The sequence below is a fragment of the Elephas maximus genome, chromosome 1 (assembly GCF_024166365.1).
Source record: "Elephas maximus indicus isolate mEleMax1 chromosome 1, mEleMax1 primary haplotype, whole genome shotgun sequence".
Classification (NCBI taxonomy): domain Eukaryota; kingdom Metazoa; phylum Chordata; class Mammalia; order Proboscidea; family Elephantidae; genus Elephas; species Elephas maximus.
The window spans coordinates 43,694,923-43,839,101 of record NC_064819.1 but is presented as its reverse complement, the minus strand read 5'-3'; the positions used below and the strand labels follow the sequence as shown (position 1 = coordinate 43,839,101).

General features: G+C 42.4%; 3 protein-coding genes across 3 annotated transcripts in view; 2 read left to right on the top strand and 1 right to left on the bottom strand.

The window, feature by feature from the left end:
- The window catches only part of LOC126070552 (tubulin beta-2A chain), a 3,958-nt gene extending 3,589 nt beyond the window's left edge, over positions 1–369 (top strand). The window contains exon 4 of the mRNA XM_049874868.1: positions 1–369. This exon is cut by the window's left edge and continues 955 nt beyond it. Coding sequence (XP_049730825.1) covers positions 1–106 — 106 coding nt within the window. The 3' untranslated portion in view covers positions 107–369.
- Positions 370–90,258: 89,889 nt separating this feature from the next.
- Positions 90,259–92,763, top strand: LOC126058844 (tubulin beta chain-like). Its single transcript, XM_049854199.1, has 4 exons — positions 90,259–90,315; positions 90,380–90,487; positions 90,795–90,921; positions 91,673–92,763. Exons 1-4 carry the CDS (start codon positions 90,259–90,261, stop codon positions 92,761–92,763), a joined length of 1,383 nt encoding a protein of 460 aa, XP_049710156.1.
- A 9,167-nt stretch (positions 92,764–101,930) lies between these two features.
- Positions 101,931–143,503, bottom strand: BPHL (biphenyl hydrolase like). The gene is made up of 7 exons (XM_049875222.1): positions 142,623–143,503; positions 133,263–133,366; positions 131,361–131,527; positions 129,767–129,920; positions 121,183–121,314; positions 118,143–118,266; positions 101,931–102,327 (listed from the first exon to the last, which is right to left on the bottom strand). The coding sequence occupies exons 1-7, from the start codon at positions 142,727–142,729 to the stop codon at positions 102,240–102,242; spliced, it is 876 nt and encodes a 291-aa protein (XP_049731179.1). The 5' UTR covers positions 142,730–143,503; the 3' UTR covers positions 101,931–102,239.
- Positions 143,504–144,179: the final 676 nt, after the last annotated feature.

The following is a 144,179-nucleotide window of genomic DNA, read 5'->3' as shown; positions in this document are numbered from 1 at the left end:
CGAGAGCAACATGAACGACCTGGTGTCCGAGTACCAGCAGTACCAGGACGCCACGGCCGACGAGCAAGGGGAGTTCGAAGAGGAGGAGGGCGAGGATGAGGCTTAAATTCAAAACTGAAAGCAGGTTAGGGAAAGATGTAGGAGGAAAGCTAGGGGGAGGGGGGCGTACGGGTGAAATCTCTGGCAGTTGAAGAAGCATGGTATATTTAGGTGTGCACTAGGTCTCTGGTGCTCTTCACTGTTGCTTGTCATCCCCCCCTTTTTTATTTTATTTTATTTTATTTTTTGTAATATTGGTTACATCAGTGTAACCTTTGCAATGTCTCTTAACTAGTGTTGTAATGGCTAAAATCACATAAACGTTTGTGTCCTTGATGGTGTCTGCTCTTCTTTCCCTTCCTTTTCTCTTTATGGAGTTCTTTATTATCAATTTAAATATAACTTTCAGAACACACTACATTAAATTCTTTTAAATAGGAACGGGATGGCAGGTTCAAATGAGTTCACTCTTTGTATGATAAAATTGAACCAACTACAATCATACCCAGTTTATGATGGGAGAGCAACCCGTATTTAAAATGCCTTGAAATACATATTTTATTAGCTGAAAACGGCCTACTTGGAAGCACACTAAATACATTTTTTGTAGAAATCCTGATATATAGATACCAAAAAGTCCAAACCAGTCAACTCCAGCTCATGGTGACCCCATGTGTGTTAGAGTAGAACTTCTCCATAGGGTTTTTAAGGCTGTGATGTTTTGCCAGGCCTTTTCCAGGGCACATCTGTGTGGGTTCAAACCACCAATATTTCAGTTAGTAGGCAAGCACTTAACCATTTGTACCATCCAGGGACTTCTAGATAGGTAGGTAGGTAGATGGCTGCCATGGAGTCAGATGTGACTTATGGCGACCTCATGTACACAAGAATGAAATGTTGCCAGTCCTGCACCATCCTCATGATTGCACACATGTTCAAGTCCATCCTTGTAACTACTAAACTAATCCATCTCACCAAGAGTCTCCCTTGCCCTCACTGGCCCTCTATTGCGCTAAACATAGTGTCCTCCTCCAGGGATGAGTCTTTCCCAATGACATCTCCAAAGCCAGAAAGTCAGACAATGTTCTGTTGTGATCTACAAGGTTTTGCCTGGCTAATTTTCTGAAGTAATCTCTAGGCCTTTCTTCCCAGTCTGTCTTAGGCTAGAAGCCCTGCTGAAATCTGTCCACATGGGTGACCCTACTGGTATTTGAAATACTGCTGGCATATATTCCCGCATCATAGCAACATGCAAGCCACCACAGTACAACAAACTACCAGATAGGTAGAAATCCTTGTATGCCTTTATTTTCTTTACAAAAATATTTTTGCATATGCACACAATACAGAATCCTAAAGGACAGTGTTAGGTGTAACTCCCTTAGTTCACAACTTCCCTCCCTGGAGGGCAACCATTCTTCTTGTCTTATATGTTTCCAGAAATATATTTTTTCAAACCTGTATAGATTATTCCCTTCTACTCAACTTGGTATGACACTACAAACACTCACCTGCAGGCTACTTTTTTCACTTAGCAGTGTATCTTGATACAGAGAACTTTCTTTTTCATGGTACATAGTATCCAGGAAAACCTGGTGGTATAGTGGTTAAGTACTACAGCTGCTAACCAAGAGGTGGGCAGTTGGAACCCGCCAGGCACTCCTTGGAAACTATGGGTCAGTTCTGCTCTGTCCTATATGGTTGCTATTAGTTGGAATCCACTCCAGGGCTATGGATTTACATAGTATCCATTATGTAGTTGTACCATGTTTTATTTAACTAGTCCTCTACCAATGGGGATTTACATTGTTTATATTTTTTTCCTTTAGCATAGCACCACAATGAATAAGTTTGTGCATATATCATTGTGCACGTGAGGATAGTTATCCTGTAAATTCCAGCAAGTGGAATTTTGTGTCAAATGGTGTAGGATAGTATGCCTTTTTAAACTAATGGAATCACCCATACTTAGGAATAGTCGTAGATTTAGAAATACCTCATATGCTAAAATTTTGAAGCAACTTTTCCTTCCAGCAATCATATTTATACTATGTTACAAATGATTTGTACACAAGTTAACTTCACTTGAGTCTGTATGGAATTATAAATTCTGGGTTGTTGGAGAATTTTACTTTAAACAGGCAGGCAGCGGTAATTGCCACAGCTTATTGCATTCCAACCCTGTGACACAGAGGGTAACTCGTCCAAGGTCAAATCTCCAAGATGTGGCAGAGCTGGGATTTGAACCCAAGTCTGATTCTAAACTTGAACTCGGTCACTAAAGAAGCCATTTCGGTAAATGGTTATGGTTAAGATTATATGCTTTTCTGGAATAAATTATACTTTGTCAAAAAAAATGCCAACTGCTATGGTCAGCCCCTTTCTAATTTTGGGTAGTGAATTAGAGTGTAAGTTATAAACAAATATACAGAACTTATTTACATACCTGTAGGAAGAAAAAAAATGAAACTCTAGATTTAAGCTTTTTCCAGTTTTTTGACAAATTCAAAATTAGAGAAAATATAATTTTAAATATGATCATACATTTCATTCTCTTGATTACAGTCCTACTTAAAAGTTTAAAAAAAAAGTCGATGGGTGGTAACAGATTTTCATATTAAAGAGGTTGAAATATTTTTTGAAGAACGTTCCAAGGGAAAGTATGAGCAGTGTCATTCTAAAGAGTGCAAAAATAAGTTAATTCTACCACATAGCTCCCATACAAGCTGGGAGCTTGACCAAGTGATGAGTAGGGTGAAACAAGGGTCAGGAACCAGTGGCTCCAGCTCTGATTTTCTACATTTAACAGGGAACTGGCAGGTGCCGCTGCTGCTGAGCTGGTATAAAGCCTCCAACAACCTAATGGAAGGGCGACATTGGTTTTAAAGGCCTTCAACACTTGAGTTAACTGCTGGGGTACCCTGGACCTACCCTCGGCCACTCATTCCCTACAACCTGTCAGATCAATGCCCAATAACTTTGGAGAACAGTGGGACAACAGCCAAGTGCCTCTTGGCATATTCTTGAGTGTTGTGTTTCTCTTTCCCACCTGGTGAGAAGGGGACAGGCAGGTATTCAGCAGGCCAGCCTGCTCACCTGTCAGCATGCCCACATCTGCACACTGCCATGGTTCATTTGGTATGATTAGAACAGTGGGAGCCAGGCTGACCAGTCAAGCAGGTGCTCTGGGGCCTCCAGAACTACGGTGTGTATAATACAAACTTTAAATGTACACCTAGGATATCAGTTCAAAATCAGAAAATGTTCAGACTCATCCCTGGATTAAGAAATAATTTTTGTAACAGCTAGTTTCCTTTGTTAGATTACAATTTTGTAGTAAGATTTGACGGTGGTGGGTTGTGGTGGTGGTAACGGTGGTGGTCATGGAAGTAGTGGTGGTGGGGTGGTGATGGTGGAAGTGGTTGCTGTGGTGGTGGTGCTGGTGGTGGTGGTGCTTGTGCTGTTGGTGGTGGTGGTGATGATGGTGGTGGTGGTACTGGCGATAATGTGGTGGTGTGCTGGTGATGGTTTTGGTGGTAGCAGTGGTGGTGGTGAGGGTGGTAGTGATGATGATGGAGGTGGTGGTGGTGATGGTGTAATGGTAACAGCACTGGTGGTGTGATGGTAATGGTGGTGGTGATGATGGGGTGGTGATGTAGGTGGTAGAGGCAGTGATGTTGTAGTGACACAGGTGATGATGGGAATGGAGGTAGTGGTGGTAAAAATAGTGTTGGCAACAATGGTGGTGGTGGAGGGTTGGTGATAGTAGTGGTGGTGATGGAGGTAGTGGTGATATCGGTGATAGCGCTGGTGGTAGTGAAGGCATTGGTAGCAATGAGGGGTGTGTGTTTGTGTAGTGATGGTAGAGTGGTAGTGGTGGTGGTGGTAACGGTGGTGGATGTGAGTGGTGGTGACGGTGGTGGCGGTAATGGTGGTGGTGGTTGTGTGTGAGTGTGACTGTATATATTTTAACACTTCCCATAGGAAGTGGCATACTTCTGAGCAGGCGTAGTACACAAAATACAAGGCCTACTGGGATGTGATGCAGGATTCAGAGGTTAGAGTTAGGGAGGAAGAGTTGGAGTCACCTTGAGCTTATCCTAGGAGGGTGAGAAGGAACTGAAACCTCAGTGTGCTCCAGACTGGTCTACCTGTACACCAGCTCCAGAGATGATGTAAGATTTCCCATTATATCAATGTTAGGGATTGATTTTTACCCCCCAAAAGATATACTGAAGTCCTAACCCTATACCTGTGAATGTGACTTTAGAAATAAAGTCCTCAGAAGGAATCCACACATCCAGCACCCTGATCTTGGCCTCTAGCCTCCATAACTGTGAAACAGTAAATTTCTGTACTTATAAGCCACACCCTTTGTAGTACTTTGTTATGGCAGTCCTAGGAAACTAAGACAATGACTAAAAGTGTAATCTATTAATAGAAATTTGAACTAAACATAATCTTAACAGATCTGCTGGTGTAATCTTCTCATTTGTAAGTAGGGAAACGGGGAGGGCCCAGAGACTTTTGTCTGAGATTGCATATGTCCTGAACAAATCAGCTCTCGGGCCCAGTGTTACTTTCTCAACAGCTACATCTCAAGGGCCACATGAAGATTTCCTGGCTTCGAGGAAAAACTTAAAGGAGCGCCTTCATCCCCAACTCAGCCTTTTCAGACAGACAGGGGCACAGCCAGAGTGCCAGGCTTTTGTCTGTAGTGGGTTCACTCTTTGGGGGTGTTGAATCTCCTGGTTATAAAACACTACGCACACGATGCTCTAATGGAGTTATGATTGCAAGAAGATTCTATTAAGGGGTATTTACTGTGAAAATAAAAGCCCTGGTAGCACAGTGGTTAAACGCTCAGCTGCTAACCAAAAGGTCAGTGGTTTGAACCCACTAGCTGCTCCACAGAAGGAAAATGTGGCAGTCTGCTTCCGTAAAGATTACAGACTTGGAAACCCTATGGGGAAGTTCTGCTCTGACCTACAGGGTTGCTATAAGTCAGAATTTACTTGATGGCACCCAAGAACAACAACTGTGAAAATGAGTAGGAAATTAATGACAACTGTTTGGAGGTCTATGTTTTAGTTAAGAAGTCACTTGTACTCTAGATAAAGCTATTTGACAATTCTGCTAATGCTGACTTGTGCCCAGTATGTAAGAGATGTCCTACTTTGGGGTCATGCTTTTCTGAATGTGCCTCAGCATGAGCCACTTGAAAACAGACTCAATCATACCTTTGTTTCTAAGATGCCTTTTTCTGTTCCTCCCTACTCCTCAGGTACCCAGAAAAGCTTATTTTGGTGCATCTATGTCACCCAGCATGCTTCATCGTCATTTTTTTTAAATAATTATTTTTAAAATTTTTATTTTGCTTTAGGTGAAAGTTTACAGTGTAAATTAGTTTCTCGTTCAAAAATTTATATGCAAGTTATTTTGTGACATTGGTTGCAGTCCCCAAATCGTGTCAGCACTCTGCCCCTTTCTGTTTCCACCCTGCTTCCTTTCCTTGTGTCCATTTGTCCAGTTTTCCTCTCCCTTCCTGCCTCCCTCTTTTTAGTTTTGGGCAAGCGTTGCTCATTTGGTTTACTATACTTGATTGAGCTAAGAAGCACATTTGTCATGTGTGTTATTGTTTGTTTTATAGGCCTGTCTAATCTTTGGATAAAAGCTGGGATTTGGGAGTGGCCTCAGTTCTGAGTTAGCAGGGTGCCCGGGAGGTCATGGTTTCTGGGGTCCCTCTAGTCTCTGTCAGACCAGTAAGTCTAGTGTTTTGTTTGGTGAATTTCAATGTTGTCCTATGTTTTTTCCCACTCTGTCCAGCACCCTCTATTGTGATCCCTGTCAGAGCAGTTGGTGGTGGTAGCCAGGCACCATCTATTTCTTCTGGGCTCAGGTTGGTGAAGGCTGTGGTTCATGTGGTCCATTAGTCCTTTGGACTAATATTTTCCTTGTGTCTTTGATTTTTTTCATTCTCCTTTCTCTGGACGAGATGGGACCAATGCTTGAAAACTTTTAGGACCCCAGACACTACTCACCAAAGTAGGATGTGGAACATTTTCTTTATAAACTATGTTATGCAATTGACCTACATGTCCCCCAAGACCATGGTCCCCAGCCCTCAGCCCCAGTAACTCAGTCCCTCAGGGTGTTTGAAGGTATCTAGGAAGCTTCTATGCCTTTGCCTTGGTCAAGTTGTGCTGGCTTCCCCTATATTGTATGCTGTCTTTCCCTTCACCAAAGATAACACTTGTCTACTATGTAGTTAGTGATTTATCCCCTCCTAATTGCTTCCCTCTATCACAACCATCAAAGATTGTTTTTTTCTGTGTGTAAACCTGTTCTTGGGTTTTTATAATAGTTATCTCATACAATAACTGTCCTTTTGTGATTGACTTATTTCACTCAGCATAATGCCCTCCAGATTCAGCCATGTTGTGAAATGTCTCACAGATTCATCACTGATTTTTATCTTTTCATAGTATTCCATTGTGTGTATGTACCATAATATGTTTATTCATTCATCTGTTGATGAGCACTTAAGTTGTTTCCATCTTTTTGCTATTGTGAATAATGCTAGATGAACATGGGTGTGCATACGTCTATTCACGTGATGACTCATTTCTCTAGGATATATTTCTAGAAGTAGGATTGCTAGATCATATGGTATTTCTATTTCTAGCTTTTAATGAAGTACTATCGTTTTCCATAGTGGTTGTACCATTTTACATTCCCACCAGCAGTGCATAAGGGTTCCAATCTCCCAGCAACCTCTCCAACATTTGTTATTTTCTTTCATTCATTCTTTTTTTCTTTTTATTAGTGCCAGTAATGTCGGTATGAGATGGTATCTCATTGTAGTTTTCATTTGCATTTCTCTAATGGCGAATGATCACAAGCCTTTCCTCATGTGTCTGTTACCCATCTGAATGTCTTCTTTGAGGAAGTGTCTGTTTGTATCATTTGCTCGTTTTTTAACTGGATTATTTGTCTTTTTATTGTTATGGTGTTGCAGCATCATATAGATTTTAGAGATTAGACCCTTGTCATCTATGTGGTAGCCAAATTTTTTCCCCCGTCTCTCAGTTCTCTTTTTACTCTTTTGATGAAGTCTTTGGATGCGCATATGTGTTTAATTTTTAGGAGCTCTCAGTTATCTAATTTATCTTCTGGTGTTTGTGCATTGTTAGTTATGGTCCATATTGAATTTATGCCATGTATTAGGGCTCCTAGTTTTGTCCCTATTTTTTCTTCCATGATCTTTATCATTTTAGGTTTTATATTTAGGTCTTTAATTCATTTTTAGTTAGTTTTTGTGTATGGTGTGAGATATGGGTCCTGTTTCTTTCTTTTTTTTTTTTTTTTTACAGATGGAATCCAGTTTTGTGAGCATTATTTGTTAAAAGACTGTCTTCTCCCCATTTGATGGACTTTGTGCCTTTGTCAAAGATCAACTGACTGTAGGTGGATGGACTTAGGTCTGGTTCCTCAATTCTGTTCTATTGGTCTGTGTTTGTTGTTGTACCAGTCTTAGGCTGTTTTGACTACTGTGACTGTATCTGAGATCAGGCAGTGTGAGACCTCCTACTTTGTTCTTCTTCTTCAATAATGCTTTACTTATACAGGGCCTCTTCCCTTTCCATGTAAAGTTAATGACTAGTTTTTCCATCTCTTTGAAGAATGCTGTTGGTATTTGAATCAGGATTGTAACATATCCGTAGGTCGCTTTGGATAGAATTGAAATTTTCACAATGTTGAGTCTACCTATCCGTGAGCATGGTATGTTTTTCAATTTATGTAGGTCTCTTTTGGTTTCTTGCAGTAGTGTCTTGTAGTTTTCTTTGTTTTGGTCGTTTATGTCCCTGGCTAGATTTATTCCTAAGTATTTTATATTTTTAGGGGCTATTATAAATGGTACTGTTTTCCTAATTTCCATTTCATAGTTCTTTTTGTTGGTGTTAAAGACCCAACTGATATTTTTATGTTCATCTCGTATCCTACTACTCTGCTGGGTTCTCTATGTATAGTATGATATCATCTGCTAATAGGAATAGTTTTACTTCTTCCTTAACAATTTGGATGAATTTTATTTCTTTTTCTTGCCCTATTGTTCTGTTCTAGCTAGGGCTTCTAACACAATGTTAATAAAAGGCATCCTTATCTTGTTCCTATTCTCAAGAGGAGTGCTTTCAGCCTGTCTCCATTGAGAATGATGTTGGCCATTGGTTTTGTATAGACGCCTTATGTTGAGGAATTTTCCTTCTATTCATATTTTATTGAGTGTGTTTATCAGAAATAGGTGTTGCTCTTTACCAGATGCCTTTTCTGCATCAATTGAGATGATCATGTGATTCTTTTCTTTTGTTATATTTATGTGGTGGATTGCATTGAATGATTTTCAAATGTTGAACCATCCTGCATACTTGGTATGAATCCCACTTCGTCATGGTGTATTATATTTTTGAAATGATGCTCAATTCTATTGGGTAGATTTTGCTGACTATTTTTGCATCTATATTCATGAGAGATGTTGTTAGGTGCTATTGAGTTGGTTCCAACTCATAGCAACCCTATGTACAATAGAATGAAACACTGCCCGGTCCTGTGCCATCCTCATGATTGTTGTTATGCTTGAGGCCATTGTTGCAGTCCATCTTGTCGAAGGTCTCCCTCTTTTTTGCTGACCCTCTACTTTACTAAGCATGATGTCCTTCTCCAAGAACTTGATTGAATTGTGTCCCCCAAAAATGTGTGTATCAATTTGGCTAGACAACGATTCCCAGTATTGTTTGGTTGTCCTCAATTTTGTGGTTGTAATTTTATGTTAAAGAGGATTAGGGTGGGATTGTAACACCCTTACTAAGGTCAAATCCCGGATCCAATATAAAGGGAGTTTCCCTAGGGTGTGGCCTGTACCACCTTTTATCTTACAGGAGCTGAAAGGGAAGCAAGCAGAGAGTTGAGGACCTCATACCACAAAGAAAGCAGTGCCAGGAACAGAGTGCATTCTTTGGACCTGGGGTTCCTGCGTTATGCCCTGAATTTGGACTTTTAGCCTACTTTACTGTGAGGAAATAAACTTCTCTTTGTGAAAGCCATCCACTTGGGGTATTTCTGTTATAGCAGTACTAGATGACTTGTCCAAAGTACATGAGACAGTTTCTCCTTTCTCACTTCTAAGGAGAATTCTGGCTGTACTTCTTCCAAGACAGAGTTGTTCATTCATTTCGCAGTCCATGATATTCTTCATCAACACTATAACTCTTTGGTCTTCCTTATTGTCTAGCTTTCGCAAGCATGTGAGGCAATTCAGAACATCATGGCTTGGGTCAGGCGCGTCTTAGCCATCAAGGTGACATCTTTGCTTTTCAGCACTTTGAAGAGGTCTTTTGCAGCAGATTTGCCCAATGCAATGCGTCTTTTGATTTCTCGACTGCTGCTTCCATGGGCGTTGATCGTGGATCCAAGTAAAATGAAATCCTTGACAATTTCAATCTTTTCTCCATTTGTCATGATGTTGCTTATTGGTCCTGTTGTAAGAATTTTTGTTTTCTTTATGGTGAGGTGTAATCCATACTGAAGGCTGTGGTCTTTGATCTTCATCAGTAAGTGCTCCAAATCCTCTTCACTTTCAGCAAGCAAGGTAGTGTCATCTGCATAAAGCAGATTGTTAATGAGTCTTCCTCTGATCCTGATCCCCTATTCTTCTTCATATAGTCCAGCTTCTCAGGTTATTTTCTCAGCATACAGATTGAATAAATATGGTGAAAGTATACAACCCTGACACACACCTTTCCTGAATTTAAACCACACAGTATCCTCTTGTTCTGTTCAAACAACTGCCTCTTGATCTATGTACAGGTTCCTCATGAGCACAACTAAGTGTTCCATATTCCCATTCTCATATCTCATGAGAGATATTAGTCTGTAATTTTGCTTTTTTGTGTTGTCTTTGCCTGGTTTTGGCATCAGGGTTATTCTGGCTTCATAGAATGAATTCAGGAATGCCTGTTCATTTTCTGTGCTCTGAAGTAGTTAGAGTAGTACTGGTGTGAGTTATCTCTGAATGTTTGGTAGAATTCTGCAGTGAAGCCATCTGGGCCAGGACTGTTTGTGTTTTTTTTGGTTGGGATTTTTTTTTATTATCTTTCCAATCTCTTCTTTTGTTATGGTCTGTTTATATTTTCTACCTCAGTTTGCGTTAGTTTAGGTAGGTAGCGCAATTCTGGAAATTTGTTCATTTCTTCTAGGTTTTTAAACTTGTTGGAATACAGTTTTTCACAGTACTCTGTTATGATGGTTTTTATTTCAGTTGAGTCTGTTGTAATGTCCCCCATCTCATTTCTTTTTTGGATTCTGCTTCCTCTACAGTTTTCCTTTTGTCAGTTTGGAAAGCTTTATCAATTTTGTTGATCTTTTCAAAGAACCATCTTTTGGTCTTTTTCTTTGTATTGTTTTTCTGTTTCATTTCTTTTTCTGCTCTACTTTTTATTATTTCCTTTCTTCTGGTGGCTGTGAGCTTCTTTTGCTGTTCTCTTTCTATTTGTTTGAGTTGTATGGCTAAAGTTTTGATTTTGGCCCTTTCTTATTTTTTGATGTGTGTGTTTATTGCTATAAATTGACCTCTTAGCACTGCCTTTGCTGTGTCTCAAAGATTTTAGTATGATGTGTTTTCATTCCCATTTGATTCTACATTTTTAAAAATTCTATCTTTGATTTCTTCTATTACTGAGTAGTTTTTAAGCAAGGCGTTGTTCAATTTCCATGTTTTTGAGTTTTTTTCCCTTGCTTTTCCTGTTATTAATTTCTACTTTTATGGCATTGAGATCAGAGAAGATGCTTTTTATGATTTCAATGCTTTGGATTTTACTGATGGTTGTTTTGTGGCCTAAAATGTGGTCTATTCTGGAGAATGTTCCATGTGCCCTGGAAAAGAATATATACTTTGCTGCTTTGGGGTGGAATGTTCTATATATATCTATGAGGTCAAGCTGATTGATTGTGGCCTTTAGATATTCTGTATCTGTTTTTTTTTTTTTTTTTTTTTTCTGGATGTTCTGTCCTTTACTGAGAGTAGTGTGTTGAAGTCTCTATTATTATTGTGAAACTGCCTCTTTTCAGTGCCTTTAGAGTTTGTGTTATGTATTTTGGAGCCCTGTTGTTGGGTCAATAAAGGTTGGGTGCAACCTTTATTAAGGTTCTGTCTTCTTGGTGAATTGTCCCTTTAATCATTATGTAATGTCCTTCCTTGTCTTTTATGGTAATTTTGCCTTAAAGCCTATATCTGAGATTAGTATTATCACTCCTGCCCTTTTTTGGTTGCTGTGCTTGATATATTTTTTCCATCCCTTGATTTTTGTCTTTGTGTCTAAGGCACATCTCTTGTAGAGACCGTATTGATTGGTCGTGTTTTTTAATGAATTCTGTCACTCTCTGCCTCTTTACGGGTGCATTTATGCCGTTTACATTCAGTGTGATTATCAACAGCTATGAGTTTATTGCTGTCATTTTGTTGTGCTTATTTTTTTTCGTGGTGCTGACGTTTTCTTTGTTCGTCTAACTTTTCTGTGCTGAGTTTGTTCGTGGAATTTCTTTTCATTTCTTTCGTTAGTATAGGTTTTGTGTATATTGAATCTTTATGCTTTTCTTATTTTTTACTTCAATGAGTAGGTTTGTTAATTATCTTTGTGGTTACATTGAAATTACCCCCATTTTCCTAAGTTTAAACCAGTCACTTATTACTTGATATCTTCTTGAATTCCTCTCCATGTGAAAGTTCTATACCTACATCATTTATTCCCCTTTTTATTGTTTTGACATTGTCATCACTTAGAGATTGATGTCTCCGGTTCCCTGTTTTACATATTTTAGTTTTGTGTTATTATTGAGAGTTCTTTACCTAGGTTGGTACCTGGCTGATGGTGTCTTTTATCCCAGTCTCAAGTTGTTGTCTGATGTTGTTAGTTCTCTAGTGAAAGGACTCAATGTAATATTTCTTGTAAGTTTGGTTTGGTTTTTATGAATTTCCTTAATTTCTATTTATCAAAATATCCTAATTTGCCATCATATTTGAGGGAGAGATTTTCAGGGTATATTATTCTTGGTTGATAGTTTTTTTCTTTCAAGGTCTGATATATGCTATCTCATTGCCTTCTCACCTGCATTGTTTCTGCCGAGTAATCAGAGCTTAGTCTTATTGTTTCCCCTTTGTAAATGACTTTTATTTTTTCTCGAGCTGCTCTCAGGATTCTTTCTTTGTCTTTGGTTTTTGCAAGTGTGATTATGATGTGCCTTGGTGACTTTCTTTTGGTATCTATCCTATATGGGCTTCACTGAACTTCTTGGATGGTCAGGTTTTCATCATTCATGATATTAGGAAAGTTTTGTGCCAGCAAATCTCCAACAATCTTCTCTATGTTTTCCATTTTCTTCCCCTGTTCTAGAGCTCCAATCATGAGCAAATTTTCGCTCGTGATTTGTGTCCCACGTAATTTTTACATTTTCTTTTTTTTTTTATTGTGCTTTATGTGAATGTTTACAATTCAAGTCAGTTTCTCATACAAAAACTTACACACATCGTTGTGACCCTAGTTGTTCTCCCTACTGTGTGACAGCAAACTGATTCTCTCCACCCTGTATTTTCTGAGTCCATTCAACCAGCTTCTGTCCCCCTCTGCCTTCTCATCTTGTCTCCAGAGAGGAGCTACTCACATAGTCTCATGTGTCTACTTGAGCTAAGAAGAGTACTCCTTAGCAGTATCCTCTTATGTCTTATAGTCCAGTCTAATCTTTTTCTGAAGAGTTGGCTTCAGGAATGGTTTCAGTTTTGGGCTAACAGAGAGTCCAGGAGCCATGACCTCTGGAGTCCCTCCAGTCTCAGTCAGACCATTAACCCTGGTCTTTTTCTGTGAATTTGAGGTCTGCATCCCACTTTTCTCCAGTTCCATCAGGGATTCTCTGTTGTGTTCCCTGTCAGGGCAGTCACTGGTGGTAGCCGGGCTCCATCTAATTCTTCCAGTCTCAAGCTGATGGAGTCTCTGGTTTATGTGGCCCTTTCTTTCTCTTGGGCTCATATTTTCCTTGTGTCTTGGTGTTCTTCATTCTCCTTTGCTTTAGATGGGTGAGAGCAATTGATGCCTCTTAGATGGCTGCTTGCTAGCTTTTAAGACCCCTGATGCCACTCACCAAAGTGGGATGCAGAATGTTTTCCTAATACAGTTTGTTATGCCAGTTGACCTAGATGTCCCATGAAGCCATGGTCCCCAGACCCCTTCCCCTGGTACTCTGTCCCTTGAAGTGCTTGGTTACATTCAGGAAACTTCTTAGCTTTTGGATTAGTCCAGTTGTGCTGACTTCACCTGTATTGTGTATTGTCCTTCCGTTCGCCTAAAATAATTCTTATTTACTATCTAATTAGTAAAAAACCCTCTCTCTCCCTCCCTCCCCACCCTCAAAACCATCAAAGAATGTTTTCTTCTGTCTTTATACCTTTTCTTGAGTTCTTATAATACTGATCTCGTACAATATTTGTCCTTTTGCGACTGACTAATTTCACTCAGCATAATGCCTTTCAGATTCCTCCATGAATCTGGATGATTCACGGATTCATCATTGTTCTTTATTGTTGTGTAGTACTCCCTCATGTAAATATACCATAATTTGTTTATCCATTTCTTGATGGGCACCTTGGTTATTTCCATCTTTTTGCTATTGTAAACAGTGCTGCAATGAACATGGGTGTGCATATATCTATTCACGTCAGAGCTCTTATTTCTCTAGGATATATTCCAAGAAGTGGGATTGCTGTATCATATGGTAGTTCTATTTCTTGCTTTCTAAGGAAGTGCCAAATTGATTTCCAAAATGATTGTACCATTTTACATTCCCACCAGCAGTGTGTAAGTGTTCCGGTCTCTCCACAACCTCTCCAACATTTATTATTTTGTGTTTTTTTGATTACTGCCAGCCTTGTTGGGATGAGATAGTATCTCATTGTAGTTTTGATTTGCATTGCTTTTTTTTAATGGCTAATTTTTTTTTTTTTTTTTAATGGCTAATGATAGTGATCATTTTCTCACGTATCTATTAGCAGCCTGAATGTCTTCTTTGGTGAAGCACCTGTTCATATCCTTTGCCCATTTTTTAATTGGGTTGTCTTTTTGTCATTGAGGTTTTGCAGTATTGTGTAGATTTTAGAGGTTAGATGCTGATCAGATCTGTCATAGCCAAAAATTTCTTCCCAGCCTGTAAGTCATCTATTTACTCTTTTGGTGAAGTCTTTGGATGAGCATAGTATTTGATTTTTAAAAGCTCCTAGTTATTTAGTTTCTCTTCTGGTGTTTGTGCATTGTTAGTAATGTTTTGTATACTGTTTATGCCATGTATTAGCATTGTCCCTATTTTTTCTTCCATGATCTTTATGGTTTTAGATTTTATGTTTAGGTCTTTGGTCCATTTTGAGTTAGTCTTTGTGCACGTTTTAAGGTATGGGTCTTGTTTCATTTTTTGCAGATGGATATCCCGTTATGCCAGCTCCTATTCTTAGGTTTTCTCTAATTTTTCCTCAAAGTGACATCCATGGATTTGTCTTCAATCTCCCTGATTCTGTCTTTCATTGTTTCAAATTTGCTCCTAAAACCTTCTATTGAGTTGTCCATTTTGGAAATTTTATCTTTTGAATTTCTAGTTGCTGTTTTTGTATGACTTCTAATTTTTTTTTTTTTTTGATATTCTGTTCTTGTATTATTTTCTTGAATTCTTCTATTACTTTATCTGTGTTTTCCTTGATTTTTGGCTGTTTTTTCCTTGGTTTCTTCTGTGTTTTCCTTGATTTCTTTCCTAATATCTTGGAGAGCCTTAAATATTAGTCTTTCGGCATCCACATCGGGCATTTCCACTGATTCTGCTCCTACCAGTAGGTCATCTGATTTTTTACTTTGGTCACTTGTTGGAACCATGTTGTCCTGCTTTTCTTATATGTTTTGATATCATCTGCTATCTTCAAGACATTCAGGTATTATTTTCTTTATTTATTGATTATACGTTTGTCATGGATTGAATTATGTTCCCCCCAAAATTTGTATATCAACTTGGTTAGGCTCTGTTTCCCAGTATTGTGTGATTGTTCTCCATTTTGTGATTGCAATCTTACGTTAAAAGGATTAGGGTGGAATTGTAACACCACCTTTATTCAAGTCACCTCCCTGATCCAATGTAAAGGGAGTTTCCCTGGCATATGGACTGTACCACCTTTTATCTCTCAAGAGATAAAAGGAAAGGGAAGCAAGCAGAGAGTGGGGGACCTCATACCACCAAGAAAGCAGCACCAGGAGTAGGTTGTATCCTTTGGACCCAGGGTCCCTGTGTAGAGAAGCTCCTAGTCTGGGGGAAGATTGATGAGAAAGACTTTCCTCCAGAGCCAACAGTGGGAGAAAGCCTTCCCCTGGAGCTGATGCCCAGAATTTGGACTTCTAGGCTCCTAGACTGTGAGAAAATAAATTTCTCTTTGTTAAAGCCATCCACTTGTAGTATTTCTGTTACAGCAGCACTAGATGACTAAGAGAATGTTTGTTTGCTTCATCCTGCTTTTTTAATTTGTTTTGATATGTCTGGGTGGGCAGGCCAGGGGCGCTTTGTTGCTTTCTAGTCTGTGAGTACAATAACTCTCACTACCTTGTCCAAATGGGCAGGGCAGATTGCTTAGCTATGATGCAGCAGGGTGAGGCCAGGAGGTAGGGAGGGCATGGGGCCATGACACTTAGCTATGGGGAAGCTGTATACGGCCTGTTGGGGGTGGGGAGGAGGGTCGCGGGGCTGGTTGACTCAGCTGTAGCTGTGGGACAGAACCAGCAGAAGGGAGGGGGTGAGGTGCCAGGTCACCTGGCTGCAGCACAGCAGGATGGAGCTGATTGGGGAAAATGGGGCATTGGCCGGGAGGCTCAGCTGCGGGGCAGTGGGGTGGAAGAGACTCTGGGCTGGACTGCTCAGCTGCAGCACAGTAGGGTGGAGCAGGGAGGTAGAAATGAGCATGGGCTAGGACACTCAGCTGTAGGGCAGCAGGGCGGAGCTGGTGTGAAGGAGGAGATATGAGGCCTCGTCACCCAGCTGTGGCACAGTGGGGAAAAGCCTGAAGGGAGGGAGGGGCAAAGGTCTGCATACTCAGCAGCAGGTCTACCTTCTTGTTTTGGTTATACTTTTTGGCAAGTTTCCCCACATGATGGCAACCTTAGTCCCTTGCTAACCTTACTGCAGAAATCCAGAGGAAGGAAGGACACGTACTGGACAGACCTGCATCATATGCACAGCCTGCAGGAGTCACTGTGGGCAAGGGGAAGGAGATACACGTTGTGGCAGGTGAGGAAGGGCAAAGTGATTGGCTGTCTCATCCCTAGGGAACTGAGTTCCTGAAAGAACTTGTCCTCAAATCATTCAAATGTGAATGGAGGGACCTGGGTGTAAGTCCCAGGCTTTGTGACTCCAGTGTGTAATGTTTGCAATATAATACACAATGTGATTATATTGCTGGTGTTGTTAGCTGCTGTCCATTCAGCCCATGACTCATGGCAACCCCATGCATAGGGGAGTACAATGCTACTCAGTCCTGCACCATCCCCATGATCAGCTGTGGATTGGACTGTTGTGATCCGTAGGTTTTTCATTGGCAGATTTTCAGAAGTAGATCACCAGGCCTTTTTTTCCTAGTTTGTCTTAGTCTGGAAGCACTGCTAAAACCTCCTCAGCATCTTAGCAACACGCAAGCCTCCAATGACAGACGAGTGGTGGCTGTGGATGAGGTGCATTGGCCAGGAATCAGACCTGGGTCTCCTGCAGGAAAGAGGCAAATTCTATCATGCCATTACAGCCAGTTAGCAAAGGCTAGCCAGAGCAGCAGCTAGGAAGAAGGCCTACATTAGAGATAAGCAAATCTGCAGTGGTTCCATCTCGCCTACAGAATCAATCTAAAATCCTTGGTCAGACCTTCAAGGAGCTCAACCATCGGACATACCTCCTTACCTCTCAGTCTTTTCTCTTGTTACTTCTTGTATGAGTCCTCTTCTCCAACTGGAAGTACTGTACTCCCCCTTCTCCCCCTTCACCTTTGCAGATGTCTTTCTCCCTTCCTACAGTATCTGACTTTACTTTTCTTCCCAAATGTTAAGGTACTACCTCTTCTGAGAAACCTTTCTTTGCTCTGATGCTTTCTCTACATTTTTGTTATAATAAGAGCAGAGTCCTCGGAGTCAGGCAACCTAAATTCTGGTCCTGACATTTCTACTTCAGTTTTCGCTAGGGTCCACTGGTTCCCTATTGTGAGTATTTTTTTTTTTTTATTCCATTTTTATCTCCATACTTGCAACAACTCTTTATGGCTTGTATTTGTTGCTTCAAATCAATTGCCATTGAGTCAATTTCAACTCCTGGTGACCCCATATGTATCAGAGTAGAACTGCATTCCATAGGGTTTTCAGTGGCTGATTTTTCAGAAGCAGATCACCAGGCCTTTCTTCCAAGGTGCCCCCGGATGGACTCAAACCTCCAACCTTTCAGTTAGCAGCTGAGCACCCCACCCAGGGAATCCAGTGGTTGCTCTAGGGTCTATAATATACATCTTTAATTTACCACAATCTCCTTTAATAAATCACTTCATGCCCAGTGCAAGCACCTTACAACAGCAACCTTGCTTTACCCACCTGTCATTTGTGCTCTTGAGGCCATACTTGGTTTCCACATATGTTGAAAACCCCATAATACATTACTCTTCCTTTTGCTTTAAACAGTTACAATTTTAAGAGTTTAAAAACTAAGAAGGACATATTTGTCCACGGATTTCCCATTTCAGGTCTCTTCCTTTCTTTGGGTGGATCCACATTTCCTTATGCCTGAAGAACCTCCCTGAATATTTTTTATAGTGTAGGTCTGCTGGTGATAAATCTCCCAGCTTTTATTTTGCTGAAAAAGCCCTTATTTTGCTTAACTTTTTTGAAGATAGTTTTGCTGGATATAGAGTTTTAGGCTCACAGCTTTTTTCTGTCACCACTTTAAAGATATCATTCCATCCTCTCCTGACTTATGCTGTGTAAGATGGGAAGTCACCAGTAATTACCCACTTTGTCCCCAGTGTGTAATGTTTCAGTGTTCTTTCTGGCTGCTTTTAAGGTTAGCACTATTTTCCAGAAATATTGATATGATGTGTTTTGCTGCAGTATCCTTATGTTTATTCTACTTGGAGTTCATTATGCTTCTTAAATCTTTGAGTTTGCAGTTTTCAACAAATTCATAAAAATTTCCACCATAATTTCTTCACGATATTTTTCTGTCTTCCCACCTTATCCTGAGATTCCAGTTGCATGTATTTTAGACTTCTTGATTTTGGCTCACAGTTTGCTGATATCTGCTCATTTTTGTTCAGTCTTTTTTCTTTTCTGTGCTTTAAAGTTTCTACTGCTCTGTCTTCAAGTTCACTGATCTTTTCTGCAGTGTCTAATACACTGTTAATCTCACGTAGGTATTTTTCATCTCAGACATTATATTTTTAACCTGTAGAAATTCTATTTGGGTCTTTTAAGTTTTTTTCATTTCTCTCCTCTTCATGTTTTCTTCTACCTTCTTGAATGCATGTGGGATATTTATACTAGCTGTTTTATGATCCTTGTCTGTAAATTCCACAATCTCCTCCATCTTCTAGGTCTATTTCTATTATTCATTTTCTTCTTGATTGTGGCCATATTTTCCTGTTTCTTTGTAATTTTTTTTATTGGATGCCGGACATTGTGGATTTTGTGTTGTTGAGTGCTGGATTTTGTTGTACTCCTTTAAATATTGTTGGACTTTGTTCTAGCACACAATTACATTACTTAAATTAGTATGAGTTGGAATCGACTTGAAGGCAATGGGTTTTTTTGAAACTTGCCTTTAAGTGTTGTTAGGGCAGGTCCAAAGTAGCCTTTGATCTGGGGATAATTTAACCATACTATTGGTGGGATTAAGGCAATGCCCCATGCATCAGGAGGTGTTTCCATTCTAGCTGATGGGAATGCAAACTATTCCCAGCCCTGGCTGACCTCTGTGAATTGTTTGGCTCACTGCTTTCCAGCTGCCCTTCTGTTCTGTTTATTTGTTCTTGTATTCCTTTTAGTTTAGACTTCATTTATGATTTTTTTCCATTTCTACCTCTTTTACGATTCTTTTCCTTTTAAAAGATTTTTTCTCCATGAATCTCATTTCAGAGTTTTTAAAATTTATTTGTTCTTTCAATATAAGACACTAACCTCAGTTAGTGTCTCATATTGCATGTGCATATCAATTCTCAGTCAAAGACTCTAGAAGACCTCTCTGCAGCTCTCTAGACCACTCGCCTTGTCTCTACGTGCAGTTCCTTCCACTCCTGTATTCTGCCCTGCAATTCTAACTAATTTGGGCTCTCTAAATTATGATTTCTCTTTCCAACTCAGTGAGAACACCAGCTCTGTTTGGGTTCTCCCCTCCCTGCCTTGCAGCCTGGGAATTGCCTGTAGGTAGTAAATTGGGGCAATTGTGTATTGTTATGAATTGATTTGTGTCCCCCAAAAAATATGTGCTATAAATTCTAACCTTATACCTATGGATGTAATCCCATTTGGGAGTAGGTTTTCTTTGTTATGTTAATGAGGCCATGCCAGTGTAGGGTGTATCTTAAGCCAATCATTTTTGAGTAGATTAGGCACAGAAGAAGGAAGGACAGATGAGGGAAGATAGATGCCATGACACATGAGTAGTGCCAAGGAACCAAGGAACAGAAGCTGAAAAGAGACAAATAACTTTCCTGGAGCTGATAGGGAAAGAAAGCCATCCCCTAGAGCTGATGTCCTAAATTTGGGCTTGTAGCCTCCTAAACTGTGAGAAAATAAACTTATGTTCATTAAAGTCACCCACTTGTGGTGCTTCTATTATAGCAGCACTAAGACACTAAGATGTGTGGTAACCTCATTTCCTTCCCCTTTCTCAGGGGCCACTGTCATTCATTGCCTTATGTCCAGTGTTCTGAGTACCATTATTTCATGTCTCTTGCCCAGTTTCTTAGCTGTTTCAGACAGGAGGGTAAATCTAGTTCCTGTTGCCCCGTCTTGGCTGAAAACAGAGGTCCTTACTTCTGTTCTGTTTATTTGTTCTTGCATTCGCTTTAGTTTAGACTTCATGATTTTTTTCCATTTCTACCTCTTTTACTATTCTTTTCCTTTTAGAAGATTTTTTCTCCATGAATCTCATTTCAGAGTTTTTTAAATTTATTTGTTCTTTCATATCTGTTATCCCTTCATTAATTTTTTTCTTTTTTTAAAATTGTGTTTTAGATGAAGGTTTACAGAGCAAATTACTTTATCATTAGACAATTAATACACACATTGTTTTTTGACATTGTTTGGCAACCCCATGATGTGTGAACCCCCTCCCTTTCTCAAACTCGAGTTCCCCATTACCAGCTTTCCTATCTCTTCCTGTCTTATGGTCCTTGCCACTGGGCTGGTGTGCCCTTTTAGTCTTGTTTTGCTTTATGGACCCATCAAATCTTTGGCTGAAGAGTGATCCTCATGAGTGACTTCAGCACTGAGTAAAAAGGGTATCTGGGGTCATTTTCCTTAATTTTTTCTTTTTTTTTTTAAGCTATTTAAATATTTTAGGTTACAGTTTTCATTTGATTGGATTTATTCTCTTTCTGGCATGCTTTCTTCAGTGGTAGAAACTTTATTCTGTTCCTAATTCTTTTTTATTAATAATTCTATATATCACTGTTATCAATGTTAAATGCCTTCAAGTTAATTCCAACTCATAGTGACCCTATGGGACAGAGTAGAACGGCCCCATAGGGTTTCCAAGGAGCAGCCAGTGGATTCGAACTGCCAGCCTTTTGGTTAGCAGCCAGGCTCTTAACCACTGAACGACCAGGGCTCCAATAAGTCTGTATGGGCTTTGATTATTTTTAAGCGAAATGAGTTTTCCTATAGCTTTAGGAGGAAGAGTTAGGCCACAATAGTCTTAAGGGTTGCATGGCTCCACAGCTCCCTCTCCTGCTATCTTCAAAAATTGATTTTTTTTTTTGAAAAAATGGCCTCACAGAAAAGTTGGTGGTTCATACCCGCCCAGAAGCACCTCGGAAGAAAAACCTGGTGGTTTACGTCTGAAAGGTCACAGTCATGAAAATCCTGTGGAGCAGTTGTACTCTGCAACACACGGGATCACCATGAATTAGAATCCACTGGATGGCAACTGGTTGGCTGGTCACTTTGATGATCAAATGGCTCTGCTACTGAGATCTACTTCAATGTTCCCTTTTCCTTTGTCCCTATCCTCTTATTTTGGAATTTATTTTCAGCAGTTATTCTTCCTTGTACGGCTGGTTCTGAGTTTGAGAGTTCATAGGGTTAGTTTTTCAGTCTGATTTTTTTGTTTGTTTTGTTTTTGAGGTGGGAGAAGGGAAGGATGGTTAAGGGAGATGTAAAACCACCTCCACCGCAATCCTCCAAGTACCCCAGATCGGATCATTTCTAAAGTCTCTGATAGTTCCCATAATCGTGTTTCTACTTTATTATCCGTTTACTTCAACAAACATTTATTGGACACTTGCTATGTGCATGACACTGTGCTCAGGATATAAATAAGAATAAGCATCCTCTAGCCTTCAAGGAGTTTCCAAGCTAGTGGGGAAGACAAATATAAACACAGTCAAGCACAGACTGTGGTAAATGCTATGAAGATGCTATGGAAGCACAGAGAAGACATCAGTGAATTCTCACGGGTTTGAAATAGGGCGGTTTTCACAACAGTGGCGACATTCACCTCTCCCCAAACTAGAAGGTCTAATGAGAACTGGGTCCTTGTAGGAGGGTGGACTGATTTAAACAGTGGCTCTCGAAACAGCCACAACCTGATGAAAGAAATGCAGCTAGGGCCCAAGTACACCTTCACAGCCTGGCTGCTTCTTTCCTTTCTTTGTCTTCCTCTCCCCTAGCAATTGTGACAGGACTCTGGGATGAAGGTACTGTGGCTGCTGCTTGGTCTACCTCTGACCTCTTCCTCTCTGGGAGAGAGGAGCCCCTCCGGACACCCCCACATGCCTGACTGTGTGGCTCAGCCCCTGGCCAAGCAGGTTCCCCGCTGGCTTCTCCCTCGGCAGTTGGCAGTCAGGCCTCCTTGTCTGGACAGTCTCCTGAAAGGTCATGTGTGTTGGCATGGCAAGAGGGCAAGTCGCCTGGGCCCAGCTTTAACCCAGCAGCCTTCGTGAGGAGCCCTTCATCACAGAGGACCAGCACAAGACTTGCTTTTATTCATCAGAATTTTTTTTTTTTTTTAAATGTTGATTCCTCTATTGAATTCTGGTTTTTGTTGTTGTTGCTATTATTAGGGGCTGCCAAGTCGTCCCCGACTCACAGCAACCCCACACACAATGGAACTAAATGCTGCCCGGTCCTGTGCAGTCCCATGACTGGACTGTTGTGATCCAAGGCAGCCCCAATTCATGGTGACCCCATGCACAATGGGACCAGACCGTGGAGATCCATAGGGTTTTCACTGGCTGATTTTCAGAAGTAGATCTCCAGGCCTTTCCTTCCTAGTCCGTTTTGGTCTGGAAGCTTAGCTAACACGTGTTCAGCATCATAGTGTAAGGATGCCAGGGGACCAGAAGGGTAGACGTGAGGGGCAACTGGGAAGGTTGCTAACCCCTTCTGTCCTGAACTCTGAGTCCTCTTCCTTCTCCTCCTTTTCTAGTCAACAGCTTTGGGATGTGTTTACGCTTCACGGGGTAGGGTAATATGTGAGGCCTTCTTCCTCCCGCCCCAGCCTCTGGGTGCTACTTCTGGGCCTCAGGTTCTGTGAGAAGCCATCACAGCATGGGCTAAGGAACTCCTCTAAGTTCCAAAAGATAACCACACCTTATGTATCTTTTTAAAATTTAAAACAGAATTGGGGGACATTGACAGTTCAGTGGTATAATTCTTGCCTTCCGTGCGGGAGATCCAGGTTCGATTCCTAGCCAATGCACTTCATGTGCAGCCACCACTCATCTGTTTCTGGAGCCTTGCATGTTGCTATGATGCTGAGCAGGTTTTAGTGGAGCTTCCAGACTAAGACAGACTAGGAAGAAAGGCCTGACGATCTACTTCCTAGAATTAGCCAGTGAAAACTCTATGGATTACAGCGGTTGGAGGTAACGGGGAATTGGTGTGCACATCACACTTCTCAAAACCATCATACTTCCCTGACACCCACCTATTCCACAGCCCCACGGCATGGCCGTAGCCACATTCCTGTCAGGCCCTACTCCTTCTAACTCATTTTGAAACCACCTACTAAGTCTCTAGTTCCTTCTGAGTGCTTCTAGCTTTTAGCTCATGTAGCTAAATTGAAATAGCTCTTTTGCTGAAAGTTCTGTCTAATACCTGGAGGATCAAGCAGCTCTACCCCCGGGTCCAAACGACAAGCAGGTGACTCTCCACTTACAAGCTGTGTGATTTGGGCAAGCTACTTAACCTCTCTGAGCTTTAGTTTCTGCATCTGTAAATAGGAATGGTCATTATACCTAATTCATAAAGTTAGATACAAAGCATGTAGAGCAGTGCCCATTACACGGCAGCGTGTGATATTATCAGTTGTTGCTGTGGTAATTGTTGTTGATAACACTAAAGGGGGTGAAGAAGAAGTCTCACCTCTTAAACAGGGTGCCTGTCTCCCCTCAGGAGCCACAGCTGGCACCAAAGTCAAGAACAGAGAGATGGTGGCACCACATGGAGCTAGTGAGCTGGGCTCGTAGACACACGTGAGTCACACCCTGGGGACTGACTCCTCAACATATTAGGTTGAACCATGTGAAATTACTGTTTCTGTGGGTCAGATCCAAAGAATATTGGCATTTTCATATGGTTCGACCAGATAGATAGTCTGGTCCCACAATTATGGGTGGAGCCAGAGTTGGAGAAAATATGGGTTTCTATTAGTGCGGTGCCGCTTGTACCCTCAAGCAGAGAACTGGGAAAATGTGGGTTTCCCGGGTTTCCCAGCCTTCTCACTTCTCCCAAGCTCTCTTGATGACTCAGCCCTCAGAGGAGAGCTTCTGAGTCTAGAGCAGGCTCCTCAGACCTTCAAGTGCCTGCTCATCACTGGAGGACCTTGTTAAAAGGCAGATTCTGGTTCAATAGCTCTGGGATGGGGCTGGACATGGTTTGAGCTCTGGAGACTCCAGCACTGGTCTTTCCCTTCTCCTAGGCTAGATGGCATATCAAAACCAAAATAAAACAAAGCTACAGTAGTACCTAGAACATCTGTGTCAACTTTCTCCACCCTGCCTGTCTGGAGATTTTTGCCACAGGCCCATTAGGCCTATTAAAGGGGATTTCTTTTTTCCTCTCTTCACTGACTCTTCATGCAACAAAAATTTATTAAGCACTTACCACATGATGGAAACCCTGGTGGCGTAGTGGTTAAGAGCTACAGCTGCTAAGCAAAAGGTTGGCAGTTCAAATCCACCAGGCACTCCTTGGAAACTCTATGGGGCAGGTCTACTCTGTCCTATAGGGTCACTATGAGCCAGATTCAACTCTATGGCAATGGCTTTTTTTACCACATGATGAGCCCCTGGGTGGTGCAAACAGTTAATGTGCTCAGCTGCTGGACAAAAGGTTGGAAGTTCAACTCCACCCAGAGGCACCTGGGAAGAAAGGGCTAGTGATCTATTTCTGAAAAATCAGCCATTGAAAACCATAGGGAGTAGAGTTCTACTCTGATACACATGGAATCACCCTGAGTTGGACTCTACTCAACGGCAACTGTTACCACGAAACAGACATTGTGCTACAAAGAACAATTCCAATCATGGTTTGTGCTTCGGCCGGATTGATGATCTGAAGCGAAACAGAACTGTGTTACTCCTCTTACTACTCTCCCATTCTCCCAGGGTGTAAAGTCCAAGTCCTCAGCATGGTATTTCAGACCCTCTGCAACGAGACCTAGACCCTCTTCCGCAGCTCACCATACCTCAAGCCCCACTCAGCACTGGACACCTTCCCCGGCTGCCCGCTCCCACGTCTCCTGCTGCCCGGCCTCTTAGCTTTGGCTCTTGCTGTCTCCCTCTGCCTCGAACCCTCGTCCTACTTCTGTCACCGTGTTGACCCACTTATCTGTCTCTTCAAGACGTAGCTCAGCACCACTTCTTTCAGGGAGTCTTTCTGTGCCCCCACAGTACCTTGTGCTTGGTTCTGACTCTTTTACACTGCACATCTCTCTGCTTCTTTCTCTACTAAACTTTCCATTTCTCAAGCACAGAGAAATGTCTTAGTTTCCACAGGAACACATTTTGCTGAACTGCATTTTGCTCTAAGTACTACGCCACCTGGTAGGACTCTTGCCTGCGGGTTTTCCCATCTGAGATGCCCGAGCACTTTAACCTGTTTCCAGGTCGTTAGCTTTGACCTCACAGCAGCTGGCAAAGGGCAGGGCTGGTGACTGCCCTGGAATGAAGACTGTGCCATGGTGAATGTGCGTCGTCCACGGCCTGTAACAATTTGCAGCCCAGCTGTCGGCTCAGAATCCATAAAACCCCTTCAGGACGCGGTGAGGAGAATCCAAGCAGGCAAGCGAAGAAGGACACTAGGACACGGTACCAACGTTACTAGCCACCATGTTACACTTGGAGAGAGATCGTGCCAGGGGCTTTAGAGCCACTCCCACTTGGAATCTTCCAGTGCTGGACATAACGAGATGAAAAGGCATCCAAAATCCCTGCAGCTCCTGAAACCAGTTCTATCTTGCTTCACCTAATGCTTGGAATAGCTAATCTTTCCTGATCTGGCGGTCGCTGTAACCATTTTACTTGCATGTGACTGAACTGCTAAAATCCATTTGTTCTTTTTTTGAGAGAATCGTTTTGGAAAATGTTGGATGTGCCTACTCTTCTCTTGAAATCACAATCCCCATCCAAAAACCGTATTAAACACAGTAACAATACAACATAAAGACATTTTTCTACTTCATAAAAGAGAATCAGCAAAGCTATAGCATAATGAAGGTTCGGAGCCCTCAGCGTTGCAGCGCAGACTTGTAAATTTCCATGACGGCGTCTTTCCAGGGTCGTGATTGAGAAGGAATGTGCGTGTTGTAATGTGGGGATGGAGCTACAGCTCTGAAAGGAAGGGGGGAAGGGAGATTTTATTGTGCTTTTGATATTTTGGCATTGCATACATTTGTAATTCAAAGGTCTGAAATAAGAAGTATTTAAAATTCCTACGGCAACCGAGGAAATGGCACGTGGTCCTCCAGCGCCTTCAAGTATACTTGACACTGTCTCAGCCAGCGGCCCATCATCTGTTGATCCCTAGCTCGTCGCCTTCTTCCCCCAACCCCAGGCCCTCGTTACAAACACCCTGGCAACCATTCTCTGCATGAGAGCGGTGGCAAATTAGAGGAGAGTTCTGAGTTTGAGCAGGACAGTAACATGGTGCCAGAGCTAGGGCCTGCAGAGGATGATCTGGTGATGGCGGTAACTACAGGCAAGTGGACTCGACACTGGAATCAGAGGCTGACTTGTTTACTCGACTTTGTAGGTCACATGTGAGCCATCTTGGGCGGCAGCACATTCTAGCTCAGGCTTCATTTACATAACACATTTTCTTAAGACTCTTGGTGGCCAAGTTAAGGGAAAAGGTAAAACACGATGGTCTGAGGCTCACCACGTACATAGCAGACATTATGCACTATGGGGAAAAAGTGACCTACAGAAGGAGGTGGAGACAACGCCATAGTTATTGCACAGCCTGGCTGTTGGCAGTGTGGGAAGACTGGCTGCTCACCTTCTTTCCTCCCCTTCCTGTCTCACCAAGCAAAAGCCTCTGGCTAGTGTCTGTGTTCTGGGGCAGGGCTGGAATGGGTTTTCCACTGTCGAGCAGGACACACAGTGCAGCACGTGGCCCAGAAATTAGCCGGAGTCTCCAGGTTACAGAATGGAACTTTTTACAATAGCTGGGGTCCCTGGAGTGTTCGCCAACCTTGGCTCCAGCCTGGAAGTTATGTTATACCACAGCCTCTTTGGCATCTCTGGAGTTGACGAGGTGGCTGCTAGGCTCTTAGGATTTAGCCTAGATCGTATTTGGAGTGTGTATGTGTGTGCTCGTGTGTGTGTGCACACACGCCTACATGCACAGCCACAAGAGTACACAGGTGTGTTTTTCATTTCCCTTCTCTACTCATACTCGCTTTTATATTTGCCCGAATATTTCCCATTTCCAGTGTTCATTATTTTGTGTAGATCTGAATTTTACCCTGGTGTCATTTTCCTTTAGCCTGAAGAGCTTCCCTTAACATTTCTTGTAGTGCAAGTCACCCCTCTCTTCAGTCACCCCGGCCCTGCATATACCTGCTAGAACTTAGACTCACCTCGGGGAGAAGTGAGGAGGTGAGGACCCTGAACTCACTGAGGGTCTTCCGAATTGATAGAGATGAATCTACATTGAAGTTGAAGTTGTTGTTCTGCCAGAGTGGGGAACCTCAAGGTAGAGATCAAGGTCAATGTTAGGAAAAAAAATTTTTTTTTAATTATCATACATCCAAGTTTATGTGCTGAAAATTGGTAATTCGTATTACCAAATTAAAAAAAAATTGTCAGCCTGATGAAAACCAATATTTCACTGTCATTTTATTTCTATTTCTTAGTTTCCAGTGAGGTGACTAGCATGTATACGTTATTGGGAGGCATGGTTTTTAAACTCGTCAAGTGCTTTTGACTCCAGCTTATAACTTGGGATGCTCTAGGGTCTGTAGGGAGTCCCTGGGTGGTGTAAATGGTTAATGTGCTCAGGTGTTAACCAAAAGGTTGAAGGTTTGAGTGCACCCGGTAGCATGTTGGGAGAAAGGTCTGGAGAATAATCAGCCACGGAACATCCGAGGGATAACAGCTCTACTCTGACACCAGTGGGGTTGCCTTGTGTGGGAACTGACTCTACAGCAGCTGGCAGGATCTGCAGGCACACCCATGCTGTTCTTCTTGCTTTTAAAGTGAGGATATTTCCAGTTTCTCAAGCATTAAACAGGCCACTTAAGAAACATAGTCCTCTCATTCCAGTTGATCTTCTACCCCTCCTGTATGTTCATGTGGTTTATCGTGGAAGTTACATGTCTCATCTCCATTTGTCTCCTCCGCTCTGCTCAAGCCTTCCCACATACCCTGCTGACCGGCTTCTGGAAACAGGGTGGTGGAGCGGGATTAGTTACATCTCTTCTCGGTCCTGATACTTTAGTAACACCAATACCATGTGGAGAGAGGGGAGTAAGTCTCCATGTTGTACTATTTCTTTGATATTTAAAGCAGCCTCAGTTTGCTTGCCTGCAGGGGTAGTACCCATTTATAAATTATTTTTATTAAAAACAGAATGGAACACAGGATTAAAATGCTACTCAAACCCTCTGCTCTAACACAGCAGTTAGTTTCATTCTTCAATATTAGCATCCAATCCTTGCTCACCTAGGTAGATACTGTATTAGTGTCCTAGGGCCGATGTAATAAAGTACAACACAGGGGGTCTCTTCAAATGACAGAGATGTATTGTCTCACAGTTCTGGAGGCCGGGAGGCTGAATTCAGGGTGTCAGCAGGGCCGTGCACTCTCTGAAGGCTGTAGGGGAAGGTCCTTCCCTGTCTCTCTCCCAGCTTCTGGTGGCCCCAGGCGTTCCTTGGCTTGTAGCTACGTCTTGACATGGCTGTCCTTCCTCTGTCTGTCTGTCTCTTCTCCTTTTTTTTTTTTTAAAGGATGCCACTCAGATTGGATTAGGACCCTCCCTACTCAGGTTTGACGTCATGTTAACCGATAACACCCTCAAAGACCTTATTTCCAAAGAAGATGACATTCGCAAGTACCAGAGGTTAGTGCTTCAGTATCTCTTGGGGGTGCACAATTCAATCCTTAATAAATAAATTGCTGTTGTTCGTTGCTGTTGAGTTTGCCCCTAACTCATGGTGACTCCGTGTACAACAGAACAAAACAAGGCCCGGCCCTGCACCATTCCCATGACTGGTTGCAGATTAGACCATTGTGACCCATAAGGTTTTCGCTGGTTGATTTTTTGAAATAGATCACCAGGCCTTTCTTCCTAGTCCTACTTTTTTCTTCCTAATCTGGAAGCTCTGCTGAAACCAGTTCACCATCATAGCAACACCCAAGCTTCCACTTACAGACAGGCGGTGTCTGTGCATGAGGGGCATTGGCCCACAGTCAAAACTGGGTCTCCTGCATTGAAGGTGGTAATTTCACCACTGAACAACCACATACTTATAATGCTGTATTGTTAACCAAGCGCTTTCCCCTATGCTTTGGACACCAGTCTGCTATATTTGGTCTACAAATATCATTAAGTCATAAAAACAATATTATTGATTTGTGTAATTCTTGGCTGCTCTAGAATTCAAATATCTTCACAATTCTATATTCCACATTTTAAATTTCATACATTTATTTATCCAACAAGTATTCATCATGCCAGACACCGGGGGTACAAACAATAAGACAGACACTGCTCCCGCCCTTAGGGACCTTAGAGTCTAGGAGACGGCCGGACATCATCCTGTAATGTTCACGCACTTACCCATTTGAGCCACGTAGTCATAAACAGCTAAAGTTTGCACAAGCATCAACATATAGGAGCTCTAGTGGCGCAATGGTTAGGAGTTCGGCTGCTAACCAAAAGGTCAGCAGTTTGAATCCACCAGTGGCTCCTGGGAAACCCTATGGGGCAATTCTCTGTCCTATAGGGTCACTCTGCAACAGGTTTGGTGGGTTTCTTCATGATCTTGCTAATTGTGCACAGTGCCCAGCCATGGCAGCTCTCTGTGTGTTCTGGTTGATCATGTTACTTCCTCGAGGCTATGAAAGCAGAACCATGACGGGAATCTAGAAGAGTCACAGTCCATCTCTGGGGTTGAATCTGCAGATAGCCCTCCCTTCCACTTCCTGCCTCAGGACGGCTCCTCAGATAATATGCCCTTTTGAATGAGAAAAACAATTTAGCGTTGAAAATGTGGGAATAAGAAAACACAAAAATACCCCTTCTTTGGGGTCCACAAGCAGTTAGAACTCACCAGCCCACTTCATGAAATATACTTTTAACTGATGGCTTTTCCTAAAGATAGTGTTTCTACCACATTCCATCCTTTCTGTACTAGACTACATTTATAATGAGAACATCATCGAGATACTAGCTCACTGGACCACATACTCCAGTTTTAACTCTAGGCCAGTTAGCAGGAAAGATGTTTTAGGTTCCACGCCTAGAACCAATCATTAACCCTTTAAAAAGCACTTTTAAAACTTACTTTAAAAGAAAAAAATTAAAACTTACAAGTCGAAGGACTACATTAGTCAGCCCTTATCACCCTTCAGCTGTTTCCACAGTCATCAACACGTGGCCCGTCTTGGCACACCTGCCTGTGCGTGCATACATTTTTTTGCTGAATTATGTGGAAGTAGATTACAGATGTCAGGACACGTCACTGTTAAATGTTTCAGCACATGGCTCCTGAAAGCAAAGATATCCTCTTACACGGCCACCACACCATTGCCACACCCAGAGCCTTATCCTTAGATCAATAAGGTCACCTGGTGTGTGGCCGCCAGCTGTGGGGCCTGTGGCTATGCCCCCGGTCCTCCATGCGGCCACACTTCCTGCTGGAACTAGTTGCCAGCCCTGCTGCTTGGGCTCCGAGCCCTGCCCCCTGCCCTGTCCAGAACTAAGAGCCTGACTAGGGTGCTTTCCCTGTGCAGAGACTGTATCAGGTACCCTTACCCACGAGCTCAGACCCCAGACACTGACATCCCCCATACTCCTATATGATGTCCCCTATCCCCGTGGTCCAGCCCCACAGCTAGGCTAGTGCCTCTTGACCTTAATCTGTGGCACGCTGAAGCTGACCACTGATACTTGAAATGGGAAGTGAAGGTGCTAACCATACATAACAGGACTGGTCCCAGGCAACCTTGGGTTGTCTCTTATGCATAACGGTACTAAGAAAGACAGCTTCCAGCAACACTCATGAGCCTGACTTTCTTTAATATTTATGTGAGAAGAAAGCCATTCATAAAAGCAAAGTGGATTTCTGCTTCTTAGTAAATGGTAAGGAAATGTTTTGGACTGGTAGAGATCAAATTGTCAAGGGTGGTGAGGAGGTGGCTGGCTTTGATCCTCCCTCCCATTGCTGGTTTCCTGTCTCTACCTAAGCATCTCCGTGGTAGCAGGGCGGGAGTGCACATTCTTAGTCATGCAGCGCCCATCACAGTGAAGGCCAAGCCAGGACTAGAGGCCACGTGACACAGAGCAATGCCAGCCCGGGCCCTGTCCTGGCCACTTTAAGGTCAAGGGACTGGCGCAGACTCCAGAGGGACAGCCGGATGGGATGTTCAAGGGGCCCAGGCTCCTTTGAATGAGGAGCACTCACTAGCAGCAGCTGGTGATAGGAACCTGGGCCAGAACAAAAGCTGAGAGACCTGGGAAAGACAAGGGAGAAAATAAAAATAGAAACAGGCTCACATTCTCCCAGGCAAGATTCTCAATGAATCTGTCCTTCTGTTAGCAAAAATATCTAATTTGAAACACAACCCCACTGACAAGCTTCTGGGCTTTCTATTCCTCAGCACAGGCACCCTGACAAAGGGCCGCAGCATTATGAATGCAAGAAATGAGGGAAGAGGAGAAACCGGAGGGATCCCCCCTTCCTTCCTTTCTATGCAGACAGTCCTGGAGGCTGTGTGTGGTTTCCTAGGAAACAGCTTGGATGTGAAACTCCAGAAAATGTGCTGCCAGGCGGCAGGAGGTGCAATTGCCGTGTTCATCGTGTGAGGCCGGCCATTTTCTTAACTGGCTGAGACTGTCCTTGAGTGTGCATGGGAGTGTCAGTGGGTGTGAGTGTGCGTGTGTGTGTGATGCGTGGGTGGGTGGGTGTCGTGTGTGTGCGTGAGTATGTGGTGTTTGTGTGGTACATGTGGTACGTGTGTGGGTGTGAGCTCGTCTGTGGTATGTGTGCGCATGTGTGTGTGGGTGGGTGTGGAGTGTGTGCATGGCTATGTGGTGTTTGTGTGGTACTTGTAGCACTTGCGTGGGTGTGTGCACGTGTGTGGTGTGTGCATGTGGTGTGTGGGTGGATGTGGGTGTATGTGCGTGCGTATGTGGTGTTTGTGTGGTACATGTGGTATGTGTGGGTGTGTGCACATGTGTGATGTGTGTGTGGTATGCATGGGTGGCCGTGGTGTGTGCACGTGTGTGATGTGTGTGTGTGGTGTGGGTGCATGGGTGTGGTGTGTGCACATGTGTGATGAGTGTGTGTGCTGTGTGCATGGGTGGGTGTGGTGTGTGCACGTGTGTGATATGTGTGTGGCTGTGGTGTGTGTGCGTGAGTATGTGGTGTTTCTGTGGTACATGTGTGGGTGTGTTCACACATGTGTGTATGTGCATGAGTGTGTGTACACACAAGCACCTTAGCTGGTGTTGGAGAACACAGGGTCTGTTCCCTTCTCTCCTCACCTCAGCAGCATGGTGAATTTCAAAGGCACCATTGAATAAATGTGACAGTTTTTTTTTCTTATAATTTTTATTGTGCTTTAAGTGAAAGTTTACAAATCAAGTCAGTCTCTCACACAAAAACCCATATACATCTTGCTACACACCCCCAACTACTCTCCCCTCAATGACACAGCCTGCTCTCTCCCTTCACTCTCTGTTTTCGTGTCCATTTCGTCAGCTTGTAACTCCCTCCACCCTCTCATCTCTGCTCCAAGCAGGAGATGCCAACGTAGTCTCAAGTGTCCACCCGATCCAAGAAGCTCACTCCTCACCAGCATCCCTCTCCAACCCATTGTTCAGTCCAATCCATGTCTGAAGAGTTGGCTTCGGGAATGGTTCCTGTCCTGGGGCAACAGAAGGTCTGGCAGCCATGACCACCGGGGTCCTTCTACTCTCAGTCAGACCATTAAGTCTGGTCTTATGAGAATTTGGGGTCTGCATCCCACTGCTCTCCTGCTCCCTCAGGGGTTCTCTGTTGTGTTCCCTGTCAGGGCAGTCATCCGCTGTAGCCGGGCACCATCTAGTTCTTCTGGTCTCAGGATGATGTAGTCTCTGGTTCATGCTGCCCTTTCTGTTTCTTGGGCTCATAATTGCCTTGTGTCCTTGGTGTTCTTCATTCTCCTTTGATCCAGGTGGGTTGAGACCAATTGATGCATCTTAGATGGCCGCTTGCTCCCGTTTAAGACCCCAGACGCCACTCTTCAAAGTGGGATGCAGAATGTTTTCTGAATAGATGTTATTATGCCAATTGACTTAGATGTCCCCTGAAACCATGGTCCCCAGGCCCCTGACCCTGCTACGCTGGCCTTTGGAACATTCAGATTATTCAGGAAACTTCTTTGCTTTTGGTTTAGTCCAATTGTGCTGACCTCCCCTGTATTGTGTGCTGTCTTTCCCTTCACCTAAAGTAGTTCTTATCTACTATCTAATTAGTGAATGCCCCTCTCCCACCCTCCCTCCCTCCCCGCTCTTGTAACCACAAAAGAATGTTTTCTTCTCAGTTTAAACTATTTCTCAAGTTCTTATAATAGTGGTCTTATGCAATATTTGTCCTTTTGCAACTAATTTTACTCAGCATAATGCCTTCCAGATTCCTCCATGTTATGAAATGTCTCACAAATTCTTCACTGTTCTTTATCGATGCGTAGTATTCCATTGTGTGAATATACCATAATTTATCCATTGATGGGCACCTTGGTTGCTCCCATCTTTTTGCTATTGTAAACAGTGCTTCAGTGAGCATGGGTGTGCATATATCTGTTCGTGTAAAGGCTCTTATTTCTCTAGGATATATTCCAAGGAGTGGGATTGCTGAATCGTATGGTAGTTCTATTTCTAGCTTTTCAAGGAAGCGCCAAATCGATTTCCAAGGTGGTTGTACCATTTTACATTCCCACCAGCAGTGTATAAGTGTTCCAGTCTCTCCACAGCCTCTCCAACATTCATTATTTTGTGTTTTTTTGGATTAATGCCAGCCTTGTTGGAGTGAGATGAAATCTCATTGTAGTTTTGATCTGCATTTCTCTAACGGCTAATGATCGTGAACATTTCCTCATACATCTGTTAGCTACCGGAATGTCTTCTTTAGTGAAGTGTCTGTTCATATCTTTTGCCCATTTTTTAGTTGGGTTATTTGTCTTTTTGCAGTTGAGTTTTTGCAGTATCATGTAAATTTTAGAGATCAGGTGCTGATCAGAAATGTCATAGGTAAAAACTTTTTCCCAGTCTGTAGGTAGTCTTTTTATTCTTTTGGTGAAGTCTTTGGATGACCACAGATATTTGATTTTTAGGGAGCTCCCAGTTATCTAGTTTTTCTTCTACATTGTTTATAATATTTTGTATACTGTTTATGCCATGTATTAGGGCTCCTAACGTTGTCCCTATTTTTTCTTCCATGATCTTTATCATTTTCGATTTTATATTTAGGTCTTTGATCCATTTTGAGTTACTTTTTGTGCATGGAGTGAGGTATGGGTCTTGTTTCATTTTTTTGCAGATGGATATCCAGTTATGCCAGCACCATTTGTTAAAAAGACTGTCTTTTCCCCATTTAACTCTTTTGGGGCCTTTGTCAAATATCAACTGCTCATATATGGATGGATTTATGTCTGGATTCTCAATTCTGTTCCATTGGTCCATGTATCTGTTGTTGTACCAGTACCAGGCTGTTTTGACTACTGTGGTGGTATAATAGGTTCTAAAATCAGGTAAAGTAAGGCCTCCTACTTTGTTCTTCTTTTTCAGTAACGCCTTAATCAGTAATGCCTCTTTTTCAGTAATGCCGTATGAAATTTGTGATTTCTTTCTCCATCTCATTGAAGAATGTCGTTGGGATTTGGATCGGAATTGCATTAAATGTATAGATCGCTTTTGGTAGAATAGACATTTTTATAATGTTAAGCCTTCCTATCCACGAGCAAAGTATGTTCTTCCACTTATGTAAGTCTCCTTGGTTTCTTGCAGAAGTGTACTGTAGTTTTCTTTGTATAGGTCTTTTACATCTCTGGTAAGATTTATTCCTAAGTATTTTATCTTCTTGGGGGCTACCGTAAATGGCATTGATTTGGTGATTTCCTCTTCGATGTTCTTTTTGTTGGTGTACAGGAATCCAAGTGATTTTCGTATGTTTATCTTGTACCCCAATACTCTTCTGAACTCTTCTATTAGTTTCAGTAGTTTTCTGGAGGATTCCTTAGGGTTTTCCATGTATAAGATCATGTCATCTGCAGATAGAGATACTTTGACTTCTTCCTTGCCAATCTGGATGCCCTTTATTTCTTTATCCAGCCTAATTGCTCTGCCTATGACTTCCAGCACAATGTTGAATAAGAGTGGTGATAAAGGGCATCCTTGTCTGGTTCCCAATCTCAATGGGAATGTTTTCGAGCTCTCTCCATTTAGGGTGATGTTGGCTGTTGGCTTTGTATAAATGTCTTTATTATGTTGAGAAATTTTCCTTCAATTCCTATTTTGCTGAGGGTTTTTATCATGAATGGGTGTTGAACTTTGTCAAATGCTTTTTCGGTATCAGCTGATAAAATCATGTGATTCTTGTCTTTCGTTTTATTTATGTGGTGGATTACATTAATTGTTTTTCTAATGTTGAACCATCCCTGCATAAAATTTTTTTTTTTCTGCATACCTGGTATGAATTCCAATTGGTCATGGTGAATTATTTTTTTGATATGTTGTTGAATTCTGTTAGCTAGAATTTTGTGGAGCATTTTTGCATCTACATTCATGAGGGATATAGGTCTATAATTTTCTTTTCTTGTGGTGTCTTTACCTGGTTTTGGTATCAGGGATTTGGTGGATTCATAGAATGAGTTTGGGAGTATTCCGTCCTTTTCTATGCTCTGAAATACCTTTAGTAGTAGTGATGTTAACTATTCTCTGAAAGTTTGGTAGAACTCTGCAGTGAAGCCATCCAGACCAGGGCTTTTTTTTGTTGGCAGGTTTTTGATTACCCTTCCAATCTCTTCTTTTGTTACGTGTCTATTTAGTTGTTCTACCTCTGTTTGTGTTAGTTTAGGTAGGTAGTGTGTTTCTAGGAATTCATCCATTCCTTCTAGGTTTTCAAATTTGTTTGAGTATAGTTTTTCATAGTAATCTGATATGATTCTTTTAATTTCAGTTGGGTCTGTTGTAATATCGCCCCTCTCATTTCTTATTCAAGTTATTTGCTTCCTCTCCTGTTTTTCTTTCATCAGTTTGGCCAGCGGTTTCTCAATTTTGTTGAGTTTTTAAAAAAACCAGCTTTTGCTCTTGTTAATTCTTTCAATTGTTTTTCTGTTTTCTATTTCATTTAGTTCAGCTCTAATTTCTAGTATTTGTTTTCTTCTGGTGCCTGTGGCTTTCCTTTGTTGCTCTCTTTCTATTTGTTCAAGTTGTAGGGATAATTCTTTGATTTTGGCCCTTTCTTCTTTTTGGATGTGTGCATTTATTGATATAAATTGGCCTCTGAGCACCACTTTTGCTGTGTCCCAAAGGTTCTGATAAGAAGTGTTTTTATTCTCATTGGATTCTATGAATTTCTTTATTCCATCCTTAATGTCTTCTGTAATCCACTCTTTTTTTGAGCAGGGTACTGTTCAGTTTCCAAGTGTTTGATTTCTTTTCCCTGCTTTTCCTGTTATTGATTTGGCCTTATGGTCAGAGAAGATGCTTTGTAATATTTCAATGTTTTGGATTCTTTTAAGGCTTGCTTTATGACCTAATATGTGGTCTATACTAGAGAATGTTCCATGTGCACTAGAAAAGAATGCATAGTTGGTTGCTGTTGGGTGGAGTGTTCTATATATGTCTACGAGGTCAAGTTGGTTGATTGTGGCATTTAGATCTTCCATGTCTTTACTGAGCTTCTTTCTGATGTCCTGTCCTTCACCAAAAGCGGTGTGTTGAAGTCTCCTACTATTATTGTGGAGCTGTCTATCTCACTTTTCAATGCTGATAGAGTTTGTTTTATGTATCTTGCAGCCCTGTCATTGGGTGCATAAATATTTAATATGGTTATATCTTCCTGGTCAATTGTCCCTTTAATCATTATATAATGCTCTTCCTTATCCTTTCTGATGGATTTAAGTTTAAAGTCTATTTTGTCAGAAATTAATATTGCCACTCCTGCTCTTTTTTGATTGTTGTTTGCTTGATATATTTTTTTTCCATCCTTTGAGTTTTAGTTTGTTTGTGTCTCTAAGTCTAAGGTGTGTCTCTTGTAGGCAGCTTATAAACGGATCTTGTTTTTTAATCCATTCTGCCACTCTCTGTCTCTTTATTGGTGAGTCCATTTACTTTCAGGGTAATTATGGATAGGTATGAATTTAGTGCTGTCATTTTGATGTCTTTTTTTGTGCGTTGACAGTTTCTTTTTCCCACTTGATTTTATGTGCTGAGTAGATTTTCTTTATATATTGTCCTTTCCTCATATTTGTTGTTGTTTTCTTTCTGCTGAGTCTGTATTTTTCCCTTGTATTTTATTTTGATGAGTAGGATAGTTTCTCTCCTTTGTGGTTACCTTGTTATTTACCCCTATTTTTCTAAATTTAAAACTAGCTTTTTTTTTTTATTAACTTTTATTGAGCTTCAAGTGAACGTTTACAAATCAAGTCAGACTGTCACATATAAGTTTATATACACCTTACTCCGTACTCCCACTTGCTCTCCCCCTAATGAGTCAGCCCTTCCAGTCTCTCCTTTCGTGACAATTTTGCCAGTTTCCAACTCTCTCTAGCCTCCCATCTCCCCTCAGACAGGAGATGCCAACACAGTCTCAAGTGTCCACCTGATATAATTAGCTCACTCTTCATCAGCATCTCTCTCCTACCCACTGTCCAGTCCCTTTCATGTCTGATGAGTTGTCTTCGGGAATAGTTCCTGTCCTGGGCCAACAGAAGGTTTGGGGACCATGACCGCCGGGATTCCTCTAGTCTCAGTCAGACCATTAAGTATGGTCTTTTTGTGAGAATTTGGGGTCTGCATCCCACTGATCTCCTGCCCCCTCAGGGGTTCTCTGTTGTGCTCCCTGTCAGGGCGGTCATCGATTGTGGCCAGGCACCAACTAGTTCTTCTGGTCTCAGGATGATGTAGGTCTCTGGTTCATGTGGCCCTTTCTGTCTCTTGGGCTCTTAGTTGTCGTGTGACCTTGGTGTTCTTCATTTTCCTTTGATCGAGGTGGGTTGAGACCAATTGATGCATCTTAGATGGCTGCTTGTTAGCATTTAAGACCCCAGACGCCACATTTCAAAGTGGGATGCAGAATGTTTTCATAATAGAATTATTTTGCCAATTGACTTAGAAGTCCCCTTAAACCACGGTCCCCAAACCCCCGCTATTGCTCTGCTGACCTTTGAAGCATTCAGTTTATCCTGAAAACTTCTTTGCTTTTGGTCCAGTCCAGTTGAGCTGACCTTCCATGTATTGAGTATTGTCCTTCCCTTCACCTAAAGCAGTTCTTATCTACTAGTTAATCAGTAAAAAACTCTCTCCCTCCCTCCCTCCCTCCCCCCCTCGTAACCACAAAAGTATGTGTTCTTCTCAGTTTATACTATTTCTCAAGATCGTATAATAGCGGTCTTATACAATATTTGTCCTTTTGCCTCTGACTAATTTCACTCAGCATAATGCCTTCCAGGTTCCTCCATGTTATGGAATGTCTCACAGATTCGTCACTGTTCTTTATCGATGCGTAGTATTCCATTGTGTGAATATACCACAATTTATTTACCCATTCATCCGTTGATGGACACCTTGGTTGCTTCCAGCTTTTTGGTATTGTAAACAGAGCTGCAATAAACATGGGTGTGCATATATCTGTTCGTGTGAAGGCTCTTATTTCTCTAGGGTATATTCCGAGGAGTGGGATTTCTGGGTTGTATGGTAGTTCTGTTTCTAACTGTTTAAGATAACGCCAGATAGATTTCCAAAGTGGTTGTACCATTTTACATTCCCACCAGCAGTGTATAAGAGTTCCAATCTCTCCACAGCCTCTCCAACATTTATTACTTTGTGTTTTTTGGATTAATGCCAGCCTTGTTGGAGTGAGGTGGAATCTCGTCGTAGTTTTAATTTGCATTTCTCTCATGGCTAATGATCGAGAGCATTTTCTCATGTATCTGTTAGCTGCCTGAATCTCTTCTTTAGTGAAGTGTGTGTTCATATCCTTTGCCCACTTCTTGATTGGGTTGTTTGTCTTTTTGTGGTTGAGTTTTGACAGAATCATATAGATTTTAGAGATCAGGCGCTGGTCAGAGATGTCATAGTTGAAAATTCTTTCCCAATCTGTAGGTGGTCTTTTTACTCTTTTGGTGAAGTCTTTAGATGAGCATAGGTGTTTGATTTTTAGGAGCTCCCAGTTATCTGGTTTCTCTTTGTCATTTTTGGTAATGTTTTGTATTCTGTTTATGCCTTGTATTAGGGCTCCTAGGGTTGTCCCTATTTTTTCTTCCATGATCTTTATCGTTTTAGTCTTTATGTTTAGGTCTTTGATCCACTTGGAGTTAGTTTTTGTGCATGGTGTGAGGTATGGGTCCTGTTTCATTTTTTTGCAAATGGATATCCAGTTATGCCAGCACCATTTGTTAAAAAGACTATCTTTTCCCCAATTAACTGACACTGGGCCTTTGTCAAATATCAGCTGCTCATATGTGGATGGATTTATATCTGGGTTCTCAATTCTGTTCCACTGGTCTATGTGTCTGTTGTTGTACCAGTACCAGGCTGTTTTGACTACTGTGGCTGTATAATACGTTCTAAAATCAGGTAGAGTGAGGCCTCCCACTTTCTTCTTTTTCAGTAATGCTTTGCTTATCCGAGGCTTCTTTCCCTTCCATATGAAGTTGGTGATTTGTTTCTCTATCACATTAAAAAATGACATTGGAATTTGGATCGGAAATGCATTGTATGTATAGATGGCTTTTGGTAGAATAGACATTTTTACTATGTTAAGTCTTCCTATCCATGAGCAAGCTATGTTTTTCCACTTAAGTAAGTCCTTTTGAATTTCTTGTAGTAGTGCTTTGTAGTTTTCTTTGTATAGGTCTTTTACATCTTTGGTAAGATTTATTCCTAAGTATTTTATCTTCTTGGGGGCTACTGTGAATGGTATTGATTTGGTGATTTCCTCTTCGATGTTCTTTTTGTTGATGTAGAGGCATCCAAGTGATTTTTGTATGTTTATCTTATAGCCTGAGACTCTGCCAAACTCTTCTATTAGTTTCAGTAGTTTTCTGGAGGATTCCTTAGGGTCTTCTGTGTATAAGATCATGTCATCTGCAAATAGAGATAATTTTACTTCCTCCTTGCCAATCCGGATGCCCTTTATTTCTTTGTCTAGCCTAATTGCTCTGGCTAGGACCTCTAGCACAATGTTGAATAAGAGCGGTGATAAAGGGCATCCTTGTCTGGTTCCCGTTCTCAAGGGAAATGCTTTCAGGCTCTCTCCAATTAGGGTGATGTTGGCTGTTGTGTTTGTATAGATGCCCTTTATTATGTTGAGGAATTTTCCTTCAATTCCTATTTTGCTGAGAGTTTTTATCATAAATGGGTGTTGGACTTTGTGAAATGCTTTTTCTGCATCAATTGATAAGATCATGTGTTTTTTGTCTTTTATTTATATGGTGGATTACATTAATGGTTTTTCTACTATTAAACCAGCTTTGCATACCTGGTATAAATCCCACGTGGTCGTGTTGAATTATTTTTTTGATATGTTGTTGAATTCTATTGGCTAGAATTTTGTTGAGGATATTTGCATCTATGTTCATGAGGGATATAGGTCTGTAATTTTCTGTTTTTGTGATGTCTTTACCTGGTTTTGGTATCAGGGAGATGGTGGCTTCATAGAATGAGTTAGGTAGTCCGTCATTTTCTATGCTTTGAAATACCTTTAGTAGTAGTGGTGTTAACTCTTCTCTGAAAGTTTGGTAGAACTCTGCAGTGAAGCCATCCGGGCCAGGGCTTTTTTTTGTTGGGAGTTTTTTGATTACCTTTTCAATCTCTTTTTTTGTTATGGGTCTATTTAGTTGTTCTACTTCTGATTGTGTTAGTTTAGGTAGGTAGTGTGTTTCTAGGAATTCATCCATTTCTTCTAGGTTTTCAAATTTGTTAGAGTACAATTTTTCATAATAGTCTGATATGACTCTTTTAATTTCAGTTGGGTCTGTTGTGATGTGGCCCTTCTCGTTTCTTATTCAGGTTGTTTCCTTTCCTGTATTTCTTTAGTCAGTCTAGCCAATGGTTTATCAATTTTGTTATTTTTTTTGAAGAACGAGCTTTTGGCTTTGTTAATTCTTTCAATTGTTTTTCTGTTCTCTAATTCATTTTTTTAAATTCATTTAGTTCAGCTCTAATTTTTATTATTTGTTTTCTTCTGGTACCTGATGGATTCTTTTCTTGCTCTCTTTCTATTTGTTCAAGTTGTAGGGACAGTTCTCTGATTTTGGCTTTTTCTTCTTTTTGTATGTGTGCATTTATCGATATAGATTGGCCTCTGAGCACTGCTTTTGCTGTGTCCCAGAGGTTTTGATAGGAAGTATTTTCATTCTCGTTGCATTCTATGAATTTCCTTATTCCCTCCTTAATATCTTCTATAAACCAGTCTTTTTTCAGGAGGGTATTGTTCAGTTTCCAAGTATTTGATATCTTTTCCCTAATTTTTCTTTTATTGATTTCCACCTTTATGGCCTTGTGGTCTGAGAAGATGCTTTGTAATATTTCAATGTTTTGGATTCTGCAAAGGTTTGTTTTATGACCTAGTATGTGGTCTATTCTAGAGAATGTTCCATGTGCGCTAGAAAAAAAAGTATATTTTGCAGCAGTTGAGTGGAGAGTTCTGTATAAGTCAATGAGGTCAAGTTGGTTGATTGTTGTAATTAGGTCTTCCGTGTCTCTATTGAGCTTCTTACTGGATGTCCTGTCCTTCTCCAAAAGTGGTGTGTTGAAGTCTCCTACTATAATTGTGGAGGTGTCTATCTCACTTTTCCGTTCTGTTAAAATTTGATTTATATAACTTGCAACCCTGTCATTGGGTGCATAAATATTTAATATGGTTATATCTTCCTGGTCAATTGTCCCTTTTATCATTATGTAGTGTCCTTCTTTATCCTTTGTGGTGGATTTAAGTTTAAAGTCTATTTTGTCAGAAATTAATATTGCTGCTTCTCTTCTTTTGTGCTTATTGTTTGCTTGATATATTTTTTTCCATCCTTTGAGTTTTAGTTTGTTTGTGTCTCTAAGTCTAAGGTGTGTCTGTTGTAGGCAGCATATAGATGGATCGTGTTTCTTTATCCAGTCTGAGACTCTCTGTCTCTTTATTGGTGCATTTAGTCCATTTACATTCAGCGTAATTATAGATAAGTAAGTGTTTAGTGTTGTCATTTTGATGGCTTTTTATGTGTGTTGTTGACCATTTCATTTTTCCACTTACTTTTTTGTGCTGAGACTTTTTCTTTGTAAATTGTGAGATCCTCATTTTCATAGTATTTGACTTTATGTTTGCTGAGTCGTTACATTTTTCTTGGTTTTTATTTTGAGTTATGGAGTTGTTATACCTCTTTGTGGTTGCCTTAATATTTACCCCTATTTTTCTAAGTAAAAACCTAACTTGTATTTTCCTATATCGCCTTGTATCCCTCTGCATATGGCAATGCTATGCCACCTGTATTTAGTCCCTCTTTTTGATTATTGTGATCTTTTACATATTGACTTCAATGATTCCCTGTTTTGAGCATTTTTTTTTAATTAATCTTAATTTGTTTTTGTGATTTCCCTATTTGAGTTGATATCAGGATGTTCTGTTCTGTGACCTTGTGTTGTGCTGGTATCTGATATTATTGGTTTTCTGACCAAACAATTTCCTTTAGTATTTCTTGTAGCTTTTGGTTTAGTTTTTGCAAATTCTCTAAGCTTGTGTTTAGCTGTAAATATCTTAATTTCGCCTTCATATTTCAGAGAGAGTTTTGCTGGATATATGATCCTTGGCTGGCAGTTTTTCTCCTTCAGTGCTCTGTATATGTCATCCCATTGCCTTCTTGACTGCATGGTTTCTGCTGAGTAGTCTGAACTTATTCTTATTGTTTCTCCCTTGAAGAAGACTTTTCTTTTATCCCTGGCTGCTTTTAAAATTTTCTCTTTATCTTTGGTTTTGGTAAGTTTGATGATAATATGTCTTGGTGTTTTTCTTTTTGGATCAATCTTAAATGGGGTTCGATGAGCATCTTGGATAGATATCCTTTCGTCTTTCATGATGTCAGGGAAGTTTTCTGTCAGCAGATGTTCAACTATTCTCTCTGTGTTTTCTGTCCTCCCTCCCTGTTCTGGGACTCCAATCACAAGCAAGTTATCCTTCTTGATAGAGTCCCACATGATTTTTAGGGTTTCTTCATTTTTTTTAATTCTTTCATCTGATTTTTTTTCAGCTATGTTGGTGTCAATTCCCTGGTCCTCCAGATTTCCCACTCTGCATTCTAATTGCTCAAGTCTGCTCCTCTGACTTCCTATTGAGTTGTCTAATTCTGTAATTTTATTGTTAATCTTTTGGATTTCTGCATGCTGTCTCTCTATGGATTCTTGCAACTTATTAATTTTTCCACTATGTTCTTGAATAATCTTTTTGAGTTCTTCAACTGTTTTATCAGTGTGTTCCTTGGCTTTTTCTGCAGTTTGCCTTATTTCATTTCTGAGGTCATCCCTGATGTCTTGAAGCATTCTGTAAATTAGTTTTTTATATTCTGTATCTGAAAATTCCAGGATTGTATCTTCATTTGGGAAAGATTTTGATTCTTTAATTTGGGGAGTTGTAGAAGCAATCATGGTCTGCTTCTTTATGTGGTTTGGTATCGACTGCTGTCTCTGAGCCATCACTAAGATATTGTAGTGATTTATTCTATATTTGCTCACTGAGTCTTATCTTGTTTTGTTTTCTTTCAATATATGTGGATGGGCTACTAGATTGTGCTGTCTTGTTTGTTATAGCCCTTGACTTACTTATGAGCTATTACCAGCTGGTTTGGGCTGTTGCCAGATATATATGCCTGAGTCTATTCACTATTCTTGAGTAGAATCTGATTTTGGGTCATCAAGTGTGTGCTGCACCCTAACACGTAGCCACCTCGAGAAGTAGTGGTGATAGTTGTGTGCACCAGATTCTATTAGCAGCTGGGGTTCACACTCCGGGGGGGGGGGCAGGATGCTGACAGGCTTCCTCCAAGTGTCAGTGAGGTAGGCGTGTCTCTATTCCTAAAGCACCTTGGTGGGAGGGCTCTGCAGCTGCACTTTAGGCCCCCAGTGCAAGTACCTCTACAGATTGGTAGGTGATACCCTCCTTAGACCCCGAAGGCAAGAGGCTAGGTGGTCTGGGGGGAGCTTCAGCCCTTAGTTCCCTGTTGTGGGTCAGTTAGGGCTCTGTTGAATAAGCAGAGATATCAGACCTGGGAAACTTGTTTTTCCAGTAAATCCGCTAAAAAAAAAAAAAAAGCAGTCAGATCCCTATCAGAAATGCCTTTGCAATATAATAGCCACCTTGTTCCCTGTAGGGATGAAAGCCTGAGATATGGATCATATATGCTTGCCTGGAGCTGGTTCTGTGTTTTTAGTCCAATTAGGGAAGGATTTTTGGTCCCTGGGTTTTTTGTGGTTGCTTCTCTCAGGCCGGAAGAATGGGTTAGGAAAAGACCAAAAAAAAAAAAAAAAAAAGGGAAAAGCAAAGCCGCGGAGCCAGAGCGTTCTCCCTCTGGCTCAGGAAATTCCAATGTTAATGAAGCCTCCTGGGAAGGGGAGGGGAGGGTTCAGAAAAACAGGAGAGAGTAGCACCCCAGAATATAGCCAAAGTTGCTTATCTTGCTTGGGATGACTATTTTATCTGAGATTCCTGAAGGGCGTGTCGCCTACGTGTGCTGGCTGTGTAGAGATTGCCCCTGAGGGTCTGGCCTGCAGAAGCCGTGGTCAGATCCTCCGCTGCCAGTCCAAAGCCCAGCACCAAGGTTCCCCGGCTGGGATGTTGCACTCCCGGCTCCAAAACCTGTCACTGCCTCCCGGGGACTTCTCCTCCCACCAGCCACATCGCCACGCCGCCCGCGCGGACTGGCTGGGCCCCCTCCCGGGGTCAGTTCAGGGGGGTAGGGCTGTGCCCTGTGTTTGCGCCGTCACAGGATGTTGTGTTCAGCTCCCCTGTGCCCAGTCCTAAGCCCGGCACCAAGGTTACCTGACTGGGACGCTGGCTCCAGGCTCCAAAAACAGTCACTGCTTCCCCGTAGTTGTTCGTTCTCTGTCTCTGTCTCTCAGGTCAACTCTTTAAATCTGTGTTTGTTGTTCAGGGTTCGTAGATTGTCATGTATGTGATCGATTCACTTGTTTTTCTGAGTCTTTGTTGCAAGAGGGATCCGAGGTAGTGTCTACCTAGTCAGCCATCTTTCTCTATCTCCCTGTGACTTTCTTGTAACATCTACCTTACGTGGAGTTCGGTGAGCATCTTGGATAGATATCTTCTCATCTTTCACAATATCAGGGAAGTTTTCAGTCAACGAATCTTCAACAATTTTCTCTGTATTTTCTGTTATCCCTCCCTGTTCTGGTACTCCAATCACTCATAGGTTATTTCTCTTGATAGAGTCCCACATGATTCTTAAGGTTTCTTCATTTTTTAAAAATTCTCTTACCTGATTTTTCTGCAAATATATTAGTGCCAAGTGATTTATCTTCGAGTTCAGAAATTCTAGCTTCTACTTGCTCAGTTCTGCTCCTCTCACTTTCTATTGAGTTATCTAATTCTGTAATTTTATTGTTAATCTTCTGAATTTCTGATTGCTGCCTGTCTATGGATTTTTCCAGCTTATTAAACTTTTCATTATGTTCCTGAGTAATCTTCCTAATTTCTTCAGTTGCTTTATCTGTGTGTTCCTTGGCTTGTTCTGCGTATCGCCTCATTTCCTTCCTGATGTCTTGAAGCGTTCTGTATATTAAACTTTTGTATTCTGCATCAGGTAATTCCAGGAATGCACTTTCATCTAGAAGCTCCCTGGATTCTTTGTTTTGAGAGCCTGTTGAGGTGATCATGGTCTGTTTCTTTATGTGACTTGATATTGACTGTTGTCTCCGAGCCATCTATAAGTTATTGTATTTAGTTTAAGCTTACTTACGTGTCATAGCTGCTTGCTTTGTTTTGTTTTGGTATACCCCGATGAGTTGCTTGAGTGAGATAGCTTGATTATTTTCGCCTTTGGAGCTCTGGTGTCCTGTCCCCAGCTAGCTAGAGCTGTTATCAGGTGTATCAGTCTAGGAGTCCATTCAGTTTTCTTGTATGAATTCAGCTTAGGTTTCCAGGTAGCTGATCATAAAGTGTGTGGTACAGGCTCTGTCCTACAGTCTTAGAGGGGCAGGGGTGATTGGCGTATATACCAGTAACTGATTGCAGCAGGGGGTCACACTCTGAACAAGGCAGGGGGCTGAAACCGACCCCCAAGTATCTCTGAGGAAAACACATCTCTGTTCCCTAAAGCGTGCTGGTGCTTGGGTTGTGCAGAGGGACCATGGGCACCCAAAGTTTTTGGTTGTAAAGACTGGGAGGTACCAGTTATCTTTACACCCCTGTCACTGGTGGCTGGGTGACCTGAGTGGAGGTACCAGTCCTTAGGTCCCTGATGTGGGTAGGCAAGGACCTTGTTTAATAGGCAAAGCAATGTCAAACGTCAAACATCCAACTTTTCACCGCACAGCTGAAATGGTTGGAGTTTGCCAACAAGGGCCTATTCTCCCAAAATAGGCCCACACAGGTCCATGTAGAAGGGAAAGGTGCTCAAGGTCCACAGACGGTTTATGCCTGGACAGGAGCCGGTTCTGTCCTGAGGTCCCCTGGTTAATGGAGCTAGCAAATTATCTTTTTCCCCCAACTGCAAATTTTTTCCTTCCCCAAGGCCGGGAGGATGGCTGTAGGTGCTCACCAGGGTCTATCTCAGGCCCAGGGATTCAGCCGCTGAAGCTGGCTTGCAGTGGGGGGTGGGCGTGCAGTAAAATATACTAAAGTACTTAGCTTTTCCCAAGAGCACCATTCTTCTCAGGTTCTGGAGGTGTGAGTGGGCTGTGTGGCTGGCTGCTTCTCCCTGAGGAAGCTGCAGCCGAACACTAGTACCAGCCATTGGTGCCGCTGCCGCTCCAGGAATGGTGCCTGAGGGCTCTCCATGATTCAGGTCCGGTAACCCCTCTCCTCTTCTGAACGGCCTCTTCCTCCCCCTGCCCCTCAGTTGTTGTCTAAGCTTTCCTTTGATGCTCAGGGCTCCCAGCTTGTCACAAATATACCCGTTTCACTTTTTGGGGGGGATCTTTGTGGTAAAGAGGCTCGATGGAAGCATCTGTCTATTCCGCCATCTTGGCTCCACCTCCTCGGTAGATAAAATGTGAGTTTTGATAATGAATGAGAAATTGCTTTGATTTTTATAACTGGGATGATACTTAATGAGAAAGATCATTACGTGATTGCGTGCCATTAGATGATAAATCTTTTGTAAATTGAAAAACCATTTTAAAAAGAAAATACACTGCATTATCATCTTTGTAAATTTGAAATTTTATAATCAAATATTTTAGATTTTCTTTTAGTAAGCACAGCTTCATAGTAGGAGTTTGAAGAGCCTGATAAACAACACTCCCTTTTTCTCTGCCCGAGTTCTGAATACAATGAGGTGGACGTGGGTTTGGACATACAGCAAATGGCAGCACAATGACTGGTAACACCCAGGTGGAGAATGTGCACCTACAACGGGCTTTTTAATGCTGCACCCTAGAGTCTTAGACAGTCCATGCGGCGCTGGACAAGCCACGGCCGCCTCTCTGCTCAGTGGGGCAGGGTTTGCTCACTGGCCTCTCAATCCCACCCCCTGGCTCACTGCAGGCAAGGGCTGCCCAAACAAACCTTCTCTGCAGCAGACCCCTATGAACACAGCACAGTACGTGAGAGCTTGTTGGCCATGTGTGTATTCAAAGGCTTCAAAGAAGTTAAAACTAGAATGATGTAATTTAATTAATGATGTTCGTGCTCTGCAGGTCAGCCCAGATCCCCCTTTGGGGTGGGTGTACTGATTTCCCCGGCCGCTGGGAGCTGAGCCCCTCTCTCAAGCTGCCTCAACCCAAGTCACAGCCCCTCCTGGGGACAGCCTATGTACACAAAGGCTTGGCCCCCTCACCTCCAGCTGGGACATCTCTGAAGGACCCCAACAAGTGCCAGAATCCCCCTTGGGTTGGCCAAGACCTTTCCTGAAACTACCCAATTCAACTTCTCCTTTCCCCCACCCTGCTTCCTTCTTTCTCCAATATGCTTCTCTTCAGCCTGTTTCCCAAGGTACTGACCTAAGACAATTACTTTTCCAAACAACTGAATCATGCATTTGACTGTAAGAAGGTGATGAATTCTACCACACGGAACTGTATCTGGGAACTCAGGTTCTTCATTCATTTTTCTTTATGTTTATATGATCATGTTTCTCCTCTCAGCTCTTTTTCAATTCCTTCTCTGTAGAATTCCTATTACAGTCACCCCACCATCTGAAAGGAGAGCAGTCCCATGAAACCTTCTGTAAGATGAAATGGCATAAAGTGAAGAAGCAGTTACCATTAATTTACATGGGAAAAAATTTTGAGACCCCCAAAATAACCTATCAAATCGTAACAAACAAAATGTGCGTAATACCTAATGCTAGCACACAGTGAAAGCAAGAATGATATGGTAAACACACAGCTGTATAAAGTAGAAGTAACGTCTGCACAGTGTCGTGTCACTCACCAGAATCGGGAAGACGTCACTGGACATTTATTTGGCCGAAGGTGGCTGGGTGGGTCAGTAAGGGCGGAGAAGTCTGAAAGCAGGCGCTGGGTCGAGCTGCGGTGTAAAAGGCGGCGAACGCTTTAATGTAGACACTTTGCGGAACGCCTGGCTTACTCAAGAGGATTGAGAAGAGGTGTGGCTCTCCTGCTGAACGCTATTTCTGCTTTTCGTAGAAGCGAAAATCCTCCTCGGATTTCTTTCAGTTAGCTAAAACAGGTACTAACGTAGGTCTTTCATAAAAGTGAAGGGTAAAGTGAACTTTCGGAAAGCAGGGGTACCTGTAATCTAATCTTGGGTTTCCCAGGCTAGTCCTCTAATTTTCTTATCATTTCTCTATTTTCCACCCCCTTCTCTTTTTCCACCCCCTTCTATTTACAAGGAGCCCTGGTAGTGCAATGGTTAAGCACTCACCTGCTAAGCGAAATGTCGGTGGTTTGAACCCATCAGCCACTCCGCAGGAGAAAGATGTGGCAGTCTGCCTCCCTAAAGATTACAGCCTTGGGAACCCTACAGGGCAGTTCTTCTCTGTCTTATAGGGTTGCTAGGAGTCGGAATTGAGGGCAACATTTTTTTCTCTTTTTACTGTACTTTCTAGTAGATGTGCTCGAATTTTGCTTCCAACATCTCAAATTAAGTTTTTATTTGTGCCCTCGTATATTTTTTAATTTCTAAGAACTTTTTTTGTATTCTCTAAATTATACTCTTTATGGTGTTCTGTTCTTATTTGGTGGATCTTATCTGAGGATACTAATGAGATTTTTTTTAAAGTTTTCCTGTCCCTACATAATGTCCTCCTTGTTTCCTTTTTTTCCCTTTGTTTGTTGGAGTCTCTGTCTTTCCTGATAGGGGTTTTGCTCAGGTATCTGGTCATCTTTGGTTGTCTGCTCATTTTTAAGAGAGAGGCGCTAAGAAGCTCTGAGCCCATGAGTAGAGCTTTTCTACCATGGGATTCACTGCAGGGTGATCTGACTGGGTTGTTTCCTTGGGAAACTACTAGTATTGGTGTATAGATTGAATGGTACTTACAAGTTCCTCCCATCCCTGGATGTCTCTGCTTTTCAATGTGACTTTTCCACTCCATCAATCAAGAGGTGGAGCCTATTTCTCTACCCTGAATGTGGGTTTGGCCATAGGATTTGCTTTGGTCAATGGGACGTTAGCAAATGCAATGCAGACAAGGATGAGAAAAGCACTTGTGCACTGGGCTTGCTTGCCCTCTCCTTTGCCACCATATGAAGAAGCCTAGATTAACCTAATGGATGATGGAAGACGTGTGATTGTTTTTCCAGCTGACATCAAGCCAACTGCCAGACATGACACTGAGGCCCCCACTAGGCCAACTTAGTCTGCCAACCATCAGACACTTGAGTGAGACTATCTTAGAATGTCAAGTCTGGAACAAACTGGCCAAAAAGAGAATAATCACTCAGACAACCCACAAAGCTGTGAACAATAGTAAATGTTTTGTTTTAACCCACTAAATTTCAGGGTGGTTTGTTACACAGCAAAAGCTAACTGATAGAGTCATTAATATTAGGTCTTTCTTCTTGAGCTGACCAGATTCCACAGGGAAGATTGTCACTATCCTGCTTTGTTTGCCTGGCTGCCAGCATCTGAGGAGCTGAATAAACGAAAGTTGGGGGTTAGCATTCAGTATGTAAATATTCAGTAAATATCTTAATAAATCAGGACCAACTATGAAGTTCAGAGGGAACAGCTCCCACAAGTGACCACCCTCACTTCTGACACCAATTGCAAGTTTGAAGGGGTTACCAAAACCACCCTCAGGTTTGATAATTTGCTGGAAGGATTCACAGAATTCACTGGAAGCTTTTATACTCATAATTATCGTTTATTACAAGGAAAGAATACAGATTAAAATCAGCCAAGGAAGAGGCTCATAGGACAGAGTCTGGGAGAGTTCCACATGTGGAGCTTCCACTGATCCTCTCTCAGTGGAGTCATGGACAATGTTCCCTCCTCCCAGCCAGTGTGTGACAACAGGCATGGAGTATTGCCAACCAGGGAAGTTCTCTTGAGCCTTCAGTGTCTGCGTGGCTGATCTTTAGTCTCCAGCCTCCCTGTAGGTTAGACTAATACTTTTAGTCTCCAGTTCCTCCTGAGGTCAGAGCTAACATGATGTGGCTCAAAGTCCCATTGTAAATCACATTGTTTAGACTAAGGGCCAAAGTCCCCAGGCAAACAAAGACACTCCTATCAGACAGGTCATTTCAGGTGCCTCCCAGTAGCTGAAGGCAAAGGTTAGGCCCCTGTCTTAGTTATCTAGTGCTGCCATGACAGAAATATCACAAATGGATGGCTTTAACAAAAATAAATTTATTTCCTCACATTCTAGTAGGTTACGACTCAAAATTCAGGGTGCCGGCTCCAGGGAAAGGCTTTCTTTCTCTCTCAGCTCTGGAGGAAGATCCTTGTCCTCAACCTTCCCCTGGTCAAGGAGCTTCTCAGGTGAGGGACCCCCACTGTAACCGAACAAGGGTTCTTGTCCTGTCCTATTAGCCGATGGAAATAAGACGGATGCCTCACCACCAGTTGCAAGGGATACAGAAAGTGGAAATTTATTGTCTGCGCAGATAAGGAGCAACGTGGGGTCTAGCTACCACAAGGCCACATGCTCTCTGTTTGAGGTGGTTGGGGAGCTTTTTATTTCCAAAGGCTTCTGGGGGTTGGGTTTGGTGCCCAGAACTCTCTGTCTGTAGCCCTCCCATGTCCACATTTGGAGGTCCAGATGTTGAATCATATTGGTGATGTTCAGGCCTAAGGGCAGACTGAGGACAGAGCCCTTCAGGTCCTGCGCATGCACCAAAATCTTGGTTTGCATATTCACAGGGTTCTGGGTTCTGGGGCCAAACTCTAACTGTGGTTATGGCTGCGGCGTGGTTGGGCCAAACTGCAGTTAGAAGCTGTGGCTTGGTGGGCTTTGAGGGGACGGGGAACCATGGCAGAGTGGGGGTAGTCTTGACAGAGGCTTTAATCCCCCCTGTAACGGGTTCTTTTTAATCTTAGAAGGGGTTTAGGGCCGAAGGTCTCATCTTCTGTAGCTTTTTCTTGCTGGCTAGGAGCGCTGCCGTAGAACTGGGCTCTAGCTGGAATCTGCTCAGGGGAGATAGGGTGATATCCCCGTCATAGCATCACCTGCAGGTGTAACTTCTGAAGCCTGGAAGACACAAACTTTACTAAATGGCTAAACAAATGAGGCCTAAATACAAGCAGCAGAATGACTATGGCCCAGGATCTTAGAAGGGGAAGACACCATGTTAAATTCGGGATTGTTGCCTTTACTATATCCCAGGTATCTTGTGAAGGGGGCCTTTGTTGTACTTGTGTAGCCATTTATTACGGAGGGACTCGAGTCCTCAACAAGAGGCCAGGAGCCATATTATTGTTCCTGCCCCAGTTAGGATTAAACCCAGTGTCCTCTTTATTCTACAACCTGAGGCTCGCCTGGAGGCCCAGTACATACAGACGCTGGTGCCTGAGAGAAACAAAAATCCTAGGGAACATTGACCGCTGGTTGTGACAAGATGTAAGAAGCTGTCTATTCACAGCCAGGACAACGACAAGCCAGGCTGCAGTCACCCAGGCATGAGCCAGACCCACATACTCAGACACATCTACCAGAGGCACACAAAAATTCAGTGATGGCACAGCCAGTGAGGGTGGCACTAGGTCATTTGAGCCAAGTGCCACTCTACAAGTTCAGGGCCTGGGGACCATAAAGCCCAGGTCGGCACACTCGGTACACGTGGCTTTGGTTTTTGTGTGTGTGTGTGTGTGTTTGGCATTGTAAATGTGTTTCGGAGGTAAATGAGTGTGCCCAGGGTGTAGGCCCCATGTTGTTGGGCAAACAATAGTCAAGGAGCAAATAAAAAGTGCTTGGGAAATTCCTGGATATCTTCTCTCAGCAGGTGTCTCTGCGCAACAGACTTGGTTGGTCAGATTAGTCTGGAGATAAGTTGTGTCATCCTAATTGTCTGGGGTTTTAACAGCAGAGTCAGTGAGACCCTGGATAGTCTGTTGGACAAAGTCCCTATTGTAGTTAATGAAAGATGGGCCTGGGGAAGACCCATTGCATGGGGAATCTAGTGGTGTTTTTAGTAGGCGGGGATACCTGGACTGGGACTGCCTCTACATTGTCTTTAGTTGGAGAGGTGAAGCAGACCCAGTGATCTTTTAAGTGGAGAGCGTTTTTTGTTAATTTTTTCAAAGAACCAGCTTTTGGCTTTGTTAATTCTTTCAGTTGTTTTTCTGTTCTCTAATTCATTTCGTTCAGCTCTAATTTTTATTATTTGTTTTCTTCTGGTGCCTTTTGTTGCTCATTTTCTATTTGTTCAAGTTGTAGGGACAGTTCTCTAATTTTGGCTCTTTCTTTTTTATGTATGTGTGCATTTATCGATATAAATTGACCTCTGTGCACTGCTTTTGCTGTGTCCCAGAGGTTTTGATAGGAAGCGTTTTAATTCTCGTTGCATTCTATGAATTTCTTTATTCCCTCCTTACTGTCTTCTATAACCCCGTCTTTGTTGAGCAGGGTATACTTGGAAACTGAACAAAAAAAATTTTTTTTTTTTTTTTTTTATTGTTCAGTTTCCAAGTATTTGATTTCTTTTCCCTGAGTTTTCTGTTATTGATTTCTACTTTTATGTCCTTGTGGTCTGAGAAGATGCTTTGTAATATTTCGATGTTTTGGATTCTGCAAAGGTTTGTTTTATGACCTAATATGTGGTCAATTTTGGAGAATGTCCCTTGTGCACTAGAAAAAAAAGTTTAATTTGCAGCCATTGGGTGGAGTGTTCTGTATAAGTCTATGAGGTCAAGTTGGTTGATTGTAGCAATTAGGTCTTCCGTGTCTCTGTTGAGCTTCTTACTGGAAGTCCTGTCCTTCTCTGAAAGTGGTGTGTTGAAGTCTCCTACTCTAATTGTGGAGGCGTCTATCTCACTTCTCGGTTCTGTTTAAGTTTGTTTTATGTATCTTGCAGCCCTGTCAGTGGGTGTATAAATATTTAATATGGTTATATCTTCCTGGTCAATTGTCCCTTTAATCATTATGTAGTGTCCTTCTTTATTCTTTATCCTTTGTGGTGGATTTTACTTTAAAGTCTATTTTGTCAGAAATTAATATTGCTACTCCTGCTCTTTTTTGCTTGTTGTTTGCTTGATATATTTTTCTCCATCCTTTGAGTTTTAGTTTGTTTGTGTCTCTAAGTCTAAGGTGTGTCTCTTGTAGGCAGCCTATAGACGGATCATGTTTCTTTATCCAGTCTGAGACTCTCTGTCTCTTTGTTGGTGCATTTATTCCATTTACATTCAGCGTAATTATAGATAAGTAAGTGTTTAGTGCTGTCATTTTGATGCCTTTTTGTGTGTGTTGTTGACCATTTCATTTTTCCACTTACTTTTTTGTGCTGAGACGTTTTTCTTTGTAAATTGTGTGTTCCTCATTTTCATAGTAGTTGAATTTATGTTTGCTGAGTCGTTATGTTTTTCTTGGTTTTTATTTTGGGTTATGGAATTGTTATACCTCTTTGTGGTTACCTTAATATTTACCCCTATTTTTCTAAGTAAAAACCTAACTTGTGTTGTCCTATATCGCCTTGTTTTCCTCTCCATATGGCAGTTCTATGCCTCCTGTATTTAGTCCCTCTTTTTGATTATTGTGATCTTTTACATATTGACTTCAATGATTCCCTGTTTTGAGCATTTTTTTCTTTTTAAAATTAATCTTAATTTGTTTTTGTGATTTCCCTATTTGAGTTGATATCAGGACGTTCTGTTCTGTGACCTTGTGTTGTGCTGCTATCCGATATTATTGATTTTCTGACCAATTTCCTTTAGTATTTCTTGTAGCTTTGGTTTGGTGTTTGCAAATCTCCAAGCTTGTGTTTATCTGTAAGTGTTTTAATTTCACCTTCATATTTGAGAGAGAGTTTTGCTGGATATATGATCCTTGGCTGGCAGTTTTTCTCCTTCAGTGCTCTATATATGTCATCCCATTGCCTTCTTCACTGCATGGCTTCTGCTGAGTAGTCTGAACTTATTCTTATTGATTCTCCTTTGTAGGGGACCTTTCTTTTATCCCTGGCTGCTTTTAAAATTTTCTCTTTATCTTTGGTTTTGGCAAGTTTGATGATAATATGTCTTGGTGATTTTCTTTTTGGATCAATCTTAAATGGGGTTCGATGAGCATCTTAGATAGATATCCTTTCGTCTTTCATGATGTCAGGGAAGTTTTCTGCCAACAGATCTTCAACTATTCTCTCTGTATTTTCTGTTATCCCTCCCTGTTCTGGAACTCCAATCACACGCAAGTTATTCTTCTTGATAGAGTCCCTCATGATTCTTAGGGTTTCTTCATTTTTTCAAATTCTTTTATCTGATTTTTTTTCAGATATATTGGTGTCAATTCCTTTGTCCTCCAGCTCCCCTGCTCGATTCTGCTCCTCTGACTTCCTACTGAGTTGTCTAATTCTGTAATTTTACTGTTAATCTTTTGGATTTCTGAATGCTGTCTCTCTATGGACTCTTGCAGCTATTAATTTTTCCACTATGTTCTTGAATAATCTTTTTGAGTTCTTCAACTGCTTTATCAGTGTGTCCCTTGGCTTTTTCTGTAGATTGCCTTATTTCATTTATGAGGTCATCCCTGATGTCTTGAAGCATTCTGTAAATTAGTTTTTTATATTCTGCATCTGGCAATTCCAGGATTGTATCTTCATTTGGGAAAGATTTTGATTCTTTAATTTGGGGAGTTGTAGAAGCAATCATGGTCTGCTTCTTTATGTGGTTTGATATCGACTGCTGTCTCCGAGCCATCTATAAGATATTGTAGTGATTTATTTTATATTTGCTCACTGAGTCTTATCTTGTTTTATTTTCTTTCAATACACATAGATGGGCTACTAGATTGCGCTGTCTTGATTGTTGTAGCCCTTGACTCACTTATGTCCTATTACCAGCTGGTTTGGGCTGTTACCAGATACATAAGCCTAAGAGTCCATTCACTATTCTTGAGTAGAATCTGATTTTGTGTCACCAAGTGTGTGGTGCAGACTGTCGCCTATCCACCTAGATGAGTAGTGGTGATAGTTGTGTGCACCAGATTCTAGTAACAGCAGGGGGTCACACTCCGGGGGGGGGTCAGGATGCTGAGAGGCTTCCCCCAAGTGCCAGTGAGGTAGGTGTGTCACTATTCCTAAAGCACTTTGGTGGGTGGGCTCTACAGCTGTACCTTAGGCATGCAATGCATGTACCTCTACAGACTGGTGGGTGTCACCATCCTCAGACCCCTAAAGCAGGAGGCTAGGTGGTCTGGGGGGAGCTTCAGCCCTCAGTTCCCCGTTGTGGGTCAGTGAGGGCTCTGTTTAATACGCAGAGATATCAGACCCGGGATCCTTGTCTTTCCAGTAATCCGCTAAAACAATTACAGTCAGATCCCTATCAGAATTGCCTTTGCATTATAATAGCCACCTTGTTCCCTGTAGGGATGAAAGCCCAGGACTGTGGATCTCATATACTTGGCTGGAGGTGGTTCTGTATTTTTAGTCCAATTTTGGGAAGTCAGGGAAAGATTTTTGGTCCCTGGGTTTTTTGTAGCTGCTTCTCTCAGGCCAGGAGAATGGGTTAGGAAAAGAAAAAAAAAAAAAAAAACACCACAGAGCGGTTCACTCTCTGGCTCATGAAATTCCAATGTTAACGAAGCCGCCTGGGAAGGGGAGGGGAGGGATCAGATAGATAGAAACGAGTAGCACCCCGGAATATAGACAAAGTTACTTATCTTGCTTGGTGATGACCGTTTTATCTGAGATTCCCAAGGGGCGTGTAGCCTCTGTGCGTTGGCTGGGTCGAGATTGCCCCCGAGGGTCAGGCCCGCGTCCTGTGCTTGTGCTGTCTCAGAAGCCATGGTCAGTTCCTCCGCTCCCAGCCCAAAGCCCAGCGCCAAGGTTCCCCAGCTGGGATGCCTCATTCCAGGCTCCAAAACCAGTTGCTGCCTCCTGGTGACTTTTCCTCATGTCAGCCGCATCGCTGCGCTACCTGCGTGCACTGGCTGGGCTTCCCCCGAGGTCACTTCTGGGGGCTAGGGCTGCGTCCTGTGTTTGCGCCGTCTCAGGATGCCGTGCTCAGCTCCCCTGCACCCAGTCCAAAGCCCGGCACCAAGGTTTTCTGACTGGGACACTGGCTCCAGGCTCCGAAAACAGTCATTGCTTCCCCGTGGTTGCTCGTTCTCAGTTTCTGTCACTCATGTCAACTCTTTAGATCTGTGTTTGATGGTCAGGGATCGTAGATTGTCATGTATGTGATCGATTCACTTGTTTTTCCAAGTCTTTGTTGCAAGAGGGATCTGAGGTAGCTTCTACCTAGTCAGCCATCTTGGCCCTGCCTCTTTTTTCTTAATGAACATGAGTTTTCATGGTGAGCAATTACTTAGTGGTTACTGGGTTAGCATTAAAAAGAGACTCCTGAAATTTTTGCTTTTTACCCATTTGTAACCACGAGACCTCTTGAGGTTACAATGGAAGAAGCACAGTATTTTTTAAATTAAATCACGAGGTAATAGATTTGATGTTGACTACCGTTTTCTAGCTGGAAAAAGCAAATTTACAATGCTGCAGAGCAGTTTCTGGTCAGGACTGTTTTACAGTTTATTTTTGGTTTTGTGGGTAAGAAAAACCCCTCTAAGCCAAAGTAAGATGTCCATTAATTTGTTTCTTTTACGAAATGCTCCAATTTTTATCCAAACTTACTCGTTAATCCCATCAACTGTCACATTGCCATATCCTCCCAATCTAATTGTATTGGAACTGCAGTATTGGGCTATGAGAATAAGCCTAAATCCCCACTTATTTCCCTCCTCTGTTCAGTTCTGACACCAGCCACCCATGCAGCACTTCTTTCTTGTCCCTAGCCATCTGGAGCTAGGTCACGTCTTACAAATTAAAAGGACAAAACTCTCCAGGCTACCAAGTAGGCCCAAGGCTTCAGACACCGGATGTCAGATGCAAGCTTGGTGTCCCCATGACACCCACACTTCCGACCCACTGGCTACAAGGAGGAATTATCCTCTGGTCAGAAGTCTGATCCTTAAAGAGGTATGTGGTGCTGTGGAAATACTGGGATCCTTGGAGAAAAGAAGTATTTTAAAGTTTATGCTGGTCAGTCAATTATGTTCAGAGTAAACAGAACAAGGAAGACGTATTGATAGATGAGGTAAAGAAACCTGAGAACCATGGTTAAAAATATGAAGCAGATAGTTTGGGTCTGAATCCTGCCTCTGCAGGGTGCTAAGTGGTCTTGTGCTAACTACTTAACCTCTCTGTGTATCTGTTACTTCATCTGTAAATAGAGACAATATTAGTACGTACCTCAGAGGAAGAGCCAGATTGTATTTTCCAACAGTGGTCGCCACAACACATCTCCCATGCTCTTCTTACAGTGTGATGCTGACCTTCCTCCAGCTAGAGGTGAGGTCTGTGCTCCCTCTCCTTTAGACCTGGATGGACCTTTGTAACTGCCTCGACCAGGAAAATGTGGTCCAGGTGACACTGCAGGACTGACTAGGTCACAAAAGGCAACACATCTTCTGCCTAGCTGTCTTGCCCTGGGAACCCAGCCAACAATACTGTGAGGAAGCCTAACTACATGAAGAGGCCAGGTGTACCTGTTGTGGCCAAGAGTCCCAGCCAGGTTCCCAGTCAACTGGCAGCATCAACCAGGCAAGTGAGTGAATGGAACTTTAGATGATTCCAGCTCCTGGTCTTCAAGTCTTCTGAGGCCCCAGTCATTGAGGAGCAGAAACAAGTCCTTCCCACTGTGCCCTGTCTAAACTCCTGACCCACCGAAACCATGAAAGAGAATGCTTGAATACTGTTTTAAACCACTGAGTTTAGGGCGGTTTGTTACCCAGCAACAGAAAACTGAAACAGAGGATCCGTGAGGGTTAAGTGATTAATACGTGACATGCGTATGATAACGCCTGGCATCCAGTAAGTGGTCAATAAGTTTTGCTATCATTATTTTTGTTTTTATTTTTTGTAGGAGAATAATCTTCATACTGAAAAAGGTAGCTGATAGTTTAGAAGAGAAAGATGGATGCTTCACATAGCTAAGTAATTGTGAGAGAGCACCTAGGTGCTTTAAACAAATCAAAGGCTCCTGCTCTGCTGAATCACACCCCAGGGGAAAATGAGAAGTGTCCACAGGTTCACTTTGAGGACTTCTGCCGCTGAGGTGGTGTTGGAACAGGGAAATGTTCTGATTTTCCAAAGGGGGAAGGAAATACAAGTTCTCCACCCAGGTGAGACCATAACATGTGTTATTAAAGCATCTGGAGCGGGACTTGGCCGTTCCAAGGAGCCAGTGTGGAGGGGTGTTTGGGGAGCGCAAGTCACAGCCCTGCCCCATTCGGCGTGATGTTATTGAAGATGTCCATGGCATGCATACATATTCATGGGTGATGAGAAATTACAGACCTTGGAGGAATAGCAAACACACATCACGGGTCTTCAAGTGGGCATTTCAGAGTTCGGGTCTCTGCTCTGCCGCCTATCAACACTATCATTTTGGGCGAGTTAAGTAACCTCTTTAAGCCTTGTTTCCTCTCTGTCAACTGTGAACAATAACTACGCTGAAGGGTTCTCATGAAATGAGTGAAAAAATGCATATAAAGTTCTCATCCTGGTCCGTATTAGGTGATCACTACCTATAAATTATCTCACTATTCATAGAGAACAGAATCAGTTTCCAAAAAGATCCTGACCTGGCAGCCCAACTGGGTAACTAGAGTAAATAAAATGGAATGTCCTTCCTAGAACCCAAATCCTAACAGGAGAAGGACAGGAAGGGTGAAATGTTTCTTAGCAGCAGCACAAAGAACAAAGATGTATGGGTTTAAAAGCAGGAATGCTTAATGAGTCAACAGCATGGTGAGGGTGTCCAAAAGCTGACGTGGTCAAGCTGTATTAAGAACAATTTTTAGCCAAGAACAACCAAACTAATGAGAACGTATTTTGGCCTTTTTCATTCAGTTCTGAATGCAATTCGTCTCTGTAAATTTCCCTATGAACTTCAAGATGCCAATCCATGGGACAGTTGTTTCCATGAACCCTGGTAAATCTTTACGGAGGCAGACTGCCACATCTTTCTCCCACAGGGTAGGTGATAGGTTTGAACCTCTGACCTTTCAGTTAGCAGCTGAGCTCTTAAACATTGTGTAAATGCCTGGCCTCTAGACCCCTCCACTAACTGTCAGTCCGACAGCATGCTCAGAAACCAATACACCTTCAGGACCAACAAGAGTGAAGGCCAGTCCACCCCGGAAAAGTACAGGGACCAACTTCAACCTCACAGTGACTCTGACTCCGCCCCTAACGTTGTAAGGACAGACTTTGTCTTAAACAACAGGGGAACTTGGCCAAGTGCTCACAATTGCCGGATTGTCACCCTGAGTTTTGGCCTGACCAGGCTTCTCCCCTCCCCATAGACTCTTGAACTCTTCTGACACCCACGTTTACACAGATCATCCCCCTGAACAGCTTGTTCTGAGAATGAGGGACCACTGAGAAAAACTATTTCCAGTTGAAGCCCTTAATTTTGCCATGGACAAATTCTCACACTCCTGCTCTTCCCCCCAACAAAGTTCCTGCTCTTCCTTCTTACTCCTCTCTATAAAAGAAAACCCTTTGTTTGCTTGATTTTGAGACACTTGTAGATTTCTAACATGGGAATGTTTTTCCTATTGCAGTAGTCCTTTTTGAACAAAGCTTCACCCTATCTATGTCCAGATTTTTTTGACTGTAGGATCTCACAGAAGAGTATGTTAGATACATTCTTTCAGCATAGGCGCCATCTAGAAAGGACGTTCTGTATCATGAAGGTCTTGTTTGGTGTCTTGGGGAAATAGGGGTTGATGTAACGAGGCTGTACATCACCAACCAAGTGGGTGCAAGGAGCCGGTCTGGTGCAGGTGTGGGCGCGTCTGTGGAAGATCCAGGTCTGTTCAAGACTACGATTTTGCCCCCTCCCCACCCACCCCTGCAACCTCCCCGCCCATTTCCTGCATTGCCCTCAGCGGGGCCAGCTCCTCCACCACCCCCAGTTGTCCTGCCTCTGGACGGCCCTGCCTGCCCTTCAACCCCAGCCCCGGGTGTGTTTGGTGCCTCTAGGTCAGAGGCATCAGTCTGTGCCGCTCAGGAGGTCTGAGTGGGGTTCCGTGGCAGGGAGAACAGGCTCACCTGGTTGTCATCCTGCCAGGAACACCTATCATCAGGGATGCCCCGATATCCAGCCATGTCTGGGGAGGGGGTAGACCTCCCTCCTGCGCTCAAGGCTGCCTCCAGGAGGGTACTGCAGTGCCCACCTCCTCCTGCAGGGACACTCCCTGTTTTCAGTCAGTTGCCATAACATGGCTGATGCGTTGTGGATTTTCAGGCCCCTCAGCAGCAGCAGCTGCTGGAGGAAAAGGGAGCCTGCAGCTATTTTGTCTCTGCCCAGGACTCACTAGCTATCTGACCACCGTGGCCGCTGCTCAAGGAAGAGGGAGGGAGAAAACGGCCATGCTGAGTGACATCCAGGAGGCCACACTGTCATGTCATTCCTTTTCCTTCTTTTAATTTCAGTTTTGGGAAGTCATCAGTGATGAGCATGGTATTGACCCCACTGGCAGTTACCATGGTGACAGTGACTTGCATCTGGAGAGAATCAATGTCTACTACAATGAAGCTGCTGGTAATTATTTGAACATTTTTTGCCTAATCAACCTTGCTTTCCATACTGAGGAAACGTATTTGGAACACACTCTTGCATGCATTTTAATGCCAGCTGCTAAAGAATACACTTTATCATTCCTTAAGGCTCCTGCGTATTTGACACAGCTGGACATGCTAAGCATATCCTTTTTGAAAGCAGAAAAACTCTCTTCTCCTACTTTCAGCTCAGCTTCTGGAATTTTCTCTGATGAACCCTGATGGGAAAGCCAGATGACATTTCATAGGGGCTAAGCTTCAGATCACTTTTGGGAGCTGATCTGACCCTCATCAGTGCCACTGCAAGCATCTTTGTCCAGGGCTCTTGTGTTTCTTGGCATAACTTTGCTAATGTCTTTTTTAAGGTCTGATTCATTCTTTATACCTTTCCTGATGATTGGGGATGCCAGGCAACATGTAACTTAAAACTTATTTCCAGGGTGTCAGACAAACCTTGAGTTATTTTAGCTATGAAGGCCAGGCCATTGTCTGACTGTAATGACCTTGGGAGCCCAAACCTAGGGATTATTGATTATTTCTTTTAGTAAAGCTGTTGCTATCTCAATAGCTTTTTCTGTTGTGGTGGGGAAAGCTTCAACCCAGCCAGTGAAGGTATTTGAACCAGCAAGTATTTGAATCCCTGGCTTGGGGGCAATACTGTGAAGTCAATCCGCCAGTCTTCCCCAGGGTACGTCCCTCCATCTTGAACTGGTTTTGTTCATGTAGGGGGCATGGAGTGAGACTGAGGGTTATTTCGTTGGCAGGTTTCATAGTTTTTTGTTACCTGTTTGATTATTTTGTATAAGTTTTTCCCATACGTACGGGGTTTTAGGAAGTTCACGAGTATGTCTCTTCCAAAGGGTGTAGCATCGTGGATCCCTTTCATTACCTTCCACAATACACATTCAGGAACTAAAATGGTGTTCTTTTCATCTATTAGCCATCCCTCGGTGCTTAGCTCAAAGCCTCTTGCCTTTGCCTCTTCCTTTTCTTGGGCTGTATATTCCGGGGTTGTTCGTAAGGGAAGATAGGGAACCAGTGCTTATATTTTCCCAAGGGAGGGGCCTCTGGCAGCTAATTTTGCAGCCACATCTGCCTTATTATTCCCTACAGTGACATGGTGTCCCCCTTTTTGGTGACTCTTGCAGTGGATGACAGCTACCTATCGGGGGAGATGGACTGCCTCTAACAGTCTTAATACCAGATCTTTTTATACCCTTTTATTTTATAGGGGAATTCTTGGCTGTTGACATTCCCCTTTCTTTCCATATGGAGGCATGAGCATGCAGGATTAAGAAAGCAAATCTGGATTCTATGCGTATGTTCACAGAGTTTCCCTCTCCCAGTTCCAGGGCCTTAGTGAGAGCCAACAGTTCTGCCTTCTGAGCGGAAGTTCCAGGGACGGGGGAGGGCACTAGCCTCATGACTTCTGTCAGGCTGACTATAGCTTAGACTGCACTGCAGGTTCGCTGCTCTACAAAGCTACTCCCATCAGTATACCATGCCTCATCTGAGTTATCAGAGAAGCCTCTGTTAAGTCTGTGTGGCTGGAGTGGACTTCTTCTATGATCTCTATGCAATCATGTTCTAAAGGGACTCCAGCTTCAGAGGGAGGAGGGTGGCAGGATTTAGGGTGCAACCGACCTTCAGAGTTATGTCTAGGGTGTCTAAAAAGATAGCCTGGTACTGGGTAATTCTTCCACCTGATAACCAATGTCCTCCTTTAGCCTCTAGAAGTGTTTGGACCTGGTGAGGGGTTAGGACCTCCATGGGTTGCCCCAGAGTAAGTTTTGAAGTCTCTTTTACCAATAAGGCTGTAGCAGCCACAGCTTGGAGGCATTCTGGCCAGCCCTAGGCCACAGGATCTAGTTGTTTTGAAAAATATGCTACTGGTTGGATAGCAGGCCCTACATTCTGCATGACGACTCCCAATGCTACTCCCTTTTTTTTGTTGTTTTAATGTACGAATAGTTTAAAAGGCTTTTCCAGGTTGGGGAGCCATAAGGCTGAAGCCGCCCCGAGCTCTACTTTTCATTTTTTAAAGGCTTGTTGGCACTCTGGGCTCCACTCTAGGGGGGCCCTTTCATCCCCCTTTGAAGCTTTATATAGAGGCTTGGCAATGAGGCCAAAATTCGGGATCCAAATCCTGCAACACCCAGCCATCCCTAGAAATCCTTTCAACTGTTTTCAGTTATTAAGGACAGGTAGCTCAGTAATTACCCACTTGCAGTCAAGTGCCAGTGCTCGATTCCCAGGAGTTAGAGTGAAAGCCAAATACTGCACCTGACTTAAAGAAATTTGAGCTTTCCTGGGGGATACTCAGTATTCCCTTTCACTCAGGAAGTTTAATAGGAGAATTGTGTTTTTATTTGAACCTTTTTTGTTCCTGCTGGTAAGCTGCAAGTCATCTACATACTGAAGCAATACAGTCCCTGGAAGTTGCAACTGTCTCAATTCCCTACCCAGGGCATTTCTGAATAAATGGGGTGAGTCTCAAAATCTGTGAGGGAGTTTAGTCCCTGTGCACTGACTAGATTCTAAGGTGTCAGGGTTCCTACATTCAAAGGCAAACAGGCCTTGGCAGTCTCTATGTAATGGAATACAAAAGAAGGCATCCTTTAAATCTAAGACTGAAATATTGGGTTCCTCCTGGGACCTGGGTAAGAAGTATATAGGGGTTTGGGACCACAGGATGGGTGGGAATTACTGCCTCATTTACTGCTCTTAAATCCCGTACAAACCTATAACTTCCATCTGGTTTCTTTATTGGAAGGATGTTTTAAATAATGTTCTAACACTGGTCTTATTCCCTTTTTAGCTTCTGGTTTTTATGGGATATTGTCTCCTCCAAGGATAGGGTATATTCGGCTTCAGTTTGATTAACACAGGGGACACATTTTTAGCCAAACCCTGAGTTGAGGTGTCCCACACGTCTGGATTTACCTGCACTAAGACCTCTTTACAAGGTGAATTTTCAAACACAGAAGTCTTCCCTTTAGTCAGCATGAGGAGTAGCCCTAAGCTCTGGCTTTTGTCTACATACAGAAAGTTCCCCTTTTTCTTAATATACTGTTGCTCCTAGCTTAGTTAACAAATCCCTTCCTAACAAGGGAACAGGACATTCAGGGACACACAAGAAAGAGTGAGATAAAACTCTGGTCCACTTCCCAGGAAAGGGGAAAAGTAAAGCTTCTTACTTTAGGTTTTCCGTCAACCCCAATGACTGTATAGTCATGACCGGAGAGTGGGCCTGGATCTTGAGCCAAAATAGAGAAGGCAGCTCCCGTGTCTAGCAAAGTTCAGTCTCTTTACCTCCTGCATCAAGAGTAACCCGAGGCTTCGCTGAGGAAATAGTGACGGTCTTCTGGGCAGGAGCTGAGTGGACATCTGGGCATCGTCAATAGGGCTGCCCTTCCTTCTCCCAGGAGAGGGGCATCAGGTGCAGTGGGTCTGCCTGGGCTGGCTTTTGGGGGAAGTCAACTGGGTGCCCTATCTTAGGATGCTCAGTATACACTTTGCCTTCCAATGGTTTCTTTTTTTACAGTACCCACATTGGTCTGGCTCAATGCTCACCAGCCAATGAGGGAATTCTCATGGAGGTCTTGGCCTCCGGGACCCCCATAGGGTTACTTCGAGGTGGGCCCTTAAGTGCTACTGCCAACAATTGAGCCTTTTTCTTCATTCTTTCCTATGCTGCCAGGTCCCTGTTGTTAAAGACCTTAAAGGCTCCCTCAACCAGTCATAAGAGTAGAGTCTGGGGTCCTGCCTCTATCTTTTGCAGCTTCTTTCTAACGTCTGCTGCAGACTGGGTAATAAAATGCATAGCTAGCAAAGCCTTTCCTTCCGGGATCTCAGGGTCAGTGTTAGCATATCTCTTAGAAGCCTCAGTCAGCCTGGTGAGGAAAACTGTTGGGTTCTCCTCTGCTGTCTGGGTAATTTCTTTCACCTTATCACAATTACACACTTCTAAATCTTGCCTATTACACATATAACCAGATGTCTGGCTCTTTCCCTGCCACTCCCGTTGTAATCCCAACGTGGCTCTGTGTCAGGGACTGATTCCCTCCCCGCCTGAAAATACCGTGAGTTGGTTGTGGGTGGTTAGCATCATCTGCCTGTTCTCTAGGCTTAGTCAAGATCCTAGTCTTCTTATCCGTACAACAACAGTAAGTTAAAATCACCGTCACATCTCCCTAGCTGAAATTAAAATTTAGGCCGAGTTTCATGAACTCATCCTTAAACCTCTCAGGGTCCTCTTACAAACTTCCTAACTTTTCTTTGCGCTGGCTTAAGTCTGAGACTAAAAATGGCACATGAACCCGGGTTGTGCCCCCAGTCCTGTTAGCTACTTTCCTAAGGGGGTACACTCTGGTTGTCTGGGCTGAGGGCAGAGCAGGGTATAGCTTGTTTCCTGACCTTAACCACATCAGATAAGGGGGTGGACAGGCCGAGGGATTGGGACCAGTTGAAGGAGAGGTAGGTATGGAGGATGAGGGGCTTCCTGTGGTCGACGGGCAACACTCATGTATTCCCTTGTGGGGCGTTTGTTCAGGACTTGTGCCATGACTAGTTGAGCTGGGCTCAGATGGGGCATATGGAGGGGGCTTATGTTGTTCGGTCCTGGGGGAGCCTGAAGAAGAGATTACTTAAGGGGCTCTCTGGCTGGGCCAGAGGGGGTGCAGTTGGTCTAGAGGAGGCCTGGAATAGGGGGTCAATGAGAATGTCCTTTTCCTCTGGTCTTAAAACAAAGGCTTTGGAGGACTTTGCTTTTGATTCCCTGAACTTACAGGCCATCCTCAGGTCAGGGATCTGGTAAAGGGCCATAAAGGCTTGTACATAAGGAATTTCTTCCCACTTTTCCTGTCTTTTGCAAAAGAGATCTAATTGAAGAATGGTACCAAAGGATAAGCTTCCATTTCTGGGCCAATGTTCCTGGTCTCCTAAGACATACCCAGGCCAGGCAGTATTACACAAAAATATTAATTTATTTTTCTTAAGGCTGTCCAATGTGAAAGGTGACCAATTTTTCAATAAGCAGCCTCAAGGAGAATCTTTAGGTCCTACTCCCATGTTGGTACTTTTTTGATGAAATATCAAATGTCCTGGTGTTGGATGAACTCCGTGGGAGCAGACATCCTGATATATTCTAGGCATGATGTTATCACAGAGGCCCCGATAATATAAGTTCTTTAACAGGTAGTAACTGGCAAGATTGCTAAGCTTGAGAGGTTCTCTTCTAAAGGTCAGCTGTTGCTGGTTACCAGCGTTTAACACCAAACTTAACTTGCACCAGGTCCAGGTCCAACTAATAATAATGCCTCCTTGTTGGGAGATAGAGTGACAATGACAAAAGTGTTGGACCAGGCAACAAAATAAGGGAAAAAATTCTGAATAATAATCAATCAGGAGGTGGGACCAAGATGGTGGAGCAGTCAGTCACTTCTGGTGAACCCTCTTACAAAGACCTTAAAAAAAAAAAAGAGAGAGAAATGATTACATTTATGATAAGTTAGAAGCCCTGAACATCAAAGGCAAAGTTAGAAAATAGACTGAGAGGCAGGGAGAAGGAGAGAAGGTTCAGGAGCAGAGAAGAAGTTGCCAGATCTGAATGACCAGGATCCCTCAGGCACCATTCCCTGGAGCCACTGCGGTGGGCTGGTGGTAGCATTTGGCTGCAGTTTCCTCAGGCAGAAATAGGCAGCTGCACAGACTACTCACACCTGTGGAATCAGAGAAGACCTGCACTCCTGTGAAAGCTAAATACTTGCGCATACGTTACCGTGCCCCCAGCCCCAAAGCTGGCTTCGGTGGCTGTTGATTTCCCTGTGCCTCACAAAACTACTGTTGCATGTCCTGAGCCATTCTCCCAGCCTTGGAGAAGGAATAAATTCACAATTGGGGAAAAGATAATCTGCCAGCTGCACTAACCTGGGGAGCTCAGGACAGAAGCGGCTCCTGTCCAGGCATAAACGGTCCATGGATTTTGAATACCTTTCCCCCTGCATGGACCTGTGTGGGTCTATTTCAGAAGAATAGCTCTGAGTTGACAGACTGCAACTGTTTCAGCTGTGCGGTGGAGAGTTGGGTGTTTGATCTTTGACACTCCTTTGCGTATTAAACAGGATCCTCACCTACCCATATCAGGGGCCTACGTACTGGTGGCTCCAGTCAGGTCACCCAGCCACCCACGACAAGGGTATAAGAATAACTGGTACCTCTCAGTCCTTACAACCAAAAGCATTGGATGCCCAAGGTCTGTCTGCAGAACCCACCCACCTGTGCACCCTAGAGAATAGGACACACTTTCCTCACAGACACTCAGGGGGTAGTCTTCAGGCCCCTGCCTCATTCAGAGCATGACCGCCTGGTGAAACCAGATACCAGTACCTACACCAATCCCCCTGCCCCTCTAAGACTGTAGGACAGATCCTGTACCATACACTTGATGACCAACTACCTGGACACTTGAGCTGAATTCAAATAAGAAAAGTGAATGGACTCCTAGGCTCATACATGGTTATAGCTCTAGCCATTTGGTAACAGGGTGTTAGAGCTTCAAAGGCAAAAATAACCAAGCTAGCTCACTCAAGCAACATATTGGAAGTATCAAAACAAAACAAATCAAGAATCTAGGATATAGTAGGCAAAAATAAATTAACTAATACAATAACATAGATGGCACAGAGACAACAGTCAATATCAAATCAGTAAAGAAGCAGACCATGCTCACTTCAGCAAGCTCTCAAAACAAAGGATCAAGGGATCTTCTGGATGAAGGGTGCCTTCCTGGAATTACTGGATACAGAATACAAAAAATTAATATTCAGAACTCTTCAAGGCATCCAGAAGGAGATCAGTCAATATGCAGAACAAGCCAAGGAACACACAGATAAAGCAGATGAAGAAATTGAAAAGGTTATTCAAGAACATAAGAGAAAATTACAGAATTAGATAACTCAAGAGAAAGTCAGAGGAGCAGAACTCAGCAAGAGGAAGGCAGAATTGGGGAGACTGAAGATAAAGTGCTTGGCACCAATATATTTGAAGAAAAAGTAAATAATTTTTTAAAATGAAGAAACTCTAAGAATCATGTGGGACTTTATCAAGTGAAATAACCTACGAGTGATTGGAGTACCAGAACAGGGAGGGATAACAGAAAATACAGAGAGAATTGTTGAAGATTTGTTGGCAGAAAACTTCCCTGATATCATGAAAGATGAGAAGATATCTATTCAACATTCTCATTAAACTCGACATAAGGTAGATCTTAAAAGAAAGCCACCAGGACATGTTATAATTGAACTTGCCAAAACCAAAGATAAAGAAGAATTTTAAGAGCAGCTACAGATAAATGAAAAGTCACCTACAAATGAGGGCCAATAAGAATAAGCTCAAGATTACTCAGCAGAAACTATGCAGGCAAGAAGGCAGTGGGATGACTTACATAAAGTATTGAAGGAAAAAAATTGCCAGCCAAGAGTCATATATCCAGCAAAACTGTCTCTCAAATATGAAGGAGGAATTAGGACATTTTCAGATACACAGAAGTTTAGGGAATTCATAAAACCAAACCAAAACTACAAGAAATACTAAAGGGAGTTCTCTGGCTAGAAAATCAATATTATCAGATATCAACCAAAGACTAGAACACTGGACAGAGCAATTAGGTGTCAACCCAGATAGGGAAATCACAAAAATAACTCAAGAGAAAAAAATGCTCAAAACAGGGAAACAGCGATGTCATTCTATAAAAGAAGACAACATTAAGACAATAAAGAGGGTCTTAGAAAAGTAGTCCTAGATCTTCCATATGGAGAGGAAGACAAAGCAATATAAAGAAATAAAAGTTAGGTTTAAACTTAGAAAAATAGGGGTATTAAGATAACCACAAAGGAGACAGAGAATCCTACTCATCAAAATAAAATACAAGAAAAAAAATAGAGACTCAGCAGAAATCAACCACAACCAAAAAGAGGAAAAGGCAATGTATAAAGACATTACTCAGCACAAAAAATTAAGTGGGAAAAAGAAACTGTCAACAACACACGAAAAAAGACATCAAAATCAGAGCACTAAACTCATAAAAAAAAAAATAATAATTATGCTGAATGTTAATGGACTAAATGCACTAAAAAAGAGACAGAGTGGCAGAATGGATTAGAAAAACGTGACCTGTCTATATGCTGCCTACAAGAGACACACCTTAGACTTAGAGACACAAACTAAAACTTGAAGGATGGAAAATGTATATATCAAGCAAACAATCAAAAAAGGGCAGGACTGGCAACATTAATTTCTGACAAAATAGATTTTAAAGTTAAATCCAACACAAAGGACAGGAAAGGACACTATATGATGATTAAGGGGTCAATATACCAGGATGATATAACCATATTAAATATTTATGTACCCAATGACAGGGCTGCAAGACACATAAACTCTAACAGCTTTGAAAAGTGAGATAGAGAGCTCCACAATTATAGTAAGAGACTTCAACACACCACTTTCGGTGATGGACAGAACATCCAAAAAGAAGCTCAATAAAGACACGGACCATCTAAATGCCATCACCAACCAACCTGACCTCATAAAAAAAAACTTGACCTCATAGACATATACAAAACAATCCACCCAACAGCAGCCAAGTATGCTTTTTTTTCCAACGTGCATGAAACATTCTCTAGAATACACCACATTTTAGGTCATAAAGCAAGCCTTAGCAGGATCCAAAACATCGAAATATTACAAAGCATCTTCTCTGACCGTAAGGCTTTAAAAGTAGAAATCTATAACAGAAAAAGCAGGGAAAAGAAACCAAAGACTTGGAAACTGAACAATACCCTGCTCAAAAATGACTGTTATAGAAGATGTAAAGCATGGAATAAAGAAATTCCTCAAATCCAACGAGAATGAAAACAGTTCCTATCAGAACCTTTGGGACACAGCAAAAGCAGTGCTCAGAAGTCAATTTATATCAATAAATGAACACATACAAAAAGAAGGGCCAAAATCAAAGGATTATCCCAACAACTTGAACAAATAGAAAGAGAGCAACAAAAGAAACTCTCAGACACCAGAAGAAAGCAAATAATAAAAATTAGAGCAGAATTAAATGAAATAGAGAACAGAAAACAATTGAAAAAGTTAACAAGGCCAAAAGCGGGCTCTTTTAAAAAATGAACAAAATTGATAAACCATCAGCCACATTGACAAAAGAAAAACAGGAAAGGAAGCAAATAACCCGAATAAAAAGTGACATGGGAGATATTACAACAAACCCAAAAGAAATTAAAAGAATTATATCAGGTTACTACAAAAATGTACTGTAACAAATTTGAAAACCTAGAAGAAATGCGTGAATTTCTAGAAACACACTACCTACCTAAACTAACACAAACAGAGGTAGAACAACTAAATAAATGCATAACAAGAGAAGAGATTGAACAGGTATTTTAAAAACTCCTAACAACAACAACAACAACAACAAAAAAGCCCTGGCACAGATGGTTTCACTGCAGAGTTCTACCAAACTTTCAGAGAAGAGTTAACACCACTACTACTAAAGGTATTTCAGAGCATAGAAAAGGGTGGACTACTCCCAAACTCATTCCATGAAGCCAGCATATCCCTGATACCAAAACCAGGTAAAGACACCATAAAAAAAGAAAATTACAGACATTATCCATCATGAACTTAGATGCAAAAATCCTCAACAAAATTCCAGCCAATAGAATTCAACAATACAACAACAACAACAACAAAAAATTCACAATGACCAAGTGAGATTCATACCAGGTATGGGGAGATGGTTCAACATTAGAAAAACAATTAATGTAATCCATCATATAAATAAAACAAAAGACAAGAACCACATGATCTTACCAGTTGATGCAAAAAAGGCATATGACAAAGTTCAACACCCACTTATGATAAAAACTCTCAGCAAAATAGGATTAGAAGGAAAATTCCTCAACGTAATAAAGGGCGTTTATACAAAGGCAACAGCCAACATCATCCTAAATGGAGAGAGTCTAAAATCATTCCCCTTGAGAGCCGGAACCAGACGAGGATACCCTTTATCACAACTTTTATTCAACATTGTGCTGGAGGTCTTAGCTAGAGCAATTAGGCTAGATAAAGAAATAAAGGGCATCGAGATTGGTAAGGAAGAAGTAAAAGCATGTCTTTTTGCAGATGACATGATCTTATACACAGAAAACCCTGAAGAATCCTTAAGAAAACTACTGAAACTAATAGAAGAGTTCAGCAGAGTATTGGGATACAAGATAAATATACAAAAATCAGTTGGATTCCTCTGCACCAACAAAAAGAACATTGAAGAGGAAATCACCAAATCAATACCATTTACAGTAGCCCCCAAGAGGATAAAGGACTTAGGAATAAACCTTACCAGAGACGTAAAAGACCTGTACAAAGACAACTACAAGACACTACTGTAAGAAACCAAAAGACCTACATAAGTGGGAAAATATACCTCACTCATGGAGAGGAGGATGTAACATTGTAAAAATGTCTATTCTACCAAAAGCAATCTATAGATACAATGCAATTCTGATCCAAATTCCAACACCATTTTTTAATAAGATGGAGAAACAAATCACCAACTTCATATGGAAAGGAAAGCGGCCCCAGATAAGTAAAGCATTACTGAAAAGGAAGAACAAAGCGGGAGGCCTCACTCTACCTGATTTTAAAACCTGTTATAGCGCCGGAAACCCTGGTGGTGTAGTGGTTAAGTGCTATGGCTGTTAACCAAGAAGTCAGCAGTTCAAATACGCCCAGTGCTCCTTGGAAGCTCTATGGGGCAGTTCTACTCTGTCCTATATGGTTGCTATGAGCCAGAATCGACTCGACGGCAGTAGGTTTTATTATACCGCCACAGTAGTCAAAACAGCCTGGTACTGGTACAACAACAGGTACATAGACCAATGGAACAGAGCTGAGAATCTAGACATAAATCTATCCACATATGAGCAGCTGATATTTGACAAAGACCCATAGTTAAATGAGGAAATGACAGCCTTTTTAATGAATGGTGCTGGCATAACTGGATATCCATCTGCAAAAAAAATTAATCAAAACCCATACCTCACACCATGCACAAAAACTAACTCAAAATGGATCAAGTACCTAAATATAAAATCTTGAACGATAAAGATCATGGAAGAAAAAATAGGGACATGCTAGGAGCCCTAATACATGGCATAAACAATATACAAAATATTACTAACAATGCAGAAGAGAAACTAGATAATTGCGAGCTCCTAAAAATCAAACACCTATGCTCATCCAAAGACTTCACCACAAGATTACGTACAGACTGGGGAAAAGTTTTTACCTATGACATTTCTGATCAGCGTCTGACCTCTAAAAGCTACATGATACTGCAAAAGCTCAACTACAAAAAGACAAACAACCCAATTAAAAATGGGCAAAGGATATGAATGGGCACTTCACTAAAGACATTCAGGTAGCTAACACATACATGAGGAAATGCTCATGATCGTTAGCCATTACAAAAAACCCACTGCCGTCAAGTGGATTCCAACTCATAGCGACCCTATAGGACAGAATAGAACTGCTCCATAGAGTTTCCAAGGAGCGCCGGGTGAATTCGAACGGCTGAGCTTTTGGTTAGCAGCTGTAGCACTTAACCACTATGCCAACAGGGTTTCCCATTAGCCATTAAAAAAAAGAGAAATGCAAATCAAAACTACAGTGAGATTCTTTCTCACTCCAAGAGGCTAGCATTAGTCCGAAAAGCACAAAATAAATGTTGGAGAGGTTGTGGAGAAACTGGAACATTTATACACCGCTGATCGGAAAGTAAAATGGCACAACCACTTTGGAAATCGATTTGGCTCTTCCTTAAAAAGCCAGAAATAGAACTACCATAGGACCCAGCAATCCCACTCCTTCGAATATATCCTAGAGAAATAAGAGCCTTTACAAGAACAGATGTATGCACACCCATGTTCACTGCAGCACTGTTTACAACAGCAAAAAGATGGAAGCAACCAAGGTGTCCATCAATGGATAAATGGATGATTATGGTATATTCACACAATGGAATACTATGCATCAGTTAAGAACAATGATGAATCTGTGAAACATTTCATAACATGGAGGAATCTGGAAGGCATTATGCTCAGTGAAATTACTCAGTTCCAAAAGGACAAATATTGTCTGAGACCATTATTATAAGAACTCAAAAAATAGTTTAAACAGAGAAGAAAATATTCCTTGATCGTTACCAGAGCAGGTAGGGAGGGAGAGAAAGGGGTTTTCACTAATTCGATGGTACATAAGAATTATTTTAGGTGAAGAGAAAGACAACACACATACAGGAGAGGTCAGCACAACTGGATTAAACCAAAAGCAAAGAAGTTTCCTGAACAAACTGAATGCTTTTGAGGGCCAGAGTAGCAGGGGCGGGGGTTTGGTACTATGGTTTCAGGGAACATATAAGTCAATTAGTATAATAAAATGTATTAAGAAAACATTCTGCGTCCCACTTTGGAGGCTGGCGTCTGGGGTCTTAAACTGTAGCAAGTGGCCATCTAAGATGCAACAATTGGTCTCAACCAACCTGGATCAAAGGAGAATGAAGAACACCAAAGACACGAGGTAATTATGAGTCCAAGAGACAGAAAAGGCCACATAAACCAGAGACTACATCAGCCTGAGACCAGAGAAATAGATGGTGCCTGGCTACAATCGATGACTGCCCTGACAGAGAATACAACAGAGAACCCCTGAGGGAGCAGGAGAGCAGTGGGATGCAGACCCCAAATTCTTGTAAAAAGACCAGACTTAATGGTCTGAGCAAGACTAGAAGGGCCCCGGTAGTCATAGTCCCCAGATCTGCTAGCCCAAGACAGGAACCATTCTCAAAGCCAACTCTTCAGGCAGGGATTGGACTGGACTATGGGATAGAAAATGATACTGGTGATGAGTGAGCATCTTGGATCAAGTAGCCACATGAGACTCTGTGGGCAGCTCCTGTCTGGAGGGGAGATGAGAGGGTAGAGGGGGTCAGAAGCTGGCCGAAATGGACACGAAAACAGACTAGAGGGAATGAGTATGCTGTCTCATTAAAGGGAGAACAACTAGGAGTATATAGCAAGGTGTATATAAGTTTTTGTATGAGAGACTGACTTGGTTTGTAAACTTTCACTTAAAGCACAATTAAGAAAAAGAAAAACGAAAAAAAGACCAGACTTACTGGTCTGACAGAGACAGGAGGAATCCTTGAGACTGTGGCCCCTGGACCCCTGCTAACTCAGAACTGAAGCCACTCCCAAAGCCCACCTTTCAGACATGGAGTAGACAGGCTATAGAACAAACAATAACGTATGTGAGAAACACGCTTCTTAGTTCAATCCAATATGCGAGACCACATGGACAACTCCTGCCTAAAAGCAAGATGAAAGGAGAGGAAGGGACAAGAAAACTGGACAAATGGACACGGGGATCCTGGGGTGGAAAGGGGGAGAGTGCTGTCACGTTGCAGGGATTGCAACCGGTGTCACAAAACAGTATGTGTATAAATTTTTGAATGAAAAACTAACTTGAGCTGTAAACTTTCACCTAAAGCACAATTAAAAAAAAAAATTTGCAGCTTAGGGTGGGGGAAAAAAAATCAAATTTAGATACCAAGTGCTAAATCTATGATTTCTGCAAATGCACCAATGAGACTGACCTGGTTGGCAATTAAGAACTGAAACCCTACAAAAAGACTCACAAACTCAATGCCCCTATAAGCGGGGACACAGGGAGGAAAAATAGAGTTAGAAAGGCACTAGGTGGGCAAAATGCCAGGCCTATACACAAAAAAATTTTTTTTTTTTTATGCACCAGGTGGCGCTCGCAACTGGTAAGTCAGAATAAATAAACGGAAAGGGATGGAGAGCTAATAATTTCAGTAACAGGTCTTACAGATCTGGAGCTAATTCCCCCTTACTGCAGACACCAAGTCTCATGGTTCTTGGGATTTCATCCCCCACCACAGACTATACCAAGTCTCAATCAAGTGGAATTATTCCACTCATGAGCCTGCTGTGTTGCATAGGTCCGGGCATCTGGCTTTTTAACTCAATCTGGGTAGAGTGGGTATTAAGCAAACCTGATCTACCAGGTTTCACAGATCTTGGAGCAGAACCCTTCACCATAAACAAACACCAGACGTCAGAGCTTCAGAGTAAAAGATAAAGGGAGGTCCTTTGTTCTTGCGGAAACCAGGTCGAGAGGAACAGGAACCCTACAATGGAACCCTCTGTCCACCAGCTGGTGGAGAACACTGATGAAACCTATTCTACTGACAACGAGGTCCTCTACACATTTGCTTCTGTACCCTGATACTGACCACCCCAATGTATGGGGACCTCATATCCTTCCCGTTCTCATCTGTGTTTCCTACTTGCCTACTGGTGCTTCCCGGGATCAACTCCCTATGAACCACTTCCGCGCAATCCTTGTCTCAGGCTCTGCTTCAGGGGAACCCTACCTAAGACACTTATCGCAGAGGAGATTGTGTATTACCTTCCTGTTGCTTAAAACTCACACTCATCATCTTGCAGTTTCCATGGTCCAGGGTTTTGGCACAATATGTGTGTCCTCTGCCCAGGGCCCCCCACTGCTTTTTCCTCTGAAGCCAGGGTGCTCTCCCACACTCATTCAGGTTGTTAGCAGAATTCAGTTCCTTGCATCTGTTGGTCTCAGGCCCCGTTTTCTTGCTGGCTGTTGACTAGAGGTTGTTCTCAGCTCCTAGAGCCATCCTCCTTTTCTGCCACCTGTCCTCTCCACGGGATGGCAACTTGCTCCTTCAAAGTCAGCAGGAGAATGTCTCTGCTGGTAGGAACTTCTGACTTCCTCTTCTGCCACCAGCTGCAGGAAATTCCCTGCTTTGAAAAGGCTCATGGGGTTATGCCAGGCCCACCCAGATACTCTCCCTATTTAAGGGTCAATTTATTTGGGACCTTAGTTGCATCAGAAACCCTGGAGGCGTAGTGGTTAAGTGCTACAACTGCTAACCAGGAGGTCAGCAGTTTGAATGCTTCTTGGGAATTCTATACGGCAGTTCTACTCTGTTCTGTAGGGTCGATATGAGTCAGAATTGACTTGACAGCAATGGGTCTGTTTGTTAATTACATCTGCAAAACTCTTCAGAACAGAATCTAGATTAGTCTTTGATTGAATAACCGGGGGAAGGTGGGTGTCACCAGGGAGTCCGCTGAATCTTGTGGCCATTTAAAATTCTGCCCACCACAAAGGGACTGTCTGGAAAGCGGAAACACATGGTCTTTGGAACCAGATGAACTTGTGTTCATACCCTGATTTCCCGATTTACTAATTACATAGCCTTGGGTAACTGCTTTAAGGAAACCCTGGTGGTGTAGAGGTTAAGTGCTACAGCTGCTAACCAAAGGGTCGGCAGTTCAAATCTGCCAGGCGCTCCTTGGAAACACCATGGGGCAGTTCTACTCTGTCCTATAGGGTGGCTATGAGTCGTGAGCCCGAGCTGCTTAATACAGAAAATGGTGATAATAGTACCACTTCAGAGATTTACTGTGAGAACATACGTGAAGTAGTTGGTTCTGTGGTGAGCACGCTGGTTGTTATGGACTGAACTGTGTCCCCCCAAGATACGTGTCATAAATCCTAACCTGTATACCTATAGGTGTAATCTCATTTGGGAATAGGGAAGAGTGTAGGGTGTGTCTTAAACCAATCACTGAGATATTAAAAGAGCAGATTAGGCACAGAAGCAAAGAAGCACAGATGGGGAAAGAGAAATTCCACATGAGGATCTCCCAGGAATCGAGGAGCAGAAGTTGAAAAGACAGGAGGACCTTCCCCCAGAGCCAACAAGACAGAATGCCCTAAACTCAGAGCCAAGAAGAGAGAACCAGTGCCCTAAACTCAGACTTCTAGCCTCCTAAAGTGTGAGAAAATAAATTTCTGTTTGTTAAAGCCACCTACTTGTGGTATTTCTGTTATAGCAGCATTAAGAAACAAAGACAGAATTTAATATTGGAGAGTGGGATGCTTCTCTAACAAACAGGGCGTGTCTTAAACCAATCACTTTTGAAATGTTAGGCACAGAAGAGCAGATTAAGCACAAAAGTGAGGAAGCACAGGTGGGGGGAAAATATATGCCATGTGGAGTTCTTCAAGGAACTGAGGAACAGAAGCTGAAAAGAGACAAGGACTTTCCCCCATAGCCTTGCCATGTGCTTCATAGTAAGGCCTTAGTTTGCCTTAAAGAGACTCTTGGTAGAATTATGGACGTTGAGGACGATTGTGATGAGGGCTCAGAAAGAATCGAGAGCTGTGACGAGAGCTTCTATCATCATGAACAGAATGTCGCTAGAAATGTTGGCGTTAAATGTCCTACTGGTTAGGCTTTAAAAGAAAATGATGAGCATGTGATTCGACACTGAAGGAAGAACAGTGCTTTTTATGCTGTGGCAAAGAACTTATTGAATTATGTTTTAACGTTTGGTGGAAAGTAGAACTTGGATATTTGGCCAAGGAGATTTCTAAGGAAGACCTTAAAGGGGCCGTGTAGTTTCTCTTTGCTGCTTATGGTAAAATGCAAGAGGAAAGAAATGAACTGTGCAAAATGAAACCCAGAACTTAAAGATTTCGAAAATTCTGAGGAAAGCTTTCACCAAGGACATGGCTATTTAATCTTTTGTTCAGGGGATTAAGCCTGTGACTGATGGATCTTATCAACAATTTCTGCAGCAGAAAACCTATCAGTTTAGACTGAAAGGGACAGACAAGACAAAATGAAAGAAAGCTGCCTGCTTTCTGGAATTCTGTAGGCAGGAAACAGGCCAATGGAGTGATTTGGTTGCAAACATCTGTTGTTCTCCAAGAAACGGAAGGCACCATCCTGGGAAGAGTTTGGAGATCGGCAGAATTGTTGGAGGGACTATGGCACGCAGAGTTCTCTCCATTTCGAAGTACAGAACCATGGCCTCCATTTCAAAGGTGGAAGAACCACCTCCTAGGTTTCAAAGAGTCAGATCTCTACCAACTCAGTTCTGGAGGATGGAGGCTACTGTTGAGGTGGGCCAGAAAGTTGAGACCTTCATCCAAAGCTGAAGGGGTGGGATTGCCATGCCCAGGGTTCAGGTGAATGGAGCCTACTGGGGAGCTAAGGGGGTGGGGTTGCTACTTAGATGGAGTAGGAAGATGGGGCTGCCCAAAGCCTAGGGAGCAGAGTTGCAATCCCAGTGGGCCTGGAGGCATGGCTGATGCTCAAGGCTAAGGAACCGCCACCTAGAATCTGGAAGTGTGGCAAACACCTGGAGTCTGGAGGGCAGGTCCTTGCTCAGATGGTCCTGGAGAAAAGAGATTATTTTCAAGCCTTGAGAGATAATGTAATTTCTTTTGCTAAATTTTGGAATTGCTTGGTGCCTGTTATCCCTTCTTTCCCTCCAATTTCTCCCATTTGTAGTGGAAATGTCTACCCTGTGTTTGTTCCATCATTCTACTTGGGAAGCACACAACTTGTGTTCTAGATTTTACAGGTTCACTGACGGAAGAGAATCTTGCCCCAGGATGGAATATGCCCAGAGTCTCACCCATACTTGATTTAGATGACCCAGAAGATGACGTTTTGGATTTAGAGTTGATGCTGGAATAGGATAAGGATTTGGGATGATGTGAATGAGTTTTGTATGTGGGAAGGACATGAAATTTTGGGGGCCCAAGGGTAGAATGTTATGGATTGAACTGTGTCCCTCAAAAATATGTGTTGTAAATCCTAACCCCTATACTTGTGGATGTAATCCCATTTTGGAATAGGGTTTCTTTGTTATGCTAATGACACCATATCCATGTAAGGTGTGTATTAAATCCATGGCTTTTGAGATATAAAAAGACTAATTAGGCACAGAAGAAGGAAGCACAGATCTATTTTCTAGATCTGTGCCATACCACATAAAGATTGCCAAAGAACCAAGGAACAGAAGCTGAAAAGAGAAAAGAACCTTCCCCCAGAGCTGACAGATAAAGTTTTCTCCTGGACTGGTACCCTAATTCAGAATTCCAACCTCCTAAAATGTAAGAAAATAAATTTCTGTTCGTTAAAGCCACCCGCTTGTATTTCTATTGTAGCGCTACTGAGAAACTAAGACGGGAATATTTAAGAATAGGTGATCTGATTCCTTGGAAAGGATTCTGCAAAGGGGAACCAAGATAGATTAATCTTAGAATATCTTCTAATTTTAGAATGTATGATTTTAAAGTCCCTTTTAATCATGAATGACTATGACTATATGAAAACATTCTTGGAAGAGTCAATATACTTCCTCAGTATACTTACTAAGGCCTTAACTGAGTGATATTAAATCATTTCCTTGGTATAGATTTTGATAATGGAGTGGAGCCTTTGTGCTTGGATTGCGGGAGGAGTAGCCAAGAGGTGGGAAAAGAGTCAAAAGGAAATTTAACCACCCTTACAATTTCATGTGGGACTAGCTCAGCAAGTAAAAACTGCAACTACATGGAAATGCCTATTTTAGGCTGGGCTTGAAGTAGCAACCTAAGATCCTTGAAGGCACCCTTACAGGGCAGAGGTCCCATTCTAACTTACCTCTGATGTGCATTTTCTCTTTTCCCCTCTTGCTTTTCTGTCGATCCCTTTCAGCCCAGATCCAAGTAGATTCTGGTTCTTGCATTAATCTCTCATCAGACTTGACAGCTTATTTGTTGCCTTAGCTCCTGATCTTTCTTGGTCTCTGTCCTTTCTTGCTTTTGCCATACTCAGCCTATGTTCTCCCCACCATGGGTGGCCTCAGCCTGTGCTCTGTTTTCAGCTCAGTTTTTCCCAAGTCAGAGCTGGCATCTCAATGGGGCTCATCCAAAAACCAAACCTGCTACTGTTGAGTGGATTCTAAATCATAGACACCCGTAGGGCTTCCAAGACAGAAATCTTTGCAGGGGCAGACTGCCACATCTTTCTCCTGTGGAGCAGCTTGTGGGTTTGAACCACTGACCTTTCAGTTAGCTTCTGAGTGCTTTAACCACTACACCACCAGGGCTCCATGGAACCCACAATGCTTCATGAATTACAAAACTCTCCAACCTTAAAAGTCATCTGTGGCACAAGAAACAACAACAGCAACAGGATAGATAAATTAGACTTTATCAAAATAAAAAGTTTTGTGGCTCAAAAGACATTATCAAGAAAGTGAAAAGGCAAGCTATAGAACGGGAGAAAATATTTGGAAATCATGTATCTCATAAAGGTTTACTATCTAGAATATACAAAGAACTCCTTCAACTCAACGATCAAAAGATAAAAATGCCCAATCAAAAAATGGGCAAAGGTCTTGAATAGATATTTCTCCAAAGAATATATACGAATAGCAAATAAACACATAAAAAGATGCTCAACATCATTAGTCACTAGAAAAATATGAATAAAAACCAAATGGGACACCACTTCATGCCTACTGTTGTGGCTAGGTGCCTTTGAGTAGGTTCTGACTCATAGCGACCCTAACTACAGGCATACCGCATTTTATCGTGCTTTGTGGAATTTTGCATTTTTCACAAATTGAAGGTTTTGGGTAACCCTGTTGTCAAGCATGTCTACTGGTGCCATTTTTTCAACAGCCTATGGTTACTTTTTGCCTCTGTGCAAAGTTTTGGTAATTTTCACAATATTTCAAACTTTCTCATTATTATTATATCTGTTATGGTGATCTATAATGAGTGATCTCTGATGTTACTACTGTAATTATCTTGGGGCTCCACAAACTGTACCCATATAAGACGGGGAACTTAATCGATAAATGTTGTATGTGTTCTGACTGCTCCACGGATCAGCCATTCCCCCATCTCTCTCCCTATCTTTGGGCCTCCCTTTCCCCGAGACACAACAGTATTGAAATTAGGCCAACTAATAACCCTACAATGGCCTCTAAGTGTTCAAGTGAGAGGAAGAGTTGCACATCTCTCACTTTAAATCAAAAGCTAGAGATGATTAAGCTTAGTGAGGGAGGCACGTCAAAAGCCTAAATAGGTCGAAAGCTGGACCTCTTGCACCAAACAGTTAGCCAAGTTGTGAATGCAAAGGAAAAGTTCTTGAAGAAACTTAAAAGTGCTACTCCAGTGAATACACGAATGATAAGAAAGTGCAACAGCCTTATTGCTGAATGGAGAAAGTTTTAGTGGTCTGGATAGAAGATCAAACTAGCCAGAATGTTTCCTTCAGCCAAAGCCTAATTCAGAGCAAGGCCCTAGCTGAGGGAAGTGAGGAAGCCACAGAAGAAAAGGTTTAAGGTAGCGGAAGTTGGTTCATGAGGTTTAAGGAAAGAAGCCGTCTCTATAACATAAAAGTGCAAGATGAAGCAGCAAATGCTGAATGTAGAAGCTTCCGCAAGTTATCTAGAAGACCTAGCTAAGATAAGTGATGAAGGTGACTATACTAAATGACAGATTTTCAATCAGACTGGAAACAACCTTATACTGGAAGAAGATGCCATCTAGGACGTTCATAGCTGGAGAGGAGAAGTCAATGCCTGGCTTTGAAAGTTCAAAGAACAGGCTAACACTTTTGTTAGGGGCTAATGCAGCTGGTGACTTTAAGTTGAAGCCAATGCTCACTTACCATTCTAAAAATCCTAGGACCCTTAAGAATTATGCTAAATCTACTCTGCCTTTGCTCTATAAATGGAACAACAAAGCCTGGATGACAGCACATCTGTTTACAACACGGTTACTGAGTATTTTAAGCTCACTGTTGAGACCTAAAACTAAACAAACAAACAAACAGAAACAAACCCGTCGCCTTTGAGTCGATTCTGAATCATATCGACCCTATACGACAGAGTAGAACTGCTCCATAGGGTTTCCAAGGAGTGGCTGGTGGATTCAAACTGCCAGCCTTTTGGTTAGCACCTGTAGCTCTTAATCACTGCACCACCAGGGCTCCTGCTGAGACGTACTGCTCAGGGAAAAAAAAAAAAATCCTTTTAAAATATTCCTTCTGGCCACCCAAGAGCTCTGACTGAGCTGTAGAAGGAGATTAATGTTGTTTCCATGCCTGCTAACACCACATCCATTCTGCAGCTCATGGATCAAGGAGTAATTTCAACTTTCAAGACTTATTATTTAAGAAATACATTTCTTAAGGCTATAGCTGCCATAGATAGTGATTGCTCTGATGGATTTGGGCAAAGTAAAGTGAAAATTTTCTGGAAAGAACTCGCCATTCTAGATGCCATTAAGGACATTTATGATTCATTAAAAAAAAAAAAAACAAAGGTTGCTGTCCAGGTGGTTCCAACTCCTAAAGACCTTATAGGACAGTGTAGAACTGCCCCATAGAGTTTTCATGGAGTACCTGGTGGATTCGAACTGCCAACCTTTTGGTTAGCTGCCGTAGCTCTTAACCACTACACCACACGAGTTTCAATGTTCAGGTGAGGCATTTCCCACATATTTGCCGCTATCTTTTTTAATCTCCTTCTGTCTTCTAGTTATTAGAGATAATTCTAATCATTTCTTTGTGAACCAGAAAACGAACCTAGTGGTGAGTGATAAATGGAGCCCTTGTAAGAGTTTTATATGCCCTAGGTATTCTTACCTTTGGAGGTACCAGCCCACATCATATCAAAAATATGTAAATTTTATTTGTAAACTCTTTGTTTTAATTATGTAACGATACCAAATTTGAGTTGCATTTGGCTAGTTGATATCTGTTCTGTAAACATTTAATTAAGCATTTATTAATTTTACTTTTGCAGTTTTAGTTTAGCTTTTTTTTCCTTTCATATTTTGAAGTCATCACTTTTTCCTCCAGATCTCACACATTTTCTTCAGGCCTTGAAAATCAGTAAGCACTATGCTTGTAGTGTCTAACGGTAAAATAGGCCTTGCTGGCAAGATTAATGGAGCCCTGGTGATATAGTAGTTAAGAGCTTGGCTGCTAACCAAAAGGTTGGCATTTCAGATTCACCAGCCACTCCTCAGAAACCTTATGGGGCAGTTCTACTCTGCCCTATAGGGTCGCTATGAGTCGGAATTGACTTGACAGCAATCGGTTTGGTTTTTGGTTGTAAGCTTGAAAGAGTAGAAGTAACAGATGTTCCTTCTAATTAAGAAAAAAGAAAGAATATTGGGAATGGGTCGGAATTGACTCGACACCAACGGGTTTGGTTTTTTGGTTTTGGTATGTTCCACGAGCATCAAACTAATACATGTTCAACGAAATTTGTTGTAATCAAATAATCAATTTAACAAAATTAATTCACCGCTTATTTAAGATGATGCCTTTTGCTAATTTGTATGACATGACAATTATGCATAAACAATAACTGATTCAAGACTGAAGAATTAGTTTTGTTACTTTATTCTTAACATCAAAGGCAAAAATAATCAAAATTATGTTAAAAAGGAACAAACAAAAACATCTAAACCAATGATTAGAAAAAAGATGAAGATAATAATACTTCGAAACATTAACAGTGAAAAAATACGTGTACGAAATACTTGTGTTCTTTAGTATTTTCTGATCAGAATGTATACATAATGTACGTGTTTATTACATGCATATTTGTTGTTTGATGATGTCAAGTTGGCTCTGAGTCACAGTGACCATATATACAAAATAACAAAATGCCATCAAGTCCTGCACCATCCTTACAATCACTGCTACGTTTGAGTCAATTGTTGCAGTCACTGTGTCAATCCATCTCATTGAGGGTCTTGCACTTTTTTGCTGACCCTCTACTTTACCAAGCATCATATCTTTTATCAAGGATTGGTCCCTCCTGATAACATGTCCAAAGTACGTGAAACGAAGTCTTGGCATCCTTGCCTCTACCGATCGTTCTGGCTGTACTTCCTCCAAGACTGATTTGTCCATTTTTCTGATGGTCTGTGGTATATTGAATATTCTTTGCCAACACCATAATTCAAAAGTATCAGTTCTTCTTGTCTTCCTTTTTCATTGTCCAGTTTTCCATGCACATGAGGCAACTGAAAATACTATGGCTTGGGTTAGGTGTACCTTACTCATCAAAGTGATGTTTTTGCTTTTTAAAATTTTAAAGAGGTCTTTTGTCACACATATATATTTACTTTTTATTGGGATATTGAATGATGAAGGAAGCATCAAAAGAAGATGGAAGGAATACGGCAGAGTCACTGTACCAAAAAGAATTGGTCAATGTTTAACCATTTTAGGAAACAGTACATGATCAAGAACCTCCAGTATTGAAAGAAGAAGTTCAAGGTGCACTGAAGGCATTGGTGAAAAAGAAGGCTCCAGGAACTGACGGAATACCAACTGAGACATTTCAATAAATGGATGTGATGCTGGAAGTGCTCACTCATTGTGATGGTTAAGGTTGTGTGTCACCTTGGCTGGGCCATGAATCTCAGTGGTCTGGCAAATATGTAATGATGTAATTTGGTAGTTGTGTAATGATGTAGTTATCCTCCATTTGTGATATAATGTAATCACTTCCATGATGTAATCTGATACTATCAGCCAATCAGTTGTAAGGGGAGTTTCCTCATGGGTGTGGCCTGTATCCAATACAAATGGATGTTCTGGCAAAGCTTACTGGTTTTTGCTCATTCTGGATCCTGCATCCAACTCATTAACAACCTGTAGTTTGCAGATGACACAGCCTTGCTTGCTCAAGGTGAAGAAGACTTAAAGCACTTACTGATGAAGATCAATGACTACAGCCTTCAGTGTGGATTACACATCAACATAAAAAAAAAAAAAAAAAACCTCACAACTGGACCAATGATCCAACATTATGATAAACAAAGAAAATATTGAAGTTGTCAAGAACTTAATTTTACTTGGATTCACAATCAATGCCCGTGGAAGCAGCAGTCAAGATATCAAACTACGTATTGCATTGGGCAAATCTGCTCCAAAAGACTGCTTAAAAGTATTAAGAAACAAAGATGTCACTTTGAGTATTAAGTTACACCTGATCCAAACCATAGTATTTTTAATCACCTCATATGCATGTGAAAGCTGGACAATGAATAAGGAAAGATGTGAGAAGAACTGATGCCTTTGAATTATGGTGTTGGCAAAGAGTATGGAAACCCTGATGGCATAGTGGCTAAGTGCTAGGGCTACTAACGAAAAGGTCAGCAGTTTAAATCTACCAGCTGCTCCTTGGAAAATTTATGGGGCAGTTCTACTCTGTCCTACAGGGTCGCTGTGAGTCGGAATCAACCAGACGGCAATTGGTTTGGTTTGGTTTTGGCGAAGAATACTGAATATACATGGACTGCCAAAAGAACTAATAAGTCTGTCTTGGAAAAAGTACAACCAGAAGGCTCCTTAGAAGCAAGGATGGTGAGACTCACATACTTTGGACATGTTATCAGGAGGGACCAGTCCCTGGAGAAGGACATCATGCTTGGTAAAGTAGAGGGTCAGTAAAGAGAGGAAGACCCTCAAAGAGATGGATTAACACAGTGGCTGCAACGATGGGCTCAAACACAGCAATGATTGTGAGGACAGTGCAGGACCGGGCAGTGTTTTGTTCTGTTGTACATAGGGTTGCTATGAGTCGGAGATGATTCGATGGCACCTAACGACAACAACAAATTGAGGTATAGCTTTAATAGGAACTTGGCATCTGACTAAGAATTGCCTTCAGTTTTGAAAGGTCCAGAGAGATGAGAGTAACAAAGATGACACATTCTGAGACATGACACATCCCAGAAGGCCGCTGAAAACATTATTCTACATTTACTCTAAATTACTACTTTCACCTTATGCAAAAATTTGTAATCTTCAGTGGGTTGAACATTCTAAAACTAAATTAAATTGGGATTCAGACTATTTACACTTTAGGTAGTCTTTTAAAAAGGAAGCACCTTAAACACTTCAAACAAAATTCTTCCATCTTCATAAAGAGATGCTTTTATTTATTAGAAGCCTGACGGTGCTTGCTCCCAGTCCGAGGCCAGGCGGGGCTGTTTATGTGAGTTTCGCAGTGAAAAGAAGTTGAGGGTGCTTAGTTCCCTGGACCTTGTCTGAGGTCACAAACCCATAGCAAGTGAGGCCATTTTATTGCTGGGAGGGTTCTTGGGGTTTTGTTATCTTGCAGATGAAACAGATGTTTGCAAAATTTCAGGATCCCATTACTCGGACCATCTAAATATGTGTCAAAGAGATCATTTCTGGCACCTTTAGACATGGGCTCAGTTAACAGTAGCAGCCACCATCATGACCCTGTGTACTCACAGGGCACTTACCACTGGACCTCTCTGCCCAGAACCATTCCTACTGGAGGAGGAGAGGCTTGCTGAGAAGAGGGTGACATTCTAAAACTTTTGTGAAAGGCAGACAGGGCTGAGCCTTGGCTGACCAGGAATTCACTCCTTCCCTTTCTAGTTTGAATTCTGTCATCATCACCCAAATGCCTGCAGAGTCAGGGCAGTGAGCTCAAATGCTGTCGGTGACATCAGATCCAAGGCCAGAAATGACACGTGGCAGGAGGAGGTTCTCCTGGCCACTTGCCATCTTCATCACTCTGTCCAGCAGCCAGAGAGCTGCTCTTCTCTAGAAACAAACAGACAAAAAATAGACCAAAGGTGGGAGTGCGGGGAAACAGCTTGTGGCAGGATTTGTCCCCCAGAGCTCTTCAGAAGCCTGCACTAGGGGAGGGCAGAACAGCTGGCTGCATTTCCTCCTGTTATTATCTGCTGTGTCAGCCTGGTGGTGGTGTGCTGTCTGCCCTCCTGGGAGAGCAGCAGGGCCCACCGTTGGATGACTCACCCTCTGACTAGGCAGGCGTGATTTTAAATGTGCACGTGTGTCCCTCTGATAACACAATCACTGAGTTGGGGTGGGCACTGGGGGCCGGGGGGGGGTGGAAGAGTGAACAGGTTGGGATGGAAGCTGGGTGGCAGGAGGAACCAAATGGGAGGAATGCTTGCTGCCAGCAATCCTTAAAGCAGGGGAGCCTCAGGTGCGAGGTCACCCCAATAACACTGTCATTTATTGATTTGCTGTGGGTCCACCAGGTGCCCAGCTCCAGACGCTGCCTCTCACCTTCAAAACACAACAAAACAGATTTTCATACTTCAGCTGCAGTAACAGAGACTTTGAGAGGTAGGAGCTTCCATTCTTCAGATGCTGTAAGAGAGACTCTGAGAGGTAGGAGCTAGGAAATAGAGTGAGCACACTCCAGGAGGGTGGTGTCCTGTTACCCATGTAGGGAAAGTGCCCACCTGTTAAATCATTGCTGTCAACTCATGATGACTCCGTGTGTGTCAGAGTAGAACTGTGCTCCGCAGGGTTTCAATGGCTGATTTTTTGGAAGTAGATCACCAGGCCTTTTTCTGGGGCGCCTCTGGGTGGTCTCCAACCTCCAACCTTCCAGTTAGCAGCAAGTGCATTAACTGTTTGCATCATCCAGGGACCCCGCCCATATGTTAGGGGCTCCCATTTCCACAGTATCGTCCCTTCTAGGTCTCATCCTCTGCTCTTACGTGGCCCCAAATTTCTACCTTGGATTATACAACACAGGCCAAGAGACAAGTGTCTCCAAAAACTCTTTGTTGGGCCCTGTCACCAGTGAAGCTGCCTGGGAGCAGGTCATTCGATGGAGAAGCTGATCCTGAAGAGCCAGAGATATGGGAATTGGGGTGAGGAGAGGCCATGTCAGAAGTAACTGGGACACTGCCAGTGGTACCAGCTGTCCAGGGAGGACCAGCAGGGGAGGACAAAACCTGGAAGGAGCAGAAGAGAAAGCCCAGGGAAACCATCCCCACCCTGACAGGAAGCTCCAGGGTGCCCACCAGCCAGCTGAGCTGCAAGGGTCCTGAAGGACTGGCTTCCAGAAGCTGGCGTGATGAGGTCCTGACTTTGCCCAAGTTTATAACTCTGATATATGCCAAACATTAATGAGGAAAATAGGATTAATATGATTTATAATTACAGCTTCACCTTGGGTTTCATGGGGCTTTTCTCCTCCATAAACACAGACTGCTTTTGTATGTAGCTTTTGATTTCCTGCTCACAAAGCCTGCTTTGGGGCACCTATAATTATCTTCATTTTACAGTTGGAGACACTGGCCCCAGAGAGGAGAAGATGGAGCTCTGTGAATCCAAAGCAGTCCCCAGGCCCCTGCTCAGCCAGCCCACTGCTCACAATTACCTTTGAGGATAATTAAGGTCAGCTTTTGCCTCTCCCTGTCCAAGCCTTTCAAACTCACCTGGGCTTTCTCCGTGTAGAAAGAAAACCTAGATTCCTTCACTTCCTGGCTTTGTGGCTAGTCAACCCCTCAAGCTTGGGTTTTTTGAGCTGTGAAATTGGGGGGCTAATAATGGAGCCCTGGTGGTGCAGTAGAAACCCTGGTTGCATAGTGGCTAAGAGCTACGGCTGCTAACCAAAAGATAGGCAGTTCGAGTTCTACCCTGTCCTATAGGGTCGCTATGAGTCAGAATTGACTAGATAGCAACGGGTTTGGCTTTGGCTTTTTTTTTTTTTGTGGTGCAGTGGTTAAGAGCTTGGCTGCAAACCAAAAGGTCGGCAGTTCAAATCCACCAGCCACTTCTTGGCAACCCTATGGGGCAGTTCTACTCTATCCTATAGGGTCGGTATGGGTCGGAAACAACTTGAGGACACCTAACAACAACAATGGCACTGTTCAGTAGAAATATAGCTCAAGCTGAGAATGTCAGCCACAGAGGTAATTTAAAATTTCCTAGTTGCTACATTTTAAAAACTTAAAAGAAACAAGTGAAATTAATATCAGAAATGTATTTTATTTAATAAATCCATCCCAAATATTATCATTTTGATATCTAATTAAAATAATTAGTAATGGAATCTTTTACATTCTTACAACTTACCGTCCACTGTCCATGAAACCAGGTAGTATTTTGCACTGACCAAAAATAAAACAACAAAAAAAAACACCAATGCCATGGAGTCGATTCCCTCTGACAGCACACCTCAGTTCGGACTGGCCACCTCTCAAGCGCTCACTAGCCCTGGATGGCCAGTGGCTGCCCTGTTGGACAGCATGCATGCCAGGTTTCTGTGAGCATGAGGTGACATCATGTGTGAGGCACAGTTACATGCGTTGACACACACGTGGCTATTACACCCCTGCCCCTGCCACAGACACACAGAATTTTCCACATTTAAGTTGCTTTTACGAGGATCCAAGAGTCTGAAGCCAACATCTGACAACCCCGTGTCCTTGAGGCCTCCCAAGCCCACCATGCTCCTTTTGCATGAAAGCTTTAAAAGCCGCCCATCCTGCAGCCTAGGTTCCCCGCTCCAGGGACCCGCCAGCTCTCCAGCCCCATCAGAATGGAAGGGAAACCAGGCACGGAGTCCAGATCCCCACCAGGATGCAGGGCCCCTTCGAGAGCAAGTGTAGGCCCCACTGAAAAACACAACCCTGGGCCCGGGGTCCCGGTCTTCAGCCCCTCCGGAGCTAACCCAGGTGGAACTGGAGATGCGGGGCAGCTTGGTCTCTCTCTCCCCTCCAGTCCACAGTGCATCCTTTGCTCCCAAGGGCCAGCAGCTTGCTCCGCAGAGGCACCATGCATGAGATCATGCACATCCAGAAAGGCCAGCGAGGCAGCCAGATTGGCGGCAAGGTGGGCCCTGAGCAATGTCGGGAGGTCACACTATCATGTCATTCCTTTTCCTTCTTTTTTTCAGTTTTGGGAGGTCATCAGTGATGAGCATGGTATCCACCCCACTGACAGTTACCATGGCGACAGTGACTTGCAGCTGGAGAGAATCAATGTCTACGACAATGAAGCTGCTGTTAATTATTTGAATGTTTTTTGTCTAATCAACCTTGCTTTCCATACTGTGGAAACATATTTGGAACACACTCTTGCATTCATTTTAATGCCAGCTGCTAAGAAATACACTTTATCATTCCTTAAGACTCCTGCATATTTGACATGGCTGGACATGCTAAGCATATCCTCTTTGAAAGCAGAAAAACTCTATACTCCTACATTCAGCTCAGCTGCTGGAATTTTCCCTGATGAACCCTGATGGGAAAGGCAGATGGGTGGGCCACAGCCTTTTGTGATCCCTTTGCTAGCCACAGCTCTAATTCCAGCTTTTGTCCTGTGCAGGTAACAAATACGTACCTCGGGCCATCCTGGTGGATCTGGAGCCTGGCACGATGGACTCAGTCAGGTCTGGGCCATCTGGCCAGATCTTCAGGCCAGACAACTTCGTCTTTGGTGCGTAGCCGTGATCAGTTGGAACTGACTAAATGATTTACCTTCTTCTCAAAACCATGAACACCACAATGCTGAGTGGTATGTGCTCAGGTGGATTGTGTGTCCACAGACATCCTGAGTCTTGGGCTCATCTGTCCAGTTCAAAGTGACTGCTCTCTGGCCACTCTCTATAGCTCAAAGAAAGATTTAGCTTGTGGTGAGCTGCCATAGTCTTCCCATTAAACCTCTGAAGGTTTAAGAATAAAGAAGAATGCAAAAGCTTCAGACAACTATAGTTCATAGGCTAGTGGTGATTTCAGAGGACCAATGACAACAGGTCATCGAAAGAGACCAAAGCCAAAAAAAAAAAAGAAAAGGTTAGGACCAGAAGTTGAGACAACTGCATAGAAACACTCTCTGCTGTCTGATCATCTTGTGCCTTCGCCCCTGCCTATTTAATTCTATATAACTCAGTATTTACATGAGGTCTTTGTCCTCTCTTCTTAAAATTAAAAGCAGCTGGGTTCATTAAACATCTCTGTTTTTTCAACTAATAGCCTCACGTATATGAAACTTGCTTTTTACTTTATTATGATCCCTGGTGTTTCTGAGGGTGAGTGAGAGCATCAAAAACTATTTCTCTAGGTAAAAAGGGGGCATCAAAAAGAACCTGCCACTCAAAGAATAGTCTCACTTTCTCTTCCAAAGTCAAATGACAGAATTCAGAGCTCCTTACATTTTAGTGTCTAATCTTCTGCTTTTCCTCTGGCAGGCCAGAGTGGTGCCGGCAATAACTGGGCAAAGGGCCACTACACAGAGGGAGCAGAGCTGGTGGACTCCGTGCTGGATGTGGTGAGGAAGGAGTCTGAGAGCTGTGACTGTCTCCAGGGCTTCCAGCTGACCCACTCGCTGGGGGGTGGCACGGGGTCCGGGATGGGCACGCTGCTCATCAGCAAGATCAGGGAGGAGTACCCCGACCGCATCATGAACACCTTCAGCGTTATGCCTTCTCCCAAGGTGTCAGACACCGTGGTGGAACCCTACAATGCCACCCTCTCTGTCCACCAGCTGGTGGAGAACACCGATGAAACCTACTCTATCGACAATGAGGCCCTGTATGATATATGTTTCCGCACCCTGAAACTGACCACCCCCACATATGGGGACCTCAACCACCTGGTGTCGGCCACCATGAGCGGGGTCACCACCTGCCTGCGTTTCCCAGGCCAGCTGAATGCAGACCTCCGCAAACTGGCCGTGAATATGGTGCCCTTCCCCCGGCTGCACTTCTTCATGCCCGGCTTTGCCCCCCTGACCAGCCGGGGCAGCCAGCAGTACCAGGCCCTGACCGTTCCTGAGCTCACCCAGCAGATGTTCGACTCCAAGAACATGATGGCTGCCTGCGACCCCCGCCATGGCCGCTACCTGACGGTGGCCGCCATCTTCCGGGGCCGCATGTCCATGAAGGAGGTGGACAAGCAGATGCTCAACGTGCAGAACAAGAACAGCAGCTACTTCGTGGAGTGGATCCCCAACAACGTGAAGACGGCCGTGTGCGACATCCCACCCCGCGGCCTCAAGATGTCCGCCACCTTCATCGGCAACAGCACGGCCATCCAGGAGCTGTTCAAGCGCATCTCCGAGCAGTTCACCGCCATGTTCCGGCGCAAGGCCTTCCTGCACTGGTACACGGGCGAGGGCATGGATGAGATGGAGTTCACCGAGGCCGAGAGCAACATGAACGACCTGGTGTCCGAGTACCAGCAGTACCAGGACGCCACGGCCCAGGAGGAGGAGAAGGGGGAGGGGAAGGGGGAGCATGTGTCCAATACATCGTGGTCTCTGTATTCTAACTTGGAATAAATTTTTTACTATTTTTTGAAGTATAAAGTTCCAGGGTTTAACAATTTTAGGAATAGCTTAGGATTTCTACTTGAGTGCTTTTAATTGCCTTCCTGCCTACAGGGTTGTTATGAGTTGGAATCAATTTGATGGCAAGGGGTCTGCTCTTTTGCTAAAGATAGATAAAAATACAGAATCTATAATATCCACTGGCCTAAAGGGGATCTTTTAAGAAGTGCATCAGGAACATAAAAAAAAAATTTTGTGTGTGTGCTTTAAGTGAAAGTTTAAAAACCAAGACAGTCTCTCATACAAAAACTTACATACACCTTGCTGTATACTCCTAGTTGCTCTCCCACTAATGAAACAGCACACTCCTTCCCTCCACACCCTGTTTTCATGTCCATTTGGCCAGCTTCTCTCCCCCTCTGCCCTGTCATCTCCCCTCCAGGCAGGAGCAGCCCACATAGTCTCATGTGTCTACTTGATCCAAGAAGATCATTCCTCACCAGTATCATTTTCTATCCCATAGCCCAGTCCAATCCCTGGATGAAGAGCTGGCTTTGGGAGTGGTTACTGTCTTGGGGCAACAAAGTCGGGGGTCCGTGATTTCTGGGGTCCTTCTATTCTCAGTCAGACCATTAAATCTGGCCTTTTTACGAGAATTTGAGGTCAGCGTCCCACTGGTCTCCTGCTCCTTCAGGGGTTCTCTGTTGTGTTCCCTGTCAGGGCAGTCTTTGGTTGTAGCCAGGCACCATCTAGTTTTTCTGGTCTCAGGCTGATGGAATCTATTTTTTATGTGGCCTTTTCTTTCTTCTTGGGCTCATAATTTGTGTCTTTGGTGTTCTTCATTCTCCTTTGCTCCAGGTGGGTTGAGACCAAACTGATGCATCGTAGATGGCCCCGTGCGAGTGTTTAAGGCCCCGGACGTCACTCTCCAAAGTGGGATGTAGAATGTTTTAATACATTTTATTATGCCAGTTGACTTAGCTGTCCCCTGAAACCATGGTCCCCAAACCCCTGCCCCTGATACATTGGCCTTCAAAGCGTTCAGTTTATTCAGGAAACTGCTTTTGGTTTAGTCCAGTTATGCTGACCTCTCCTGTATTGTGTGTTGCCTTTCCCTTTACCTAAAATAGTTCTTATCTACTATCTAATTAGTGAAAACCTCTCTCCTTTCCTCCCTCCCAGCTCTCATAACCATTAAAGAATATGTTCTTCTCTGTTTAAACTATTTTTCGAGTTCTTATAGCAGTGATCTCATATGATATTTGTCCTTTTGCAACTGATGAATTTCACCTAGCATAATGCCTTCCAGATTCCTCCAAGATATGAAATGTTTCACGGATTCATCATTGTTCTTTATCAATGCATAGTATTCCATTGTGTGAATATACCATAATTTATCCATTCATCCACTGATGGGCACTTAGTTTGCTTCCATCTTTTTGCTTCACAATGCTTCAGTGAGCACAGGTATGCATATATCTGTTTGTGTAAAGGCTCTTATATCTCTAGAATATATTCCAAGGAGTGGGATTGCTGGATCATATGGTAGTTCTATTTCTAACTTTTTAAGGAAGTGCCAAATCGATTTCCAAAGTGGTTATACCATATTACACTCCCACCAGCAGTGTATAAGTGTTCCAGTTTCTCCACAACCTCTCCAACATTTATTATTTTGTGTTTTTTGAATTAATGCCAGCCTTGTTGGAGTGAAATGGAATCTCATTGCATTTCTCCAATGGCTAATGATCGCGAACATTTCCTCATGTATCTGTTAGCTACCTGAATTTCTTCTTTAGTGAAGTGCCTGTTCATATCCTTTGCCCATTTTTTAATTTGGTTATTTGTCTTTTTGTAGTTGAATTTTTGCAGCATCATGTAGATTTTAGAGATCAGATGCTGATCAGAAATGTCATAGCTAAAAACTTTCCCAGTCTGAAGGTAATCTTTTTACTCTTTTGGTGAAGTCTTTGGATGAGCACAGGTGCTTGATTTTTAGGAGCTTCCAGTTATCTAGTTTCTCTTCTGCATTGTAAGTAATATTTTATATACTGTTTATGCCATGTATTAGGGCTCCTAGCATGTCCCTATTTTTTTTTCCAGATCTTTGTCATTTTAGATTTTATATTTAGGTCTTTGATCCATTTTGAATTAGTTTTTGGGCATGGTGTGAGGTATAGGTCTTGATTCTTTTTTCTGCAGATGGATATCCAGTTATGCCAGCACCATCTGTTAAAGAGACTGTCTTTTCCCCATTTAACTGACTTTGGGCCTTTGTCAAATATCAGCTGCTCATATGTGGACAGATTTATGTCTGGATTCTCAGTTCTGTTCCATTGGTCTATGTATCTGTTGTTGTACCAGTACCCGGCTGTTTTGACTACTGTGGTGGTAAAATAGGTTCTAAAATCAGGTGCAGTGAGGCCTCCCACTTTGTTCTTCCTTTTCAGTAATGCTTTACATATCCAGGGCCTCTTTCCCTCCCATATGAAGTTGGTGATTTCTCATCTCATTAAAAAATGGCATTGGGTGGATCAAAGACTAAAGTGATAAAGATCATGGAAGAAAAAATAGGGACGTTAGGAGCCCTAATACAAGGCATAAACAGAATACAAAACATTTCTAAAAATGATGAAGAGAAACCAGATAACTGGGAGCTCCTGAAAATCAAACACCTATGCTCATCTAAAGACTTCACCCAAAGAGTAAAAAGACCACCTACAGATTGGGAAAAAATTTTCAGCTATGACATCTCTGACCAGCGCCTGATCTCTGAAATCTATATGATTCTGTTAAAACTCAACCACAAGAAGACAAACAACCCAATTAAAAGTTGGGCAAAGGATATGAACACGCACTTCACTAAAGAAGATATTCAGGCGGCTAACAGATACAAAAAAAAAAAAAAAAATTTTTTTTTTTTTTTTTTAACAGATACATGAGAAAATGCTCTCGATCATTAGCCATTAGAGAAATGCAAATTAAAACTACGATGAGATTCCATCGCACTCCAACAAGGCTGGCATTAATCCAAAAAACACAAAATAATAAATGTTGGAGAGGCTGCGGAGAGATTGGAATTCTTATACACTGCAGGTGGGAATGTAAAATGGTACAACACTTTGGAAATCTATCTGGCGTTTCCTTAAAAAGTTAGAAATAGAACTACCGTACAACCCAGAAATCCCACTCCTTGGAATATATCCTAGAGAAATAAGAGCCTTCACACGAACAGATATATGCACACCCATGTTTATTGCAGCTCTGTTTACAATAGCAAAAAGATGGAAGCATCTAAGGTGTCCATCGACAGATGAATGGATAAATAAATTACAGTATATTCACACAACGGAATACTACGCATCGATAAAGAACAGTGATGAATCTGTGAAACATTTCATAACATGGAGGAACCTGGAAGGCATTATGCTGAGTGAAATCAGTCAGATGCAAAAGGACAAATATTGTATAAGACCACTATTATAAGATCTTGAAAAATAGTTTAAACTGAGAACACATTTCTTTTGTGGTTACAAGAGGGGGGAGGGAGGGAGAGGGTTATTTACGGATTAGATAGTAGATAAGAACTACTTTAGGTGAAGGGAAGGACAACACTCAATACAGGGAAGGTCAGCTCAACTGGACTGGACTAAAAGCAAAGAAGTTTCGTGAATAAACTGAATGCTTCAAAGGTCAGCGGAGCAAGGACGGGGGTTTGGGGACTGTGGCTTCAGGGGACATCTAAGTCAATTGGCAAAATAAATTCTATTAAGAAAACATTCTGCATCCCACTTTGAAGTGTGGCGTCTGGGATCTTAAATGCTATCAAGCGGCCATGTAAGATGCATCAATTGGTCTCCACCCACCGGGATCAAAGGAGAATGAAGAACACCAAGGTCACAAGGTAATTATGAGCCCAAGAGACAGAAAGGGCCACATGAACCAGAGACTTACATCATCCTGAGACCAGAAGAACTAGATGGTGCCCGGCCACAACCGATGACTGCCCTGACAGGGAGCACGACAAAGAACCCCTGAGGGAGCAGGAGATCAGTGGGATGCAGACCCCAAATTCTCATAAAAAGACCGGACTTAATGGTCTGACTGAGACTAGAAGAATCCTGGCCGTCATGGTCCCCAAACCTTCTGTTGGCCCAGGACAGGATCCATTCCCGAAGACAACTCATCAGACATGGATTGGACTGGGCAATGGGTTGGAGAGAAATGCTGATGAGGAGTGGGCTGCTTGTATCAGGTGGACACTTGAGACTGTGTTGGCGTCCCCTGTCTAAAGGGGAGATGGGAGGGTAGAGAGGTTTAGAAACTGGCAAAACAGTCACAAAAGGAAAGACTGGAGGGAGCGAGTGGGCTGGCTCATTGGGGGGTGAGTGAATGGGAGTGTGTATGTAAGTTCATATGTGAGAGACTGACTTGATTTGTAGACCTTCGCTTAAGGCACAATAAAAATTATTTTTAAATAATGGCATTGGAGTTTGGATTGGAATTGTGTTGTGCCTATAGATGCCTTTTGGTAGAATAGACATTTTTACAATGTTACATCTATCCATGAGCGAGGTGTATTTTTCCACTTATGTAGCTCTCTTTTAGTTTCTTGCAGTAGTGTCTTGTAGTTTTCTTTGTATAGGTCTTTTATGTCTCTGGTAAGATTTATTCCTAAGTATTTTATCTTCTTGGGGGCTACTGGAAATGGTATGGATTTGGTAATTTCCTCTTGTTCCTTTTATTGGTGTAGAGGAATCCAACTGATTTTTGTATGTTTATCTTGTATCTTGATACTCTGCTGAACTCTCCTATTAGATTCAGTAGTTTTCTTGAGGATTCTTTAGGGTTTCTGTGTGTAAGATCATGTCATCTGCAAAAGGAGATACTTTCACTTCTTCCTTACCAGTCTGGATGCCCGTTATTTCTTTATCTAGCCTAACTGCTCTGGCTAGGACCTCCAGCACAATGTCCAATAAGATAAAGGGCATCCTTGTCTGGTTCCCGATCTCAAGGGGAATGATTTTAGACTCTCTCCATTTAGGATGATGTTGGCTATTGGCTTTGTATAAATGTCCTTTATTATGTTGAGGAATTTTCCTTCTATTCCTATTTTGGTGAGAGTTTTTATCATGAATGGGTATTGAACTTTGTCAAATGCCTTTTCTGCATCAATTGATAAGATCATGTGGTTCTTGTATTTTGTTTTATTTACATGATGGATTACATTGTTTTTCAATGTTGAACCATCCTTGCATACCTGATATGAATCCCACCTGGTCATGGTGAATTATTTTTTTGATATGTTGTTGGGTTCTATTGGCTAAAATTTTGTTGAGGATTTTTGCATTTAAGTTCATGATTCTACTTTTATGGCCTTATGGTCAGAGAAGATGCTTTGTAGTATTTTGATGTTTTGGATCCTGCTAAGGTTTGCTTTATGGCCTAATATGTGGTCTATTCTAGAGAATGTTCCATGTGCACCGGAAAAGAAAGTATACTTGGCTGCTGTTGGGTGGAGTGTTCTGTTTGTGTCTATGAGGTCAAGTTGGTTGATTGTGGCTTTTAGATCTTCCATGTGTTTACTGAGCTTCTTTCTGGATGTTCTGTCCTTCACCAAAAGTGGTGTTTTGAACTCTCCTTTAATATATATATATATTTTTAATATATTTGTGGAGCTGCCTTTCTCACTTTTCAATGCTGTTAGAGTTTGTTTTATGTATCTTGCAGCCCTGTCATTGGGTGCATATATATTTAATATAGTTATGTCCTTCTGGTATATTGTCCCTTTAATCATTATATAGTGTCCTCCCTTATCCTTTCTGATGGATTTACCTTTAAAGTCTATTTTGGCAGAAATTAATAGTGCCACTTCTGCTCTTTTTTGATTTTTCTTTGCTTGATATATTTTTTTCCATCCTTTGAGTTTTTGTTTCTGTCTCTAAGATGTGTCTCTTGTAGGCAGCATATAGATGGATTTTTTTTTTAATCCATACTGCCACTCTCTATCTCTTTATTGGTGGATTTAGTCCATTTACATTCAGCATAATTATGGATAGGTAAGAGTTTAGTGCTGTGATTTTGATGTCTTTTTTTATGTGTTGTTGACAGTTTCTTTTTCCCACTTAATTTTTTGTGCTGAGTAGTTTATATATTGTCTTTTTCTCATTCGTTGAAGTTGATTTTGTTTCTGCTGAGTCCCTATTTTTTTTCTTGTATTTTGATGAGTAGCATTGTTAGTCTCCTTTGTGGTTACCTTAATATTTACCCCTATTTTTCTAAGTTTAAACCTAACTTTTATTTCTTTATATTGCCTTGTCTTCCTATCCATACCAAAGATCTGTGACTACATTTCTACGTCTCTCTTCGTTTTAATGTTGTCTTCTTTTACATAATGACATCACTTTCCCTGTTTTGAGAGTTTTTTACCTTGCTTTATTTTTGTGATTTCCCTATCTGGGTTGACATCTGATTGCTCTGTCCAGTGTTCAAGTCTTGGGTTGATATCTGATAGTATTGATTTTCCAACCAGAGAACTCCCTTTAGTATTTCTTGTAGTTTTGGTTTGGTTTTTACGAGTTCCCTAAACTTCTGTTTATCTGGAAATGTCCTAATTTCTCCTTCAGATATGAGACAGTTTTGCTGGATATATGATTCTCGGCTGGCAATTTTTTTCCTTCAGTGCTTTATGTAAGTCATCCCACTGCCTTCTTGCCTGCATGGTTTCTGCTGAGTAGTCTTGATCTTATTCTTATTGACTCTCATGTGTAGGTGACTTTTCGTTTATTCCTAGCTGCTCTTAAAATTCTTCTTTATCTTTGGTTTTGGCAAGTTTGATTATGTCTTGGTGACTTTCTTTTGAGATCTACCTTATGTGGAGTTTCGACGAGTATCTTGGATAGATATCTTCTCATCTTTCATGACATCAGGGAAGTTTTCTGCCAACAAATCTTCAACAAGTCTCTCTGTAGTTTCTGTTATCCCTGTTCTGGTACTCCAATCACTCCTAAGTTATTTCTCCTGATAGAGTCCACATGATTCTTAGGGTTTCTTCATTTTTTTTTAATTCTTTTATCTGATTTTTCTTCAAATATATTGGTGCCAAGTGCCTTATCTTCAGTCTCCCTAAGACCACTTGCTTAATTCTGCTCCTCTGACTTTCTATCGTGTTGTCTAATTCTTTAATTGTATTGTTAATCTTCTGAATTTCTGATTGCTGTCTCTCTACGGATTCTTGCAGCTTATTAAATTTTTCATGTTCTTGAGTAACATTTTTAATTTCTTCAACTGCTTTATCTGTGTGTTCCTTGGCTTGTTCTGTGTTTTGCCTGATATCCTTCCTGATGTCTTGAAGGGTGCTGTATATTAATCTTTTGTATTCTGCATCCGGTAATTCCAGGAAGGCACCTTCATCCAGGAGATCCCTTGATTCTGTTTTCAGAGCTTGTTGATCTCAATTTATGTGATTTGATACTGTTGTCTCCATGCCAACTATAAGTTATTGTATTAGTTTGCTTACTATATCCTAGCTTCTTGCTTTGTTTTGTTTTGAAATCCAAATAGGTTGCTTGAGTGAGCTAGCTTATTTTCACCTTTGAAGCTCTGATGTCCTGTCACCAGATGGCTAGAGCTGTTATCAAGTATATCAGCCTAGGAGTCCATTCAATTTTCTTGTATGGATTCAGCTCAGGTGTCCAGGTAGTTGGTCATCAAGTGTGTGGTACAGGCTCTGTGCTACAGTCTTAGAGGGGCAAGGGGGATTGGTGTAGGTACCAGTATCTGCTTGCAGCAGGAGGTCATGCTTTGAACAAGGCAGGGGGCTGACAACTGTCCCCCGAGTGTCTGTGAGGAAAGTGTGTCCCTGTTCCCTAGAGTGCACAGGTGGGTGGGTTCTGCAGACAGACCTTGGGCACCCAATGCTTTTGGTTGTAAGGACTGGGAGGTACCATTTATCTTTGTACCCCTGTCATGGGCAGCTGGATGACCTGAGTGGAGCCACCAGTCCTTAGGCCCCTGATGTGGGTAGGTGAGGATAAGAACCCTGTTTAATAGGCAAAGTGGTGTCAAACATCAAACACCCACCTCTCCACCAAACGCTGAAACCATTGTGGTCTGCCAACAAGGGCCTATTCTCCTGAAAGAGGCCCACAGAGGCCCATGCAGAGGCAAAAGCTATTCTAAGTCCATGGACCTTTTATGCCTGGACTGGAGCCACTTCTGCCCTGAGCTTCCCAGGTTAGTGGAGCTGGCAGATTATCTTTTCCCCAGTTGTGAATTTATTCCAAGACTGGGAGAATGGCTCAGGACACGTAACAGGACCTATCTCAGGCCCAGGGAAATCGACAGTCACTGAAGCCAGCTTCGGGGCTGGAAAAAAAACAAAACCAAACTCAGTGCTGTCAAGTCAATTCCGACTCACAGCAACCCTATAGGACAGAGTGGAACTGCTCCAGAGAGTTTCCAAGGAGCGCCTGGCGGATTCGAACTGCCGACCCTTTGGTTAGCAGCCGTAGCACTTAACCACTATGCCACCAGGGTTTCAGGGCTGGGGGGCGCCGTAAAATACATGGAAGTACTTAGCTTTTACCGAGAACACTGTTCTTCTCTGGACTGGAGGTGTGAGTAGGTTGTGTGGCTGGCTGTTTCTCACTGAGGATGGTACCGCCAGCCCGCCATCAGTGCTCCTGGGAATGGTGCCTGAGGGATCCCAGCGATTCAGGTCCGGCAACTCCTCTCTACTTCTGAACCATCTTTCCTCCCACCTCCGCCACTCTGTTTTCTAACTTCGCCTTTGGTGTTCAGGTCTCCTAGCTTGTCATAAATGTAATCGTTTCACTTGTTTTGGGGGGGTCTTTGTTGTAAGCTGGTTCACCAGAAGTGTCTGACTACTCTGCCATCTTGGCCCTGCCTCTAAAAAACAAAATTAAAAAAAATAAAAAAAGTGAACGAGGTGTGAAGACTGATTTGGGGATAAAGCAAACTCACTCCCTTATTTGCTGTAGCTCCAGGTACACTATTGGTTTATAGAGTGAGGAACTTATTTAAGGATTTTCTTCTACTGTTTTTGTCCTTGAGGTTATAAATATAATAAAAAGGTGAATGCTTATATTTCTCAGATAAAAGGTACAGTGTAAGTTCAAGGTGTCCTAAAAGAGCAGTTAGGAACACTGCATATGCTCTACTGAAAAGAATTTATTTGAAAGTAAAACAAATCATGGTAGGAATACATTTTTTAAGACAATGATAGAAATTTACAACTTGGTGTTAAAAATCAGACTTAATTTTTGTAGCTATTAAAACTAGAGAATGTTCTCAATATGTCCTTATTCTTTCTTGCTTTTACAGCGATCCACATTTGATCAGTAGTAGTCTGAGGTGGGTGAACTCAGGTGGGACTCGGGTGGGATTTTAAAGGCAAAGATCACAGGCAATGACATGATCAAGGCTCCATGCCAAGCAATCACCAGGTCTCAAAACTTCTCAAGGGTATTTCACTGTAGGAAGTCTTCCACTAAGTTGTTGAATTCATTTGCAAAACGTAAATGCAGGTTGTGCTTTCCTTCAGGCATTAGATGCAACCTAATAGCAAAACAGAGCTTTTGATCAATGACACATCATTTAAAAACCTCTTACCCTCCCCATTTCATGAAAATCTAAAGTGAAGAGCTGTTCCCCACCCCCTCTTTTTCACGACTAGTATTGGGGAGAATACTTAAGTTGTATAAACCTGACATGAATACAGACTTAGGGAAGCCCCCAATGAAAGCCTCTGGGTCTTATGAACAACCAGTAGGTTGGATGTAAGGCCTTTCACTCAATAATAACACAACACACACACTGTATTTGGAGCTGCATCATGGTTGAAAAGGATGTGATTTTGTGGTTACTTTACGAAAAATCCAATTTTAGCAAAACTGATTTTAAGAAAGAAGGTTGGGAAGATGATTAAAAAAAGTAATGTGCAGAATCCACTGGATTGGGGTTGGTGAGTTTCTTGGAATATCTAGTGGGGAAACCCAAACCAGAGTCACAACCACCACTGACTTGCTGTTTGAGGTTCCAAACCAGCTTATTTCTGCAAAGTAGCATTTTTAGTGTGGAACACTGGACAGGCTGCAGACATGTGTCCTTGAGCTGTGGGCCCTTTGGTCACTTGTGTGGCTAGTGTGTCTTTTGTTGCCAACCTCACTGTCATCATAAGGCTTCTTCCTTCCAATAGGATTTTGGTCAAATTCGACTGGTCTGCATTTTCTTTCAGTTCTACATTTTATTAGCTATAAAAGCTCAGCAATAATAAAAGTTTAAAACAAAGCTTCTAGGATAAAAGTATAAGTTCAAGCTATTTTGTCCACAATACAACTGGACATTAAAATGCCAGTTACTGTATTTCCTCACTCTCTGATCTCTTAAAGACTGGAGCTGAGAGCTCCAGAGCCTCCACGAGCCTCTGGAGGACTCGCAGGGAAAGAGGCTTCCTGGGAATATGCAGGCTTCTTCCAACTCAGCCAATGGGGAGAGGAGGAGGATATATTGCTGGCATCTTTCAGAGACCATTGGGGTACCATTAGTAATAAACAGAAGATTCTAAATTCAATATTAATGCTGTTCAGAAAGAAGGATGAGTGGCACCAACACCAAAGTTAGGACCCTGGTTGCTCTACACAAGGACAGACCTTGCAAGGAAGCTCAAAGCCTCCGTTTTTAGGAGTCAGAAAAGAATCAACAGCCAAAGATGCTGAAAGGTCACAGAGGGGCATGCCTAGGCTCAGTTGCATCCCCTAATTTGCACTAAGTTGGATTCCAAGGCAGGAGCCCCGACCCGCCAAGCTTTAAGTCCTGTGGGGGTGTCCAGTACAGAAGAGGAGCCACCAGCTGGGGGCCCCTTCCTTGGCTGCCCATAGCACTCTTCCTATCATAATCTCAAGACCCCAGGAAAATGAAAATGAGCTCCCCTTCATTACAGATGTGGGAGACCCCTTTCTGAGGCATCCTTCAGAACTGCACTGGACTAGGACAGACAGATGTACAGATGACGGTATGAAATTTACTCTTCTCCTTGGTCCCATGCTGGTCATCTCAAGGTCCTAAGTACACCTCCCTCCTTTAGGTCTGATGTGCATTCCTTGTTGGCAACAGTAATCACCATAAAAAAAAAAAAAATCACCATAGGCAGGCATAAATACCTAGCCGTGAAGGCAACGTAACTACTCTGTTGGTGACTGAGATTCTCACCCAAATAACAGAAGGATCTCATCGTATGCTCCTGGAGAGTGGTTTTCAAACAATCACATCCTCCAGGAAGTATAGGGGCTTTGTTTTATGTTTTGGACTTCTGCATAGGAGTTAAGGAGCCCTGGTGGCACAGTGGTTAAGCGCTCAGCTGCTAACCAATAAGGTTGGGAGTTTGAACCCACCGGCTGCTCTGTGGGAGAAAAGAACAAGTGATCTGCTCCCATAAAGATCACAGCCTTTGAAATCCTATGGGGCAGTTCAACTGTGTCCTACATAGCCACTGTAAGTTGGAATTCACTCAATGGCAATGAGTTTGTTTTTTGGGGTTTACACAGGAGTGTTTTTTTTTTTAGGTCTGCTGAACAATTCTGTCCTTTATCTGGCCTTATTCTGAGTGAGAAGACAGTTTGGTATTGTTTCATACATGGTATCCATTTGTTAGCAAATTCTTTGAAGGGGTAGACTGTCTTTAAGTTTAATTATAAATTATAGGTTTAATTATAAATGTCCTTGACAACAAATATCAAGTTCCTTGGAAGCTTGCTCCATGGCTGAGTTGCTTCCATATTGTTGGATGGCTTGGTACGCAGAATCGCATTAGGATTCTGGTGCTCAAGGAATCCATCTTCCTTTTGTGGGTTCCAAATAAGCCAACAATGTTCTAGGCAGGCACATGCCCAACATGAAGGGCTGTTCTAGCTGAGGGAGGTGGTAGGTGGGAAATGCAACCATTCTTAGAAAATCAGCGCTAACAACACTATGCCCTCAGCCCACTGTTTCAAAGAATATTGCTATAAGAAACTTATCTTCCATAAAATAGTCTACCAGAATAATTAACATCTGAACGGTAAGGGGTAAAAAAAAAAAAAAAGGGTGTGTTTTTCTCCCATACTGATGCATTCTGTGGCTAGGAGATGGATCTGGAACAAAAAAAACAAACCTGTTGCCATCGAGTCGATTCCGACTCATAGCGACCCTATAAGATAGAGGAGAACTGCCCCATAGGGTTTCCAAGGAGTGCCTGGTGGATTTGAACTGCTGACTGTTTGGTTAGCAGTCGTAGCTCTTAACCATTATACCACCAGGGTTTCAGAATATCTAAATTAAGCTCTTCACAGCCCGACTTTATTGAATCTAGTTCTTTAACGGAACACATTACATTTACTACAAGTGTCAGAGTGCAAAAACCTGGTGTTTCTGAAGCTAGAAGACAATAAGATCATCAAGTAAATTTACCCAGGCATCTTACCATCATATTAAAATAAGAGTATGTTTATGAGAGGCAGCTGTGCTGTAGGGGAATTGTATTATATCTAAAGAAAGAATCTAGGATCTGTCATTTACTAGTTATGCAACCTTGGAAGGTTACTTAACATCTCTCAGTCTTGACTCATCTGTAAAACGGGATAATGATGTATATTCATAAATTTGTTTTAGGGGTAATTAGACATTGTGTGTAAAATGTGTGTAAAAATGCTATATGGATATAGGAATTATAAAGGTGTATGGTGTTGGAAACCCTGGTGGCATAGTGGTTAAGTGCTACATCTGCTAACTAAGAGGTCGGCAGTTCAAATCTGCCAGGCGCTCCTTGGAAACTCTATGGGGCAGTTCTACTCTGTCCTATAGGGTTGCTATGAGTCAGAATTGACTCGACGGCAGTGGGGTTTTTTATGGTGTTGCTGCTGTAAAGTGCTGTCAAGTTGGTTCTGACTCATAGCGACTCCATGTACAACAGAAAGAGACACTGCCCGGTCCTGCACCATACTCGTAATCATTGCCATGTTTGAGCCCATTGTTGCAGCCACTGTGTCCGGTCCATCTCATTGAGGGTCTTCCTCTTTTTCGTTGACTCTCTACTTTACCAAACATGATGTCTTTCTCCAGGGACTGGCCTCTCCTGATCAAATATCCAAAGTATGTTAGACAAAGCCTCACCATTCCTTCCTCACTTCTAAGGAGTATTCTGGCTGTACTTCTTCCAAGACAGACTTGTCTGTTCTTCTGGCAGTCCATTGTATTTGATATTCTTCACCAACACCATAATTCAAATGCATCAATTCTTCTTGGTCTTCCTTATTCATTGTGTAGCTTCCACATGCATATAAGGTGATTGAAAATATCATGTCTTGGGTCAGGTGGCCTTAGTCCTCAAAGTGACATCTTTGCTTTTTAACATTTTAAAGAGGTCTTTTGCAGCAGATTTGCCCAATGTAATACATCCTTTGATTTCTTGACTGCTATTTCTATTGGCATTGATTGTGGATCCAAGTAAAATGAAATCCTTGACAACTTCATTATTTTCTCCATTTACCATGATGTGGCTTATTGGTTCAGTTGTTGAGGTATAATCCATACTGAAGGCTGTCATCTTTGATCTTCATCAGTAAGTGCTTCAAGTCCTCTTCACCTTCAGCAAACAAGATTGTGTCATCCAAATATCTCAGGTTGTTAATGAATCTTCCTCCAAACTTAATGCAATGTTCTTCTTCACAAAGTCCAGCTTCTTGGATTATTTGCTCAGCGTTCAGATTGAATAAATATGGTGAAAGGATACAACCCTGATGCACACCTTTTCTGATTTTAAACCATGCAATATTCCCTTGTTCTGTTCAAACGACTGCTTCGTGGTCTATGTGCAGGTTCTGCATGAACACAATTAAGTGTTCTGGAATTTCCATTCTTTGTAATGTTATCCATAATTTGGTATGATCCACACAGTTGAATGCCTTTGCATAGTCAATAAAACACAGGTAAACATCTTTCTGGTATTCTTTGCTTTCAGCCAAGATCCAGCTGGCACCAACAATGATATCCCTTGTTTCACGTCCTCTTCTGAGTCCAGCTTGAATTTCTGGCAATTCCTTGTCAATGTACTGCTGCAACCATTTTTGAATTATCTTCAGTATAATTTTACTTGAGTATGATATTAATGATATTGATCAATAACTTCCACATTCTGTTGGATCACCTTTCTTTGGAATGAGCACGTGTATAGATCTCTTCCAGTTAGCTGGACAGGGAGCTGTCTTCCAAACTTCTTGGCATAGACAAGTGAGCGCTTTCAGCATTGCATCCATTTGTTGAAACATCTCAATTGATATTCTGTCAACTGCTGGCATCTTTTCGCCAATGCCTTCAGTGCAGCTTGGACTTGTCCCTTCAGTACCATCGGTTTATGATAGTAGTATTTTATTGTAAAATAAGAAGCGTTTTTCTCACATTAAAAATTCTCAGAAAGTTTGTTGTTAAAATACGTCATAGAACAGTATAAGTAGGAAGTAGTGGGACTGTTTCTGTGCCTACATTCTCTGCGGGATGGCGGGGGGAGCTTTGAAGAAGGACCATCACAAGTCATGTGAAGCAATGCTGGCACTTCGGAGGCACTGGTTAGTAGAGGGAGACAGGAAGGGAGGGCGGGCAGACACATTTTCTCAGGTGCTGGTAAAGCCAGTTTCAAAAGAATTCGGTCAAATTCCAAAGACGTCCTAAGTAATGGCTGCATCTCTAGAATGAACACATAGTCTCTGAAGGCTCAATGCTCACTTTTATGCTTATTTTCTGTTAGGTGTCATCGAGTCAGTTCTGACTCACAGCGATCCTATGTACCAGAGAACGAAACACTGACCAGTCCTGTGCCATCCTTACAATCGTTGTTAAGCTTGAGCCCATTGTTGCAGCCACTGTATCAATCCATCTCGTTGTGGATCTTCCTCTTTTCTGCTGACCCTGTACTTTACCAAACATGATGTCCTTCTCCAGGGACTGATCCCTCCTGACAACATGTCCAAAGTATATAAGACGCAGTCTTGCCATCTTTGCTTCTAAGGAGCATTCTGGTTCTACTTCTTCCAAGATAGATCTGTTTGTTCTTTTATCAGTCCATGGTATATTCAATATTCTTCACCAATACTACAATTCGAAGGTGTCGATTCTTCTTCGGTCTTCCTTATTCATTGCCCAGCTTTCAAATGCATATGATGCGACTGAAAATACCATGGCTTGGGTTAGGCGCACCTTAGTCCTCAAAGTGACATCTTTGCTTTTCAACACTTTAAAGAGGTCAGTTGCAGCAGATTTGCCCAATGCAATGTGTCTTTTGATTTCTTGACTGCTGCTTCCATGGCTGTAGATTGTGGATCCCAGTAAAATGAAATCCTGGACAACTTCCATGTTTTCTCCGTTTATCATGATGTTGCTCATTGGTCCAGTTGCGAGGATTTTTGTTTTCTTTATGTTGAGGTGTAATCCATACTGAAGGTCTTTGTTCCTCATTAGTAAGTGCTTCAAGTCCTCTTCACTTTCAGCAAGCAAGGTTGTGTCATCTGCATAACACAGGTTGTTAATAAGTTTTCCTCCAATTCTGATGCCCTGTTCTTCTTCATATAGTCCAGCTTCTCAGATTATTTGCTCAGCATACAGATTGAACAGGTATTGTGAAAGGATACAACCCTGACGCACACCTTTCTTGACTTTAAACCACTCAGTATTCCCTTGTTCTGTCCAAACAACTGCCTCTTGATCTACGTACAGGTTCCTCATGAGCAAAATTAAGTGTTTTGGAATTCCCATTCTTCACAATGTTATCCATAGTTTGTTATGACCCACACAGTCGAATGCCTTTGCACAGTCAATAAAACACAGGTAAACATCCATATTCTCTGCTTTCAGCTAGGATCCACCTGACCTCAGCAACAATCTCCCTGGTTCCATGTCCTATTCTGAAACCTGCCTGAACTTCTGGCAGTTCCCTGTCGATATACTGCTGCAGCTGCTTTTGAGTGATCTTCAGCAAAATTTTGCTTGCATGTGATATTAATGATATTGTTCGATAACTTCTGCATTCGGTTGGATCACCTTTCTTGGGGGTAGGCATAAATACAGATCTCTTCCGGTTGGCTGGTCAGGTAGCTGTCTTCCAAATTTCTTGGCATAGACGAGTGAGCACTTCCAGCACTGCATCTGTTTGTTGAAACATCTCAATTGATATTCCATCAATTCCCGGAGCCTTGTTTTTCGCCAATGCCTTCAGTGCAGTTGGACTTCTTCCTTCAGTACCATTGGCTCCTGATCATATGCTACCTCTTGAAATGGTTGAACGTTGACTAATTCTTTTTTGGTATAATGACTCTGTGTATTCCTTCCATCTTCTTTTGATGCTTCCTGCATCATTTAATATTTTCCCCATAGAATCCTTCACTATTGTAACTCGAGGCTTGAATTTTTTCTTCAGTTCTTTTGGCTTGAGAAACGCTGAGCGTGTTCTTCCCTTTTGGTTTTCTATCTCCAGCTCTCTGCACATGTCATGGTAATACTTTGTCTTCTAGAACCACCCTTTGAAATCTTCTGTTCAGTTCTTTTTCTTCATCATTTCTTCCTTTTGCTTTAGCTGTTTAATGTTCGAGAGCAAGTTTGAGAGTCTCCTCTGACATCCATCTTGGTCTTTTCTTTCTTTGGCCTTAGTGGTTGGTGCGTAAATTTGAATAATAGTTATATTAACTGGTCTTCCTTGTAAGCATATGGATATTATCCTATCACTGACAGAGTTGTACTTCAGGACAGATATTGAAATGTTCTTTTTGATGATGAATACAACACCATTCAAGTTGTCATTCCTGGCATAGTAGACTATATAATTGTCTGATTAAAAATGGCCAATACCAGAGGCGGAGCCAAGATGGCGGACTAGGCAGACGCTACCTCGGATCCCTCTTACAACAAAGACACGGAAAAACAAGTGAATCGATCACATACATAACAATCTACGAACCCTGAACAACAAACACAGATTTAGAGACGGAGAACGAACTAATACGGGGAAGCAGCGATTGTTTCCAGAGCCTGGAGCCAGCGTACCAGTCAGGTACGGCACAAGCACAGAGACCTGCTCCACCCCCCTGAACTAACCCCGGGAGGGGGACTAGCCGGTTCCACAGGCGGCGTGGGACGCAGCCGTTAGGAGAAGTCCCCGGGAGGCAGTGACTGATCTTGGAGCAGAAAGAGCAGCATCCGAGCCGGGGAACCGTCCCACAGGGATTTGGACTGCACGCAGCGGATTTTCTGGAAAAACTAGTTTCCCAGTGATGGCTCGGAGACAACAATCCATATCAAACCACTTAAAGAAGCAGACCGTGACAGCTTCTCCAACTCCCCAAACAAAAGAATCAAAATCTTTCCCAAATGAAGATACAATCCTGGAATTATCAGATACAGAATATAAAAAACTAATTTACAGAATGCTTAATGATATCACAAATGAAATTAGGATATCTGCAGAAAAAGCCAAGGAACACACTGATAAAACTGTTGAAGAACTCAAAAAGATTATTCAAGAACATACTGGAAAAATTAATAAGTTGCAAGAATCCATAGAGAGACAACATGTAGAAATCCAAAAGATTAACAATAAAATAACAGAATTAGACAACACACTAGGAAGTCAGAGGAGCAGACTCGAGCAATTAGAATGCAGACTGGGACATCTGGAGGACCAGGGAATCAACACCAACATAGCTGAAAAAAAATCAGATAAAAGAATTAAAAAAAATGAAGAAACCCTAAGAATTATGTGGGACTCTATCAAGAAGGATAACCTGCGGGTGATTGGAGTCCCAGAACAGGGAGGGGGGACAGAAAACACAGAGAAAATAGTTGAAGAACTTCTGACAGAAAACTTCCCTGACATCATGAAAGACGAAAGGATATCTATCCAAGATGCTCATCGAACCCCATTTAAGATTGATCCAAAAAGAAAAACACCAAGACATATTATCATCAAACTCACCAAAACCAAAGATAAACAGAAAATTTTAAAAGCAGCCAGGGAGAAAAGAAAGGTTTCCTTCAAGGGAGAATCAATAAGAATATGTTCTGACTACTCAGCAGAAACCATGCAGGCAAGAAGGGAATGGGACGACATATACAGAACACTGAAGGAGAAAAACTGCCAACCAAGGATCATATATCCAGCAAAACTCTCTCTGAAATATGAAGGCGAAATTAAGATATTTACAGACAAACACAAGTTTAGAGAATTTGCAAAAACCAAACCAAAGCTACAAGAAATACTAAAGGATATTGTTTGGTCAGAGAACCAATAATATCAGATATCAGCACAACACAAGGTCACAAAACAGAACGTCCTGATATCAACTCAAATAGGGAAATCACAAAAACAAACAAATTAAGATTAATTAAAAAAAAAAATACACATAACAGGGAATCATGGAAGTCAACAGGTAAAAGATCACAATAATCAAAAAGAGGGACTAAATACAGGAGGCATTGAACTGCCATATGGAGAGTGATACAAGGCGATATAGAACAATACAAGTTAGGTTTTTACTTAGAAAAATAGGGGTATATAATGAGGTAACCACAAAAAGGTATAACAACTCTATAACTCAAGACAAAAACCAAGAAAAACGTAACGACTCAACTAACATAAAGTCAAACACTATGAAAGTGAGGATCTCACAATTTACTAAGAAAAACGCCTCAGCACAAAAAAGTATGTGGAAAAATGAAATTGTCAACAACACACATAAAAAGGCATCAAAATGACAGCACTAAAAACTTATTTATCTATAATTACCCTGAATGTAAATGGACTAAATGCACCAATAAAGAGACAGAGAGTCACAGACTGGATAAAGAAACACGATCCATCTATATGCTGCCTACAAGAGACACACCTTAGACTTAGAGACACAAACAAACTAAAACTCAAAGGATGGAAAAAAGTATATCAAGCAAACAATAAGCAAAAAAGAAGAGGAGTAGCAATATTAATTTCTGACAAAATAGACTTTAGACTTAAATCCACCACAAAGGATAAAGAAGGACACTATATAATGATAAAAGGGACAATTGATCAGGAAGACATAACCATATTAAATATTTACGCACCCAATGACAAGGCTGCAAGATATATAAATCAAATTTTAACAGAACTGAAAAGCGAGATAGATACCTCCACAATTATAGTAGGAGACTTCAACACACCCCTTTCGGAGAAGGACAGGACATCCAGTAAGAAGCTCAACAGAGACACGGAAGATCTAATTACAACAATCAACCAACTTGACCTCATTGACTTATACAGAACTCTCCACCCAACTGCTGCAAAATATACTTTTTTTTCTAGCGCACATGGAACATTCTCTAGGATAGACCACATATTAGGTCATAAAACAAACCTTTGCAGAGTCCAAAACATCGAAATATTACAAAGCATCTTCTCAGACCACAAGGCAATAAAACTAGAGATCAATAACAGAAGAACGAGGGAAAAGAAATCAAATACTTGGAAAATGAACAATACCCTCCTGAAAAAAGACTGGGTTATAGAAGACATCAAGGAGGGAATAAGGAAATTCATAGAAAGCAACGAGAATGAAAATACTTCCTATCAAAACCTCTGGGACACAGCAAAAGCAGTGCTCAGAGGTCAATTTATATCAATAAATGCACACATACAAAAAGAAGAAAGAGCCAAAATCAGAGAACTGTCCCTACAACTTGAACAAATAGAAAGTGAGCAACAAAAGAGTCCATCAGGCACCAGAAGAAAACAAATAATAAAAATTAGAGCTGAACTAAATGAATTAGAGAACAGAAAAACAATTGAAAGAATTAACAAAGCCAAAAGCTGGTTCTTTGAAAAAATTAACAAAATTGATAAACCATTGGCTAGACTGACTAAAGAAATACAGGAAAGGAAACAAATAACCCGAATAAGAAATGAGAAGGACCACATCACAACAGAACCAAATGAAATTAAAAGAATCATTTCAGATTATTATGAAAAATTGTACTCTAACAAATTTGAAAACCTAGAAGAAATGGATGAATTCCTTGAAAAACACTACCTACCTAAACTAACACATTCAGAAGCAGAACAACTAAATAGACCCATAACAAAAAAAGAGATTGAAACGGTAATCAAAAAACTCCCAACAAAAAAAAGTCCTGGCCCGGACGGCTTCACTGCAGAGTTCTACCAAATTTTCAGAGAAGAGTTAACACCACTACTACTAAAGGTATTCCAAAGCATAGAAAATGACGGAATACTACCCAACTCATTCTATGAAGCCACCATCTCCCTGATACCAAAACCAGGTAAAGACATTACAAAAAAAGAAAATTATAGACCTATATCCCTCATGAACATTGATGCAAAAATCCTCAACAAAATTCTAGCCAATAGAATCCAACAACACATCAAAAAAATAATTCACCCTGATCAAGTGGGATTTATACCAGGTATGCAAGGCTGGTTTAATATCAGAAAAACCATTAATGTAATCCATCACATAAATAAAACAAAAGACAAAAACCACATGATCTTATCAATTGATGCAGAAAAGGCATTTGACAAAGTCCAACACCCATTTATGATAAAAACTCTTACCAAAATAGGAATTGAAGGAAAATTCCTCAACATAATAAAGGGCATCTATGCAAAGCCAACAGCCAATATCACTCTAAATGGAGAGAACCTGAAAGCATTTCCCTTGAGAACGGGAACCAGACAAGGATGCCCTTTATCACCGCTCTTATTCAACATCGTGTTGGAAGTCTTAGCCAGGGCAATCAGGCTAGACAAAGAAATAAAAGGTATCCGGATTGGCAAGGAAGAAATAAAGTTATCACTATTTGCAGATGACATGATTATATACACAGAAAACCCTAAGGAATCCTCCAGAAAACTACTGAAACTAACAGAAGAGTTTGGCAGAGTCTCAGGTTATAAAATAAACATACAAAAATCACTTGGATTCCTCTACATCAACAAAAAGAACACCGAAGAGGAAATAACCAAATCAATACCATTCACAGTAGCCACCAAGAAGATAAGATACTTAGGAATAAATCTTACCAAGGATGTAAAAGACCTATACAAAGAAAACTACAAAGCTCTACTACAAGAAATTCAAAAGGACATACTTAAGTGGAAAAACATACCTTGCTCATGGATAGGAAGACTTAACATAGTAAAAATGTCTATTCTACCAAAAGCCATCTATACATTTAACGCACTTCCGATCCAAATTCCAATGTCATATTTTAAGGGGATAGAGAAACAAATCACCAATTTCATATGGAAGGGAAAGAAACCCCGGATAAGCAAAGCACTACTGAAAAAGAAGAAGAAAGTGGGAGGCCTCACCTTACCTGACTTCAGAACCTATTATACAGCCACAGTAGTCAAAACAGCCTGGTATTGGTACAACAACAGACACATAGACCAATGGAACAGAATTGAGAACCCAGACATAGATCCATCCACGTATGAGCAGCTGATATTTGACAAAGGACCAGTGTCAATTAACTGGGGAAAAGACAGCCTTTTTAACAAATGGTGCTGGCATAACTGGATATCCATTTGCAAAAAAATGAAACAGGACCCATACCTCACACCATGCACAAAAACTAACTCCAAGTGGATCAAAGACCTAAACATAAAGACTAAAACGATAAAGATCATGGAAGAAAAAATTGGGACAACTCTAGGAGCCCTAATACAAGGTATAAACAGAATACAAAACATTACCAAAAATGATGAAGAGAAACCCGATAACTGGGAGCTCCTAAAAATCAAACAACTATGCTCATCTAAAGACTTCACCAAAAGAGTAAAAAGACCACCTACAGATTGGGAAAGAATTTTCAGCTATGACATCTCCGACCAGCGCCTGATCTCTAAAATCTACATGATTCTGTCAAAACTCAACCACAAAAAGACAAACAACCCAATCAAGAAGTGGGCAAAGGATATGAACACACACTTCACTAAAGAAGATATTCAGGCAGCCAACAGATACATGAGAAAATGCTCTCGATCATTAGCCATTAGAGAAATGCAAATTAAAACTACGATGAGATTCCATCTCACACCAGCAAGGCTGGCATTAATCCAAAAAACACAAAATAATAAATGTTGGAGAGGCTGCGGAGAGATTGGAACTCTCATACACTGCTGGTGGGAATGTAAAATGGTACAACCACTTTGGAAATCTATCTGGCGTTATCTTAAACAGTTAGAAATAGAACTACCATACAACCCAGAAATCCCACTCCTCGGAATATACCCTAGAGATACAAGAGCCTTCATACAAACAGATATATGCACACCCATGTTTATTGCAGCTCTGTTTACAATAGCAAAAAGTTGGAAGCAACCAAGGTGTCCATCAACGGATGAATGGGTAAATAAATTGTGGTATATTCACACAATGGAATACTACGCATCGATAAAGAACAGTGACGAATCTCTGAAACATTTCATAACATGGAGGAACCTGGAAGGCATTATGCTGAGCGAAATGAGTCAGAGGCAAAAGGACAAATATTGTATAAGACCACTATTATAAGATCTTGAGAAATAGTAAACCTGAGAAGAACACATACTTTTGTGGTTACGAGGGGGGGAGGGAGGGAGGGTGGGAGAGGGTTTTTTTTATTGATTAATCAGTAGATAAGAACTGCTTTAGGTGAAGGGAAAGACAACACTCAATACATGGAAGGTCAGCTCAATTGGACTGGACCAAAAGCAAAGAAGTTTCCGGGATAAAATGAATGCTTCAAAGCTCAGCGGAGCAAGCGCGGGGGTCTGGGGAACATGGTTTGCGGGGACTTCTAAGTCAATTGGCAAAATAATTCTATTATGAAATCATTCTGCATCCCACTTTGAAAGGTGGCGTCTGGGGTCTTAAATGCTAACAAGCAGCCATCTAAGATGCAGCGATTGGTCTCAACCCACCTGGAGCAAAGGAAAATGAAGAACACCAAGCCCACATGACAACTAAGAGCCCAAGAGACAGAAAGGGCCACATGAACCAGAGACCTACATCATCCTGAGACCAGAAGAACTAGTTGGTGCCCGGCCACAATCGATGACTGCCCTGACAGGGAGCTCAGCAGAGGACCCCTGAGGGAGCAGGAGAGCAGTGGGATGCAGACCCCAAATTCTCATAAGAAGACCAAACTTAATGGTCTGACTGAGACTGGAGGAATCCCGGCGGTCATGCTCTCCAGACCTTCTGTTGACACAGGACAGGAACCATCCCTGAAGACAACTCATCAGACATGAAAGGGACTGGTCAGCGGGTGGGAGAGAGACGCTGATGAAGAGTGAGCTAATTATATCAGGTGTACACTTGAGATTGTGTTGGCAACTCTTGTCTGGAGGGGGGATGGGAGGATAGAGAGAGAGGGAAGCCGGCAAAATTGTCAAGAAAGGAGAGACTGAAAGGGCTGACTCAAGACGGGGAGAGTAAGTGGGAGTAGGGAGTGAGATGTATGTAAACTTATATGTGACAGACTGATTGGATTTGTAAACGTTCACTTGAAGCTTAATAAAAGTTATTATAAAAAAAAAAAAAAAAAAGGAGGAATAAAATAAATAGCATCTTTCCGAAAAAAAAAAAAAAAAAAAATGGCCAATACCAGTCCATTTCAGCTCACTAATGACTAGGATATTGATGTTTGTGCATTCCATTTCATTTTTGACAACTTCCAATTTTCCTAGATTCATACTTCATACATTCCAGGTTCCAATTATCCAATGGATGTTTGTGGCTGTTTCTTCTAATTTTGCATCATGGCACATCAGCAACTGGAGGTCCTGATAGCTTCACTTCATCCACGTCATTAAGGTTGGCTCTTCTTTGAGGAGGCAGCTCTTCCCCAGTCATCTTTTGAATGCCTTCGAGTCTGGGGGCTCATCTTCTGGCACTATATCAGACAGTGTTCCACTGCTATTCATAAGGTTTTCACTGGCTAATTCTTTTCCGAAGTAGACTGCCGGGTCCTTCTTCCTAGTCTGTCTTAGTCTGGAAGCTCAGGTAAAACCTGTCCTCTATGGGTGACCCTGCTGGTATCTGAATACTGGTGGCATACATTCCAGCATCACAGGAACCCACAGTATGACAAACTGACAGACACATGCGGGGGTTTATTTTCTAGAGCTTGTAAAAACCCAGGCCCCCCATCTCCCAGTCAGATCTCATTTCCCCCTCTGGTGTGTGCATCCATCGCACATAAAGGAAACACAGAACTTAGTCAGCTTTGACTTTTCATCTTGACGTAAGTAACAGCAAAGGCTGGCTCCACTATCGGTCAAAGTATTTAAAATATAAATTACTGTTTCACACAAAAAATTTGTGAGATTGAATGACAGAAGTCCGCTGACCTATTTTATAAAGTTCTCAAAAGCCTGAGCTTGGTTGGCAGAAATAAAGGCAAAAAGAACAAATGCGTATACCTGCTATTTAACTACAAGTCTTGGTGTGTACTGGTATTTCATGACTCTGAGTAACAGGTTTCTAATTATGGTTATGTACTTACTTAAGGCTAAAGTTACACGAAAAGCTTACAACATAATGTTAAGTAAAAAAAAGCAGGACCTACAGTTGAATATAGAATATGATTTATTATATATATATATGTAATGACTCCTGGTGGTGCAGTGGTTAAATGCTCGGTTGCTAACTGAAAGGTTTGAAGCCACCAGTTGCTCCACAGGAGAACAAGGTGGCAGTCTGCATCTCTAAAGATTATAGCCTTGGAAACCCTACGGGGCAGTTCTACTCTGTCCTACAGGGTCGCTATGATTCAGAATTGACTCTACAGCAACGGGTTTTTTTTTTTTTTTAAACATCTATGTAAAAAAATACTAGAAAGAAAAAACACAAATATTAATAACAATAGTATTTAAATGAGTGATAAGGAATGGGTGAATTTTTTTTCTTTTGATTTTATAAATTTTTTTTTTTTACTAAGTAGATAGTTCTTTTAAGTGATGAAAAACTAATCTGAAAATTCACAATTACATCATATTATTTTAATTAACAATGATTGACATAAATCTAAATTATAAGCTATGTTAGAATACTATTAGCACATCTGCCATCCAGAACAACAATAAGAGATATGGATCTGAGAATCTTTTCCTTCCACTTATTGTTTATCCACGAAACAGGGCTTCTTGTTCCCTGTATTTTCATGGTACCTGAAATACAGCAATACTGGCAAAATGGGGGTGAGGGCACATACCTTAAAACCCTCAGCATCTCACCTTTCTTCTCCTCACCATAGTTTGCTCCATTTATTTCCTAAGCCTCTGTGGCACAGAGGGCTGCACTGGGGTCTGGACTTACCGTGACCCTTTCACATGTTTATGGATAAAGTCAGCATGGAAACGTGGGACCAATGGGTCCTTCTCCCCATGCACAATCAAAGTGGGGCACTGAACCAGGGGCAGCAAGTGTCGACAGATATTACCTGAAAAACAGCACAAAGAGATTACTTTAATGTGACCATTTTACATGATAAAAAGAAGGAATGGCGCTCAGGCACATCTGTAACCCTCTGAACCCCTGTGTTGGTGTCTGTAAAGTCACCCAACGGGATTACATGGCACCTAAGGTCCTTCTTGGAGTCCCTGGGTGGTGCAAATGGCTAATGTACTCAGCTATTCACCAAAAGGTTAGACGTTCAAGTGCACCTAGAAGCACCTCAGAAGAAAGAACTGGAGATCTGCTTCTAGAAAATCAGCCACTGAAAACTCTACGAGCATAGTTCTCCTCTCACACATGGGGTCGCCATGAGCTGGAGTCAACTCCACAACTGGATGTTGGTTTTAAGGTTCCTTACAGCTCTAACATTCTGTGGGTTTCTCTTCAGTTTCTCTGCTCTTGTTTTAAGTTTTACTAGTAAGCAAGCAGTTTTACCTGGTTTAAATGCATAATTCATGTAAAAACAGTAGGGAAAACAAAGAAACCCACAACTCTTTATGTTACATAGGGGAAGTTCCCAGTTTGGAGAACGATGGTAGGTGGTTGGTGCTTGGAAATCTTTTTTTTTTACAGTCGCCTCTTAAATGGTAACTGGGGTCCTGGCCAGCCCTCCAAAGGTTATATACCTCCCAATGAAGTTACAATTTACACACTGTAAATAAGGACCCATCCTGCGCCCATTATATCCCTGATGAGTATACTTTTGAGCAATTACAAGGACTTAGCCGCCACTTACAACATTTCCAAGGCAAATATGGTAGCGTACAAAGAATCTGGGCTTTGAAGGTGTGCAACCTGGGCTCTGGTTCCTGCACTGCCATTTCTTGTTGGCTCATTAACCCTTGGCCGCCTCCTTGGTCAAACAGGAGTAAATGTTGTTCCCTGGGGTTGTCTTGAGGTTGAAAGGAGATGCTGTATCTAAGACTCCTGGCATCCAGCAGGTAGTCTACAAGGTAGTTCCTTGCTCCTTCCATCCTTCCTCCTCAGCCTGTATCAAGGAGAAAGCACTGCAGCTCTGAGGAAGCTGGGAGCCAGGCTACAGAGGCACTGTCCAGGCACCAGGCCTCTCCCCTTCGCAGCTGGGGTGGGGGTTACTGCTTGCTAAATAAGACAGTAGCGTCTCGACAGGGGAAAGACTTCTCTGGGTCTCTGAAACTCCCCTTTCCTGTCCCTGGGGTGACATGCACTGTTCACTGTGCGATGATGATAAAAGTCAGGGTTGCTGAGCATTCACCGTGTGTCAGGCACAAGTCAAACAACGTAATACCTGCTAAACATCTAAAGTAGTTACACATTCTCGCTAATTTAGTATGTATGGTTATTTCCAAATTACTTTCATGCTAATAGTAATAATAATCTTTTATTAAACACTTACTCTGTACTTAGTACTGTGCCAAAGCTTGACACATATGGTCTCATTTAATTCTCACAATGACTTTATGAGGTAGCTATTTTTTATCTCAAGTTTACTGACAAGGAAATGAAGCTCTGTGAAGCTAAGTAATCTGCCCAAACCTACTCTAACAGCAAAACAAGTGGCAAGGCCAGAGTCCAGACCCAGGTTTGTGTGAGTCCAAAGCTGTGCGGTCAATCCCTGTCCTGTATGATCATCCATGAACTGAGGGCACACCGATGACAACAATACTCCTGTGACATCAGCTAGTACAGAAGGCAAGTCAGCAATCCACCAGCTGCTCCTCCATGCAAGAACCATGTGGCAGTCTGCTTCTGTGAAGATTACAGCCTTGGAAACCCTATGGGGCAGCTCTACTCTGTCCTATAGGGTGGCTATGAGTTGGAATCAACTTGATGGCAATGGACAGGGAGAGGGGGGTGGATTTAGAGCCTCGAAATCATGACATATTTTTTTACTTGTTCTGCTTTACCTTTGAATCTTCCTACATTTTCACTGCTCCCTTCAATAAAGCATAAAAGCTTACAGTTAACAAATCTGCCTTCTTTAATGGAATGCTCTCTTAGACACTGCCTTATGGAACTTTTTGTTTAAGAGCTGAGGGAAGCATATTTCCAGGATCTGTTTCTATGGGTGGACACTACATTTGAACAGGGTCATTATAAAGCACATATTTGCTGTTCTGAAGTGAAAACAAGAAAGAGTAACACATCCAAATGCCCTTTGCATTGTGAAAGTTGTGACTAATGACATTCTGAAAATCATTATCTAATAGATCAAATTGGTACTTCAATGACAGCCATTTTTAAATTGAATGAGTTCCAGGATTAGATTTTAGTTTCTCTATTCTTTCAGCAATTAAAAAAAGAAAAACGAAAGATTACAAATGTAAATAGTTACATTAAAAAAACTGTAATTCAGAATTTCTCTTGGAGATGTCAATTCTTATTATAAATGGAAAACTTTTTAATTTTTCAGATAAAGAAAAGAGACATATGTTCATGGCTAAGGCTGTATAACTTAGTTCTGAAGATGGAAAAAACTTGGAACTCTTAACCTCATGTAATTCTGCTGGAGCTGAAGGTCATGACTGAAAGTCCCTCCTTTTTGTCCTAGTTAACAGGAGGAAGTGCAACAAGGAAAAAACATGGTATATACTGAGGCTTGTTTGCTTTTTAATTATCCATCCCAGAAATAGAAAACAGAAACTATGGGAGGCTTCTAGAGCATTATTTTGTCACCACGTGCACACAGAAAACTGGAAGGAAAAGAGAGCATGAACCTTTATATATCCAGTTCTGTCTCTAGTTTAAGGCAGATTTATTATACAATAAGCTGCACTGTATACAATACTAATACTCTCTTTTCACACAGCAGTGTGTCATGATAATCTGTGAATTCGTAGAAGATTCCAAAGTATCAGGAGAGAAACTCAGGAGTCCTCACACTCTCTAATCGGCCGAGGAACAGAAATTTTATGCAACCCACCGTCTGGCAGATGTTTGAACTGCAGAATGCCGTCCACCCACTTTTCACATGTTTGAGCAAAGTAGTCGTACCCATATAGGGCTTCTAGAGGCTTTCTTGTTCTCTCGCTCCACTTAGAAACATCTCGGATCGCTGGAGAACAGAAGAGTGGACAGTGCTAAGTGTTGTCTTTAAACACTCCAATCCCATCCCCCTCAGAGCCATTGTATTCGGGCTGTGTCTGCTGGAACACTGCCCAGATGCCCACATGGCTTATTCCTTACTACACCCAGATTTCTGCTCAGACACCACGGAGCCTTCCCTGGCCACCCTCCCTACAAGAGCATCCCTAAAATATACCACCCTCTACCCACCCACTCTGCTTCATGCTCAGCTCTCCCTCATTGTGCTCCGGGTACGGTACCCAAGTCATGTTCTGTCACCCCTACGTCATCAGCTCCACAAAGGTAGGGGCTCTGCTTTGTTCACCCTCAGAGCCTAGACCAATGCCTGGCACAAAAGAGGCACAGAATAAACATGGATGAAGGGAATGACATGTGATCTGCATTGAACACTTTCTACTAAAGGTATAGAAACAGTCCTCTGACTAGGTTCACCTGAGTATGAACGACTCTCTCTCTCTACATATATATATAAAAAAGATACATATAATGTTTATATATCTTTTATATATATAAAAATATATATATGAAGTTTCTTCCTCTCAGATAGATTTACGTACATTGAGAAAAGCAGCCAAAACCACTAATTTCAAACTATATTGCAGCTGATTCACTGTTTAAAAAAAAAAGCTAAAAACCACTTTTATTTTTTTTATTTTGTTGAGAAAACACACATCAATTCAACAGTTTCTACACATAAATTCAGCGCTATTGATTACATTCTTCGAGTTGTGAAACCATTCTCACCTTTTCCATGTTCTTCCTCCTCCATTAATATAAACCCACTGCCCCTAAGGTTTCTATCTAATCTTCGAAGTTGCTGTTGTAACTTTGATACTGTGTAGATAGTACTTAAAAGAACACAATGCTCAAGGCAGATATTTTTTACTAGTTAAGCTAAACTACTGTTTGGTTTTAAGAAGACCTCAGGGGATATTTTTGGTTTAAGGTTTAGATATTATCTAACAGTCATAATTTCAGGGGTTCATCCATCCTCCACAGCTCCAGAAAGTCTGCAGTCCATAAGAATGAAATTCTATTCTGCATTTCCCCCCTTTTAATCAGAACTCTTTTATAGAATCTTTGATCAAAATGTTCATAATGGTAGCCGGGCACCATCCAGTTCTTCCGGTCTCACAGCAAAGACGGCAGTTGTTGTTCAGGGAGGCAATTAACCACACATTTCATATCCTCCTCCTATTCCTGATTCTCCTTTTTCCTCTGTTGCTCAGGTGAATAGAGATCAATTGCTGTGCCTTGGGTGGCCGCTTGCAAGTTTTTAAGACTTCAGGCACCATACAATGAACTAGGAGGTAGAACCAAAAACCAAAACCCATTGCCGTTGAGTCGATTCTGACTCAGAGAGACCCTAGAGAACAGAGTGAAACTGCCCCATATGGTTTCCAAGGAGCACCTGGTGGATTTGAACTGCATACCTTTTGGTTAGCAGCCACAGTTTTTAGCTACTACGCCACCAGAGTTTCAGAAACACTAAACATGTTACTAGGCCAATTAACTGGGGTGTCCCATGAAACCATGACCCTAAACCTCCAAACCTAGGAGCCAAATCCTGTGAGGTAAAAACCACCTTTAAAATAAATAAATTCTGTAGCCCAACCTTTCCCATTTTTCTATAAACACATTGTGATAATTTAAAGATTCTAATGCCCTTGAGCAGGTCCCAGGGTAGCATAAATGGTTTGCTCTCGGCTACTAAGTTGGTGGTTTGAATCCACTGAGAAGCGCTGCAGAAGAAACAACTGACGATCTACTTCCATAAAGATCACAGCCAAGAAAATCCTATGGAACAGTTCTACTCCATAGCACATGGAGTGGCCATGTGTTAGAATTGACTCGCCGGCAAAAGATTTGGTTTTGGTTGGTAATTCTTGGTTCTGTAGTGGGCTGGTAGGTGTCACAATCTATATATGTTATATGTATCAAATATTACACAATAAAATTAATAAATATTAAATTTATTTAATATTTACTATTAAATAAATTAATCAGTTAATTTAAAAACTGCATTACAAAAAAAGTGCCCTGTAATGTGAAGGCCAAGATGTTTTAAGAACCAAGTTGGCTAATGTTCAATGTGAAGATGTCTTCCTTGCTAAGATGCAAAATCCTCCTCTTGGAACAGCAAGAAATCCTTAAAACAAACTAATTCAGTAAAAGCTGGCATTTTGAGAAAAAGAGCTATCTACGGGAATGTAAAATCACAGGCAAGGCCCTAGACTTCTACAGGAACTATTACCTAAATCTCAAGGAGAGAAATCCAGCTACAGCTGGGATAAGCCAGATGTTCACAATGTGGTTAACAACACAGGCATGGAGTTCAGACTGCCTGGGTTTCAATCCCAGCTCCTGAACTTACTGGCTCTGGGTCTGGGACACTGAACAGATTACTTAATGTCTCTGTGCTGGCTTCCTTATCTGAAAATGAGAATTATAATAATATTCTGGGGTAAAGAATAAATAAGTGAATGCATGAAATGTGCTAACAACTGTGTGGCATATAACAAGCACTCATAAATGTTGTATATGTTTACTTCTATTAAGTATTTCAAGAGGAAGCCATTTTACCCCGAAATATAATTCTCACCAAAACAAAAATGTAGGAATTGTGTTAAAAGTTGAATTCCCAAATAAACATTTGAATCAAATTATTTGCGAATGCTGGAAAAAAAAAAAAACAAATTTGTATCTCAAGAGAAACTGATATATTTATTTTTGGGCACATAATTTGCTAATCACGGGAATCATAATGAAGAAAATGCATTCACTCATGATTGATTAACGAACTAATCCAGTGAACGTGATCGGAGCCTGCTGTGCTAGTCACAGCACATGTAAACTCAACTAGGTCATGGTCTCTGCGCATATGGCCCTCACAGCAACAAAGTCGAATGGCTTCCTTTGCTCAGGAGAGATACTTTTCCTCTGAACCAGTAGGAAAATAATAAAGACAATCAGGAGGATAGATTAAGATTGCAACTATATCAGGTTTATCACACAAGAGTCTAATAGTTCTTGACCAAACAGAAAGACTGGTAAAGAGCTAAGATTCTACAATAGAACGTTACCATTAAGTAGCTTAATCAAGTCTTGTGAACTACAAAATAGCTGAAAAAGACTAGACTTGTGATATTTTAGTGCAGGTGTCCACAAGCTTTTTCTGTAAAGGGACAGACAGAAAATATTTTAAGCTCTGCAGGGCAAGAGGCAAAATACAGCGAGGGAAACTCCTGCCCTGCCTAGCTCTAATTGTCTAGTGTGGGTCATCTGAGGCTGCCGTTTAATAGAAACATACTCAGGACAAAAAGCCACTGGCTGAAGGGAAGGCACCTGGTGGGCTGGGGCAAGTTGGGGATGTGTGCCTACCACTGTCAGTTTCACTGTCTACCTCTGTGACACCCAGATCCTGGCACACCCTTCTCTGTTCCCAGAGAGCCCGAATACAATCTGAGCAGCTGGCTGGAGGTAAGGGGACTCAATGGGTTTCCAACCCCCAAACTGAAATTCATGACTCAGTGCTTCGCAGTGGCCACCAGCGCAGGCCCTGGCCAACAGCAAGACAGCCAGCCACCAGGCATCAGCACTGGAAGTAGAGGGGGAAACAGGCAAAGAGGGCACCCCAGCTTGCACTCAGTGGCTCACAGCACTAGCTCGTTAAATCAGTGCCTTAACAAAAATAGGTGGCAGGCTGGATTTGGCACATGGGCTGTAGTTTGCTGACTCCTTTTCTAGTGCCTCTAAAAAACTTCAAAGATAAAAAATAATACACCCTGACCAAGTGGGATTCATACCAGGTATGCAAGGATAGTTTAACATAAGAAAATCAGTCAATGTAATCCACCACATAAACAGAACAAAATAAAAGAATCACATGATGTCATGGATTGAATTGTGTCCCCCCAAATATCTGTCAACTTGGCTAGGTCATTATTCCCAGTATTGTATGATTGTCTACTATTTTATCATCTGATGTGATTTCCCCATGTGTTATAAATCCTGTCACTATGCTGTAATGAGATGGATTAGTGGCAGTTATATTGATGAGATCTACAAGATTAGATAGTGTCTTAAGCCAGTCTCTTTTGAGATATAAAAGAGAAAAGCAAGCAGAGAGACAAGGGGACCTCATACCACCAGGAAAGCAGTGCTGGGAGTAGAGCATGTCCTTTGGACCTGAGGTTCCTGTGCTGAGATGCTCCCAGACCAAGAGAAGACTAGTTCATCACAAGGACCTTCCTCCAGAGCCAAAAGAGAGAGAAAGCCTTCCCCTGGAGCTGGAACCCTGAATCTGGACTTCTAGCCTACCGGACTGTGAGAGAATAAACTTCTCTTTGTTAAAGCCATTCACTTGTGGTATTTCTGTTATAGCAGCACTAGATGATCAGGACACACGATCATCTCAATCAAGGCAGAAAAGGCATTTGATAAAGTTCAACACCCATTCCTGATAAAAACTGTCAATAAAATAGGAATAGAAGGGAAATTCCTAAACATAATAAAGGGCATCTATACAAAACCAACAGCCAGCATCATTCTCAACAGAAAGAGGCTGAAAGCATTTCCCTGAGAGCAGAAGCAAGACAAGGATGCCCTTTACCACCACTCCTACTTAACATTGTGCTGGAAGTCCTAGCTAGAGCAATAAGACAAGAAAAAGAAATAAAGGGCATCCAAATTGGAAAGGAAGAAGTAAAATTATCCCTATTTGCAAATGATATGATACAATACATAGAGGACCCCAAAGCTTCCACAAGAAAAGATTCAGCAGAGTAGCAGGATATAAGGTCAGCATACAGAAATTAGTTGGATTCCTATATTTGAACAACAAGACTTTGAAAAGGAAATCAGGAATACTATTTATAATAGTCCCTAAAAGATAAAATACTTAGGGATAAATCTAACCAGGGATGTAAAAGACCTATACAAGGAAAACTATAAAACACTATTGGAAAAAACCAAGAGACCTACATAAACGGAAAAACATACCATAGATAGGAAGACTCAACACTGTGAAAATGTCAATTCTACCCAAAGCAAACTACAGATACAATGCATTGCTGATCCAAATATCAACAGCATTCTTTAACGAGATGGAAAAACTAATCACTAACTTTATACGGAAAAGTAAGAAACCTCAGGTAAACGAAGCATTGCTGAAGAAAAAGAACAGTAAGAGACCTTACCTACCTGGTCTCAGAACCTAAAATACAGCCACAGTTGTCAAAAGAGTCTCGTACTGTTACAAACACAGACCAATGGAACAGAATCGAGAACCAGACGTAAATCCATCCATCTATGGTCAGCTGATTTTTGACAAAGAAGCAAATCCATTAAATGAGGAAAAGACAGTCTTTTTAACAAATGGTGCTGGCAAAACTGTATGTCCATCTGTAAAAAAAAAGAAACACAAGCATACCTCATACCATACACAAAAACTAACTCAAAATGAATCAAAGACCTAAATATAAAACCTAAAACAATAAAGAACATGGAAGAAAAAATAGGGAAAATACTAGGGGCCCTAACACATGGCATAAATATAATACAAACCATAACTAACAATGCGCAAACACCAGAAGATAAGCGAGGTAACTGGGAGCTCCTAAAAATTAAACACTTTAATGCTCATCAAAAGACTTCACCAAAAGAGTAAAAAGAGAATCTACAGACTGGGAAAAAAATTTTGGCTACCACATAGCTGACAAAGGTTAATCTCTAAAATCTACAGAAAACATCAACAACAAAAAGACAAATAATCCAATTAAAAAACAGGCAAATGATATGAGAGATGTTTCACCAAAGACATTTAGGTGGCTAACGGACACAATGAGGAAATTCTCGTGATTACTAGCCATTAAACCAAACCAAAACCAAACCCAGTGCCGTCGAGTGAATTTCGACTCATAGCAACCCTATAGGACAGAGTAGAACTGTCCCATAGAGTTTCCAAGGAGCACCTGGTGGATTTGAACTGCCAACACTTTGGTTAGCACCCATGGCACTTAACCACTACGCCACCAGGGTTTCCCCACTTGCCATTAGAGAAATGCAAATCAAACCTACAATGAGATACCATCTTACCCCAGCATTACTAGCACTAAAAAAAAAAAAAAACAAAACAGAAAACAACAAATGTTGGAGAGGTTGCAGGGAGAATGTAAAATGGTACGACCACTATGGAAAACAATACGGGGCTACCTTAAAAAGCTAGAAACAGAAATACCGTATAATCCAGCCATCCCACTCCTAGGAATATATCCTAGAGAAATAACAGTCAGTACTTTTTTTTTTTTTCACATGAATAGACATCCGCACGCCCACGTTCACTGTAGCATTACTCACAACAGCAAAAAGACAGAAATAACCTAAATGCCCCTTGTGGACGGAACTGTGTCCCCCCAGAAATGTGCATCAACTTGGTTAGGCCATGATTTCCAGTACTGTGTGATTATCCACCATTTTGTCATCTAATGTGATTTTCCTAAGTGTTGTAAATCCTACCTCTATGATGTTAATGCGGTGGGATTAGAGGCAGTTATGTTAATGAGGCAGGACTCAATCTACAAGATTAGGTTGTATCTTTAGTCCATCTCTTGAGATATAAGAGAGAAGTGAGCAGATACAGGAGGACCTCATACCACCAGGAAACAACAGCCAGGGTCCCAGTGCTGAGAAGCTGCTAGTCCAGGGGAAGACTGATGACAAGGACCTCCCTCCAGAGCCAACAGTGAGAGAAACCCTTCCCTGGAGTTGATGCCCTGAATTTGGACTTCTAGCCCATTAGACTGTGAAAGAGCAAACCTCTCTTTGTTGAAGCCATCCATTTGTAGTATTTCTATTATAGTGGCACTAGATAACTAAGATACACAGAATGGTATACTACACAACAATAAAGAACAATGATAAATCTTCAAAACATCTCACAACATGGATGCATCTGGAGGGCATTATGCTGAGTGAAATAAGTCAATCACAAAATGACAAATATTATATGAAATCACTATTATAAAAACCCAAGAAAAAGTTTATACACAGAAAAACAATCTTTGATGGTTACCAGGGAGGGCTGGGGAGGGGAAATCAGTAACTAGATAATAGGCAAGTTTTAACTTTGGTGAAAGGAAAGACAACACACAATATAGGGAAAGTCAGCACAACTTGACTAAGGCAAAACCAAAGAAGCTTCCTAGACACACATCCAATCCCTTAGGGACTGAGTTACTGGTCTCAAGGGACATGTATATCAACTGGTATAAAATAGTTCATATAGAATATGTTCTACAACCTACTCCAGTTAAGTAGCATCTGGGGTCTTAAAAGTTTGGGAGCAGCCATCTAAGAAACATCTGTTGGTCCCACACTGTCTGGAGCAAAGGAGAATGAAGAAAACAAAAGACACAAGGAAGATATTAGTCTAAAAGACTAACAGACCACAATTACCACAGCCTCCACCAGCCTGAGCCCTGAATTAGATGATGCCTGGCTACCACCAACAACCACTCTGACAGGGATCATAATAGAGGGTTCTAGACAGAGATGGAGAAAAGTGTAGAACAAAATTCAGACTCACAAAAAAAAAAAAAAAAAGACTGACAGAGACTGGAGGAACCCCCAGGACTACGGTCCCCAGACACCTTCTAACTCAGAACTGAAGCCATTCCGAAAATCCACCTTTTGGCTAAATATTAGACAGGCCTATAAAACAAACAGTAACACATGTGAGCAACGTGTTTCTTAGTTCAATCAAGTATATGAGACAAAATCGGCAACACCCGCCCAAAAGCAAAGATGAGAAGGCAGGGAGGGGCAGGAAAACTGGATGAATGGACCCGGAGAACCTGGGATGGAAAGGGGGAAAGTGCTGGCACATTGCAAGGACTGCAGCCAATATCACAAAACCATTTGTGTGTAAATTTCTGAATGAGGAACTACTTTGCATTGTAAACTTTCACCTAAAACACCACCACCAACAAACAAACCTCCAAGGCAAGCTTGAAGGACAACCTTAAAAACTGCAAGTGGAACAGAAGTTCTTTGAATAAAAATGTAAGGTTTCATACTGGAATACAATACTCCCTGTTACGCTGTCACGTTACCTTAGATGAGGTTTTTAGCAACACTGCCTGGGCCCCCCTCTTCCTTGAGGTTCACTATCAGTAGGAATGTAAATACTGATTTTACTTAGCCTTTTCCAGAGTCATAAAAGTTTCACTTCTAAAAATAGCCTTAAAACATGGGCTGGTCAAATTGCACTACTTTTCTGAGAATCTGTCATTCTTCTCCTGGCAGAACCGAGAACTGAAAGCAGAGTTGTGACTTGTCTGTCATAGCTTAATTAGCAGATGTGAAGCGAAAGGACAGGGAAGGGTCCTGGTGGCCATGCCATGGCCAGTTCCTGGACCTACCCTGGTAGATGACTTCGTCCTCACCAGTGACGTAGGCATTGGCCCCCCAGATCACCATCTTGTTGATGTAAGATGGGTATTTTGCAGCCACAATGAGTGCTGTTATCCCACCATCGCTCCATCCCAGCAGAGAGACCTTCGAAAACTTCAGTGTCTGTGACAAATTCAACAGAGTGCACAATGAACAATCCTAGAGTCTGCCATTTGATGACATAATATTTCCTCACCATTAGTTTTGGTGTAAATTTAAGTGTCATAAAACCCTGAGTACATAGTGCTGCTTTGAACTATGAAAGAGCTACATCTCTGGTTGGAGAAAACCTCCAGGAACTAGAAACAATTGAGACCAGGTGTACTTGGCTAAGACAAATACAATGTGTACACGTGTGTGCATACTTGTGCAAGGACAGTCTGCAGGATGCAAGCATGTTAGTATGTAGATCAGAGAGGGGAACTTTCGATTTGCTGGAAGAACTAAAGTAACTGCATCTGGTAATCCCCACTGATGGCAACTGTGGGAGGCACTGGCTAGAGACAGGCTGGAAAAGAACCGTAAGGAGCTCATGGTAGTTCTAGGGTCATCAATCAGGGTCTGGAAAAATGTGACTGGCAGGGAAAACGAACAAAGATTAAATCTGAGAGACGCTGCCTAGAAGTAAAAACAGAAATAATGTGAAAATTAATGGTAAGAAATTAACAAATACCGATCCAAGATACCATGAATAACAATTTGGCATTATCTAGTAAACATGAACATTTGCATCTCCTAAACCTAGCAAGGAAACCCTGGTGGCCTAGTGGTTCAGTGCTACAGTTGCTAACCAAAAGGTCAGCAGTTCAAATCCACCAGGTGCTCCTTGGAAACTCTATGGGGCAGTTCTACTCTGTCCTATAGGGTCACTTTAAGTCGAGCTGACTCGACAGCAACAGGTTTTTAAACCTATCAAGTCGTCTGCTAAATCCTATGAAACCCCTGCACATGTACCCTAGGAGATACGTCCAAGATGTCCACACAGCACTGTTCATAACAGCAAGAAAACAGAACAGCTAAAATGTCTACGGACATGTTCACTGCACTGTTAATAATCGCAACGAAACAAAACAGCTCTTAAAAATAAAGTTAACAGTCTACCCTCAGAAGCTAGGTGAAATGACACTAGGACATCCATGCAATTGAATACTAAAAAACTCAGTGCTGTTGAGTCGATTCCAGTTGAATACTAGGCACCCATTATTAGACTTATGTAAATTTACATTTACTGACCTGGAAATATCTCCCTGAAAAATTGTTCAATGAAAATAGCAGGTTGGAAAACCATTATGCATAGTGTGATGACACCTATACAAAACTGTGTATTTATGTATGGGTGAGACTGGCATGGAAGGCGGACCCTCGGAGTCTTGATAGCAGTGTCTCTAGACTGTAGGGCTGAAATTTCTAGTTTCTTCTTTATATCTATTTGAACTCCTTGAATTTTCTATAGGAAGCACATGGTGTTATCTTTGTAAAAACTAAAAACAGTAAAAGTTAAACAAAATAAATGAAGACAGGCCCAGTCAGCCTCCGGCCCCTAGCCCCTTTCCTAAGACGTACCTTCATCAAATCAACAGCATCCTTTGCATCCCTTTCAAAAAAGTCCATCGGAAAATCTCGATTTGGGGGTCTGGAATGTCCATATCCTCTAGGATCCCATGCGACCACCGTGAAGCGTTTCTTATTCAGGTTCCTAACCTGTGGTCCAAAATCAGTCTCTCCACTTCCTAAAATAGCCCATGAACAATTTCATTGTTTCTAATACAATCCAGTAAAAACTGAAACCGCAACATTCTTAAAACGAACTAACTGGTTTGTACTCTAAGGCAGCCCTGGGAATATCACCAGGAGAGCAGCCAGACCAAGATGGGACTCATGGCTGGGAGGCCGGCTTCTTCCTTCCCTGGCCTCCTGTCGCCACCTAGTGGCCATTTTGAGGACAGAGTCCTGGTTCAATACCTCCTCTTCTTAATCTGTACTTTGTTTTGTTTTTAAGAAGGAACAAAACTGTACAGGAACAGACTTACAGATACGATATACTTCTACATTATCTTTCTTTTTAAGCAACTGTTACGAATGATAGTTCAGTAATTAATACCTGTAGACAAATTTACGAGACTTGATCCAGTCATGTATGCAAAGTAAAAAAACCATTCTAAAATTCCGGATGTGGGTTACAATATGAACACACCCGAAGTTTATTTTCTGGCTATAATCAGCAACCAGAAAACTAAGCTAAAACACAAATATGGGGGGAGGGAAGATGTCAGATTAGCTTGTTTCATGAAAACAGGACAAAATAGTGGACACCCACAAGTGGGCCTATATTCTTGAGCCTGTGGTGGACTTCCCTGGCCACCCAGGCAGTCACAGCCATTGGTGCAGCCCAGGCTTCTCAGGCTTCGGTGGTACTCACACCTCTGCACTCGGTGGGGGCAGCCAGATCGTGGAGAACCCAGATCTAGGGGCAAGTAAGCGCTGCATTTTAACGTGTGCTCAATTTCTGGGAACTTGTAGCTCGGGCCACACCTTGCCTGATAAACTAACTATATTGGCAAAGGTCTTTCAAGATGGTACAGGATCATTTAACATTATTAAGGTTCACCATTCTTCCTAGCAAGATACACCCTTCTCAAGGTCAGGTAACTAATTCAGAAAGGCGAACCCAAAATCAAACAAGCAGATTTCAAGCCCATGTGTAGCGCTCTGGCCCACACGGCTTCTCCGCGGTCCCTGAGCCGGAGGGACCGCCGCAGCAGCTCTTAACCCGTCCGGCCCTTGGGTCTGGACACCCTGGATGAGGGGCGGTGGTGAGAGGCGGGAAAAGGAGACAGTCCAACTCAAGCCCAACTTCAGACATAGGGAGGTCATTGCTTCCTGGCACACATATGTACACCTGAAGACCAGGGTACTGGCGTCAGGAATACCAAAAGCTAAAGACATGCTGAGGGACTGTATGTAGCTAGTAACCAGTTTAGGACTCCCGATAAGGAAACGCCAACACCAGCACCGGGGACCGCCCATACACCAAGCCAGAATAACATGCTAGTCTAATTTTGATTTTCAAAAGGGATTTAAGCTTTTATTCTTAGCTCCCATTTTACTTAAACATACAATCAACCACAAGTAGGTAATCCATTCATCCCGGTTTTGGCACCAGAAGTCCCACATCCTGGGAACCCCATCCCCCCACCTATCCATCCCCTCCTTCCTGCACCCCTTTCCCTGGCCCCTTTCACCACCACCCCCAATTGTGGGCAATTGCAGCTTAGTGCATTACTTGAGGAAAACTGGATGCTTAAAGGGAAAAAAAATGCATGTTGTAGAAAGTTATCTATTTTGTTAAATCACTTAAATTTGGTTGCAGTAAATATTATTTAAAGCATTTCATCAAGACACTAGAACCGCTCCTCAGAATCTGGCCTCGAGCAGGGTGAGTGCACTCCCTCAGCAGCGCCCGACCTAGCATCCCGGGCAACAGCAGGACTGCGTGGTCTCCCTCTCCAGTCCGCCGATAGTGCAGGTGAACACCATTCACGGCCACCTTCGCAGAGGTCACTGAGGTGCTGGAAGAAAACACCCGCCCCAAAGTAAAATTACTTAGCTGCAGTACCAATTTGACGTGGCTGCCCTATTATACCACGGGTCAGCTCCAGCACCCTTCCTCCTCAGGCGCCTTGGGTGAGTGTGACTCTGTGCCTTGGTTTTCCATCCTAGAAAGTGACCTGAGCTGCATCTTCTTCGCTGGACAGCACACTAAACCTGGAACGTGTCTTCATACCTGAAAGCCCTGCAGCACCCAGCCCAGGGCTCACCTAGAATGGCGCCAAGATGCCTGTTGAGACCACAGCCACACAGGCCCATGGGCACATCCCTCCTAGCAGGGGACCTACAGCACGGTAGGCAGGCCACCCTGAAGGCCCCACATGATGAACGCAAGCATGGGCCTCATAAGCACAGACCCTGGACCCACCACTCTGACCCTCAGCAGGTCTAGAGAAGCTACCCAGCCTCCAGCCATCTTGGTGGTGACTCCAAGGACAAGGTTGGTCCCAACAATCTAACAGGATGACCCTGGCCCCAACGGAATCCTCTAGGTATAGGGCTTGTGCTTTCTGGCCAGCTGCAGGGGGCTCTGATCAGGAATGTCACCATGCCTTGATGTGGCCACACTGGCTCTTGAGCTATTATTTCTGTGATGACTGTTAAATAGCCATGGTCCTAAGCCCCCATCTTAAGAGCCCTCCCTCTGCCACTGACCCTCCTTGACCCAGGACCTTCCATGATCTAGCAGTGTAGCTGGGCCACACTTGGCACAGGAGAGGGCCCGGGCAGTCTCTTCTGAGTGATGTGGGCCACACCAGGCATTCCCACCGACCTCTCCTCAGCTGCTTTTCCAGAAGCTACGAAATCACTGTCTAGGGACGTGCAACAGAGTGCATACAGCGCCTGCGTCAGGCTCCAAGGCCCCGACAGTGTGCCAGGGCTGATGGCTACGTGGAGGGCGCAGGGGACCCTGTGGCATGCTCGGGCAGATACCAAAGGAGGTGCTCCTCTACTTCCGGTTGGCCCTTGATGAATTAAAATCAACCGTTGTCTCACTCCCGACCCCTGCCTCTGCCCTTAGTCAAAACGACTTTCGAAACAACACTTCTGAAAAGCTGAAGTCCTGTCTCCTCTTCAGGTTCCACCTCCCTCGCCAATTTCAATCAAGGAAAGCCACAGAAACAAGTGTGTTCAATACAGGTATAAAACCTGTTGCCGTTGAGTTGATTCTGACTCATAGACACCCTATAGAGCAGAGTACAACTGCCCCATAGGGCTTCCAAAGGGTGCCTGGTGGATTCCAACTGCCGACTTTTTGGTTAGCAGATGTAGCTCGTAACCACTACACCACCAGGGCTTCCAACACAGGTATATTAAGTCTTAAACAACAATTTCTGGAAAAACATAAAATAGAGCTGGGTGGTGGTGAGACCTGACGTACCTGTAAGCCCACTGTCTACAGGAACACCGGGGAGAGGAAGCAGTGATCAAACAGTACTACCCACCAGCTTTCTCACCGAAAATGCCCTTCTTCTCTGGGAGTTCACGTGCATTGTTAATCAAGACAACAACAAAGAAATATACTCTGCTAAGACAGTCTCTTTCAGAAAACGTTTGTTTATCGGCACACCTGCTTTGGTCACAGTCTGGTAAGAGAGAAGACACAGGATTCGCTCTGTAAGCCTCAGAGAAGGATCAATGACTGAGGAAGAGAAAGGAGCTTGAGACACACGGCTGGAGCTGTAGTTCTTATTTGTATTTTCTGTATTTGCCAAATAAAATGAGGCAACTCTCAAAACAGGGAAGACTGGCACGTACATCTCTCACGTAGAGCTAGCATACACAGCGCCACTACTTGCTTTATTACTCCTGGTGCCCTAAAGAATTTTAGGGCTGCCCTCTTTGCAGCGCCAAAGAAATGCTTGTATGTGTGCCCTGTGAGGATGACACACACAATGGGAGGAAACCCCACCACCACTTTGCTAAGTGTCCTGAGCCTGCCTGGTGGTGCTGACTCTGCTGCGTGCATCTCCAACAGGGGCCCAAAGAGCGGCCCGCACACCAGCTTACCGCAGATACCACCTACCCGGAGCTAGGACCATCTTCACAGATAAAGGGCACAGTCCTCCACTGATTGCCTGCACTTCAGACACTGGCTGCCAGTTCAGGGACTCCCTGGGTCACCTGCACTTCTGACCAGCGGGCTGCAAACTCAAAGGGTTCTCACTGCCCTCAGGGTATCAGCCACAAGCTCAGGGGTCCGCAGAACACCCGCACTTCTGACCACCAAGTGGCTACAAATCCTCACTAGCCCTCAGGCGGGATAACTCACTGCAACAACTCACAGACCTTAGGAAAGCACTATCTTAGTTTTACAGCGTAAAGGGTGCAAAGCGAGAGTCCTGTAAGGAGAGGTCTGGGAGGGCCCCAAACATGGAGCTTCTGTGTCACCCTCCTGGCACACAGATGTGCTTTTATTCAGGTAAGCTCACCCAAGCTTCAGCACCCAGTTTTTATTGGGGTTTTGTTATGTGGGCATGAATGATCACCCACGTGGTTGAACCCAATCTCCAGCCTCCCACCCTGACCAGGAAGCTGGCATCACATGATGGGTCTTTGTGGGTCCTTCTGCAGTGGCCAGTCCCCACCCTCAGCATAAACTCTCAGGTGTGGTCTGGAGTCCTCATGAATAACAGACACCCCATCACTCAGGTAATTCGAAGGGTCTAGAGGTTACCTTCTAGGAACGGGGGACAAAGGGCAAACCCTTCACCCTATACTTTCACCGCTCTTCTAAGGCCCAAGCTTCCTTTCCTTCCACTCCTTATCATTCCTGAGTCTGCTTTGCAAAAAACCCCCTCTAAATTCCCTCTGTACTTTGCTGTATCTATGTTTTGGTTCCCTATTTCAAATCTCTTTTTCTCATTATCACCATCCAATATTTTTGGGGTTGCCTAATTAGACTTTTTTAATTAGAATACAGAAATAAAACCAGGTAGTTTAGAACCTTACATACTGGAATCCCTGTGAGAAAAGGAAACAAAGGCAGACTACTTTGCAGGAGACACAGAGATCTGATGGGCTGGGCAGAGGTATCTGGGGAAGGGAAATGTAGCATCTGAGATGGGGAAAGCTCTGAAAACGGAGTGTGGTGGGGAGGGCATTTCTGGAATCAGAAACAGCACGATAAAAGGCCCAGGAGCAAGGGCGGAATATGCGGACAAGCCAGTGGTTCAGCCTGGCAGGAGCCTGGGACAAAGAGGAAGTTAAGAAGCCTAAGGGTGTGGGGAGATTGAAGGGTGCTCTTCATCGTGGTGGGGGAAAAGAAAACATGCTAGGTCTCCTCATCCACTCCTACGATGATCGATGATCGCAGCAGAGGTGTGTGCCATTATCAGCCCCGCTCCCCTCCCCCGCCCCCGCTGGCCCAGGGAGGCTGCCAAACACTTTTCATGGGTTTCCAAGTTGGGGAAACAGGACAGAGAACTGTCAGTCAACGAAAGCAAATCAACCAATTTCAAATGTAAGAAAAAGTTTTATTTTCAAGGATAAGAGTCGCTGACTCCTGATTTATTTTCACATAGACACAAGATGACAAGAGATAAGCACAGCACTGTTTCTCCAGCTTTTCATAGTGCCCCGTGAGTGGTGGTCACGCCTTGGACAGACATTATGTGTACGCTGACTGAAGGAAAACCATGCTGTAAAGACCAGCCTTCTATGGCCCTAACATCTGCTTACTACTTGGGCCACATTCAAGATACTAAATTTCCCAAACTCAGGTAGAAAAAAGGATAGAGAACTTCAGATATTTTAAAGAACCAAAACGAATCCCTTTCCCTTGGGGTGTCAATTTGTCTTTTCTGCCACTTTCTCTCCTCCTAATAATCTTTCTAATCCAGGTGTTCTTAAGAGGCGTGTTCATTAGAATCACCCGCAGAGATTTAAAACTATACATGCCTAGGACAACCTCCCAAAAAACCAAAAACCAAACCCAGTGCCGTCGAGTCGATTCCGACTCATAGAGACCCTATAGGACAGAGTAGAACTGCCCCAGAGTTTTCAAGGAGCACCTGGCGGATTCGAACTGCCGACCTTTTGGTTGGCAGCCGTAGCACTTAACCACTACACCACCAGGGTTTCCAGGACAAGCCCTGGAGCCTGTAATTCAGTAATTCTGGGGTAGAGGCTTGGAATCTGCTTCAGCACGCCCAGGAACAATACAACCTACTGCACTGTTCATTCATTCATTCACTTCCTGACCACCTACTCTGTGTTGGGCGATAAGGCTATGTCCTTCCGTAGCTTGGACTCAGAATCTAGCAGGAGACGCGTAATCAAACCTGCAGCCAGCAGCTACTATGCAGTGTGAGAAGTACTATGAAAGAGAAGTGGGGGTACAGAGACCCCAGGGGTTTAAGGGAAGTCAGCAAGTTTCCTGTGCCTGCCCACCACCTACAAGTCAGCCACTCAATCCTTGATTCCTAGAGCGCTTCCTGCCCTCCCCTCACTCAGTGGAACTCAAGCTTAGACCTGAGTCATCTGGCAAAACTTGAAATCGCCAGCTGCCCAGGATATACAAAATCAGAATCTCTAGGGTGGGATCCAGACTCGTTTTTAAATTCCCCAGGAGATTCCAATAGATAACCAAGGTTGAGAATGATTGTACTGAGTTAATTTTGAAGAGGGAAAAAAAACTTTTGTCTCCTTTTTAAAAACAGCCTGCAAGTAGGCAGGCTCAGAGAAAAGAGCCTGTCTCACTGCATATCTGTCCCCGACTCCCTTCTCTGGGGGCTGGACAGGCAGTCTGGTGGAAGGGAAGGAGGAAGACTACAACACAGTGGCAATCAGCTTGACCTGCGGATGAGCTGCTCCTGCCAGACAGGGTGGAGGCTCCCAGAAGCCAGTCAGGAGTGTAACCAAAAAAACCAAACCCACTGCGGACGAGTCAAGGCCGACTCACAGCGACCCTATAGGACAGAGTAGAACTGCCCCATACAGTTTCCAAGAAGCTGCTGGTGTATTCAAACTGCTGACCTTTTGGTTAGCAATAGGAGTGTAACAGCCAGAGCAAGCAGCAAATTAAAACTAACACTTGTTACTCTGTGTCTTTGGCTCTGTGAGATGCATACTACCAAAACAAAAATAACAAAAACAAAAAACCGTTGCTGTCAAGCTGATATGGACTCATAGCGATCCTACAGGACAGAGCAGAACTGCCCCATAGGATTTCCAAGGCTGTAATCTTTACAGAAGTGACTGCCACATCTTTCTCCTGCAGAGCTGCTGGTGGGTTTGAACCACCGACCTACCGGTTAGCAGCCAAGTGCTTAATCACTGTACCACACACTAACCCTAATTTCACAATTAAAGAATTTGAGAATTATAGGCCACCTGCCCATCACACTGCTAAAAGCCACAGGTAGCATCAGAGTATGCGACATTTGAGCTTCAGCCTGTAAACAGTTTGTTTACAGATAACAATGGGAGCTACCGAGTAAAGCACACTTTACTTTGAAAGTTCTACTTATTACCTTGAAGTTACAACGATTAGCTACAATAAAGTATTATCTACCCACCAAAAAAACAAATCCATTGCCATCGAATCGATTCTGACTCATGGTGACCATAGTGACCCTACAGGACAGAGCAGAACTTTCCCACAGGATTTTCAAGGAGCAGCTGGTAGATTTGAACTGCTGACCTTTTGGTTAGCAGCCAAATGCTTAACCACTGAGACACCAGGGCCCCTATCTACCCACAGCTTACTGAAAGTTTGCAGTTTTAAGTCTACCCAGAGGTTCCTTGAAAGAAAGGCCTGGAGATCTACTTGCAAAAAATCAGCCATTGAAAACCCTATGGAGCTCAGTTCTACTCTGAAACATATGGGGTGGTCATGTGTTGACTGGAAGGTAACTGGAAAAGTACACTATATTATTACTTAAATATTCATATTTGTATCATTACTAATTGCACCACCAAACCCACTGCTGTCCAATCCATTCCAACTCATAGCGACCCTATAGCACAGGAAAGAACTGCCCCATAGGGTTTCCAAGGCTAAAACCTTTATGGAACCAGACTGCCACAACTTCAGCAGGGCAGCTGCTGGGTTCGATCCGTTGGCCTTTTGGTTAGCAGCCGAGCGCTTAATCACTGCACCACCAGGGCTCCTCTAATTATACCTAGTAAGCATTTAGTATTTATTAAACTCCACGCTTTTACAATCATTGTCTCAAAACCTCACCACAGCTCTGCAAGGCACAAGGCACAGAGAGGTTAAGTAACCTGACCACATTCACAAAGCCACCTGAAGCCCAAAGGCCATGCTTTTTCTGTAACCTCATGGTGTCCTGGGCTAACAGAGCCCCTCACAGGGCTCAGGCACTGGGGGGCACATCACTGACTGCCCAACAGGGGGCTGTGGTAGGTGCTGGGGCGGGGGGAGGTGGCAAATGGTCTTCAGGAATGGCATCCCAAGGTGGAATTCCGAAAATATTCTCCCTCCTGGCAGACTGTTATTCATGGGCACTACATTTTATAATTAACTTTGTACATAAAGTACAATTTCAGGTAGAAAAGACTTTTATGGTCTGACCTAGGAACAAACTACAAATTATGAAATAAGAAAACAGATCACAGTTTTAAACGACTGACTTACAAACAAGGTCTTGGAATACAACGTATCTGCAGTTTGCACACTGGGTTTTACAGGAATGCTTTTGCCTATGTACGCTGGGCTGCAGCCTTGTGACAGGATTAACCAATACAGTGACTGCTTCCCAGATACACCCCATATCAATTTGTAGCTGCATTTATAAAATGGCAGATCAAAATCCAGAGAAACCTGTTTTTCAGATAGTTTAAAAAGAATGATTCGTAAGGCAGCTAAGTGAATGGGGCCTTCCTTTAACCATTAAATAACCTATCATAACTTCAATATTAGTGCAATCACAAGTGTATTTCAATCCCTTTCTGCAAAGAGGAAACTGGATAAAATATCCATTTTTTCACTATTGATATATATATATTGGAGCCACTGACATTCCATCTCTATCAAAATAGTCCTGAAAATTCTAAAGTTAAAAAAAAAAAAGAACCTACATCAATTATGGGAGCCCTGATGGCACAGTAGTTAAGCATGTGGCTGCTAACCAAAAGGTCGGCAGTTTGAATCACCAGCCACTCCTTGGAAGCCCTATGGGGCAGTTCTGCTCTGTCCTATAGGGTTGCTATGAGTCAGAATCGACTCCATGGCAACAGATTATTTTATTTTATTTTTTTTTGGTGGGTAGATAATACTTTATTGTAGCTAATAGTTGTTACTTTAAGGAAATAAGTAGAAATTTCAAAGAAAAGTGTGTCTTAGTAGCTCCCATTGTTATCTGCAGGCAAACTGTTTATGGGCTGAAGCTCAGGTGTCACATACTCTGATGCTACCTGACAATGAGTTGAAATGGCAATGAGTTTGGTTTTGGTAAATCAAGTAACAAAACCCAACAGTGAGTCAATCACAACATAAAATTAAAAAGCTGGACTGAGCTTTCTCTTTTCTTTATTCCAAATGAGAGGTTTTCAAATTGTGTAAGTTTCCACATTAAATCAAGTAACGTTTCTAAATGCCAGGTATCTATCTAGCATTTGACTTTTTTTCCTAATCAGTACTGGAACCGACCCACCAGCAGTTAATTGCATGCATGCAAGTGTGTATGTGCGTGTGCACGTACATGTGTAGGTACATTCGTAGGGAACAAAGAGAGCTTTAAGCTGCTTGATCCACATTTCCCAGTATCTCTTGGGGCCAAGAGCACCCATGTTTAAGACAGCGGGTCAGAGACTGATCCAGTTTGTTGTTTTTAATCTCAAAGTGGGTGGAGGGAAGTCAGAAGAAAAAAAGGCAGGGTCTTGGCATCTCAGCAGACCTAAAAAAAAAAAAACCAAACCCCAAGCCGTCGAGTCCATTCCGACTCATAGCGACCCTATAGGACAGAGTATAACTGCCCCATAGAGTTTCCTAGGAGCACCTGGCGGATCAGAACTGCCGACCTTCTGGTTAGCAGCCATAGCACTTAACCACTACGTCACCAGGGTTTCCTACACAATATCAAAACCTCTGGGAATGAGGCCCAGGAGTTTGAATTTTCACAGGTGCCCCAGGTGATTCTTCTGCACATTAGAAGTTTGAGATCAGCAAACAGAGAACTCCGGGGACTTGGGTCCTGTGATCTAATCTTCATCAGTACTAAGAGCTATTAGGTCACAAGCATTTTCAGGCTGATTTTTGACAAAAGATACAAGAGTAATTATTGACATTTTACCCGTACGGTGTGGAGAGACTAGACAGAGCAATAAATAATAAGAGACTTGGGATTCTAATCTTTGTTCTGTCATGAGTGTGGTGCGTGAAAAAGTACCTCTGTGACCCCGAATACTCCCCAGCATGTTTTTCTTATTTCAAAATGGGCAACTGAGAGCTTAACATAACTAACAAAAACAAACCAAACCCAGTGCCGTGAAGTCGATTCCGACTCATAGCGACCCTATACTCATAGCCGTGGAGTCGATTCCGACTAGGCCATGATAAATCTGTAAGTTGTCCTTCGTCTGCCTGCCTCCTTCACACACCTCTGTTAATGACTTTGTTTTGACCAAATGTTAATGAGTTTGTTCTTTGTTTTATAACTGATGCAGATAACCTTTTGTTCTGTCCGGACTACCTGTGGCATACAACCCTCACAGGAAATTTGGAGCCCAGGTATCAGATATGTGTATCTTTAGCCTAATAAAGAAATGTCTGGCAGGGGACGACAAAGACACCTGTAACCCTTGTAAGATTCTATATACACTCTAATGGAAAACTGCTCTTTGGGGCTCCATAGACACAGCCTGTGTTGCTGCCGGGTCCCGGGGATGTATGCATCTCCTTCACAAATTTTCTCACTCTTTCTGACTTGGAGTATGTTTCACTGGCTGGACTGATCCAGGGCACGGGATCCTAATGGGATAACACCTCCCTGGGGCTCTTTCCTCTGCACAGGGAAGGGGTTAGGATCCACGATCGCTAACATTAGGGCTCTAGAGTCAGAACCGCAGCTCACGCATGACCGAAGGCCCGCTCACCCCAGGTCGGCAGGGCCGGGGGCGGACTAACCCCAGTCCTCGCCGCCGGAATCGCCCCCTCGGAGCCCGTGCGCACCCCTCCCGGCCGCCCGCCCGCTCGCCCGCCCGAAAGCGCACAGACAAGGACTTCCCGGAGCCGCGAGGCGGCCGCATTACCCGTACGCGGCAGCGGGCACGGCTTGAGGCCCAGGAATCCGGGGCTTCAGCGCCGAGAGGAGGAACCGCAGGGGCACCATCGCCCGGGCACCTGGCCCTGCCGCCATTCTCTCACCGACTCAGAGAGCGCGCATGCGCGCCCCCTCAAGCCCTCCGGGCCACCGTAGTCCCGCCGGCCGAGTTACCCACTTGAACACGGTACACCGACCGCCACGTGCTCTGGGTATCGGCCACCGCCCCCTCCCCTGGCAGCCACGCGGTCCGGAAGGCTGCACCACGAGACTCGAGTTCTCAGGGCTGGTTAATGACGACGGAGAGAAGCGTGTTTGCTTTTAGGAATGAAGGGATGTTTTCATTGTCCAGACTATAAATTTAAGCCTTATAGCCATTATCTACAATTCAAGGCTAAGTGCAGAAAAAAACAACTCTCCGTTTATTTCTACCATTCCGCCCCACCTCACTGGAAGTAACTGGCAGATTCGTCGCTACTGTGGTAGTCTTGACTGGAGGTGATGGCTTCCTTGCATCTTGCATCCTATCTCCCCCAAGAGACCTTCCAGTGTTACCGTCCTGTTCTCACAGGGCTTCCAAGGGACACGGCCGCAGAAACATCCCTTTAAGTGGACAGTCCCCACTGGCCCATGGGAGTTTGAGTAGGGAAGGTAGGTTTGGCCTACGTAATGTTTATGGCACAAAAATGTTTACATTTTACATAAATTTATCACATCAGGTTGTCACATAGAAGGACACAGAAATGTGTACATCTCAGCTGGTTTTCATCGCGTTTGATTTTCACAAATGTTGGTAGAGTCAGCATCTCCTTATTTTTCCAGAAATGTTGATTGGGATTTTCCTGACAAATGGTTAAAAATAGCTGGTACAGTTTCAACACCTTACTGCTCAACAAAAACGTCAGCACTGTGAGTTTTTAGGTTACTGTTATTTTTAAGGACATACTTGAGAACTAGTCCCTGATACATAAAACACGATTTATTGTGCAATTTGAAAAATAGTTACCATTTTTGGGTCAAGCACCTCAGAATGCATTATTTTAACCCTGGCATCAACCTTAGGTAGTGCTGTTTTCCCCACTTGCAGGTGAGCACCCAGGCTAAGGTTAGGAAATACATCTAGGTCACACAGCTAGAGTGGACAGGCTAGAGTGGACAAGGGGAGCTAAAACCTGCTTACTTTAGAACCCTGTACTTGGGTTATTACATATTATTCATTGAAGCAGCATCAGCCTTTCGATGATTTCTTTGTAATGAGATGCTTCTAAATCTTAAACATTTAAGCTCTTATTTTTTTATTTACACTATTAAAAAAGTGTTTCTTTATAAGTAACACTTTAAAATGTACATTGAAACATCATATAAATCATTTTGTAAGGAAGAACCTTTCTTATTCCTGAAGTCTTAACTTCACATTACGGACACAACAAAGATGATCAATCATGACAAGTGGAAAACTGAACAGCAACTGAGAGCTGGAAGTGAGGCTTTATCAGTAATAACCTCATTGTTTGAATATCTTTATTTGGAACCAAATATGGATAGC

What these genes read in the sequence shown, in the direction of transcription:
- LOC126058844 (XM_049854199.1), top strand. Translation starts at nt 90,259, where the DNA reads ATGCATGAGATCATGCACATCCAGAAAGGCCAGCGAGGCAGCCAGATT. An exon ending in TCTACGACAATGAAGCTGCT is followed by an intron (nt 90,488 to 90,794) that starts GTTAATTATTTG and finishes CTCTAATTCCAG; the next exon opens with CTTTTGTCCTGTGCAGGTAA. An exon ending in GCCAGACAACTTCGTCTTTG is followed by an intron (nt 90,922 to 91,672) that starts GTGCGTAGCCGT and finishes TTCCTCTGGCAG; the next exon opens with GCCAGAGTGGTGCCGGCAAT.
- BPHL (XM_049875222.1), bottom strand. Translation starts at nt 142,729, where the DNA reads ATGGCGGCAGGGCCAGGTGCCCGGGCGATGGTGCCCCTGCGGTTCCTC. An exon ending in ATGCTGTTGATTTGATGAAG is followed by an intron (nt 129,921 to 131,360) that starts GTACGTCTTAGG and finishes AATTTGTCACAG; the next exon opens with ACACTGAAGTTTTCGAAGGT. An exon ending in GGACGAAGTCATCTACCAGG is followed by an intron (nt 121,315 to 129,766) that starts GTAGGTCCAGGA and finishes TCTGTTCTCCAG; the next exon opens with CGATCCGAGATGTTTCTAAG.